Raw genomic sequence first — 144179 nt, 5'->3', positions numbered from 1 at the left:
CAATAATGTGGGCAGACCGGGCGTGGCTTTCCCACCTCTGAGCCTGCTCTTAACCTTGCTGTGTATGTGGTGAGGTTATGTGTAGACATAATTTGCAGTTCCACATTAAAGAATTTTTGGGGTCTGTGCATGCTTTTCCTATAACCCTAGGAAATTACTGGCTAGAAAGCGCCTTAAAATAATGTTATGGTAGCAAAAAGAAAAATACTGAAACCGAGATTTGGTATGCAACCTCAATCTAATTTTCTTCTGTCTCTGTTATTATACAGCATTATATTAATTATTTTTTCCCACAGGAAAATGTGAAGGATGGATAAAGTTCTGAGGAAAACCAAGAATCATATAGTGAAAGAAGCTCTGTCTTGTGATCTGTACTTATGATGGAGGGGTCTATAGAGAAAAGAAAAATGGTCTTTTGTTCCAGGCAGTTGAATACAGAACTGTAAAATGTGGAATTGCAGCAGCTGAATTTTGTGGGACCAGATTCTGTCCTGGCCTCTGGCACAGAAGTCCTGTGTAATGTCTGTCAAGTCAATTACCCACAGACTTTTTACAAATGTGTCTTCACTTTTAAAGAAAGTCTTTTTGAGACACTAAGTTCTGATCTGCAAAGTACTGAGCCATGAACTGCAACTGAAAGTAATGCACCTTGGCTTTTCTGCATGTGAAAATCCAACTGTGAGAGCCAGATTCAACACCTAAATCCAGTGGAGAATGTTTCCTTTAATTTCTGCTTCTTCATCTGGAGATAAATGATTCTTTCATTTTCTGAAGTTTTTGAGAAAAACTGTTGATTGTTTTTGAGGCATATTTTGAGTACTATAATATAACAAAATGCCCATGAGGAAATCAGTGCAGATCTTCAGAGCAGGGTTTGAAACTTTTCCATGAAGCCTAGAGCTGTGCACTGAATGTCAAGTGTCAAAGGACACTGGTGTTTATGGCTGTTGTCTCCCCTGGGTGAGTCTGCAGACCCACAGAAACACATTCTATAACAATATTATTCAGGTTATTTCTTAACACATTGTCACAAAGGCATTTAGAGACATTTTCTAACTGCACAGTCGACCTTAACAATTCTGATGCAGCTTCATCTGTGCAGGATTGTTATATGCTGGCATTGATAGTCACACAGATATAACAAACAGATGATGAAACAGATCCTGAGGCAGCTGGATATTACATTTTCCCATATATGATCTCCTTTCAGAAGTAACCACAGAGGAGTAATTTATTTTGATGAGCAAGCATTTGTTATTCAGAAATAGTCAGAGAACCTGATCTAATTGTCACTGACATCCGAATAAGTATCACATCTGTTCACAAAAGGTGATGGAGCTCACTGCTATGATGTGGTCCCCAGTTCAGAGTTTAATTTGTCTGAGTGAGTATAGTCATTATCTCGAACAAAGAAACATGCTGTCATAAGATGGAAACTTAATTTTGCTGCCAATTTGGGCACAAATTCAAATGAATACTTTGCAATTTCCACATTTTCCCATGAGTCGGTAATTTTGTAGCCACCTGCAGGGTCTGCTTAGATGAGGTTTGAATTGCAAAAGGTAAGTGAATGAAAGTGACTGACAGGAGCAATTGGAGCCAAATGCAAAACTCTGAAGGTAAAAATACTCTGCCCTTGCTCTTTTGATCCAAATTGTGGGTTTGTCAAGCAGAAGATGATTCAAGAAAATCACAACACCTGATTCAACTGAATTATGAGATAAAATGAAACAAGAGGTGAGGAAACCCCCATCATTATGAACACAATGCCATCCCTTGTATGTACACTACAGCTGTCTAAATCTCCAAATGAAGGTATTAACTGAGATCAAAGATATTCATACAAATGGAAAGGGAAGGCCACAGCTCAAAGTAATGAACCAGGTACCGTACACTCTGACAGCACAATGATTTTCATTTAAATCAGCAATAGCACTGATTGGTATCTTATTTCTGATGGCTATAGCACCATTCACTCAAAAGGATTTTCAGAAATATCCAGAAAGGGATTGTTTCAAGTTGTTGAACCACTGGAAGGATGTCAGCAGGTTATAACCCAGCCTGCAGCAAGGTTTCAGGTTGCTCTGGTATAGACTTCTTTGAAACCTATCCTATTCTGTGAGAAACAGAAAGGATGAACTTCAACGAAGGTTTTGGACCAGAACTTAGCAGATGCATGTTCCCAAGCATTACTGCTGTGACCTTTGACAGCTTTCCTAAATATCTCTCAGTGGCTAACATTTAATCGTTTGGTGCCTGTGTTTCCTTTTCATATTTTGGATGTAATAAAAAGCCTGTCCTCTTCACACTGAGGAAAAGATGGGATATGGAATCAACATGAAGCCTCAATTCATTTAGCATTAAGAATCTATAAAATCACCAACTCTCTGGTTTGCATAGGGTGGTCATTTTCTGTGGTGTGTTAGAAGGGATGTGGTTAGTAGGCCAAGAGAAATTCTCCTCCCCCTCGACTCTGCATTGGTGAGGCTGCATCTGGAATATTGTGTCCAAAAGGGACAGGGAACTGCTTGAAAGAGTCCAGTGCACAAAATGATGAAGGGAGTGGAACGTCTTCCTACGAGGAGAGACTGAGGGAGTTGGGGCTCTTTAGCTTGGAGAAGAGGAGGCTGAGGGGTGACCTCATTGATGTTTATCAATATGTAAAGGGTGAGTGCCAAGAGGATGGAGTCAGGCTCTGCTCAGTGATGCCCAACGACAGAACAAAGGGCAATGGATGGAAGCTGAGGCATAGGAAGTTCCATGGAAACACGAGGAAAAATTTTTTCACTGTGAGGGTGATGGAACTTTGGAACATGCTGCCCAGGGGAGTTGTGGATTCTCCTTCTCTGGAGATATTCAACACCTGCCTGAGTGTGGTCCTGTATGATCTGGTATAGGTGATCCTGCTCTGGCAGTGGGGTTAGACTAGATAATCTTTCGAGGTCTTTTCCAGCCCCTAACATTCTGTGATTCTGTGATTTTGCAGAGGAAAGCAAAAATAAAAATAGTGGCTAGTGAAAAGAAAGAAACAGGAATGGAAAGACTGACAAAATACTGATTACCAGCCTGGTAGTCAATGATGGGTTTTGTCAGTTCCTGATTTGTGTGCAGTTACAAGCATGCAACTTGTTGAAGGAGAAGGAGGTGGTGGCCAACTGAGAAATTCCCTGATTCAAAAGTGGTTGTTAGAGTAAGCTAAAGATCTTGACATATATGGCTCAGAATATAAGGTGCAGAATTGACTGGTCTTTGACAAATTAGTCTGTTAATGCAAAGACTTTGTGATGGATTAATTTGAATCAATTTGGTAATAAAATAATACTGTTTTCCATTTTTTAATTTTTAAAAGTGATGCAACAGTGAGCAGTGCTGAACTGCACAACATGACTATTCTATTTGAATGTGTTTCAATAAAAGAAACATCTCTGTGATTAAATTAGAGCAAATGTAAAAAAATTCAGACCTGGCTTCATACCTAACATAGCCAAGGTGATGTTCACATAGGAATATCTAATGCTAAAACATATGGCTCTTAGTGTGGAGCCCATGTGCCTGAAAAAGCCCTTGGAGCACCTTAGGCACTCTCCAAGGAGAACTGAGTGTCAGAAACTGAGTGTCTGAAAAGTAAAAGCTAAGTGTGTTTCAAAGATTCATGTCCTTGGTACTTTGGTACCTGATTTTGGGCTGTAAATTAACATGTAATGGGCTGAAATTTATTGTCTGTGCTCTGTGCAATTTATGCCACCAGGTGAAAACACACCAGCAATTGCAGAAGACAAACAAATTGCCTGGCATATTTGTCCTTCTTGACTCAAGGAGCATTGAATCCCAGATCCATCTGTTAGCTGTCTTGGGGTGGATTTGTCCTGTATATCACATTGTCAAGTAGGGCCACTCTGCTAATAAAGAATTCATGATTCATTGTAGTAATAGATGGCAGCAAGAGTGAGCACAATCCTCTACTCTGATGACAGAATATTACTCTGGAAAAGAGAATACCTGCTGAAATGTTTGCTCGTGGATTTCACCCAGGGATTATTTCGCTACAAAACCTGTGAGAAAATGTGTGGGAAAAAAGCACTGGGATGAGAACTAACAGCATGAGGACAGGTCACTGATTTGCTGACTTGGTTAGCTGCAATGATGGGAACAGACTATTTTATCATCAGAAAGGATTAAAAAGAAACAAAGTAATGCAAAAGAAAACTTAGGAAGTGAATTTAGGAATAAAAAAATAAATCATCATCTGGTCAGAAAGATGTTAGAAGTCAGTTTTCTTTGGCATTTACTTAATGTGAACCCATTATTATTTGGAGGGAGTAGGCGTAGGTTAAAGGCTAGTAAAATCTATTCCCATGCAAATTTAAAACGAGATATTAAGAATGGTGTATTAAGATCTTCTTATTAGCACAAAACCCTCATTTTTTTTAATGACAATGACAAAGTTGCTGCATTATTGGAGGAATTATTATTTTCATGTAAAGCAGTGGGCTTCCAGTATCTGGCGGTCAGGGTACCCTGCCAAAGCATCAGTACACTGAGCCTGGGCTAAGCCCAAATCAAATCCCAAATTAAAGGCAACAGTAGAAGCTCTTTTGACACTGTATTTCTGCTGGAGTTGCAGTAGGTAGCTGATAAAAGGTCTTCCTTTGTAGCTAATGTCAGCCTTTGGCTTTGGTTTCAGCTCACCACATCCATCATCAGGGCAATACATTCACAAAACCACTCCGAAAGGCGATGTTTTCATCGGAGCTTGTGCAATTTGCTGTACCACTGCTCCTGGATAAGATATTGAAACCAGAATTGCAGGGAAACATATTGTAGGAGTACATAGCAGAGGCCTGTTATTCCTGAAACTATGTGAGGAAAGTGACCTGCTTGTGGAGCCATTTCTTGTAACAGTTTTGGATTTAATTATGGATGCAAAAGAACAGCCTTGAAAAAACGATGAAAGATGTGTATGTATGAATCCTGCAGAAACAGAATGTGAAATAGAATAAAAATAGAATTCTTTGAGAGACAGCCATGAAAATCCCAGAAAGATAAGAATTATCAGATGGCAGAGGTGATGAGCAAATATTGCAGGCAGCTGTGAAGAAAAGGGATTTAAAATCAGAAACTAGCACAATGCATTCAAGTTCTATAGAGAGCTGGAGAGAGATTCTGCCAGTTTACATTCATGATGTCAAAGATTAATATATTTTTAGTATCTTTAAGACCTCAAGAAAACTACCCATTTTGGTAGCTCAAATGCTGCACAGACCCTACCATTACAACTCCATCTCCTTGGGTCCTTGTCATTAATTCCCTGTTCGGCATCTTGTGGTACCTTTGCTGTATTCTGCTGCTGGAGCAGAGCAAAGCATTCCTCCCTTTCACTTACTGCATCACATTGGTTTAGATGGAGGGTGACTTGATCTGCAATGAGAGGGTCAGGTGGCATTCTGTTTTTCTAGGCCACTGTATCTTGGTTTGGAGTGATTCACAGACTGATGTCTGCACTGCGGCAGAATATTTTGCTTGCCCTTTCTCTCTGGCTGAGAGAATTGTTCTTATCTTAGGCCTTGATTTTGCTCTCACATCAGTAATTTTGAAGCTGTTGCAGACTTAAACCATTTTTTGCTCACCAGAATCATCCTTTCGAATGCATTTACTTTGTCACAAACTTCAGAAAGTTGATAAAATATAATGATTCTTCTTCTGCATCTGTTTACTTACACTAACCCTGCACTACTTTTCTCCCATTATTATTTCACAGTATCACAGTATATCAGTATATTTCTTTTTTATTGTCCTCAGATCCTTGGTCTGTAAATGTCAATGGATTAAAGAATACTGAAAGAAGACACTTTCATGTCTTCAGAATGTAGCTTTTTATCTACTGTGAAAGCACACAATTGCCATCCTCACCACAAGGTATTAAAGAAGATCATGATTTTTCAGAAAGAAGATCTTGACCTTTCACAATAGTTTTATATTCTCATAGCATTCTTTGGATTTTATATGTAATATCTTTTGAGAGACTACGAGATTGTCCCTAATCAGCCTCTCTGATTTGCAAAATCTTTTTTTGTGTAGCTTAGAGAATAAAAGCAAATTCCCAATCATGATCAGCCTTGGATGTCAAAGTGTGCCCTGAACTCCTCTTGGTATTCTCCTGCATCATATCTATGATTGCTTTTCTCTTCCAGGCCTCCTGCATGAGAATGGGCTCTGTCTTCTTCCAATTTCCAAGATACATCAGGAATGTTTCATGAGAGGTGCTGACACCTAGTTTAGTTGAGAAATACCTAACTGGTAGCAAAAGCATCAGAGACTCAAAACTTGTGACAATTCCTCTTTCAGGGGAAAAAAAAAAAAAAAAAGTTTGTTTTTTTCTTTTCCTCAGGCAGAGTGACTGTGAGTCTCCCAATATTTTTTTCCCTGAATCTTTCTCTAAAACGTCAAGCATTTTGATGCTCTTTAAAACTCTTCCCTGGATGTTTAATTTTAACAAAGCAGTATGGAAAAGAGGTTATATTAGAAGAGAACATTCCAGAAACTGGTCATACACATTTCTTGATAAAAATATGTCATAACTGTATCAGAAGCACTTTGAAAAAAAATCTCAAGTGATCAATATTAATTCATTAATTCTTTAAATGACCAAAACAGTCAAGATGCCAAAATCAGTGGAAGAAGGTTTTCAGTTGTTCTGAGGAAACACAAAACTAGTATGCCAGTGTATTCTCTAGTATGACTGATTGTGTTAGTGCATGAAAGAACAGTTAATATTCATGATTAAATTATATTAAATAGGGAACTACATTTTCAACTGTAATAGAATTCTTGCAGAACCACTTTCTATTATGCTGTGAGTTTGGAATATTAAGCCTTGAGAATCTATTGATTCTATTGAAACAGTTCTTAGAAGGCCTTTGTAGCAGATGATAGCTTTACTTGACTGGAAAGTTCTTTCTAGTTGAGGACTGATGTTATCTAGAAAAGTTGCTTTTATCTTAAACTTTATTTAGCAGGAGACTTGAAAGATCTGACATGAGCAAGATATTTTTAAACATCTGCCTTCTTTTCATTATGTGGAATTAAATTACTAAAGATAGCCACTCATGTATGATTTTTGCTTACTCAAGATTTCAGGGCCATAATTTAGTGTGCGTTTGAGACTAGGAGGAGTGACCAAGGCTCCATAGTTAGCATCTAAGACATTTGTAGGGCAGTAATGGTGACCTGCATTCTGCTCTTACTGCCAAGAACAGTTTACAGCTTTCACCCACAAAAGCACAGGAACCATGACAAGTCAGACCACGGACTCATCTAGCCTAACAACCTACCTCCAGCATTAGCAGATGCCCAAGGACATTGGAAACAATCTAAGGATGCAAGAATAGCTCCCCAGAACATTTTCCTGACCCATAACAATTTGTGGCTTAGGGTCACTTTTTTTCTTAATTCATCTCAATTGAGATATGTTTCATTTGCTCACTTTCCCTGGAACGCTTGGAGACTTTTATCAGCAACAACATCTTGTAACACCAAGTCCTACAGCTTCACACAGCTATAAGTGGTGTGAAGAATGACCTCCTTGTTTGCTGTGAGCCTCCTTCCCTCATTTGAGGCCCCATAATTCTGTATTCAAACAAGCAGCAAACAATAATTCACTATTCACCTTATTCAGGCCACTTAGGGTTCTGTAGTCCACTTCCACATCAGTCCTTGGTCATGTCCAGTCTGAATGTTTTTGTCTGCTTAGTTGTTTCCCATAGGAAAGTTGTTCAACATCTTTGAAGATCCTTGTTATTCTTCTCTGACCCTTTTTCATTTCAGTCTAGTCTGAGCAGAGCTAATTGTCTTTGATTGTTGACTTTCATCAAGAAAATGAAAATTAGCTCTTATTATCTGCTGCACATCTAAATATCTAAGAAGAAAGTAGTTCTGCTCCTTGTTTCTGCCTTTCTACAAAGGCATTCAGGTGCCATTGTTGTTATAAAAAATAATTAGTTGCTCTCTAACCAGTATAAAGAAATTTCCAGTTGGTATTTACAACTTCTCCTCAGTCATCTGTTCCAGAGGAAGTGAGCTGTTGCCAGTGATAAAACATAATTTACTGCATTTTAAGCTACACGTTTTATTTTATTGCAATTAAATATTGTAATCAATGTTAAAATAAGAAAATAACACAGTATACTAACACACAATAAAAAATAGCATTAAATCTCTAATATCTTATTCTGTAGTTCAGCAGAAAAGAAATTAAATTTTCCAATGCTCTTCTTAAAAGACTGTAACTCATAAGTTTAAAGGATTTTGCATCAGGATACCATAAAAAAAAAGGCCATAAACATCTCCCTTATGACTTTTTAAAAAAGGCTAACTTCCCTCTCTTACCTTAGGAACCTAGACAACATCTGCATCAGAAGCACCAGGGTGCTGGCTTTGGAATATCCCTTGTGCAGCCAAGGCTAAGGGCCAGGGACCAGGTAGTGTTGGGGCTGGGGACACAGTGTTGAGCATTTTCCTGTTCCTCTGCGCTGCCTCTGAGAGGGCCACGGGTACAACTCGTCAGCCTGGATTCCACTCTGGGGACCAGATGCTGAAAACTAGTGATAGTGAAGTTAGCAACTTAGAAGTTTTAACATATTTCAGTGCCCAAGTTCCTTTTTGGATCTAGCTCTCTCTTAGCATATACAGCACAGGGTAACAGTTAGAGCATTCATCAATGCAAGCTTTGATGTATCTCATGCAGCCTGCTTAGCAAAGGATGGGGAGGGGGATGTTGGCTGGCCTTGAAGCCTTTTGAACTCTTTCCATGCTTAACTCTCTTTTTTGTAAATGTTCCAGATATGAAGCATCGCAAAAAAAAAAAAAATACAAAGAGCTGCATTATCACAAGAGAAAAAAAAATTAGCAGTTTATTTTTTCATCAAATGATAGATGTTGGAAATCAAAGAACAGGCTTGGTTTTGAACAATGTTAATATTCTCTCTCCCTCTGGTATTGTCTTTAAATGTCGATACATCACATCTCTGAGGATAAGGTGGTATTAAAGCTGCTGGTAGTGATTATTGGATAAGGGTTGCAATTGTGTGCTTACTTCCCTCTCCCTCCCTGAAAAGGGTCTGATTGTTAAAACATTCTCTGAAGGAGCTGTTTCAAGATTTTCTGCTATGCTAGTCTTCATCCTTGGTGATTAGCAGCCTCTTTGCTTTGAAGATTTAGTGCAAGCAAACTATACTTCTGTGACCTTTCATTTGCATTCTGAACTCTCTGAAAATTCTTGCTTGGCACAAAAGAAGCATTGCACACGCCAGCCTGATGAAAGGAATGCAGCTTTCTGAAATGGAAAGATATAAATCAGGAAGCGATTCCCCATTCTTCCCTAAAGAGATACTCACTTTTTCATTCTCTAGCCCAGAGAATATAATATATTTTTATAAACTGTCAGTCATAAGTTGCCCTCACAGTTGGGGCTTTTGGCTTGAAACCTGTTTTTAGTTTGTGACTCTGATTTACACTTACTGTTCAGCCTGTCTAGTGACCAGGGACAAGAGCAATTGGCCCAACAGGCATCAAAAGATATACTTTTAAATCTGAGTGACTCACTGACAGACTGCTAATCTGAGCTGGGCTCTCTTTATAGGTACAGATTCATTTTCTCCTAACATACACATTTAGGATAGGACAGATGAATTGTCTTGTGATGGTCCTTATTTATCTCCATTAGCCATGGAGGGACTCTGAGGTGACATGGTCACAGGTTCAGGAACGACTCTTGTTTCTCAAAAACTGCAAATAGCAAGTCGTGGCCACAGACTTTAATGGAAATAACATTCTGAAATATGATGCATCTCAAAGATAGTTTCAGAATTGTTAAAGAGTCCCAGGAAAGACTGTAGTGCTCCAGAAAAACATCCCTAATGGCTGAGAAGAAAACCATATTCTTAATTTTTGGAAGCCTTAAAAGTTCATTAGTAAAATCTTCATCCCTTTGATTTACTGAGGTCAGAAGCTTGACCTAACACCAGTTTTAGCAGTTATTGAAATTAGATTCTTAATTTCCAGTATGCAGTTTCTGAGTAGCTAGGGATGAATTACCTGACTGGAATGAGCTTACCTCTTGCCACAGATACAGCATGTCTAGCCTTCTGATCGGTAAGAGAAGTTGTTCCATAATTATCTTCCTTTTGGCAAAGCTACGTTCATGGCAAAATATTTACAATTACTTTGCTTTTCTAAGGCTTTGCTCATATGCCTTAAGAGGACATATATATTCAGTTCCTTTCTGGTGGTTTTATACAGTTGTTAGTTAATGATTCTTCCCATTAAACTGCATACATCTTGTTTCCAATCCTCAGTGTCGGGATGAATTTAATTTTTTGCAAGTTGTTTTAAAAATAGTTTTATTTTCTTTCCTCTCTGCTGTTTTTTAAATGGTTCACAGCTGCTGTGTGATCTACTTCTCATAGTCTGTGTTTTCCCTTACAGGGAACCAGCAGAATCCTAGTTACTAAGTTTCTTTGACATTATTCACAAACAGATAAATCAAATCATAGAATCACAGAATGTTAGGGGGTGGAAGGGTTCCCCAGAGATCACTGAGTCCAACCCCCCTGAAAAAGCAGGATCACCTAGGGCAGGCTGCATAGGAATGCATCCAGAGAGGTCTTGAAAGTCTCCAGAGAAGGAGACCACAACGTTTCTGGGCAGCCTGTTCCAGTGATCTGTCACCCTTACAGTAAATAAGTATCTCTTTGTGTTGAGGTGGAACCTCTCATATTCTAGCTTGTGTCTGTTGCCCCTTGTTCTATCACAGGACACCACTGATAAGAGGCTGACACCTTTTTCTTGACACTCACCCTTCAGATATTTATACACAATAAGATCTCCTCTCGGTTTTCTCTTTTCTAGACTAAACAGCTCAGGCTTCTCAACCTTTCTTCATAAGACAGATGTTCCAGTCCCTTAATCATCCTCTTAGCCCTCTGTGGGACACTCTCTAGCATATTCCTGTCCATTTTGAACTGGGGAGCCCAGAACTGGATGCAGTACTCCAGATGTGGTCTTACTAGGGCAGAGTAGAGGGTGAGAAGAACCTCCCTTTACCTGCTGAACACACTCTTTTTAATGCACTTTGGGTACCATTTGACTTCTTGGACTCAAGGGCATTGCTGTCCCATGGATAATTTATTGTTCACCTGGATTCCAAGATCCTTCTCCATGGATCTGCTTTCCAGCAGGTCAACCCCTAATCTATACTGGTGCCTGGTGTTCATCATCCTCAGGTACAAACTCTACTTGTTGAACCTCATTACATTCTCCTTTGCCCAGCTCTGCAGCCTGTCAAAGCCTTACTGAATGGCCACATATTCCAGTGTATCAGCCAATCCTCCTGGTTTGATATCATCAACAAACTTGCTGAGGGTTCACTCTCTGCCCTTATCCAGGTCATTGGTGAAGATGTTGAATAAGACTGAACCCAGTACTGACCCCTGGGGAGCCCCACTAGTTACAGGTCTCCAGCTGTATTCCAGATCATGACACTGGGCTCTGTTCAGCCAGTTCACAATCCATCCCACTGTCCACTCTTCTAACCCACACTTCCTATGAGGCTGTTATGGAGGACAGTGTCAAAAACCTTGGAAAAATCAAGATAGACAACATCCACTGCTCTCCCAGTACAGTTAATGAGTTTCTTTGACATTATTCATAGACAGATAAATGAAATAAATTAATTCCATCTGACTTTCATCTAACTGCAATAAACTAACTCAAAGTATTTCTAAACAATACAGAGAGTGAAATTACTGAAGTTCACATGTCTGCTGTTTACCTCCACTACAGAAATGAGTTTAACTGCTCTGGATGAATCCTGGTACCACTAATGCGTGAGAACATTTTGAGTGGCTGGTTGGTGTGGTTTGATAGATAATAGGCCTTCCTCTCAAGTAGCAGATGTCTCTTCTCTCCTCAAACTTCACTCTCACACAATAAAATAATGTGGCATGAAAATTCAGGTTAGGAGGAAATGCTAGCTCCTGATGTTGCAAGTGATACAGAAACTCATTTCGACAGAAGAAGGGCTCTGAGGAAAAACACTTCAGCTGGGAAGGTGAAAAAAGAATTTTTAAAAACAAACCTAAGAGATTGAACTAGGAGAAAGAGAAGATGGGAGGGAAATTGGCAGGAATGGAGTGACGTAGAAAGAGAATTAAGAGAATGGGCTAAAGAGAAAGAAGGGGGTGAATATTACTCTGAAATAGCTGAAAGATGTCTCAGAGGGAAAACATGGAAAATGAAAATACACATGAATAAAAGAGATTAAGCCACGTGTTCTGAGTTTCATGCAGCATGATGAAAGCTTTTATTTGTGACATACTCTGGCACCACTTAAATAAGTCTGAGCTGATTCCATTGACATCATTAGTTTTGCATGGAACAATTTTCAAATTAAAAAAAGTCAAGAAAGTCAGATGACTTCCCTGGAATTCATAGGATATGCAGCCATGTAAACCGAGAGGAGAATTTAATGAAGTCAGTAGAGTCAGGGCTACTAGTAATAATTTATTTTGGGATTAGTCTTGCAAAGGCATAAGATTTGTTCAGAATAAGTGTAAAAATTCTTTCTTTGTGGTGTTACTTTCATCATCCTAAGATGATGATATTTTCCTGAAAAGAAAAGCATTAAAATATGAATTTTAAAAGCCCAAGTGTGACAAATTTGATGATGCTAGTAAAGCAATATCACATATACTTAGTAAATCTATATTTATAAATCAGTTCTCACTTGGTAGCTATATACACTCATATTTTGAGAATATGCTCATATTTTAAGATATAATCTACTTTCCCCTTCACATTTTAGAAAAAGGATACTACTCATAAAAGTTTTTTCATGTGTGCTTTTCTCATGTTTTTATTTCAGGATCAATAGTGCCCTGAGGGTTACTATGCTCCATTTGTCTTTCTTGCTGAAGGTTATTGCAGGTCCTAGAGACGGTCCCTCTGAAGTGGGAACAAAGGCGATACTTGAGCATATCCTTTCTAATTGAAACAAAACAGTGGGAAAGAAAATTCCAGACTCTGGGACTGGGTGAGAGGTTGGAGAGTAGGAAGAGCATAAACTTTTCTTTATACTACTTGATACAGAGATAAATAAGGCACAGTTATTGCCCAAAAGAGGCATTCTGAGCTAAGCCGTTATCAGTCCAATCATCATTGCATTAATGAAGTGAGACGAAAAGTCTGCCCTGCAAAAAGTGGCATAAGTCCTCCCCTTTCCCCAGCTCAATAACAATTTCCTTTCTTGATTTGCTTTTATTGCCCCGTGCCTATTATTGGATGCCAAAAGTTCAGCGGATTTGGCAGACTGCTGCTGTCACGTGGCAGCCCCCTTTGGTGCGCTGTAGATACGTTGTGGGTTTACATTGTGTATCTCCTTTCCACATGCTTGAATCAGAGCACTCTTTTTATTCCATGCAACGCTGAAACATCGCCACAAACTGCAGCTGGAGCTGTAAAGAACACCGGAGGTTTAAAGGCCAGACCTCGGAACAACTTTAATGGACAACAAGGCAAAGTTTTAAAAAGGAAGAAAATAAAATGACAACAAGAACAGCAGGCTGCTTGCTTCCATTCAGCAGAAGTGGAGGTTCCAAGTGGCACTGCAGATTTCACTTACTAGCTGGTTGTAAAAGTTTGCCAACTGCAAGCTCCTTTAATACCTCCAATGTGACTATGAAAAGTTTTATTCAGAATATGTCAGATTCTATTATCGTAAGAGAAGATTAAATCAGTTGTTCCCCAGACCCTGCATGGAGGGATGATTCAGCTGTTTGCAGTAAAGTAACAAATCACATCCATTAACTCTAAAACCTTCGAGTAAGGAATCATCCATCTTACATTATATCAATTTAAGAAAAAAAAGACAAAAAAAATACAGTAATAAAAGAAAACATCAGGAAAATGCTAAAACCAATCGTATTTTATAATATAAGTACTTAAAAAATTCAGGGCAGGAGGTGTTTAAATCTTTTTCTGAAAGACAAGGAATGTATTTGTACTTTAAATGTGGTTGACAGACAAATCCAGCTGTGGACATGGATAGATTTTTACATATTCTATTTTCATCTGAAGAACAAGATATTTTGTGTCAGAAGTAATATAATATATGACTGGAATCCTCTATTTTCCTTTCAATTGCTTTTAGGAATCTAATTTTTGTGAGGATTAAAAATAAATCTGTTTGCAGCTTTCTTATACCAGAAGAAGATTTTTGGAAAAGTGCTTTTAAGTAAGCAAAAGAGTTGTTAGTCTTTGTCCTATTCACTTGTGTTCTCATTACACCTGAGTAAATTAGCTTGGACTGAAGAGGAGACTGAGGGGTGACCTCATTCATGTTTATCAATATGTGAAGGGTAGTGTGCCAAGAGGATGGAGTCAGGCTCTGCTCGGTGATGCCTAATGACAGGACAAGGGCAATGGGTGGAAGCTGAGGCATAGGAAGTTCCATGGAAAGAGGAGGAAAAATTTTGTCTCTGTGAGGTTGATGGAACACTGGAACTGGCTGCCCAGGGGGGTTGTGGAATCTCCCTCTCTGGAGATATTCAGAACCCACCTGAATGTGCTCCTGTGTAATCTGGTATAGGTCATCCTGCTCTGGCAGGGGGTTGGACTGAATGATCTTTTGAGGTCCCATCAAACTCCCAGCGTTTTGTGATTTTGTGATTCTGTGAAATTCAGCTTTCTGTAGAGGTAATCTATTAATGAGTAGGTTGTAACCCAGTCTGGCCTTTCTCCTCAATTTCACACTTTCTGGAGGAACACAACCACTTAAAGAGAGACTACTGACCTGAATACAGGCTGAAGGTGTAGAAAATTTGAAGGTGTAGAAAATTTGAAGATGTAGAAAATTTGAAGATGAAAAGCCTGAAGTAAAATATAATACTATTGTTAAAATCATAATACAATGTTGAAAATTGCTCTTGAGGTCTCCAAATGATTGAATCAGCTTGACTCAGCAAAATCTTAAGTGTCGTGTGCATTTGAGCTGGGCAAATATTCCTGCAACGGAAATTATTTTGTCAGGTTTATGAGATGTTTATCTTGTATAAGTCAGTTATACCATTACAGATGTTCATAAAGAAAAGATCTGGGTAGGTAAATACCAAAGAGGCATAATTTTTCCTGATTTTTTTTTTTTTCTGAATCCTATTTGTCCTGGACATACACAGAACTTTCTGCAGTACACACTTTTACAAAATAATCACTTTTACCATCTGTCACAGCAGCAAATGCTTCTCTGTTTTTACTTTAGTAGAAAGTTGTTTGAGAGCCCATGCCTGTGATGTGCTGGTAGCCTTCAACACTGAAGTTGAGGGAATTCTCACTTTGGATGGTTGCAATCAGAATACCTGAACATAAGCTCTGGAAGGACATTCTGAGAAGATGATGGAGAAGACTTGAAATGAGTATTGCCCTTTGTAACACCGTGACTGAGATCAGAAGCTGGCCTGCAGACTAAGGCCTCTTTTGTTAGGAGCTGCCAGCCCAGGATGAAGGTAACACGGGCAATAGAAGGGAAGAATTCAAGAGAAAAGGTGGAATAGAGAGATGTCACAGTAAAGTCAAAATGTGTCCCATTGCTCCCTCCTATAATACGGCATGACTGGGCAATGGATTGGAGTCTAGAGCCTGCCTGAAGATGTGCCCAAAGAAGTTGGACCTGAAACATTTATTTTCCCAGCAGAAAAGGATCTCACTCAAGCAGCAAAATGCTAGGGACCTTACTTCATTTTTGTTAGTTGCTAGAAGAGAGATACAAAGGATGATGTGACCCTTCAGTGAGTTCTCTCTCTACCTACAAAGAACTGGAGAGTAGGTTCCAAGGTGATAAAATAAATGCAGATCGCTATTCACAAAAGAGCTGAAGAACATCAGGGTATTGCTGGCAGAACTCTGAACCAGCAAAAAGAATGCCATAAACCTCTAAAGGAGATGTGGAGTCACTTTCCAAAGCGAAGTAACCATCTTTTTTCTCCTGCTTTACGAGGTGAAGGAACTTAAAACTCCAGGTTTCTGCATTCCCTCCCTTCAAGTCACTCAAAGTCTTGTAGTCAATGTAGACATTCTGTAGGCAGGGAGGTCTAGATCAGGAGGATAGCCAAAACTAATATGAAGTATTTAACAATTATGGATCATGCTGGGAAAAAAAACAGTAGAATTTATTAAAATATAATGGAATCCTAAGAAGACCAGAGAGAACAATGAATGCATGACCCAGTGAGCTCCTTATCTTGTTCTGAGGTACCAGCAGAATGGCACAAGTTATATTTTCAGCTGCTGATAGGGGCCAGTTGAGATATTCTGCCCAAATGCTGGGCATCCTAGCACATAAACCTGCTGAAATCGCAGTAGGCAAAGTGAAGTTCACTGTCTTGATTCACCATGCCTGGGTTTAGAGCCTTTCACAGATTCACTGGCTAGTGGGGCTGGTGTAGGCTTTAATTCCCAAGTAGCAGCCAAGACCCAATGTCTAACTCCAGGCTTTAAAGAAGTTTTCTCAGATCCTCTGGGACAGGTGGACTACAAACTTCATGCCCTGGCAGCATGGCTGGAGGGAGGTGTGAGTGTGGCATAGTCCCTCATGCAGTAGGTGTGCAGCTCAGAGAGAGAGGAAAAAGGGAGACAGAGGGCCTGCAGGTCACACCAGGAGTGTGAAATACAAACATCATGGCAGCAAATCTGATCCTGCAGCCCTATCTTAGGTGGAGTGTGAAAAATAAGCATGAAGAATGAATAGACACTATTTCACTTGACATGCTGTATCTGGAGAGGAGGCACACGTCAGGTGTGCAGGGCAGGCTCATGGCAGGTGATTAGCCTTAATGAGGGAATACTGAACACTGCCCAGCTGCAAAGTTCATCCTGGCTTAACAGTCCACTCCCACAAGCACCCCACCTCACACACAGACAGGAGGGAAAGTAACCACAAAAGCCTTCTGGGTTGAGCTAAGGAGTCTGAAGAGATGCTACGCTATACAATTACCTTAGCAAAAGCAGAAGCAGCAGCAGAAGCCAGTAATAAAGTGGTTCCCATCCCACCCAAACACACAGCAGCCAGTCCAGCCACAGCAACACCCCAAACCTGGAAACTGGAAGAAGCAACCAGAACAAGAATCCTCTCCTTACAATCTAAACTTCAAGCCTCATGATACTTTGTTCCAGCCAGCACTTTCATTTTAAAGCTGACGTGATGTCAGCCTGGTGTTAAACACACCTTAGCAGATTGAACTCAACCCATGACAGACCTCAACGGGAAAACACAGTCCTTCCAGGGTAGTTTGATTACAGACCCCAAGGGCAAGATGGGTTACAGTGGACAATGAAGCTGTTCCTCTGGCCTCCTAGGCAGGACATGGCTGCAGGTAGTGGTCTGGTCACTGTCCTGTGGGAAGAATATACAGGCTCCAACAGTTGTGTGTCAGCCATTGCCAGGGGCAGGTTTACTTCTGGAAAGAAAGAGTTACAATAATATTGATGGCCTTCTAAAAAGATGATATTTTTCATTGCTGTAGATTAGCCTTTACTAAAAAAACAAGAGTTCTTAAAAATTTTTTTAAAGTTGACTGTGCAACCAGTTACTGCTCATTGGGTGAAAGGACCAAGCAATAGGAATAGTCCTATTTAGCCTACTGGGATAAATAGGACTATTCTTATAGGACACAGTTTCAGGATCAAGGTTTGCACTGTTGCTGTAAGAAGATACTAAAGAGTGGAATCAGATGTTGTTACACATGCTGAATTTTGGGGTGATCCTTCAGAACAGCTATGGTGCCATGGTGGACATAGGTTAAAGATGTAGATTCATCCCTTGATCCACTAAGTACTACAAAGGCTGTTGGCTTCATGCTAGGTAAATACTAAGTACTAAGGTTTTAGCCTAAAAACAGGAGTTTGCATTCTTTTAAATCACATAGAAGGAGTTAAGAATAGATTCTGGGGCAAGATCAGGTTTCTTTCTAAATCAGCAAACCCCAAATATTGTTACTCAATCGTCTGTCTTCTTTGTCAGAAGTTGCTTCTTGAGCAAGTTTCACACTGCAGTGTGTCTGTATAAACAACTTTGTCCTTAGAAGAGAAGCCCTGAATCTACTAAAGGAATGAATCGTTTTACTGGATTTGTGGCATGGAACACAGCCTCTTAGAGTAAAAAGAGTTAAGCTTTATATTGTGGCTTCATAATAACTGTTAAGAAACGTAAGACAGGTCACTGTAAAAATACTAATGACAAGATTTGAGGTTTCTTTGGTATTTGAATTCACTGTCAGGATGGCACACCAAGAAAAAACATTTAGTTTTCAGAAAAAAAAATATTCTGTCAATGTACAACAGCAAAGACATCCGTGGAGCGAGAATTTCTAGATACCACAGTAAACCCCAACGAGATTTCAATAAATACCTTAAATACTGGAGCTGAAAGACTCATGCAAAGCTTGTGTTGCAAACACCTTCAATAACATTGAAGAATTTATCTTAGAAAAATTGTAGCTCAGCTTGATAAAAGTTAAACACAGAAAACTGCGTTCTGAAAGTCAGGAAAAAAGACAACAAAATCGTAGAATTGGTTGCTCTGTGAAGTGTGCTGTAACAGATAAATAAGCAATGTCAGCACCTATCTGAGTATCTATCAAAGCCCTTCAAAGACCCCAGAATAAAGAGCCAGCCTAAACAATTTCCAGAAATTGAAATTCCCTTGTCTAATGATCTGGCTTGCCATTGGACTCCACAGAAGCCCAGCCAAAACCAAAGTAGAATCTGATGTTTATATTGTGTGGTATCTCTTTGACTTCACTATGAATTAGTTGTCATTTTTTTTAATGTCAGAGCAAGCTCAGCTCTGCTCAGACAGTAATATGAAACATATTGAGGGCCAAACCTGCATGAATGTAACAAGCATAGGAGCTGTCTAGGCAGCTTGGGGCATATTTTGTTGTTACATTATAATCAGCTGTGTATCTTTTTTTTTTTTTTTTTTCCTCCACTTTGCTTTGAAAATTTTGGTACAAATGCAAACAAAGAATATGGAAAAATACTTTCTTGTCTATCTGCCATTAAAATAACAAGCCCTTGGTAAAAAGAAAATAAAACTATTTAAAAGAAACCTGAGAGTGTAAAAAAGTTAAAAGGGAAATTTTGTCAGGGCAGATCCAACATTGTTGCATCTTGCTTCACCAAGAGGTCTGTAGCCTGTTCAGAGAGATCTGCTGTCTTTCAAGTTACCACCTTCTGTTATCTTATCTCTTCTTCCACAAAATTAAATGGTAACACTGACAGCTGAAAATAAGAGACAGAAATTCTAGTGATATCTTCTCAGCTTGCCTATTCCGTGTCTTCTGAAGACAATAAACATGCATGAGAAGCACAAACAGTGTTTATGAACCTTCTCTGAATATGCTGCTAGAGCTCAATAGCAAGAGCGGAAGAGAATTTTAATGTCAGAGCGAAGAAAGATCAACTTGTCCAAACTGAATGACAGAGACTCTGTGAAGTTCAGAAATCCCCATGAAAAAAAAAAAAAAAGCTATCAGTAAGTACTAAATGCTGTTTCCAGAAATCAGTACTGTTAGATCACACCAACATAACAGCAATCTAAGTTTAAGACCAGCTTTAAACAGAGACCAGACACTACAATAAAGTAGACTAATGCTAGCAGAACAGAAACTGATGTCAACAGAAGCAGAGCTGCATGTATTTGTTTGAAACTGCAGAGATCTGTGAGGCCAGGGGTTAAGAAGGAATTTCTTGAAAATGGCAACAATAAAGAGAGCTACAGTCAAGAAGAGGGTAGGTTTTGTAACTTATCAGAAATGGGACTCTCTTCTGTCGACTGATTTTCTTTGCAAACTGCATTACAGTGTAATGGATCAAAGTTTCTGCTGCACTGTAGCTTCACTCACCCAGAAATATCAGGGTCATTTCTATGCCAGCACAAGTCTCAACTACTGCAGAGCCAAGAGCTGCTCTAAAGCATCACAACTTCGAGAAGCTTTTCAGGAGTAAGGCTGACTGCAGCAAAATGTGCCTCCTCTTCTGTAGAACAATGTGGGTCCAGTATTGTGATTGAGATCAGTTTGAATTTCAGGAACACAAATACAATTCAGAAAGGGCATCAGTCTTTCTGAGCATCCAGACTGCTCAAAAAGATGGATCTCTACTACAGTAAATCATTGCACCAGTGAATGAGTGATGCTGGAGGAAAAAGTGAAGGAAACAATGCTGCCTTCTGCACACATATGCCACTTCCATAAAAATCCCTACACTTCTGCAGAGCTGAAGTTTTTGCATCTCTTTTAGTACATTGCCAAGTATTTATTACCTTGTAAGCACTTTTGGCTCAAGAGTTAAAAAAGTGTTTTCACTCTTCTTCTGTAACTTAATTATTATATATAAATGTTGCCTTGACAACCCTGAAGGTCGAAGTCTGCTCATCCCCAGAACAGGTACCACTTAGTAACAAATGCTGCATTTTTTTCCACATTGCCAGACCAATAAATCTGAGCTGTTGCTCAGAGTACTTCTAGGAGTGCAAAGACAGTTTAATCTCCATGTCCATTCAATTTTTGGCTTCTGTAAAGAGACTGCCAAAAAAAAGTTGCCAATTAGTGCTAATGGTAGAGAAGGTTTTTGTGATGTGCACCCTTGCCCACTGAAAATTGGATTGCAACCACCAAACTCATTTCCTATGCTGCTGATATATTTTATTCAGGTCACCATCACTTCTGCAGTTAGCCTTTTTTAAAATAGTATCTGATCACACACAAAGAGAACAGAGGTTGAAGAATTGTTGTGTTTCATTTTCTTTTCTCTCAGTTTGCTTGATATGTTTAGGGGGGTTACGTTAGTTAAGTTTTCTCAACCACAATACACAAAAAACCAAAATAAGACTTCAAGAGTCTTTCGGTTCTCATGTGGTTATGTAATAACACATTAATATAAAGGATCTCCATTTTTAGACATCAAACCCCTGACAGATGTTTTTGGATCTACTTGCATTCAGTTAGTCTCCATTATTATGGCGCACTTTGATCTGGAGAATTCCTTGTCTGTGATCAAATGTAAAATGAATTCAGATTCATTTCCTTTCATCTCATGTGAGCAAGATGTGTGAACCATTTACTTAGCCCTGTGACTCTGTGTGATGAGTATTGTCTTTTCCACTGGTTCCTGGTGGGATTTTTTCTTTCTCTGCTAGATGAACCAAGTCCTTTATATGATCTTACAAAAGACACCGGCAGAATGTCACTTCACATTTGTCAAGAGCAAGCCCCAAAATCTCTTTAACAAGTGATGTTTTACACTGTCTTGCAAGAGATTTTTGCAAACTGATGTTAATTAGCTCAAAAAAAAAAAAAAAGATAGCAATTAAGGCATCAAATCTCTCTTTGGAAAATCTGAAAGGTTTTATTCAACCCTGAAGACTTAGATATTATGAAGGATAACACTACAAAAACCTCCTTAACTCATCTCTTTGTAGCTAAGCATTGTGCTAATCAGTCAAGAAAGATTACCCTTGTTTAGGAGTCTTTTCTGCAACTATTAAGGCTCAACAGAGTGTGATGAAAGAGATTTTCAGTAATATTAGTTTCTTTGTTTTCACAGTTTTATACCATATCATTATTGTACCTATATGTCTTTTCTATACCCATATTTTGTCACTACAAGGAACACAGAAAAGACAAATAGGTGAAACATACATACTCTTCCCTTCACACACACATCAGCAGCCTAAAATACGGTGTCACTGTATGCATCAGTGATATATCATATATATATATCATCATATGTCAACCATTTAGATTTTAAACTCTCAAATTGCACATAATCTTTTCTGTAACCTATGAAACAACTAATGTTCATATCAAGTTTGAAGAACAGGTTTTAAAACACTTATTTTTGTACACATGATTTTTTTTAACCACTTATTCACAAACTATTTTATAACTGACTCTTACACCTTATGCTAACATATTTAAAAGTGGGATACTATCATGGACTGCAATCCCACAAGCATGTAAGTGTGTGTGTAACTTCAGCAATTTAAATAGATACTCGCACAACTAAAAGGATGTTTGCACAGCACTTGTAGGAGAGACATCTTTAGACAGAACAGGATAGTTTTAAATTTGTGGACCTAGGTCCTGAATTCCTAGTTCTGAACTGCTGCTTGCAGTCCAGCTTCAGCCAAGATTCATCTTAATATCCAAAACTGAGCCTGCACTGTACAACACCTCTATCATTGTGGACATCTCCAGGGGTTTCCATTCTGTCCTGCTGCGATTTGTTTTGCTTACAAGGTTTTCAGCCTCCTCTGACTCAAGGTTTGTCAGCCCAGCTCCCAGTTCCTCAGTGTTACCTTGAAACAGGTGTGCTCTGCCAAAGCTGTAGAGAAAACCTGCATGCCTGACTGTCCCCAGGCACTCTCATGCCCCTGGTTAATGCTCAGAGGGTGGATGACTCCCCATTTGAGCTGGAAGTCTTAAACTGAGGTTTAGGTGACTCTTTGCTGTTGGATTTTTATTTTGCACTTCTAGGACTGGAGATATGACAATACCAGTACAAAAATAGAGTCAAATTTCAACTTTAAGATACATTCTTTTTGTCCAAATTATTAACTTAGAAGTGTGAAATAAAAATGTTGACTGTGCTAAAAGCAGAAGTCATTTACTTAAACATCCGTGCAATGTTTAGTTTTAATTTAACTCCCAAACCATGGTTATGATAATGTTGGTTGTTTTTATTGTCAGTTTGGTGCGTTTGAACCACTTCTTCAGAGAAACCTATTTTAATGTCATATTAGACTGTAGGTTAGGAAGAAGAAGCAAAGTTTATTAAATTCAGTCCATTTGGTTGCTTGGAAAGATGTGTGCTTGGAAAGCAGGAACAAACTACACTTCCAGTGTGAGAAGAGACAGCAAGTATGCAGGATTAGGCCAAGTTTTGAAAATCTCCTGGTTTTTGAAACAGATTTTTAAAAATACAATGTGAAAGAGATGGTAAAATCACCTTTTATATCTGCTAAGGCCCTAGAAAGCACTCACAGTGCCTCATTGTTTCTCAGCTGATGTGGAAGTTTACCAAGTCATGGTGTCAAGGTCCCTTGCAAACGTATGGGCTTCTAGCATGCATCCAAGGCAAAACTGTATTTTCACTTTCCTACTACTTTATAAAACTTTCTCCTGTTTTGGCAGGAATTTCACTCAGTAGATTTTCTCCCCAAGCTAAGCTTTTGGAGGGGACACTGAAGAACACACATTATATTGTAGGGTAGCATGAAGACATTATCGATGGCAATATTTAAAGATAAAGGAATAAAATGATCCATGTAGTATGACCTGAAGCTCTTCCTGGCACATGATTTAAATACTTTTCATAATCCATCTTTTTTTCTTCAGTCATGTGAGCTGTATGTGAGCTATATATACCACATGTAAGCATGTGGTATAAATTTCAAAATCATGCTGGTAAAATTTTATTATCACATAAAATTTAATGTTATTTCAAACTTATAATTATCTTTTTAACAGTTTTCTTTTGGAATGTAAATTCTTCATGTGCAACACATTTCATACTTTCTAACTGGCTGAAAGTCCTTGGCAAATTTTATTCTTCAAACTTTTCCTGTCTCTGGGATGGTGTTTCCAAGTTAATTATTATTAATAGTGGTTCTATACTGCCTCTGGATGGCAGTAAAGAGGCTGGTATTAGAGGGATTTTTTTCACAGGGGATATTTGTATGCCACTTGTGTTGTACACTACATCAAGTACTTTGAATTCTGACATGTTACAGTTCTGGGATAACAAGAAGAAAGGGAATCTCTGTCTCAAATTAAAGTGTTTTAGTCCTCAAGAAATATTTGTGACATCGATTTTCTCTCAATAAATCACAACCTGGCACACAATTCTGCAGGTTATGGCCAGATACTTTAATGCCGTTTGAAATAATGTAAATGTCACACATGCTTCCTACAGCAATACACATACAGAATAAATAGAAACAATCTGCAAATTAACCCCTGAAAAGATGCCTACGGCTTCTGCATCTTACTGCTTAGGTAACCAATGAGACATTTCAACACGCAAATCAGCGCTCTGAAAGATACAATAATCTGAATTAAAAATTAATTCTGCATTTTGAATAGCATTACATCTGGAGAAATGAATAGACAAAGGCTGCTTTGCAGCTGTGGAAAAGATTGCAAATAGCTTTGTTCTGCCAACAACTGCCAGCCAGAAAGGGCATGCAACGCTACAGTTTGCCGTTCTGTATGGCCACAGTTATATTTTCTGTACGTAACAGGAAAGCGTTTTGCCCTTGTAGACAAATTTCATTCAAAATAGTAGGGCCCACAGAGGGCTCATAGTTTTGTAGCATAAAGAGTGATATAAAGAACTGTGGGTCAGGCAGACAAGGGGCCTTTTGGTGTTCTAGAGTGTATCAGAATTCGTTTGCTATTTTCTTTCTGTTACAGGATGTTGGGATTTCCCCTTTCCCACATTTAAGGGGACGAAAGAAGTTCAGTAATTGTCAAACGTTACCAGAGCAACCAAGGAAACCCCCCGAGGCTGGCAGGGCTGTTGTGCTGAGCCAATAAACAGGCTTATGTGCAACTTCTTCACAGATGCCCTCAAGTGGCAGGGCCAAAAGGTGTCATCAAGGGGTGTCTTGGGGATCTCCCCAAACCTGTGGTGTGCTTGAAGAGACCACTATAGCAGACAAGCATCTTCTATTGCTATGTTTGAAATGTCTATCAGCAAATCTCTGTAATGCTGTCATCACAGTGTAGTTATCCCAAAGGCATTTTGGGATCTTGCTTAGTGTCAGTGCTGAACTCATCTCTACCTAGGACCATTCCTCACCTTCCTGGAGAGTTTGAACCCATCTAAAGAGAACATCTGAGAGAAATCTTACTTTTGGTACAAACAGTATCCAGAACTAGACTTGTCTTCAACTCAGAATTACTGGTAGGTGACCCTTCATGTCTTCAGTCTCTTGACTTTGTGAGAACTTGCCTTATGGAAGAAAGACAAATCTGCAGTGACTGGAGTAGGGAGCAATACCTATAAACTAAAGAAACATAATTCTTGCAACTCTGCTTACATTACTGTGTAATCCCCAGCAACCACTCCTTGGAATCATGGTAAGGAAGTCTTATGGAAGCAGGATGTTCTCTCCATCTTCTTTAGGTCTGGACTGGTTTCACCTAAAACATTTTACTGTGTGGATGCTGGCACTATTATAACTTATTATTACTGTGCTATGTCCATCAGCAAATTTTGAGCACTTCATTTTCTGTTTCAGTTGAATTAAATATTAATCTTTTGACTCTGGTACTCACACACAAAACTGTCTTTCCAACTGGGGTGTTTTCAGTTTGCTATAGTAAGCAAGTTCTCTACAGTCAGCTGTGAAGATTTGTTCATTAGTTGCCAGTATCTACATGTAGGAAAAATTTAGGAAATAGTTTTGTCTATTCAGTGATGTGCAAATCTATAAATAACAGCCTCCGACGATTTCCAGAATTACTTCTTTTACATAAAAGTTGAGTGAATCAAACACATGCAAATCTTATCAGTTACTCAAGTTTCTAAGTTTATTTGCTCTTACTGGTTCCCCCTGCAAACCTTGCCAGGAGATTTCTTTTAAGTGCCATTGGAGTGGGGTCATTAATTTACACCCAATATAATATACTTCAGCTATTCTATTTTATTTCTCTGCTGCCACAGTATGTGCAGATGTCTTTTATATTGATGCCTTTTATATTGATGCTCCACATTAAGAAGAGGAAAAGAAATAACATATCCTTCTTATTACTCATTTAAAATAATGTCACAGGAAAAGTATGACAAGATATCTTGTGTTTATATGGCAATTATTTTTTTTACCATTACTGTTATAAAAAGGTGAAAGTTCTACCAAATTTCCACTTGTTTGTCTGTTTTCTCAGTGTTTGAAGACTCCTGCATATCAGTCCTCAGCATTTCAGGGTCTCTTAATATTTGTCCTTTCCTTCTGGAAGGAGTTACTGTGACAACAGAATCAAGACAATGAGCTTCCAGGACTGAAAACTCAAATTTGTTTTGAAAGTCAACAACATCTCAGGGTTGGACAACTCAAGAATACTTTTGCATATGTCTATTTCTAGGCAAGCAGAAGTGCACTGTTATTCAGGAAAGGAAAAAAACATCACACTATGATTCCTCTGTGTCTAGCAAGCACGACAATTAGACTAGTCTTGGGTATTTTTCAACAGAAGCACTTTAGGATTAAAGGAACTGGCTTGCTACAGTTTTTATCTTCCACGTTTGGAAGGGAAGTAGAACTAACTTTGTACCCATCATGCTGGAGTACAGAATTGCAAGTATTAAAATCACCGTTTTGGATCTCTCTGAGGCACATTCCTAGCAAGAATAGCACATGCCTTACATAATCCCTGGCGCATGCGAGGAGGGGTGTGAAAATGGTCTTACTCAGGTTGGAAGTATGAACTAATATAGCTCTCCAAGCAATTTAAAGCCACATACTTCACTCTCTCTTCACTTTAACACCATTTTGTGGTAAGTGATATAATAACAATGTGTTGATGATTTAGCTGAAGACATTTGTGGGAAAGGTATGTTCACCCGACATTCAAAGTCTCCAACTATGTTAACAGTCTTTTCTCGTGGCCACATAACATACAAATGGTGAGACTATAAGAATTTAAATTCAGTCTCAAGTTCTGGACAAAGATCAAAAACAAAAGCACATTGCATTTGAAGTGTCAGACTTTAGACTGACAGTTCAGAATGTGAAGCCCTTGTATTGGGACACATTTCTTGTCTCTGCTACCGATGTCTAGAGTGAAGCTAAGCGAGTCGTTTAAATTGTGACATGTTCCAGGGTTTTGATCTCTGAAATGAGGACATTGGCAACTGTTCATCAGGAAGGGTTTGATGATTAATATGTCATTCAAGCATTTGGAAATCTCAGGATGGAACTTGTTACAAAAATATGCAGTATTATTACTGTTGTAACTGGGCAATTTACTTATTTTAAGGGGATGCCATGGTTATAATTTATGAATCTAAATTTTTGTTTGCATTGGCTTTTCTTTATTATCTTGGGCCACAAAATTACATATCTACCTTAACCAGGAAGTTGGAAGGAAAGCCATTCAGCTGTTATCTGAAGATTTAAAAATTTTATTTCTTTCAGCTGTTAGGGAAACTGAGCAGAAGTATTTGGCACTTGGCTTCTCATATGCATGTTTAGTAATCACCACTGTGAACTGCTGCTTTGTTAAAAATAGTTTAAGATCCAAATCACTTTTCTATTTCATAAAGAAGAAATATCTTCTCCCTACCTAGGGGTAAGGAGACAACACACACATATACATACAGTTAGATACCTAAAAGTACATGGGCACCTCCTAAAAGGGTAAGAGTAAAATAAATAAAGTACAAATACATCATGCTAAACCTTTTATACACTGGATTCCAAACCACAGCTGTTGTGAGAGCCAGCAATCCTAAATCTTGATTCTCTGACTGCTTTGCTGCAGCTTATCCATAGGATCTGCTTCTCTTAGGATTTTCCTTGGAACATAACTATCAGTCTATGGCTGTCTTGACGTTATACTAGTTTTGCTCCATCTTTCTAGAAGTGGAGAGTAAGCATGGTTAGAGCAGGGCTGTGGTTTGATCTCCCTAAACGATGCCTTTTCAGGCATCAACAACTTTGCCCAACACACAACAGTTTCAAGTGTCTTCCAGTGTATATTCTGGACCAAGTGTTCTCCCAGTCAGCCTCAGTCTTGGGAAGCTCAAAGAAGAATATCTAATTATTTTTGCTTTCATGGCCTTGCTCCAGAGTAGCCTAGCTGCACCAGAAAGTCTTGTTTCCACAAACTGTTGTATAGAACTGTAGTAAGAATAATATTCTCTGTAGATCCATCTTAAATTATGGAGAACTGTACCAGTATGGCACCAACACAGGTGACTTACAGTTTTCCCCCATGTAAGTCAGTAAGATTATGCTGGTTTATCCAACTGGAATCTGCATCCAGGGCAGCAGACCTTATACAGGCTGAGTGGAAGATAACTGGCAAAGGTGCCTAAGGCCTCAAATTGCCAGAGATGACAGGGGAATAGGTTGTCCAGGGAGGCGGTGGAATCACTGTGCCTGGAGGTGTTCAAGAAACTTGTGGATGTGGCATTTTGGGATGTGGTTTAACAGGCATGGTGATGTTAGGTTGATGGCTGAACTCAACGATCTTAGAGGTATTTTTCCAACCAAAACAATTCTATGACATTATGGTTCTATAAAAAAAAGCAACCATACACACCCTGTCTATGTTAGGAAGCCTGAAATCAGATATCAAAGCAGAGGAGACAGCATCTCTGAAGCAGCAAGGAGAAGTCCCCAGGTGGCAGTGCCATTCTCTGTTTGCCAGCAGCAACTGATGCTAAAATTCTGGTCCTCTGAAGCCCTTCCTCTGGGTCTCCTCTGAAATTCTTCCTCCTTTCCCTTCCCTCCTTTGTCCTTTCCTGAGACACAAGTGAACTTTCTCCTAACTTTTCAGGCAGCAAAATTCAATTTTACTTCACAGTTGTAAGAAGCTTTGAGCTGTCTTTGAATTCATTCCAGGAGAAACAGGACAACAAATAAACATCTAGGATCAGAATGAAGTGAATTCCACTAACTGAGTACATAGTTACACTTAAAAAGGCAGAATATTTGTAATGGATGTCGTTGTGCATTTTTCTTAATATATTTTAACACTACTGTAATAATTTAGTGTATTTATTTGGTGGCCAGAACTGAAAAAAAATGGATTTATAATTTCATGTTACCTAAGGTGCTGCAAATAATTTTGTGTATTACATAAGCTTTTATTGTCAATCAAAATGACAACAAGTAACTCTTTTTAAAATAAAGGATGCACTTTAATAATCAACTTTTAGCAGCTTTGGAAGAACATCTTTAAACAAGTGTAAAGTTACGTTCTGACATTTCTTTAGGATATTTTATTTCCTCTTGACAATGTTCTATTTTACAGAAGTGTAAAAGAAGTGACAGGTTATTGTCTATGTAATCATGGCTAATTTTTACTTCAGAACTCCTCTGTGATCTTAAAAGCTTTTAATTTGTCCAGAGGCACAGGTTTGTACAAGCCCTGGGAAACATCTGTACTCTGTTTTAACAAAGAGTTATAGTAGTGGCTCTCCCTCCCAAAAAAGTTTAATTAGATTTGAAAAGTGGCTTAAGCTCTTCTGTGACTTTGACATGGAACAGGTTGTTCAGGGAGGTGGTAGAAGCCCCATCCCTGGAGGTTTTTAATGCCAGGCTGGATGTGGCTCTGAGCAACCTGATCTAGTGTGAAGTGTCCCTGGCCATGGCAGGGGGGTTGGAACTAGATGATCCTTGAGGTCCCTTCCAACCCTAACAATTCTATGATTCTATGCACAAGTATCACAGTATCACAGTATATCAGAGGTTGAAAGGGACCTCAAGAGATCATCAGGTCCAACCCCCCTGCCAGAGCAGGATCACTTAGGGTAGGAGAAGGATTGCCTAGGGTAGTACCATCTCAGATGTTCACATTTTGAACCTGGCATTGCAAAGTGCTGTGACTTTCATGCAAAACCGCTGCGTCCTGGTGTATTTCAGGGTGGCCAGCATTTCACAAGACAGGGTCAGTGCTTTTTTTGAACCAGGAATATCTGTGAACTCAGAATTCTGTGAAAAATCTCTCATGAAATTTGGTGCACTAGAAATTTTGTGTCACAGTGCTCAAATGCTTAGCTGATAGTTCAATGATATTAGAAATCAAGAAAATAGAAAAATGTCATTCTGTAGGTCCTTGTTCCCAAAATTTATGTTCTCCATTGCCTCAACATGCACCATACCATAGATATTCCTCTTTAGGAGGTATTTTTCATTGAAGAGACCCAAACTCTGTTACTGAGGACATAATAGACATCATCACAGTTGAAATATATTGTAATGTTTATGTCCTGTCATGTGTAATACACAATTTACATGTTATTCGACACAGATAACTGAAAAATACTAAAATCAATCATAGTCCTCAGTAATATTTTTAACTTTGTAGTCAGATTAATGTTGTCAGAGGAAGCTGTATATCTATTTTAAAGTACTTTAAACTTTGTTAAAATAAAATATTTTTAAAGACAATTAAATAGCATTTTTAGAAAAATCTTGACTAAAACTCTGCCTCTGTATTTAATACTTAACCTAGTAGAATGTCTTTAAAGAGTTCTTTATGTATAATGTTAAGAATTGGAGTTCCTAATAACCAATTTGCCATCTTTGTAAGAGCCTGAAACAATTCTATTTTTAAAATTTATAATGGAAGTAAATTTAGGACAGGTAGCAAGAATAGACTTAAGTTTTAAACAGTGGCCAATATTTACTGCTTTAGTGAAACTATACCTACTTATGCTGGCTGGCAAATTTGATTCTATTTGTGCTCAAGCAAAAACACATTATTCTTCTAGAAAACGTATGAGTGCTTTTAGGACTTTTCAATATTTAATTTAGTCCTGTGTTTCTTGACATAGTTGCAGAATTGCTGCAGATGTTGCTGGGAGCAGCACTGAGCCCATAAAATTTCTTCTTGTGTGGCAGGATCTGTCCCACTACCCAAATTCCAGAGCAAGGGGTGAGGCCTGCAGTAACATCTATTTATAGTACCTTGCTCTGAGAAGCATGAGCAGAGAGTGAAATGGGATATAGCTGTCCAGTTAGGTGATCAGGAACCCTTAGAGGAGACAAAAAGCAAGCACCACCTCAGCTGTCAAGAAAGCGATGCAACAAGCAAGCGATCTGGTTCTCTAGCGGGCCACCCAAAAAGAGGTGGTGTCTCCTTGCAGTTCTCCTGCACTGCCCACTCTCATAAGAGTCACTTGCACTTTCACATTTCAACAGCTTTTACTAAAAAGATTAATTCCTGCCATTCATTGTTCATATCCTCTTACTAAAGTGCTTTTTGGCATCCCCTAACAGGAGCAGATTTGACCTGCAGGTCAGATTTTGATACAGCCAAGCCACTACCAAAGCTACAGCAATCAAGATAATCTCTTTCCCTGCACTAAAAGAAAAGGCAAGATAAAAGCAGATAGTAATAAAGCAGATGTTTCATGTCAACATTCAGAAACAATGAACTGTTTCCTTTGCATTTCTTTTTGATAAGATGTGGCTCTCTTTAGGAATTGAAAGTTTACAGTTTAAAAAAAGAAGCAGTGATATATGACAATGTATTTATCCATATTATGTGAAGATTGTGTGGCAAATGTTCCTCCTCTAGGATATTGAGAAGAATCTGCTGCAATTGCTGTATGAGTCCTGCAGAATATCTGAGGGAAATGTAAGGTGTGTTCTTTAATTGTGCTGTGAGTCATGACCTTATGCACCTCCTAAAGCAGACTCAGTTAACATATTCCCTTCTGGCTGGATCTCAAGCTGTTGCTCACTGTCACTGTTTTTAGTTGGACTTATAGCTTCATATACATAGTGCCTTTCCATATGCTGAGAGAAATATGGCATACTGCATTTGTTCTGCGTACTGCTCTCTCTGGTGATGGCACTCTATAGAGGTCCCCTAACATAAGTGTTTGCCTTCTTTTATTTCTGAGCATACAGGACAATATTTGAGGGGAGAACAGAAAGTCCTTGGGTTTGGCATGACTGCTGGAATCAGCTGCTCCCAGTAAAAACAGCTGCATGTTACTCCTTTTTCTTGATATCTAAGGACAGAGAGCTTCGAAAATGCCAGCAAGGATTTTCCAAGGCAAAAATACCTCTGAGTGTTTCCTAAGATGAGTGCTTATAGCTCCTTCACTTTGCACAAAGGATTTCACCATGAGAATCTTACCTTTCTGCATGTTTACCAGCAGCAAATCAAATACATTTCAAATGAGAAGGAAGTGTATGCATCAACTTTAAGTACCTCTGAATCTGGAAATCTGTTTGCTGTGTTTAGGCCACTTTGACCTCTAATAAGGAAATTACCCCATGGTCCTGGCTGGCCTCCTGCCCACCCGCCTCTGACATATATGGCCAGTGACTCTGGTTTTCACTTCCACCCCGATGTTAATCCACCTTACTGGACTTCTGTTAGGTCACCAGGGTAAACACTGCTAGAAGGTAATCTTCCCTCTAATCTCCTGTCAGGCTAATTCCTTGGCAAGAACCCGCATTGGATACATGACATTTGTTCTACTTTTACTTGTAAATCTCTTTTAAGAAGATATAATATTCTCAATCTCTCACTTTAGGACACTTCCATTTCATTTAAATTTGAACATTTCTGCTGCTACTCCCATTTCTATGGCATCTATTTATATGACAAATTTCTAAACTGAAGTCCAGAGTATTTTACACAATACTAGCAGATAGTCTACCAGATACTCTATAGTTTGTTGTTTTTTTTTTTAATCCAGTATAACTAAACTTCTTCATAGAAGTTTTGTGGTGTATTTTATATTATGATGCATTGCATGAATCTAAAACCACTATGACACAGAAATGGATAAACTGCCTGTAGTCAATGTAACAGGGAGGTGTATAGGTGGAAGCATTTTCCAAAACTAGAAGATTTTTTAGCAAAAAATGGAAACCTAGAGGGAATAAGTCGAGCAAAGCTGAAACAAGATGACGCATGACACTACATTGACAGGATCGTCTTTAACACATGTGTTGGATGGTTCTTCTTGTTAATTACTAGACTATAATAGTCTTCCTAATACATTCAGATTTAATACATCAAGGAAAAAACGTGTCTGTTGCCCTGTAGGCTTTCTCCTGTGGTTATAGAGTTCAAGTTCTGTCTATTTTATCGCTTATTCAAAGGAATAACCTGAGTAAGGTAGATTTCTGATTGTCTAACAAGCTGTCAGTCAGTCTTTGTAGCTAATGGTTTTAATCTCTAAGACATTGTAGTAAAGTTACAGATAATTATATTTCAGTGTCCTTCTGCAAGGTATTATGTGTCTGCCTGTAAATGACAATGAAGAGCTATCAGGCAAAACTGGCTAAGTTCACTAGTCGTGGGTGGTGAAATTCATAGAAAAGTTTGGTCCTGGGTGTTCGCTAAATGTGGAAGGAGGTAATTATTTTCCAAAGAGAAATGAGATACAGCAATAATAGTAGTATTATGCAAGCAACACGAGTTAATTTCTACTGCCAGCTAGATAACGTGCTTGCCATATTTCTGAGTGAGTCTTTTACTATGTCTGAAGTATTATATAATGCATTGCTGAATGCAGACAAGAGAATATTGTTAGGGCATTCACTAATGCAAGCTGTGAGCATTGAAGCAGACTGTTAAAATCTGTAGGAAGTTTCCCTGTGTTATCAAAAATTATCTTTTAGCAACCAGAGAACATAATTCTCCCTAGCCTGCTTTTGAGAAAATTGGGCAAAATGTTTCAAAACCAGAAAGACTGTATCTAATGGCACAGTATATGGGTTAATAAAACCCTTTCTGATACTACACAGCCTTGAGTTAACTATGAGAACAATGTGTGTGTGTATTTGTTAAAAAGGAGTTACATTTATCTGCAAAATACGTTAAAAACAGACGTTTAAAAGAGCTTCCCTATTGAAAACAAAGTTGTAATTTTTTGTTTAGAAAAAGCATTATACATAAAAACCAATAAACTGCATGTAAAGATCTCACTTTGTAGGAATATGTACTGCATGGGTGTCTTACCAAAGAACTGCAAGAAAGGAGAAAAAAGTATCATAAACTCTATACATGAAAATATTGTTTAGAAAAGGGCAATAACAGAGCAAGTGACATTACTTCATAAAAACAAAGTTACACATTTTAAAGCAACATTTTCTTACTGCAATGCATGGAGCAGTGCATGTAGGAAAGAGGAGAGGAGCAGCGTGGTTGCTTATGGCAGTCTGTGAGCAGAGAAATTTGCAAGCACAGACAGTGTGTTCACACAGGTCCACTAAGTCTGATGACAGAAGGATCATGGGATGATGAGCATTTGAGAGCATCCCTACACCAATTCTAAAGAACAAATTATAGGCTTCTAAAAATCCCTAAGGAAAGTAAGCAAACAACACTGCTATGTATAGCGACTTAAACTCCAATATTTTTCAGTCACCATAATGGGTTAAATTATTTGTGAAATGACTCACTAAAATGCATGTGAAAGAGGAATGGTGTTTTTCTCTATTTAGCGTTAATTTTTCTGATAAGGTTGATTAGCTGTTTATGAAAAGCCTGACTGATGCCACCACCTGCTAACTTGGGATCAGATTATTTCCTTCTACCACCTGCTGTAGGGAATAGAGCTGGAATTTAGCTGATGTTTTTACATACTGGTGACAAGACTGTATCTGTTTCTGTAAACTGTATTTTAATCTAGGGGTTTCCCTGGGAATATTCTGCTAATTTTATGCTAATTTTAGGTAGTTCAAAATACTGCAGTTATGAATTTGAAAATTCAGAATCTCATGACTCAGGTTTTATGAATCTTTCCTTACTCATAATTTACTTCAGCTCCTTCTCAAATCCAAATACTGAATTTACTTTAGATCTTTTACTTTTTAATTCAGTTTTTACTTGTTTCGTATAGGCTTAACCGGCAGTAAGATGCCCAGCCATGGAAGATGGCATAATATGTATAATAATTAAACTCATGAGGTATAAATTAGCATGAAGATTGTCCATGTCTTCTAGAAAAAGAAACATTCAGACATCACCGCAACTACTTTTTGCTGAACAGTTTCAAACATGATGAATCCACGTTTAATTTCTCCTGGTGAGAACTGATTTGATGGGGCTGGTCTTAATGAATGGGTCATTTCTAGGTAACTCACTGTACAGACTTACCTGTAATTCCATGATTTGTAGCAGCATTTTTCAGGAAGAAGTGTGCAAAGTGAGCAAAGTACATTTCCCTGTAAGAGGACTGCATGCCACTGAAGTCCCTTTCAGGCTTCTAGGTAATTCTGTGAGTAGGGAACAGTCTTGTATTAAATATTGAATAAAAGTGCTCATTATTGTCTCAGAGTGCAATGGGAGAATTTGTCGTTATGCATGTGTGGGAGACTAATGTTAAAATTACAGTGGAACTAAGAGTTTCTCATTCTTTAGTAACAGATGCATAGCTGAGTAGAGAAGATGAATATTTCTCTGCTTCTAGAAATGAAAATGTTTAGAAGACTACTTAGTCTTAGGAAGAAAAAAGAGGGACCAAAGCTGTCTTATTGGCTCAAATTCCAAGTAATTTTATTCAAAGCTTGGAGACCTCAGCAAGAATAATGTGGGATCCTTGTCACTGTCTTGATGAGATACGGAAGCATGCAACAGAAAGCTGATCTAACTGCTATACTGTAACAGATTTTCCACTAGGGAAATGGAAAGTATGCAATATATATAATGGAATATCATCAAGAAAATTAGATACAAGCATGCCCAGACTACTTTACTAAACACTAACAGATACAAAAGAGCAAATCTCTTTTGGAAGAAATAAGATTAAACATGGGTTTTCCCCGGGTGAATTCTGTAACTGCAGGCTGATGTAAAACAATTCTTATCCTTCATTAGTTTTGTAAATCTAAAGCTAAATTCAACCAAAATATCTGACTTAATTTGGATTTGTTTATCAAAATAGAAGATGTAATCGATTCATTCAGTTGAGGCATCACTGCTTTCTGAAAAGTCAACATGTATAATCCCGCTATCAGGAGCTAACCTTTCAAATTCAATAAAGATGGAGAATCAATATTTCCAAGGCTTACAGAATAAAGGATTTCAAAACAGGATGAAAATAATACTGAAATTAATTAAATTTGGTAAATTACTTAGAATTATGTAATCTGGTTTAAAAAATGGTCAAAATTTTATGATATATACCAAAGGGAAAAAACACTAAAAAAAAAAGAAATTCAGAAGCCCTCCACATAAAAATTTTGAATCTTTATTTATACAGGCACAGTACAATAAACATAGTTCTTTACATACACCTATATTTGCATGATATGACTGTCATGTCAGAACAGTGAAATTAGTGCAGAGCAAGCTCATACCTCCTCTGAAATACAGCACTGTGATATGATGCTCATGATGTCTCATGACACTAGCCAGCATTGTGCTCCAAGTAATGCTTTTTTATCACACTATCACCTAGCACAGTGAATAAAGTTTAGCTGTCTCTAGAACCATGTAGTCTTTGTGCAGCTCACTTGTGTGGACATTTATTTTAGCATAAATTTCTTGTTTTGAGGGGTTTAATTCCTGCTAAAGCTAGCATTTCTAAATGCCACAGGATACGACTGGGTAAACATAGATTTGAGTTAGCACAATGAGGAACCATTTCACTTGCTATTAACAATTCGATGCTCACATTTTATGACTCCTGTTTGTGTCCTGGAATGTTAAATTTATATTCTCTTGTGAACTAATTTTAGGGTACTACCCAGAGTGGGACTCAGGAAAAGGCTGGTAGCTAGGAGAGTGCTATGTGAGCCAAATTATCCCTGGCATAAATAACAGGGTTGATACAAGAGATGAATTGAGCCCTATGTCTCTTTACTGTTGAGAATATTTTCTCTCGAGCCAAAGTAACAGCTGCAGTGTGCTTATGACTTAAAATAAAATAAAATAATAAAAAAACCCTTGCTGTTTGGCAGAATAAGTTCACATGCTTTTGTCTTTACAGCACAGTAATCCTTATTTTTCTGAATGATATGTATGGGGTCACTTGTACATCTCAGATTAGAGGGTTGTTTTCCCATGGACTCTTCTCTGAGAGTATGCAGTGACCTACACTTGCCTTCCCTTGAATGCTGAAATTCTCCTGCTAATACAACAGGTGCACTGTGCTGATGGAGCACAAAGACAGGGTGACGTTCAGAACAGGATTCCTGCCCCAGGATTAGCAGAAAGCACAGAGCAGCCTGCCAGTTTCTGTCCTGGGACACTGAGCCCCAGTACATCCACAGAGACTGCACAAAGCTGGGTGTAATACCTTGTAGCTGGTGTATGCCACTTCACCTTCCTTCCCAGGGGATTTGTAACGATATTAAAGTGTCTGTATTCAGTTATAACACAAAGAAATTATTTTAATCAATCATATGCTACTTAAATTAATAGCTATGACTGCCTGGCATACATTTAATTGTTTCCAGATAATAATTTTTGCTAGTAAATTAGTATTTCATAGGCAATACTGTAAATGTATTCATATAAAAAATAATGAGGGACCTCAATAAAAACTAAGGGAAGTAAGCTCCGTTACATTGAATACCTTTTTGTTCTATGTAAGCCTATGTTTCACAGGATAAAACTCATTAAATAACACAAAAGTAATGCACTTTCAGTTACCTTTCAATAAGGGAAGTGCAGATATTAAGTAAGCATTGTTCAAAAACTGTTATAGTGTGAACACAGAGAGTAGCATAAATGTATACATACTATATGGGAAAAAAACTTTTTTTTGTTTTTTGAGAAGAGATTTTGAATCAGCTTAAAATGAAACAGGTTATTATATCAAGCTGGTGAATCCGTTTATTATATGGTTCAAAATGCCCACAGACTTCCATAAAATTTCATTAATTTCACTGTCTTTAAATTCTGTGGGTTTATGGATTCATCCTGAATTGTCACCCTGTGCCCTGGTCTTCTCAGCATCTGTACACGCACACTGATATGCTCCTGGGCTCACTCTGAAGTGACCAGACTGGTTGAAGGGACAGCCCACTTGCATCTCCACCCAGCGAGGATGGACGAGACTATGTCAGGGTTGACATCCTGGCTCACCCCAGCACACTTCCAGCAGCATCCCTGCTATCCTCACACTTTCACCTTTCTTTATACACTACTGCAATGCTTCCAGATCTTCTCATAGAATCATAGAATCAGTCAGCTCTCAAGACCAGAAAAGTCCCTATAACTGTGCTATCCAGTGTAATTCTTCTTGTTGTTTGTTTTTTTTTTTTTTCACTTCATACATGACCAAGGATAATTTTATTTTAAACACCCTTTGTTTGCACCCAGGCTACTTAGCCTTTACTTTACTTGTGTCAATGACAACACATTTATATTTCATTGCAACATATACACTATCCTTGTGTAGTGTGAGGGTTTCATGGCTAGATCTTTCCCTCCTTGACCAGCTCCTGGAGCTGGCAAGTGGACAGGCACTCTGAGGACTGGGCAGGATGGTGTGGGGCAAGGTGAAGGAGGAGAGAGCAGGGTGGAGGATGGGGCAAACAGCATTGGACCTTCATCAGCTTTAATTTGTTTGGATTATGCCCAGAGACCTGACTAAAAGAGTCTCTGATAGCATTTTGATGGATGATGCTGCTGCTGACTGAGTTTCATGAGAAAAACCAAAACTGCCTGAAGTATCAGCAGCAGGGCATGCAGGAACAGCCCACCTGCCACCACACAGAGTACCGTTTCACCTGTATGCAGTGATGCAGCCAGCCATCTCCCTCCAACAGCCCCAGCTTTATCAGCTGACTGCAGATGGAGTTGTGCAAGAGGCATGGTGGGGCAGACAGGAAGGGCCACGACATAGGCGTTGAGCCAGGTTCACTGCAAAGTTCAGCATCTAGGCAAAGCCAGCCTGCTCCAGACTGTAGTCTTGGTCAACAGGAACTCAAGCCTGTCTTGACCTGGTGCCAGGGATAAGGTAATTCCATGGGGGGTGTGTGTGTATATATATATATATATATACATATACAGAGAGAGAGAGAGAGAGAGAAAGAGAGCAAGCTTGAGGGTTTCATTTAAATTAAATTCCACAAGCCAGATAAAAATGCTAAGATATAATAAGGAAGTAAACCACAATTTGTATAGTCTCCCTTTCCAAAGAAAATTTATTCATAGGTCTTACTTTTCTAAAAATCTCACTTACTTAAATGTTGCCTTTGCCTTTTCTGAACAACTGACTTTTATTCTTCTACTGTTTTCCACTTTGCCCTTCTCAGTCAAAACCACTTACAAAAGCCCACTTTAAAGAGATGGAGGCAAAAAAGATTTAATAGCTAATCTGTGGTAGGTTGTACTGGACCTAAGGAAGAAATTCATTAACTACTCAATGTACATTTTTACAGAACCTGCTCTTTTATCTGGTAAGCCTTATCTACTGCAGCATGTTAAGTGTACAACACAAATATTTGAGTAATCATGACATAATTGCAATTCAGTTTGTCCATGCAATTCTAGTGAAACCCTGAGGAAGGCAAGTGGTTTCAGTGAGCACAGAATATCCTTGTGTTTCATTCACTTGCAAAGTAATTGGCACAACTTACTTCATTCCAAACATATCTCCTGAAAGAGATAAAGTGAAAAAGAATAAACAGTGTAAATAGATGGATTTTTTTCACAAATGTAGGAGGCATTTTAAAGTCAACTGTTCAATAGCAAGCTTCAATGTGAATGCAAATTTAATGAAGTCAGAATACATTACATCACTGAGGATAGCATTTGCAGATGTAAACTAGCACAGTTCCACTGGCTTAGATGGATTTTACCAGTCTGTAACTTCTAGCCTTGAAAAATCTCAAATCATCTCAGTTGCTTCTCCTTTCTTCCTCTTCTGTTTCTTTGTAGCCTAAGACTGTTCTATCCTGATTTCCACCACAATAGATACCTGCTTTTTAGCAGATCTAACGATTCTTTTATTCTTCTCCACTTTGGTCTCTTCAGATTTCTCTGGGAACCCTCTTTTCTTTGTTTCATATAATCATAGAACAATCTGGGCTGGAAGAAACCTCTATGGGTCATCTAGACTACCTCCTGCTCAGAGCAGGTCTAATTTCAAAGCGAGCTCAGGTTGCTCAGAGCTTCCTTGTACAGCTGGGTTTTGAGTACGTACAAGGATGGAGACTGCACAATCTCTCTGTGCCCTTGTTCCACTAGTTAACCTCCCATGTGAATTTTTAATGTTTCACTAGGTATTTTTGCAGTTCTGCTCCTTTACACAGCTTCCATATTTCTCCAGTTTCATTTCATCCTTGTGCCTGTCTCCACCTTTTACCTCCTAAAGTTGTAGCAAACATACTATTTCCACGCTTTCTGAATTTTCTGATGTATATTTCTTCATAATAGAAATACACCCCTTCCTTTTATATCCAGGGTTATATTTACTCCTCACAAGACTCAAACTGATGCCATATGGGTGGAGGTCAGGTTGAATGACCGCAGATTATTGCCCAAAGCCATTAAGGTAACATGAATACTACTAGAACTGCCAACCCTCCCCCAAATCCTCTTATTCTTCTGTGCTCCCTCCTGCATATCTAACACATCTTTCATTTGAAAATCAGACTCGTACCTATAGAGCCTCAGTGGTTTCTGAAAGCGCAGTGGCTGCTAAATATAAAAAGGTGCTTGATTTTAATGCCTGACATTGCCTGAATCAGCAGATTCATGTTTGGAAGTTTACTTTTTGTTTAGGATGAAAATTTGAACACAACATTGGAAATAACTGAAATAACTGCCTAACTTGGCAGCAGATTTGAACAGTAGTCCCACGGCACTGCTGAGAAGTACTGGAACAACACTGGCACTATAAATACATTCAAAATTGCTCTAAACAATCTTTAGACAGAGATGGACCTTCAATGATTACTACAGAAGAAATGGTATTCCAATTGTAATGGATAAAACAGGGAAATTTGAGCATATTAAAATGAGATTTAGGAAAAGTAATCTTATTTTGCCTATAACAGTCACATTTTGAAGGAAATGCTGCCTTTTCTAAAATATGGGAAATATATACATAAATTGTCAAAAAAATTAAGTCATCTGCTCATATTTGCTTTGAAGTGGGCTACGATATTTGTGCTTGAAGTATGAACACTGACTTCCCTGAAGCTTAATGCCTCTGCTCATTTTTAGAAAAAATAATTTTGCATATCATAAAGAAATGAAACATCACATCTTGATCAGAGGGTATCGCTTACCCTTAGTGAAATACTGCCCATTTACTTCATCACTGACAACCATTTAAGTTGTCTAAGGAAGAAGGCAACTTGCTGCACTCTGATTACTGTTTCAATGACTGAGATTCTGAAAAGGGAGAAATTCTCACTTGTTAGGAAAGCCTCTGGCATGTGCAACAATTGCTCCTCTCAGTTTAATTTCTTCCCATTGTTCATACATTCTACAAGTCAGTAAAATTGAACCATTCATCCTTAAACTTTGCTATACTACTTGCTAGTTTTCTGCAACAGGACATCAGGGGGTACTGAAATTAACTTTGTATTTTTGTGATTCCCTGACACTGAGGAGGGAGCTCTCTCCATCCACCTCTTATTCTTTCCTACCATCCAGCGCTCATAACAGGAGTTTTGTTTACATGTTACGATCAATCTTCTCCAATCCAAGTTTAAAATAAATGGTTTGGAATTCTTGCTTCTTGGTGGATTATTTTGATATTCATGGTATTTGAAGACACATAGCTTTTTTGTTTGTTATCATTTCAGATTTCAAAAACTTGTTTCTTGTCATATGACTGCTTTTCAGTGACCAACATAAAGAAGACAGTTTAATATACATCTGAGAGACATCATCTTCAGAGTATTCAAGAAGACAACTCAATATTCCCAACAATATTCTCAAGATTATGCTTGATACCAATATACTCTCAACAATCCAGACCTCTCTTCTACAATGCTGGACTGTGACAGGGTATATCTGACTTTAACCTAGTACGCTCTTCCAGTACTACTCACCTCCACTAAAAGTCTGATCAGCTCATTTCCTCATGTCAGGGGAAGAAAACACACCTTCTGTTTCTACCTTACAAGATTCCTAAAATATTTTGATCTGACTTCGCAATAAAACTGTGAGTCAGATCACAAAAACATTCTTTAATACTTCAATCTTGAAGATCATCCTTGAGACCATTTTGCCTTTGGCAAGGAGGTCACTGACTCTTGTACCTCTGCAAAAACAGAGGAAGAGGCTGGAGGGGCTCAGCTCCCTGTGTATTCTGTTCCCTTCAACTATATAGCAAGCAACTTCCGAATGCTTCTGAAGTTGTTCATGCTATCTTGGCCACTAGTGTACCAATGAAGAAATGCACTGACCACAGTACTCGTTGAGATGATTATAAACGTCTCTGTTTAAACTCTTTATCTGACACATCACTGAAACAGACAAGCAAAGATTAAGACAAAGTACTTGCTGAAAAGGAGACAAAAGGAATACCTGAAAAAAGTTTACTGGAGAGCATTGGTGGGTGAACATATTTCACTGCCTGTATTGCCTAGACCCACACCCAGCTCAGAAACCACAGATATTGACGGATGACAGTGAGTATTATTCCCCCACATTTAACAGTGATTAGTCATCAATGAAATAGATTCTCCAACTTGAGGAATTTTTGGTTTGAGGCTAGACTCCCACTCCCCACCTCGAAGATGTAAGTTTAATGACAACTATTAGAACTAGATTTGAGGACTGAAAAACTAAAAACTACATTTCATTAAAACAAATTCTGGAACCACCTACTTTTCCTGAAAAGGAATCACTGTAGTTGTACAGTGATTGCCAGAGTACACCCTCCTAACAACTTCTTTTAGTTAAGGCTGATAATTCACTGACCCCCATGTAAGGAGTGCAGGACTCCCTGAGTGCTGGTGCAAGCCATTTTATGAAGACTTTGCCCAGACAGTGCAATCTAAGTAGGGAACCCAGTGTTAAAACAAGTCCAGTCTGTCCACACCATGGTGTCAGACTCTGCTTGAAAATCTCCTTCCTTCCAAGCTGTGGATGGAAACGTCTTCCCTCTGGGGCTGACTTGCAGGGCAGGGTGATTGGCGAGGTGTATGCAAGTGACATTGAGCCTGAGGCGACATCTCCAAACTTCGCAGCTTTTGCGAGTGACATTGAGCCTGAGGCGACATCTCCAAACTTCGCAGCCTTTGCCCTTGTCAGGGTGCATTCGGTATTGCCAGGCTTTTCAAAAGTCCTTTTTTCTGAAGTGGCATCCTTCTTGGGCTTTAATGCCACCTGCGACGTGGCGAAAGCGTGTGGCAGGCAGTGGGAGGAGGCGCAAGGGTCCCCCGGGCCACCCCAGCCCACGTCTCGGGTGCCGTCGGCCTCCCCTGGGCGGGCGGTGCGGGAGAAGGAGGTGCCGCGCGGCTGCCGCGCGTGGGGGCTACCCTCCGCCATTGGGCAGCGCCTGCCCCGGGGGCGGGCCGGGTCCCGGGGCCCGCTTTGAGGTGCGGGTCCAGGGATGGCTATCGCCTGAAGGCAGACGGGCATCTCGTCGCCTCCCCGCCAGCAGCGGGGGCAGGGACAAGGGAGGCGGAGGAAGGGCCGAGAAGGGCCGCCCTCGCCCACCCCAGCGGCGGAGAGCGAGCTGGGGGAGCGGAGGCGAGGGGCTGGGAGGAGAGCGAGCGCGGGCGCGACGCGGCTTCCCGCGGGAGCGGTCGTGTGAGGGGAGCGCGGAGAAGGCAGCGGGACAGCAAGGAGGGGCTCGGGGAGCATGGTGGAGCCGCGAGGTGCGGGGGTGGCCCAGGCGGCCGGCGGCTGCTGAGGCAGCGGCCCGCGGGTGCTGCGGGCACGTCCGCCGCGGAGCGAGCCATGCGGGTGGCGAGGTGGCTGGCGGGTCTGCTCTACCCACTCTCCCTGCTCGTCACCGAGTCGTGGGGAGTCCGCTTCCACCCCAGACAAGGTAAACAACAGACAACAAAGGCGGCAGCTGCCCGGGGGTGCCAGCCCTGCGGCAGGCGCTGTGCCCTGCGGGGCAGCCGCTGCTCGCCCGACTACAGGCGGGGAGGAGGTACCGTTCCCTCGCGGTGCGGGAGCAGCGGGGTGACAGTGTCGGGGTGCGTTCGTGAGGGGCGGTGGGTGGTGGGTCCTGGGCGGCCGCAGCGGAGTCTGTCCGGGCTTGCTGGTGGCAGGCCCCCATCCCTTGCCCGTCACTGCACCCTAGGCTGGCACAAAGACTGCAACGCCGGGAGCTGTCTGGGTGCTGTGCTGTTGCGTTAGGCTAAGTCTCGTTTTCTGTTGCAGAGACTCTAGTCAAGCAGCTCTCTTCCTACGAAATCGTCACACCTGTCCGAGTGAATGAGTTTGGAGAAGTTTTCCCTCATGCGCATCACTTCAGTAGGAGGAAAAGGAGTTTGGAGGCGCCACTGGAGCCCACTGCTTTCCGAACACATTACCAGCTCAATGCATACGGGCAGGTCTTCCAGCTCAATCTGAGTGCTGATGCAGACTTCATTGCGGCTCAGTACACTGTGGTGCATGTAGGGGCCACGCAGAAGCAGTCCTCCCCTGATTTGCGCCACTGTTTCTACCGTGGGCATGTCAATGCACAGGAGACGCACATGGCTGTCTTCAGCATCTGTGGTGGCTTGGTAAGCATTTTGGTTACTGCCTCCTGCCTCCATTCATATTCTTCTGTAGTGGGATGCCTTTGCTGAGCTGGAAATTCTTGGGCATCAATCCAAGTAGCTGGTCATGAAACGCCTTGGCACTGGCAGTTTGCAGTCATGATGATACTTTTTTAGTGGGACACACAAATGCAGCTTTCAAAGGATCCATTGCTTGCCTGTAATATAATTGGTTGATTTAACTCCTGACACCAAGAGCATTACAATGGAGGAAAACCCCATGCCACAGAAATACAGTAAGCCATTGTTTTGAGAAAATGATGCTATTAGTTGGCATCAGTTACGTGTTCGTAGCTTTGTAGATACTGTGTGTTTGAGGTACTTGAGATGATGAGAGAAGAACCAGTGTTGATATTTTTCTTCCTCTGCTTTTACAATGCAGTAGAGGTGTGTCATGTTACTTGGTGTGCTGCAGTGCTCTCTGATCATGTTTCTGTTAGAAGTGAATGGGTAGCTTCCTACTAACTTCAGTGGGAGTTTCTCCTTGAGAACTCCATTCAGCAAACAAATCAAAACTCCATTGACATATATTTTTTATTTATCCCTTGGTATTATTCCTTATGTCTTCCAAAGTGATAGTGAATAAATAGCATCACACAGATGCTGTCAGAACAATTGTACTGTGTTGCTATATTTTATAGCTTTGTGTCTAGAAGCAAGACTGATACGTAGTACTTAACCACATCACTGTTTTCTGATGCTATGAAAAGTTGAGAACAAGTGTGTGTGATGTGCACACTAAAAATATGAAATAGCAAGTGATTACTGTGACTTGAAGTTGTTCTGTGTTTTTTGCAGTTAGGAAAGTAAAGGTACAAAACCTATTTTAGGGAGCTGATCCAACTTGTATTCTGGTCTCTTTCTAATAGCATTTAGAAAATAGAATGGTGTTGACTGGATGCATGTGCGAGGGTATAATGTATGTTAAAAGAAAGTGATACATAGTGGAAAAGATCAGAAATAATTGATTCTTGGGGGAGACACTTCTGTCTTGTGCTTATTCTTGGATATTTGGATATATGTCACCTTTCTTTGGGTTGAGGTTTGTAGGCTTGGGCTAGTCCTTGGAAATTGCTGAATAAGCAAATATTTGAAAACAGTAATTCTGTGTTTATCTAAATTTTGCCTGTGTATTTTGCTTTACAAACAGCTGTCACTGGTTCTTGTCTACATTATACAAAACCCGATTCTAACCTATACCAAAAGACCCAAAATGCTGCACTGACTTGGAGTAGGAAAGAGGAGAAATCACACGTATATGTATTTTCTTTTCATGTTTTAGTAGATGCTTATATACTATGGCTTTGAGAGTAGTATCACAGAATGGTAGGGGGTGGAAATGACCACTGGAGATCACCTAGTCCACTCTTCTCTGCTAACACAGGTTCACCTAGATCAGGTTGCACATGAACTCATCTAGGTGGGTGTTGAAAATCTCCAGAAGAGACTCCTTAACCCCTCTGGGTAGCCTGTTTCTATCACCCTCGAAGTAAAGAAGTTTTTCCTTAAGGTAGTGCTCTATCACCCTCGAAGTAAAGAAGTTTTTCCTTAAGTTCAAGTGAAACCTGTGTTTTCTAGTTTGTACCTCTTGTCCTTTCACTGGACACCACTGAAAAGAGCCCAGCCCTATCCTCATGACCTCCACCCCTAGGATATTTATATGCATTTATAAGATACCCTTTCAGTCTTTTCCAGTCTAAAGAGTCCCTGGTCTCTCGGCCTGTCCTAGTGAGAGATATAACCATCTTTGTGGCCCTAGTGTTCTACTTTACAGAACCCAATTCTAACTATGAGGCCTTATCTTTTCATAATTTCTTTTACACATTTTAATTCTGTCCCTGCAAACCATCACTTTTCATTACTCAAAGGGACTACATGCACTGAAAATAATTTTTATGAGAAACGTGCACCCACTGCATTTGAAAGTTGTTTCAACTAGCTATTACTTAGCAGCTCTCAAACTTCAGTGCAAGACCCTTTTCTTCATAGTAATTTGAACTTCTTGCTGTCTCTCCTTTACTGGTACATTACAGTCTGCATCAGTTACACTCCTACTCAGAAGTCCTTGAGTGCCTTTAAACTGACTTTTCTGGCTAAACCTTGTTGAACTTTTACTGTAGCTTCCAGCTGGACTTCACGTCCTCAGGTGCTGCTTGGCTACAAGAGTGCCTTGTCTGAGGCCTTGCTGTCCTAGAGGTCTTGGGACCTTCTTTTCACTGCTCATTTCACCTCCTGCTGAGGCAGATACAGCTTGTGGAGGATAGGTAGCCTACTCAGCACTGTGGCTGCTTTCCCCTTTCCAATGAAGCTGGTGAGGTTTTCAGAAAAGGCAGCAGAGCCTTTCATGGGTGCTGGTGCACTTTTTGTGGGACAGGCCTATAGCTCCACAGGGAGTGGTTCTGGGGGATGGAGAAGCAGTCACAGCCAGCTGGTTGCTCTATCTGTGCAAAGTATGCTCAGCCTGACTCAGAGCCTTTAGCCTAATGTTCTTCCTCATCCTTGTGGATTCGAAGTAAAAGTTACACTTTTCATGTGATTGCCCGGGTTGACTTTTTTGGAGTTAAGAATGGATGTGGGAGGAGCGAGAGAGAAGCCAGGTGGGCTTTTCCTGTGAGATTTTGTCCTTACTAAATGCATTCCCCACTCCCAGAAGGGACTACACTCAAAAGGTAGTAAAAAGATATTTTTTTTCTCAAGGTTTTTTAAAACTACATAGCTTTGTGATTTCAACAAACGTACCTGCAAAAATAAGCCACGTGGTTACTGCTCTTTTGTCGAACAGTACTATGCTTCATCAGTACATGCAAAGGTTTAAGTGGGACAACTGCCAAGGTAAGACACTATTTCTTGTGAGTGAGGCAGTAGAAACCAGAATAGTGACTTGATCCCTGTACTATATTTAAGTAAAATCCCCCCCCCTTTTTTTTGGTTAGGATCCATTTTCCTCAATACTGAGCTTGAGCTTGCTATATGGAAATTAAAATAGAGTGATTGTGTTGAACCACCAGGTATAATTTTACCTTCAAGCTTTGCGTTGAAGGCGTTTGCTGTAGACCAATGCTGTAAAAGCTAGGGAGGAGAAAACCACTTTGACATAGGTGAAAAGATATAGGACACTTAAAAACAATTTTAAAAATTTCTCTGAAGATGTGTCTGAGTGGTCTGAAGTTAAACCAGGTACTTGGATCTGTCCCCAAGCTCTGCACTGCCTTCATTCACAGCTTCACTCCTACTTCCCTTTTTCGATTTCTTGCATTCTCTGGTGTTTTCCCCCTCAATCTCTGCTTTCCCCTTTCACTCTCATTTAAGGGTGAAAGTCTGAGTGTGTCAAGAGCATGTACAGCCGAGAGTACCCATGGAGCATTGCTTAATGGCTCCTGACACCCTGTATGCAGTTTTGTTGTGTTACATTTCAGAGCATGCCCTGAGTTCAGGGATGCAAATGGCAAAGTGAGGTTAGAAGGTCAGCAGGGAGTCTGTAGTAATTGCATGGAAGGAGTGTGTAATTAGGGAAGTTTGGGATGCCGTCAAAGGCAGAAGGTCATTTGGAGTGATGGCCTGGATTTCAAGTTGAACATCTGACCACATACAGGCATATTACTTTCATCTTCAGAGTAATTTTTAAAATTTCACACTTTATTTCACTTTATTTTCCTAAGTTCTGTATCCTTTTTACTGTATTAGTCACTTGCATGGGGAACAAGATCTGCTAGGGTGTTCCTGGATGCATGTAGACTAAAGAGACCTCTCAAATGTTATTGAAACTGCAAAATCAAAGGTAATTAAAAAAAACAATTTTCAAGAACATAGGGCTTACAAGTTTGTTTTATTTTTTCTTTTGCTGGCATTTGCTTGTATTTGTCAATAAAGTATTGTAAAATGTGGGAGTTATTACCATTTATAACTAGAGTGGTCTTTAAATTCCTAGCAGGCCCTTGTCTGAAGAAAGGAGCTTTATTTTTATTAATCCTGAATGAATGCTGTAAAAACAGTTTGTTTAGTCCATTGAGAAGCTCAGCAATCTTTCTTGGAGGTCAGGAATGTGTTGACTGATGCTGGGGATAGTTACAATCAGTTTTTGTGAACTGGAAGAATGCCTCAGTGCCAAAGGTGTTTTACATGACTCTTGAGAGAGGAAAAGGTAAGAAAGGAGGAAACATGTTTTTGGATGTACAGAGCAACTTCATGTGCTCACTGACTGGCAAGAGTTAGGAGTAGGAAAGTACATGTGAATTTCTTCTTGCATGGATTTGCTAGCTGTCAGCTTTCTGCAATCAGAAAGGCAGGACTGCTTTGTTCTACTGTAGCTTCTGGAGTGTAACAAGGTCTGCGTGACAAGTCCCTTCCTCAAGAGCTCCAGGAAGCCCCTTGGTAACACTCCTTTACTGCACATCAAGCTTACTTTTGTCTGGAGAATGCAAGGAATACGAACTTAAGTGTGGATCTTCAGAATTTCCTCAATATGAGGGGTTATGGTGTTTGGTTGTTTTTTTGTGGTTTTTTTTGTTTAAAGTTTTAATTAATATGGGTCAGCAGATGACTGTTCCAAGAGATTTTTGAGAACATGTCTGTGCTACTATGGATGAGTACAGTGGCTCCTCTTGAGGAAAAGTAGGAAGTCCTGGAATGTATCTTAATGAAATGTAATTTTTAATTGTTTGGTGTAAAAAAAAAAAAAACAAAACAACCCAACAAACCTGCTAGAAGCTAGTGCTGGCATTGTCAGCATCTAGTTTCTTCTGGAGATCTAGTGCAGGTAACAGACTCTGGATATTTTCTCACCAGTTTTGTGCTGCTTGCTTAATACTAATAACTTCAATGAGTTAAACTACACTGTTTTTCCAGAGAATGCTCTTAACACTTGTAACTGGAAGCTATGCTTACTTTTCCATAATGTAATGCTTTAACGTACGGGCAAACACTTCAACAAAAAGTTAACTTCTAAATCTGAAAGGAAGATTGGTTTTCAGCATTCAGGTCACTGAACTGTGAGTGTATCCATAAACTACATACCATTTTTTATAGATTTTTATTTTAGTGTAGAGATTCCATCATGAGCTAGGAACAAATCATACTGAAATGTCAACTAAAGAGACTATCAATCCTTGGACTTACTAGAGCGTTACTGCTGCTGACTGCCTGATATGGTGACTTTCACGTAATAGTTCTGGTTTCACTTGTCATACAGGTATAGGAAGTGGGACTCCAGTCCTGAATCCCTACAATGCCACAGTAAAAGATGTCAGTGTTTCCATTATCAATCTGTGTACTTGTTCTGTCTAAGTATCAGCACAAAATGCTTTCAAGTACAAGGATTAACTGCAAATAATAGATACAATTTTCTTTCTTTTTGGCTGTTTTTATAGCTAAACAGATTAAACAAGGGTCAGGAAATAGACTGAACTCTACCTTCCCTACACTGAAAAGGTCTAGATAAAGGTTTGTGTACTTGATCGCTGTGTTTGAATTTTTCCTTTGATTTTTCTTATTGCTGTGGTATTCTGATTTTCTTTTTTCCCCCCTTCTTAATTTAATTTACAATTTCTATTGCATTTGCTTTGGTTTGTTTTCCTGTTGGCTTTTCCTTAATATTTGCTCTCACAACTAGGACCAGTTTTTAAATAATCTTGCTTCTGTGGCACTTGATCTAGTATTTTTCAATAAGAGTCTATTTTAATGACTGTTGTTATCTGAAGTCTCTCTGATCTTGCTCTACTGGTCACAGAAGAAAGGCACATGTATTTTGCTATTGCTGTCTTCTCATTTTAGCTTTGTTTTCCCACATACAGAAACTAGATGTCTTTTTCATCCGAGAGTGGACCCTAACACTTGAATTTAATTGAACATGGTCCTGTATTCCAGAGTCAATTTCTGCCTGCCTACCTTGGCAAAATCACTGTTCACCAAACTGTTATACAATGATAAGATAGCTTAAGTCTTGCCTGCATCCTGTCTGGTAGCCTTCTTCCCTGGCAGCTGCTTCAGCACATTCTTCTTGCAGGAGCATTTGTTCTGATAGCTGCAGCATGTTATTAACAGCTGCCTTTTTAGGAGATTCACAATCTTTTTCATCACTTCAGGTTTATGTGACACAGGTGAGTTTGCTGGGAAGCTATGGACAGCCACAGGAGGTTGGATTTATTTTTAGGATACTTTATATATATATAAAAAATATAAAAGTGGAAGGCGATTTATATCTCTAAAAGCATAGTCTGTGTACATCCTGTAAGTTTAATGAAGGTACTGTGTATGAACATGAATACTAAGAGTGGCACTTTGCTGTTGATAGGTGAGCTAAATTACTGAAATGGCATTGGAAGACAGCTTGTATTTTTTGGATAAAATTAATGCCTTCAGCCCCAGGTGGCAGTCAACAGCCATCCTGGATCTCAGGAAATTTAGTAGGGAATGGGTAGGCTTCCCCCATGAGGCAAGGTATCTGCAGTAGTATCAGTTGTCATTCTGTTTCAGGTGCAGAAAATGGCAAGATTATGGTAGCAGTCAGACACTGAGAGTGGTCATACCTCCTGGGTATACACACATTGACAAAGTACTCCGGGTAACTTGCTCTGTGGTTGACTAAAACAGGTGAAAGTGTATCCTTGCGTGTACTTGAGTGATAACTGCCTGACGGTGCATTGGAATTTGAAAGGATTTTATGGAGCTTTTCATCTCCCAGTGTGAGAGAAAGAGAGTTCTGCATGTGCTTGAATACATCAAAGCTAAGAAGTTATCTTTAAATATTAAAGAGATAAGTTGCAAATGTAAATTTGCTTGACATTACTGAGACAGACAATATTGTATGATGGAATTTCCTCCAAGATAAAGCTATGAATCCCCTAAGTTTGTGTTTGTGGGAATATTTAGCTGGAGGATAGTTTATTTATGTGTTAAAACCAACCCACCTAAAAATTAAAATCAAACAACACCTCCTCAACCAAACAAAACCCCCCTTTTGTTTATAAAACACCACTTCCAACAGGTATTGCAGAAGAGCTGCTTTTCTGAAATGAAATTCGCATCTATATATTTACGAAAACAGCTGCTATGTGTAATTTTTTACGTGTCTAGCTTGTTCACTGCAAATCATATATAAAGGTAAAAATAAATAATTCTCCTCTCTCTATTCTGCCCACTCCAATGAATCTTGTTAATTGAATGAACCCTGTTCTTTCCCGTTGTCCTTGAGATTGTTATTGTAGCATTCCCTCAAGTTCTCTGCTGTTTAGCCAGTCCATTGTTACAAATAATGATTCGAAACTTCTGGAATCCATTTCAGCAGACATTCATGGTACCATAGACTTAGAAAGTGATGGTCAGGCTACCTAGTGCCAGGTTTTACACTTCCTTCAGGAATATTTTTCCCTCTATGCATTATGCAGAAGGAAAATAAATATCTGGGGTTGGACTTGATGATCATTGGAGGTCCCTTCCAACCCCTAATATCCTGTGACCTTTTTTTTTCATGTGTTCCTGTGTGAAAGTAACTTGGCAGTAAGGCACTAGATAGTGTCATGGTTGTCAGTATAGTTAGATCAGTTGGTATCTAAACATACAAATAGGTAGGAGATACCTTCAGAAGTTTACATGGAATTTAAATTCCTATCTGGAATTATATACTTTTATCTAAGCAGTGATTAGATGCCTTTTCACACCAGGAAACTTCAGAACATAGGTAGTTGCCTCATCGGTTCAAGGTATTGTGAAGTGTGCTAATGGTGTATTTACTATCTGTTCATGAAATCTTGACATCACAATTTGTAAGGACGTGTAGTTAGATAATAAACTTCTAATGAAAGACTTTTTTCTTATAAGGTTTTAGCATTTTATTCTATTTTTCTCCAAGAACTTCAAGTATAAAGTTGCATAAGCACTCATAAATGATAGACATTTCTTCCCTGCTACTTAGCTGGTGTATTATTTATTATTTTATTACTATTTCATTATTTCTATTAGCTCTAGTTTAAATTAGTACATTAATTTGTGGCAGCTACCTTTTGTTCTTGATGAATTATCTTCTAGTAGAATTTTTTTTCAGATGTTGGCAGTGTACTATGATAACCTTTAATTCTCTTCAGTGAACTAATTAAGCAATGCTTCTGAAGTCTTTCATTAGAGAACACTGAAACAGTGGAGCAGAAAGGGAAAGGTGATTCAGAAAAGCTTTGAATTAACACGAGGGGGTGGAAGGGGAGGAGAATAATATGAAAGGAGAAAATTTTGTAATTTACTTTGACCATGAAAGTGCTCTTTCTCAAAACTACTTGCCAGTTTTTGAGCTTAAGAAGCCATACCATGAAAATTACTTGGGCACAGGAGTGGAGCTTACCTGTGAGGGATTCTGCCAGTTTAGTCATGTTTTCCAGAACTTCAGTTCTTTAGCATTTTTATGAACCCATTCCAATTTTGCTGTTGGAAATATTAACTCCACATTTCTGTAACCTTCTACATATTCCTTATGTTTTCCATGTGTTCCACAAAGTTGCCATTATACACAAGGATGTAGTTTGTATATGGGCATGGTACAGACTTTAACCATAACTTGTGCAATATTTAGTTCTACTGCTTTTGGAATAGAGCAAATATCTTGATTAAGACTATCCAGTTTTAAGTCACTTTAAATGACTAAGACATACCATATATAGTGAGTAGCTATGTTGATCCACTGAACCTCCATTTAATATAAAGTGTTTAACTCATCCAGAGTATTTTAAATCCAAGAAACAAAATTTCTTTCTCATGTGGGTTTTCTCATAAATTTCCTCAAATCTATGCATATGCATAGTCCTGGGTCGCACTCCCTCTTTGGACCACTTATTTACGATGTGCAAGAGACTGTTTTCAATTTTGTACTCCATTTATACTGAAGAGATCTTTTAAAATGTACTTTTACCTCTCTATCTGAGAACAGAAATAGAATGTTTCAGGCAGATCTCTTGTTACGTGATTTGAGAGACATCTGTAGATGATAAATAAATCCAGTTCATTTCTGATTTAATTTCCTGCAAATGCTTGAGCTCCTGTTTCAGCAACCTGCCTCTGTACATCTAAATGACTTTGCTTTATTTGGTTCTACCAAAAGTATTTTTCATTTGGAACTTGCAGCCTTTTTCCTTGTGTGCTTAACTCACATTGTAATAGCTCCATTTGTATCAGCAGGGTCTATCACCAGATTAAGTATCACTTGAATAAATGAAGGACTGTAAATCTGTGTAGCTGCTGACAGAATTTTTGTATGCCTGTATGTTAGGGGAATGAGGAGATAACCATGTGTAGCTAGTCAAAATCCATCTTGTGTTTTCATAGAGAATTTAAAGGATTGGAATTGATGGCTTCAAGCACAATATCTGGATTTTAAATGACAAATACCATATATCTTTCTTAAGATTGAGCACTCTTTGCATCTCTTACATTTTGTTCTTTCTCAGCTTGAATAGGTGATGTGTAAAGAAAATTATCAGACTACTGGTGAGAGCTCTTTCTAACTAGAACGTGTCCAGAGAAGGGCCACCAGGATGATCAGAGGGCTGGAGCACCTCTCCTATGAGGAGAGACTGAAAGAGTTGGGGCTGTTCAGTCTGGAGAAGAGAAGGCTCCAAGGTGACCTTATTGTGGCCTTTCAATATCTGAAGGGGGCCTACAAGAAAGCTGGGGAGGGACTTTTTAGGATATCAGGTAGTGACAGGACTAGAGGGAATGGAATAAAGCTGGAAGTGGGGAGATTCAGGCTGGAAGTGAGGAAGAAGTTCTTCGCCATGAGAGTGGTGAGAGCCTGGAATGGGTTGTCCAGGGAGGTGGTTGAGGCCTCATCCCTGGAGGTGTTTAAGGCCAGGCTGGATGAGGCTCTGGCCAGCCTGATCTAGTGTGAGGTGTCCCTGCCCATGGCAGGGGGGTTGGAACTAGATGATCCTTGTGGTCCCTTCCAACCCTGACTGATTCTATGATTCTATGATTCTATGATTCTATGATTATAGTCAGTGGTAGTAACTACTTGGCTATCTATACATTGATGAAAAGGAGAGACAATTCATTGATTAAAAACTGCAAGTTTGTTGCATTATAGATTTTTTTTTTTTTATCAGCAATTTCTTCCCTACCTAATCGGACATTTGATAGAGAGTATGAATCAATGTGCCAGAGAGTGAGCATGTAAGAGGAAGCTCAGCTCCATTTTTCTAAAATAGTTAGCCCAAGTATGTGGAAAGGTGGAATCCTCAGTCTTAAGGACATTATTGTGCTTTCTTGTATCAATATTTTGATTTTTAAAAGATAGCTAAGAATAATTCTGAGATCAACTGGCTGAATATGAGCCAGCAGTGTGCCCAGACAGCTGAGAGGGCCAACAGCATCCTGGTCAGCAGAAGCAGGGAAGTGATTGTGCTCCTGTGCTCAACACTGCTGGGGCCACGCCTCAAATACTGTGTTCAGTTTTGGGCCTCTCACTACAACAAAGATATTGAGGTGCTGGAATGTGACCTAAGAAGGGCAGTGAAGTTGGTGAAGGGTCTGGAGCACAAGTCTTCTGAGGAGTGGCTGAGGGAATTGGGGTTGTTTAGCCTGGAGAAAAGGAGGCTTGTGAGGGGGATACTTTATTGCTCTCTACAACTACCTGAAAGGAGATGGTAGCGAGGTGGGTGTTGGTCTCTTTTCCCCAGTAACAATTGATGGGACAAGAGGAAATGTCCTTAAGTTGCACCAGGGGAGGTTTGGATTGGGACATTAGGAAAAATTTCTCCAATGAAAGGGTTGTCATGTATTTGAACAGGCTTCCTGGGCAAGTGGTTGAGTCCCCATCCCTGGAGGTATTTAAAAGGTGTGTAAATGTTGTGCTTAGTAATGTGGTTTAATGGCAGACTTAGTAGTGTTAGGTTAATGGTTGGACTTGATGATCTTAAAGCTCTTTTCCAAAATGATTCTATGATTCTATAGTAATACAAGATTCTTCCCTTCCAGCTGTCTGTCCTACATTTTTAGGCTGGAAGTTTATGGTGTTCTGTATTTTCTTGGGTATAATGCAGATTTCATTCTCTCTTTATAGGCAATTTCTTTAATAATTTTCTGTGAAGATGAGCACAGCTACTGCTACTTCTGAGAATATTAAAAGATGAAGAATTGCCTGGTGATTTTTTTCCTTCCTAGATAATGTCAGTGTGTCTTTTTCAGCACAGGATTCTAGATTTTAGTTCTGATAGAGAGCCTATAGGATAATGAAAGTCAAGCCATAGATGCTGCCAGGCATTTTATATTGTGTATTCATTCTTAGGCTTGCTTGATGTTCAAGCTTTAGAGCACCATTCTGAGTTGCTTAATGCAGTGATTTTACAGTAAGCTCTTGTTGTTATGAAGTTGGTTTTTTTGCCAGGACAAGTGGTTTACTATTCCAGGTGACCCTTATTGTTTCAGTTGAAAAAAATATCTTTCATTGCTAGGAGGCTTAGATTTTTAACTACACAGAGGAGTTGGTACACAATGTGCAGGATTTCCAGTGCTAGAGTTTAAATTGTGAGCGTACACTTTTGAGGGAAGGCAGGGCAGGAATACTTCTTTTGGAATATCAGCAATCCCAGAATGTCTTAGATCAGTCATGGTAGTTTATGTTGACTCTTCGCAATCCACTGGGTAAGAGAATGCATGCATAAATAATGGTTTTGAATTCTTAGACAGGATTTTTCCTCTGGTAGCACTTGGTTGTCTGAGTATGGGGTTGAGTCTGAGTAGAATTTTCAGAGTGATCATGCTCGCTCAGAAACATGTTTTAGTGATTTAAAAGCCAACAATCAAACAAAAAACCCCAAACCTAAACAATTATTATAAAATGGTAGAAAAACACATCCTTATTCTTTCAGCACATAATTTCCAGTGGAAGTCTGTTACTCTGGAAGATTAATTTAATTTAAAATATGGAACAAACACTTTCCTTATTACTTGTGTGCTATTATTCTCATAATTGGGATGTTTATTGTAGCTGAAATGATTTCTTTATAAAGTCTGAAAGGCTGCTAGTTGGAAATGCCATTGGAGAAACAAATACAGAATACCTGCTCTAGCTGGAAGGAGTAGGGAGGGAAGTAAAATGTACATGTGAAATAAAGCAGTAACAATAAACTTTTTGCTTAAGTCTAAGATAACTTCTTAAATGTCTCCTCCTTAAACAGTGTTTATAGTATGTCAGGAGAACAGAATTAACTAGCATGTTAGCATTCAGAAATAGCATGGGGCGAAATGTAATTGTGACTTACAACAATTTATATTACAAACATCAGCGTGAATCTTAGGGACAAAGCAGCACAAATTGATGATGAATGACAGGCTCTTGTCTGTCCTTGCCATTTTGCCCAGAAGGTTGTACCTACTTAGGACTGACAAGTTGTGGCCTACTTGTTTTTATGAGGCCCTTTCTAGGGAGGCACATAACTTTCTCAGTCAGATCAATCTGCTCTCCTCCACAGATGAAATGTCCTAAAAATACTGTATGTAGGGATGCTGAACTGAACATACAGGATCCAGCATGAAGACTACTTGGCAAAGAATTTAAATGAAACTAAGGAGGAAAAAGTGTTTCTGTGAGTTAAACAGTTATGAAAGGAAACTACTACTTTATCTGGATGTTTTGTCATCCTGCAACAAAGGCAATGCAGAGGATTCAACCACAGTGGGTTTACAATACATACGCTGTATATCAGGCAAGGTAACAGATGATTGACGTATGCCTGACGCCTTACAGACTTGTAGACATAGAAAACTGGTAACTGTTAGAAGGGTCCCAAATTCAAGATAATATTATAATTCTGGTATAACACCCTGGACACTAAGGTAGTCTGCAGTAGGTTTTAAAACACTGTTTGTAGGTTGCTTGAAAAAAACCTGTTCTTATTTCTCATGTATCTTATCCTGCCACTCTTGTCTAGAACTCTGAATTTCAAGGTTGATGTGAACATTTAATTGTGTAAACCATATTGTGTAGATTATCACTGTTCTCTTATTGGTCATTATACCTCAGTAGTATGGCAAAGCTGCTATCAGGATGCAGTGCACCTGCTCATTCCAAGTGCTTAATTGGCTGAAGTGAGAAAGTTGCCAAAAAATCTGAAAATAATTTGATGAAATGCTGAATTATTTTTTTCCCTCCTTGTAGTCTTCTGAAATAATGTACTTATGCCTTATGAAATGATCGGTTTGGTTAGAAGTGCAGTGAGAGAAGAGATTCTGTTTTAGGATTTAATAATTGAATGAATTACAGGATGGGGTTGGTATGGGAAAGGAGCTTAAATTTTTCCTTTTTCAATGGTATCCTGGGGTGCATTAAGAAGAGCGTGTCCAGCAGATTGAGGGAGGTTCTCCTCCTCCTCTACTCTGCCCTCGTGAGACCTCATCTGGAATATTGTGTCTGGTTCTAGACTCCCCCATTTGAGAGGGACAGGGATCTGCTTGAGAGAGGCCCGTGGAGGGCTACAAGGATGATTAAGGGACAGGAGCACTGCCTTATGAGGAAAGGCTGAGAGACTTGGGGCTTTTTAGTCTGGAGAAGAGAAGACTGAGAGGGGATTTAATAAGTGTTTATAAATATGTGAGGATTGGGTGTCAAGAAAGAAGGGACAGGCTCTTCTCACTTGTGCCCTGTGATAGGACAAGGGGCAATGGATGTAAACTACAGCACAGGAAGTTCCACTTGAACATGAGGAAGAAATTCTTTACTGTAAGGGTCACAGAGAACTGGAACGGATTCCCCAGACAAGTTGTGGAGTCTCCTTTTCTGGAGACTTTCAAAACCTGTCTGGATGTGTTCCTGTGTGACCTGTGCTAGATTATATGGTCACGCTCTGGCAGGGGGATTGGACTCAAAGGTCTCCAGAGGTCCCTTCCAATCTCTAACATCCTGTGATCTTGTATGTGTGCCTGTGTTTCTGTTAGTAATCACATTCCTTTGGTTCCCATTACATAGTTACCCATGGGTGTTTGCTGTAGATGGGGATGGTTGTGGAAGTTGAGGATAAAGTGCATGAATGAAACTGCCAGCTTTGAATTCTTGTAATTTGTGTCAAAGTCTTTAAAAGTATCAGGTTAACACTGTTTGTAATCTATGAGCAAAATGCAATTTTAGAAGAAAAATATTATATAAATTGTATAAAGGACAGAAGGCAACAAATCTGTCTAGAATTTGGACAACACTCAAATCTTTGAATTTCTTGATGGCCTCTGCTCCCCTTTGCACAGTTTTAAAGAGACAGTTTCAAACCATCACAGCTGGTCTTGCTTGGTTATACCTAGATAAGTATATCTAGTCTTTACTTTTGTGGTCTCTTCCATTTCATTAATTCTGTATAGTAATTACCTGTTATATTGTTAAGATGCAAGGTAGTCTGTTATGAGTCATTATGATGGGACAAGATTCTAAAAAGAATTTTTCTTTGCCTTACCTTCAAGCTTCTAGCTCCAGCTTCCACTGAAATTTCCTCTGTCTCACATGCAAATTTTCTTTTGTTGATTTCAAAATATCATTACAAAGTGTTTATTATTTCAATGAAAACTGTGTCAGTATTTTTAGTAGAAAATAAATCAGTTGCTTCTCTTGCTTTCAGATGGGTACCTTTAAGGCACATGATGGTGAATACTTTTTAGAACCTCTGATGAAAGTGGATGGAAGTGAACATGAAGATGAGCATAACAAACCACATCTTATATACAGGCATGAAGAACTTAAAAAGTATCAGAAATCTCATAAACCTTGTGAAGTTTCAGGTATATTCATACTTTAAGCTTCAATGTGCCTTTTTTAACACTTGACATTTGAAAAAGGTAAGATTCGATTGCTGTAAATAATGTAGGTCTGGCAGCCATTTCTTTTTCTGCCAGTGCCTAATTCAAAGTTAGGACACAATGTGGCCAGAAAGCTACCAATGTGATTATCTTGCATTCAAAAAATCCCAGTGAAAGCTTATTTCTTTTCTTTAGCTCTATTTTAGGAAGCTGATGCTATTTATTAATTGTCATTGCAGAGCAAGGACTTAGTACTTTGTTTGAAATTCAAGCAAGTGTTATTATTCTTGATTCTCTTTATAGTGATGAATAATATGTACTGGCCCAAAGTAGAGGTCTTTCAGCTTGTCTGGTTTCTTTTTACACCATGTTGTGTCTGAGAATTCTATTAAAAAAAAAAAAAAAAAAAAAAAGGTAACCTAGTGTGAGAAAAAGGCTCCAGGCATTGAGAATATGGGATTACTGTAATTTTGGGGGGAGTGAAGTTGCAGTAGTGTTAATGGAGAAAAGGCTTGTGTTGTGTTTCTGTCCTTCTAAAGAGATTTGTCTCCTTTAGTGCTGGTCTTGCTTGGTTATTCACATCCTCATAGAAAGGAACAGAGTATATCTAGCAATACTTGTGAGAGTTTCTTTTTTGAGTAAGTGAACCTTGACAGAGAAAATGGAGAGGAATAGCATTCAGTACATCTTTTTATTTTGAAATCAGACCATGATAATGACTTCTAAAATTGTCTAATCTTTTCCTTACTTTGTACTAGTTTCTTCTAAACTAATTGAAAAATTAATTAGAAACCCTGGTCCAAGCTTTACTCAAGTCAGAGCTGGGCATCTGCTGCATTTTCTCTATCCATAAGTGCTGTTTCTTTAATAAGGGAAGTTTATCTGAGTTTATCATAGTATATTTTTCATAAATAAGATAGCTATTACTCACCCACTTGTTGATTTCTGGCATTTCTAAACAAAGTTAATTTGATTTGTTCTGGTATTGAATTTGTCTTGGCTGGATTAATTTGATTTGTTCTGGTATTGAATTTGTCTTGGCTGGTCTATGAATTGAGGCTGTCTGTATGATCCCACTATAAATAGAGATGCTGCTTTCCATTTTGCCAGTACTCTGAAATCTCAGACAGATTCTGTGACCTAGTAAAGGTAATGTGCATATGAGGCTGTCTTGGCCAGTTCTCTTCAGTGTATCAAACTCACGCAGTCAGAAAACATCTAATATCTGTAGGTACAAACAAACAAGTCCCTTTTCAAAGCCAGTCCTCAAATTCTCCCCTTGTTATTGTTAGTGCTAGTTGTTTGTTGCAATTATTATAGCTATATGCTGTGACTGACACAGATTGCATAGATTTACATCCTCTCATGATGAGGGTGGTAGAGTTGAGATCTCTGAATTCTTGAGTTAGTACTAAGTCATTGCAATAAAAAGATTAGGAAGCATATCCGTTGGAAGCAACTTTTTATGAGGAAATGTAGCTTCCAGAGAGACACTGGAGTTTTTTTCTGAGGGAGCTAAAGTGTCTTAATTAGATGCTTAAGTTATGGAGAGTAGAGAGAATTCAAATATGCTTCTCAGTTAAGTATTTCTGTGAGTGGTAGGGTGACTTTCTGCTCAATGGGTGGATTTTTATGTATCAGGTATGAGAAGCCTCTGATAGATGAACTTTACAGCATAATTGAAAGTATTACAGTAGTTAGTTTGGAGGTATCTGAGTAGGTTCTGTGTTTCCTTTAGAACACGATCCTATATAATGAATATTGACGAAGCTGTCAAAGGAGTCACTGAAGGTTTTTGGTGTGTGCTTGCTTATGAGGAAATCTGCTTTATATAAATAGAACATTGTATAAATTAAAAGTCAATAGGGACTTGAATTCAGGACTTGGGCCTAGTCTTTGTTATGGTTTATTTTGATTGGTTCTGTTGGTGACAAAGGTTTGTGTGTAAACATGTATTTTGTTCAATTGACTTGATTCCTTTATTGCACTACTTAGGCTGTAGTGTTTATGTCATTCCAGCCTGCCTGTTTGGATTATACTGCATTCTGGGAACTGTATAATACATGTATAATCTTGTAAATAATTTCAAACAGATAATACATATATGACAGAGGTACATGATAATGTACAAGATACCTAATTTGATCCTTTTAATGCAACCTTCTGTGTTTAATACAGTGTTTTAAAAAATTCTTTCAGTGGGTGTCTTGGAAGTAAGATCATAAACGTAAGGGCAGCCTTTTGCCCCCCCCCTTTTTTAAACTTAATTTTGAAACTACGTTCAACAGTCCTATCTTTTTTACTATACAGAAAAGGAGTTGAAGAAGAGCACCTCACTACATACAACCCTCAGCCATTTAAATCAAGAGACCCATGCTTTACAGAAGTCTCTCAGCTTACAGTATGCTTTAAATAACCTATCCAGAGAGGATGGTGGCAATCCACGTTCCAGGAAAAGACGTTTTCTTTCTTACCCGAGATATGTAGAAGTGATGGTTACAGCTGACACCAAAATGGTTCGGCACCATGGGCAGAATTTACAGCACTACGTACTAACCCTGATGTCAATAGTAAGTAAACTTAAACATTATTAATTTCAGCTCTGTTTTCTTTTATGCAGCTTCGCTCTCTTGTGGTTTAACTGAGTTCTGTATTACAAGACAGATATTACATAAACATAAAACAAAAAGTAAGGCCAAAATTTCAGATTATGAATCTTTTCAGTTAATGCAGTAAGGTACGTAGGTGAAACGCTGTGACCTACTTCCTGATTTGGTGTTGTATTAGAAGAATTCTTAAGCTTCATTGAGTTAAACATATGGATTAATTACAGCAGACAGAGGTTAAAAGGCATGGTAAAAAATGCTTGGTTAAAGTAATCCAAGTTTTTTCAAGTAATTTCAAATAAATATGGGTCAGATTTTGAGTTGGCATCATTTAAAGTCACTTATTGTAACTTTATTCAGGATGTAGTACCTATGCTACATTAAAATCTAAGTGTTTACCATGACATCTGTTGAACCATTTTCTAGGAAAAGCGTGCTGAAATATTCTGTATAGTAATTATAGATGGATTTCTGTTCTTCCATCTATTCAAGAAGCTTAACTTATGTGAAATTGAGTCTAACTTTGGGCTTGCAAATGAGCACACTTACATATAGGTAGGTATCTGTGGACTTACCTGCTATTCACTTGACCACTTATAAACATCTGTGTTTGGAGAAATGGAATACCTCTCTAGTTTTCAGTAGGATTGATTAATTTGCTTCATAGAAGTGTCCAGTACCATTTAGGTTGCCATAGGACATTTGGCTTGACCTCATAGAAGCATAGAATGGTCTGGGTTGGAAGGCATCTCTGGAGGTCATCTAGTCCAACCCCCTCTGCAGTCAGAGCCCTGTCGAGCCTCATTTTTAATATCTTGACGGATGGAGCCCCAGCCACTTCTCTGGGCACCTCCTCTGGCACCTCCTCTGCTGCTTCACAAAGGTATTTTCTGTCAGTAGATCATGTGTCATGTCTGAAGGTGTTTAAAGATCTATAAGTATCGACAAACGCTATGGATAACCTATAGCATCTGAAGTGACACCAGGTAATGTGTAGCTGAACTGAGTTCTGCTCATGCTGGATCTCAAGCTGATAGCACCTCTTTCACAGATGTAAGCACCTAAATTTAATAGATGACATAGAGAAATACTAAATGTAGTAGATGCTGCTAGCTTTGAAGTAATGACATATAAGTCATTACATCTTTAATATGAATTTAATATCTCAGTATACCACAGTGTATAATAAATGCATAGCTGCAGCTCTTATTCCATATGTACATCTACTATTTCTGAAGAAGTCTTCAACTTTTGTTTCAAGATTATTTGTAGAAAGCTTAAGCTTTGATAAATGCAGATTATTATTTTTTTAATGTAAAATCAGATATCAATTCCGAAATATTTTCTACAGTCCAGTTAATCTTCTAACCCCTCCCCCAAGAGTACTTATCCCAGCTCATATCCCTTCTCCTAGAAGCATTTCGGTGATGTCATAGAACTACAGAATATATTAAGTTAGGACCTTTGGAAGTCATCTGGTCCAACCTTCTACTCACATACATATATATGCTTTGTCAAATCAAATAATGCATATGAAGGTACAGGCTTCAATCTCTTCTATCCTCTTCCTTCTCCTTCCTTACAATAGTTATTTTCAGTAAGATAGTCATAAATGTGAAGAATAGGAAAACAAAGTACTATGACTCTTCAATATGTAATCTGTGTTAGAATTCATTAGTGTGCAGGCAGGTCACTTCTTGAGCCACAGCTTGTTAGTGTTTGAAATAGAACCCTTATTAGTCTTATTTCATTACCTATAAAGGGAAGAAATTAAACTACTACATTTTATCCTTTCTGCCATTTTACAGATAGCTTTATGAATTGAATTTAACTGGTACTTGTGTCTAGTCAAGCAACTTCTCCTGTTAGGGGAAATTGTCAAGTTACTGGCATTTTAAATGAATCAAGTATTATACTCTACTCTTATAATCCTTCTGAAACTTTCAAGGGTATTTGGTTTTGGCTTAGATTTTAAAGAATTAAAAAAAAAAAGTTTAATCATATAAATCCCATTAAATTTTAATGAAACATAGACATTTAGCTCCCAAAAGAACCTTTGAAATCCTGGCCTTTTTTTTTTTTTTTTTAAAATCAACAAAGCCACCAAAGCAAACTTGCTACTACAGGGTATTGTTTTTATGAGTGGAAAATAAGAACTGAAATATACTGCAAAATGCTTTTAGGATTTTAAGTGTCTTGTCACTCATCCAATTCAACCTGAAAAGGCTTAACTCCCCGCATGCAAGTAATCCCATTGAACTGGAACTGGAATGCATTTTCTCATTTCTTCAAAACTGCATAAATCTTGGCAAGATGAGTATTCACAGTATTTACGCTTTGTCTTGGAAATACTTACTAGTTCTGATTGAAATATATATTTAAATGTACCAGAAGTATCTTTGCCATAGAACTTTATCAAAACTTTTGTATCGAAATAGAGTAAAAAGTGATGCTATTTAGTGTGAAATGGTAAATAAAATAACGTAGATTGCTTTTTTTTTTTTTTTTATTGTTTCTCCAAGCAGGCAGTAGGTACTGCCTTGATAGGTTTAGTAGCTGGAGGACTCCATCTTAAGCACATTATATTGTGACAAAATCTCTAACACAAAGGCTGGATCTTAGCAACTAGAATAATTCATTAAGACACTGGAGTTTACTGTAAATGCACCAAACCCTCATCAGATCTGGTTCCAGGATACATTTTGAGGTACTCTCCTCATTTTCTGAATCAGATACCTGATTACTGACATCTTTTTAAGAAAGGAGCTACTTAAGTAGTTTGGCAGTAAACTCCTTGGTCTGTTCTTAGTCTGCTTGCAGGAAGAGCTGTACAGTCTGGCCTTTCTGAACATTGGACACGTAACCCACCTGTGATAGGGCTATGCTGGCCAGCTCGGATTGTGAATTTGGCTGACTGCCTTGTGTGAGTGCTAGAGCTGGAGCATGGGAGGAGGGTAGCCGTGCATTCAAGAAGAGGAGTGAGATTGCATCAATGTATATCATTTAACTTGCTATGAGACTGTGGAATCATAAAATTGCAGGGTCTGGAGAACAAGTCCTGTGAGGAGTGGCTAAGGGACCAGGGGTTGTTTAGCGTGGAGAAAAGGAGGCTGAAAGGAAACGTTATTGCTCTATAATCCCTGAAATAAGGTTGTAGTGAGGTGGGTGTTGGTCTTTTCTCCATGTAACAAGTGATAGGATGAGAGGAAGCAGCCTCAGGTTGCACCAGGAGATGTTTAGATTGTCTACTGGGAAAAATTTCTTCACCAAAAGTTGTTGTCAAGTGTTGGAATAGGCTGCCCAGGGAGGAGGCAGAGTCCCCATCCCTGGAGGTATTTAAAAGACGTATACATGTGATGTTGAGTGGCATGGCTTAGTGGACTTGGCAGTGCTAGGTTAATGGTTGGACTCAATGATCTTAAAGGTGTTTTCCAACCTAAATGATTCTATGAAGTTTTGCAGTATGCAGACAGGCACATACTTGCCCATCTTTACACTTCACTACTGTTACTTTTATTTACTACTATTATTATGTAAGTGATGGTGGTTGATAATCAGGTATTTAATGATTAGACGAGTCCTTATCTTTATGACTTTTTCCTCAGTAGTACAGGTTCGAGGTCTGTCCCTACTGTAAAGTCTCTGTACTGTTTAATTATGACAAAGGCCTTTCTCTAAGCTACCTGTGACTCATCTCACGTGTAATAAGTCAGAGATGCTTTGCCAAGCAACACTCATATGTCTTTATCTGAGTAGCTTCTAATGGTTAGAGAAGCCTGGCTATGGTTGTGTGTTGTGAAATGATCTTCTCAAGTAATTCCCTTCAGATACTGCGAAGAGGAGCGCTTTGACATCTGACACATACGTGATGGCATCCGATTATAGACTTGGTGCCTTTGTTCTCAGGAGACTGTAAAGTTGATGACTAACTCGCAATTTACAGAGTTATTGCAATATTAAAGGCATATTTTTACAACCATCTCGAGTTAGAGATAAAGCAGAGCCCAAGCATTCCTGGCAGGCCGACTCAGCCTTTAAAAGGGATGTATTATTTTAGTGGGTTTTTTTCCCCTCACTAGAGGAGTCATCTGGAACTTCTAATTGGTTACCTTAGGGAGTGGTAGATTGAAGCGGATTTGGATGAGGGGACAGGAGATGACTTAAAATTCATAGAGAAAAAAAATGGTTCCTTTCAGGTGTGTAGGTACACTTGTGCAAGTTTGAGAAATCTCTGCTGGCATTAGTTTCCACTGGTGAAGCATGAGTTTGTACAGAAATATGGATGGAAAATAGGAATAGGAGTAACACCTAGAAATAGGAGTAGCACCATTAGAAATCACACAGCTTATTATCTCAGTGAAGCAGTAAAGGCTGTGATGACTTCTTTATCTCATGACTTTGGACAATTCTGGGGCCCTAAAAAGCATATGACAGAATCAGAATGACAGTGCAAGAGGTGAAGGAGAAATCTCCCAGATCCTGGATATCTTACATACTTTCCGCTCTACAGTGATAAATAAGAGATTGTTGGAGCCTGCAAAAGATATGTGAGCTAAGGAGTGATATAATCTCTTTCAAGAGATGTGAATGTTTGTATTTTCCTGGTACCATAGTTACGTGTCACAGACAAGATGAAGGAAAAAGAGGTCTTGTGATACAATATTTAGGAAAAAATACCTGAGAAAGTGCAATTCAATTTGGATATCGTTTGCTTATCTTCCAGCCTCTAGATATACTTGCATGTTTGTTAACCCTTTTCTAAATAGGTCATTTGCCACAATCCGTAGTCCCAATTTAATGGACAGTTACAACAGGGATACGGAGAGAATCTGAGCTGTTTGGTGACCAAGTTGCTCCCCAGTCACCTGACAGCCACAACTTCGGTGATTACAAGATCTGGCTTAATCTTTGAGAATTTCATAAAAATGAAAGTTGTGATTCTTCCACTGAAGGGTAACTGACTTCATTTGTGTGTATAATTACATTTTTCCTTTCTTTGTTGCTGTGCAGCCTGTTCTGTGGTGTGGATGCTGACTTTAAAGAGTCTGAAAAATCTCCTGAAACATATTTTCCTTTGTCTTGGCCGTTAACTCCTACATCTGTGAAGCCTGGATTTTAGATTGCTGTAAATCAACTGGATCTGGAAATTGTAAAGAAATGGTGTATTCTATCAAATTCCTGTGCCATTTCATCATCCTTTTTCATGAGTGCTTTCCGTAAGAGAGCATTGAAAGAGATATGCTTTGAATACTGGAGCAGAGAGTACTTACATCTTTATTTTTTCACTAAAATAAGAATGTCATATTCCAGATCTTTGATAATTCCCTGCACTGATCTATCATTTCAAGTTTCAGTTGATGATTTTAGCCTGGACGATTCCCTAGGAAAGCCGTCAAGTTTGATTTATGGTTTTCAGCTCTCAAGATTTTTCTCTTCATACGTGTTCAGGGAGCATGCAGATTATACCTTACCTTTCAGGTAAGGGTTCTTCTTATCAGCACTGAGTACTGCTCTTTGATCTTTCTAAAGCAGTGGTAATAACTATGTGTTTGAAGGTGATGAAAGTGCCCATGAGACAAAAGATCCATACTTTAACTCAAGTGCAGGATTAATGAGAGCAGTGTTACTTTTCCTTTTAGCAGTATAAGAGAAAGTATGCTTCAGGTTCTGGTGAGAGCTGCTGGCCTATGCACTGAAGTCATGTTATTTCAGGCCTCAGCTCTTCTCCACACATATGTAACTTGGAATCCTTGCTTAGATCAGGGTAATTGCCCTGGATGAGAAATGAGTCTTTCTCTCACCTGCTATGGTACAGAAGGCCTTTAAGAAATTGAGAGGTAATGTTGCCTTGAAGGTTCACAGCAAGTTAGGCGCTTACGGTGATGTTTGGTGTTAGCTGAACCTACTTGAACCTCCTCATGCAGTTTTTAGTCTCTTTAGTTATTCTGGCTGATACACGATTTGTAGAACTAAACAAATTCTATAATGACTTTTTGTCTGCAGTGTCAAGTGTCACTACCTCATATGACCTACAAGCTCTTTACTTGACAGCCAGTGAAGTGCAGCTGTTGTCTGAATTTCAGAGCTTTCTGTTCCAAAGCAAGACATCGACTGGACTGATTTACATGTTATTAGAAAGATGTTTCTGAACTAGTGGCCCTATATAATGGAGTGAGTGCATTAGTGGACAAGGGAAGAACTATGAATGTCATCTACCTGGATTTCTGTAAGGCCTTTTGTATGGTTGCCCATAGCATTCTGGATGCTAAATTGGAGAGATACGGGTACATAGATTTGATGGGTAGACTGTTAAATTGCAGTCTATTCCATGGTTCATCCTATCTGCTTCTCCATTGACTGTTGAAGAAATTTAGATGGCCTGCTTACTGTTAGTTACATGAGCTATGATAGTGTTTAAGAGCAATCCATTCAGGACTGTGCCTTTCATGAGGAGGATAAGTATTCAGAAATACCCTTTCTAGGTTTATCAGAATGGATCTTAAGCTGTAAGAACATATGATCTTTATAGCTTATGTTGCTAGTTTGGATAGTAGCAAAATGGCAGCTTATTCCATTCAAATTCAGATAACCCCTTCTGCCTAAATAGTGCTTGAACCTTTACAGGTACCTTTACTTTGGTAAAGGTATTCGGAATCCATCTATGCCTAGTTAAATTCTTCAGTGGGTCCTCAAGAGATGCTCCTTATTCCCACCTCAGAATGACTGAGACTTGCTGGTTAGTACCCAAGAATGGATTCCATATGGAAGGAAGCAGAAGATAGCTGTGCTGCTCTGAAATGTGTTCTCCACATGGATTCCAAAACTCAGGCTCTTTCCCAGCCTTTATTGAGTCCTGCTTTCCAGCTTGTGTATCAATGAAGGACAATGCTGCACATTGTACTTTCCCACGTGCAGAGAAGGGAGAGTATGAGTCCAGGAGCCAGTGCTCTGTCGGTTCCAATTTTTGGCAGAATTACTTAATCTCAGCAATAGGATTCCTAACACAGCAAATCTGTGGGTTCACATGCAGTTTGAGCCAGTTCAAGTGTAGGCTACTTTTGGAAGAAGTCTGTTATTCTACATCTTTCTCTGTCAGCACCTGTATCAAAGGGGCTGCTCCAGGAATGAGCATTGTCAATCAATATAACATGATGCAAAAAAAACCCTACATTAAAAACAATAAATAGTTTTACAGCTGGGCCAGTTCCTTGATCCTGTCACTTACATAAGTCTTGCGTCTTAGCACAAGCCTGTAGGGAGGAAAGCCAGTATTTCTGTGCTTGGTGGCAGCTCTTGGTTAGATAAGACTGTCACTCAACTGCTTTAAGTGAAATTGTAGAATCCATATGGATGTGATGTCTGAAGCTGTTCTTGAGAATAAATAAACTTTTTAACTGTTTCTATTAAGAATAACTTTCAAAGTGGTTCACTTTATGAAATTGACTCATGGTTTTTATTGTCTGTCTGCAAGATTATATATAAAAATGCCTGCTGAGTGTGTAAATAAGAATTTTATGAATGAGGGAAGAAACATTTGTATGCGTCTTGTATATTTCCACTGCAGGTTTACAACTCATTCCAGCTTCCATTAGAAGCAAGAGCAAAAACTTGCTTTCTAAAACTTTCTAACACTTTAAGTAGTGATTCCATGCATCATCTGCATAACCCAGTTGCAGTAACATTACTTTTGTTCTTGCTTTGATATTTTATCAATAAACTACAGCTTTTACAATGTATAATAAGTATACTTTTCTCTTAATGGCATTTCAACATGGTGTCTAAGCATTTGAAAATTAGTATAAAATCATAGCTATTAGGATACTAAAGGAGAACTCTGGTTTTGTCACCATATGCTTGGGGAGAAAGGTACAGATGGATGTGTGAGATGTCTTTTGCATAGCAACTTGGTTTTCAGTTCTGTTTGCAAGACAAAAAGATACGGCTTATTAGGTGGGTTTGATGTTCTAATATTCTGATTTTTTTTTTCTTTAGGTTGCAGCAATCTATAAAGATTCAAGTATTGGAAATCTTATAAATATAGTTATCGTAAAAATAATTGTAATTCACAATGAACAGGTAGGAAAAAGTATTAAAAAGCTTTCCTTCTAACAGCACAAATGAAATACATGCATTTGCATGGTAATTACAAAGGTTTATTTATTTTTTTTTTAGTTTTAAATACAAAATATTTTAGACTATGAAATTTTTGTATTTTAAATAGCAGACTAAATATCAAGTGGGAGGTTAACTACAGACCCTTGATTTAAGACCTATATTTCCCTGTCTCCCTGCTGTCACCTCTCTTGTCCTAAGTAGGCATAAATCAGATACTATACGAAAGCTTGTGGCATGTGCCGAAAGTAGGGTTATACACATGGAAACACAACAGGGAAATTACAGCTTTTATAGAGGGTTTTGATCCCTAGCAGATCTAATATTTTAAGATTGTTAGGATGTATATGCTTTCCAAAAGCATGGTTTTGTATTTGTTTATTGATATAAATGTCTTGTCACTATTTTATTTTATTTTTTTTTATATTTTGCCTAGGGAGGTGGTGGAAGTCCCATCCCTGGGGTTTTTAAGGCCAGGCTGGATGTGGCTCTGAACAACCTGATCTAGTGTGAGGTGTCCCTGGCCATGGCAGGGGAGTTGGAAGTGGATGATCCTTGAAGTCCCTTCCAACCCTGACAATTCTATGATTCTATGGTACATGCTCACTTACATTGATTAAAATAATGGGTTCTCATGGCTTGTACCTAAATTAAGATCTGGTCCTACAAACAGGTCTGTGTGAGCAAACACCAGTGTGGAGTCCTGCTGACTTCCTTTCCACACGCAGTCATTGTTTTATAGATTAGGGGCACAAATGACAAAATAATAAATGCATATGCAAGAGTACTAAACCCTTTATTTATTCAGTATTTTTGGGTTTGGCCATTTCTTGCTTAGGAAGGACCAACTATCACGTTTAATGCAGCTACCACTCTTCGTAATTTTTGCTTATGGCAGCAAACGCAAAACACTTTGGATGATGCTCACCCTTCTCATCATGATACTGCGGTTCTTATCACTAGGTACAGTATCTGAAATAGTCATAATTACTCAGCTAGGTGAGACAAATGCTTCTGTTTCTTATGCACAGCATCAGTTTTCAGTCATTCCACTGATACTTCATAGAAAATCAAAGTGAATAAAGTCTACCTTGCACTTACCAATCCCATCATGAGGAATGAGCAATTACTCTCACAGTGCTATGTTGGTAGCTAACCATCTGATAAAGCTTTTGTAATAGGTGATAGGAATTACTTAGATCTGAAATTGCTACAAGCACATTGAATCTTTAGTTACTGTACATGTATGTGATAGGGGGTGGAGTGTTGTACATAATGGAATCACCTGAAGGATGCTGCGGTGGTCAGCTCCTGATAGCACAGGCATGATTAGAACTACCAAAACCTTACAAATAGAAAACATTTAAATATTAGTATATATTCTTTCTTTACACTAATAGCCTCAATGAAGGTTCTGATGTTCATTCACTGGAATATTTTCTCTCTTTTGCTATTCTTTTTCATTACTGCTCCCCGGAGTGTTCCAGCACTTCAAACTGTGTTTGATATTTGTCCTGAATTTTACATTGTTATTCTGTTCCACCACCTATAAGGTAGTTTCAAGTCTACTGCAATCTGCACATTTTTCAGCAGGATTTCATGCCTGATATGCCTTCTATATGGTAGAGAAATAACATAGTATTTGATTTCTTATTATTTGCAAGCTAGATTGAAAGCAATAATCTGGTAATTTAAAATACTTCTTTCACTGCAAAGTCTTTGAATGGACCTTAAAATAAAAAAAATGATAGTTAAAATTGCAGTAGTTGTAATTAATTATAGCAACAGTGAAATTCTTGAAAAATATTCTTTTATTTGCTGTAATAATTTAAAATAAATCTTTTCTTTCAAGGGAAGATATCTGCAGAGCTAGAGAGAAGTGTGATACTCTTGGTGAGTTACTCTTTTTTTAGTCAGTATGATTTTATAACTGAAAATCTGTGAGAATTTTGTTACGGGGAGAAAACTCAGTTAGGAATAAATGAGAAAATAGATGCAAAATTTAACTTACAGACAAAAAAAAATCTACTTAATGCTGTGCTGCCCTGGCACATACGTCAGTGCCAGGTAGTTTATTCATTTAGTGTAAATTTGCTTAATTTTCTACTTGAGTGCCATAAAATTTATTCATAGTCATTCGTTGTACATGAAAATGAATTCTGTTAAGCTTTGATGTAAGGATTCGATTTTGCAGGTTTAGCAGAGCTAGGTACAATGTGTGACCCACTACGCAGCTGTTCTATAAGTGAAGAAAATGGACTGAGTGCTGCTTTTACTATAGCACATGAGCTTGGACATGTGTAAGTACCTATTTCCTCACAGGTTTATTTCCTTTTGAATATGACCAGTTTCTAGTGATGGGCTCTACAGTCCTAAAAGGGCACATTCTGCTACATTCATTTAGAATAATAACGATTTCTGCACCTTGCAGTGAGCCAGCTCTGCCCAATTTTGTAACATGGTTGTTACCCTGAATTATGGGAAATACTGTCCATGCTGCTGTATTCCACTCCTTTGTCATATGAACTGGTTGGGACTCTGGGACAGATCGTAGTTCTGCAATATAGTCACAGTAATATTGTTGGTTGGAAGAGACCTTCAAGATCATCTAATCCAACCTTCAACCCAGCACTGTAAGGTCACCACTAAAACCATGTCTCTAAGCACCAGGTCCACACACTGTTTAAATACCTACATGGATGGTGACTACCACTATCCTGGGCAGACTGTTACAGTGCTTGATAACCCTTTCATTGAAGAAGGAGGAGAAGCTGTCCAGCCTCCTTTCAGGTAGTTGTGGAGAGCAATGAGTTCTCCCCTCAGCCTCTTTTTCTCCACACTGAGCAACCCCATTCCTCGTAGGACTTGTAGTCTAGGCCATTCACAAGCTGCATTGCCCATCTCTGAACATGCTTCAGCACTTCTATGTCCTTCCTGTAGTGAGGGGCCAAGAACTGAACACAATACTTGAGGTGTGGCCTCAAGTGCTGAGTACAGAGGGATGATCCCCTCCCTATTCCTGGTGGCCACAGTGTTTCTAATACATGCTAGGATGCCATTGGCCTTCTTGGCCAACTGGGCATACTACTGACTATTATTTAGTTGAGTATCAACCCTCAAGTCCCTTTCCAAATTGTAGCTTTCCAACCACACATCCCCAAGCCTGTAGCATTACATGGGGTTGTTGTGATCCAAGTGCAGGACGTGGCACTTGGTCTTGTTGAACCTCATGCAGTTAACCTTGGCCCGTCGATCAAACCTGTCTAGATCCTGCTGTAAAGCTTCCTCATTCTCTAGCAGATTGACACAGCCACCTACCTTAGTGTCATCTACAAACTTAGTGAGGGTGCACTCAATTCTCTCATCCAGATTGTTAATAAAGTTATTAAAGAGAACAGGCCCCAGTACTGAGTCTCAGGCAACACCACTTGTGACCAGAAGCCAGCCATATTTAGCTCCATTCACCACCACCAGTTTTTTATCCAGTGCAGAGTGCACTTATCTAAGCTTTATGCCTTGAGTTTCTGAAGGAAACAATGTCAAAGGCTTTGCTGAAGTCCAGCTAGACGAGGTCCATGGTCCTTCCTTCATCCACCAGTCCTGTTAACTCTCAACTGTATTTTAGCCCTGATAGAAATTTACATTTAAGGAAAGACAATTGTTACTATAATGCAGAAATATTCTTCCTTGTGTTTGATCCTTTCAGAATACAGTAGAGTAACACAGAGAGAAATACATTACACAGAAAAATAAGAGGAGATGACAGCATTTTATTTTATGAAGCATATCTCATCAGTGATGGCAGAAAGGTGCTTTACTCTAGCTCCATGAGGCATGCCACAGTGTAGGTAACGATGATGTTACAGAGCTCAGTAGCTAGATTGTTGATTTTCATGTGCCTGGGACTTCATTTTGTCATGATATTTAAACTGAGACATGAAATAAGATGATGTGTTAGTTGCATAAGTAGGATGTTGATGTGCTCTGTAGTTCATTTTTGTTGCTGAATAGTGAGAGATATGATGTGAATATTGGGGTGATATGTTACAAACAGTCCAGTGATGGCCTTTATGTTCAGTTGAGGTGTTGGGTTGTTCATTTCAGGTGATGTACTCCCAAAACCATAATTTTTTTCTGATGAGCTAAAGAATTACATAATTGTAAAATTCCTGTGCTCAGCATTATACAATTAGGAGTGTTTTAGATGAGAGAATATTGTGTTTTTAAGATCCCTATTGCCATAATGTCAGACAGCCATACTAAGTGAGCCCCATTAAATTTAAAGACATTTTCAAATTCAAAACTCAAGCATTTGCTGCTACAGCAAAAAGTTTCAACTGATTATTACTGAATTTGTTTTGGAGTTTGTCTGTTTTGCTTTTTAGATTTAATGTGCCTCATGATGACAGCTTTAAATGTAAAGAATCTGGAATTAAGCATCAATACCATGTGATGGCTCCAACTTTAAATTACCATACAAGTCCATGGACCTGGTCAAAATGCAGTCAGAAATATATCACTGAATTTCTTGAGTAAGTATTGATATAATATTATGGTTTTGTACTGTTTTTTCCCCAAATTCATGTCTTTCTGGGAAGTGTTTTAACTATTTTTCTTAAATACCATTTTTGTGTTGTTGTTGGGTTTCACCACGTATTTCTAGGGACTTGTCCTCAAAAACAAAAGTACTGTGTATTTAACTGTTTGGATTATTCATGACTTTTTGAAGTTACACTCAACATGTAAAGCTAAGAAAATCTTTTTTTTTTTTTTTTAATATAGAGTCACAGAATTGTTATGGTTGGAAAAGACCCTTAAGATCATTGAGGTCAGCTGTTAACTCTACCGAGTCTAATGTTAAACCATGTCCCTTAGCACCACATCTCTGCATCTTTTAAACACCTCCAGGGATGGGGATTCAATCACCTACCTGGGCAGCCTATTCCAGTATTTGAGAACCCTTTCATTGAAGAATTTTTTTTTTAATATCCGATTTAAACCTCCCCTGGTGCAACTAGAGGCCGTTTCTTGTCCTGTCACTGGCTACTAGGGAGAAGAGAACAACACCCACCTCACTACAACCTCTTTTTGGGTAGTTGCAGCAAGTGACAAGGTCTCCCCTCAGCCTCCTTTTCCTTTGACTTAAATAACCCCAGTTCCCTCAGACACTCCTTGTTAAGATCTGTTCTCCAGACTCTTCACCAGCTTTGTCCTTCTCTGGACCTACTCCAGCACTTCAGTGTCTTCCTTTGAGTGAGGGGCCAAATAACTGAACACAGGATTTGAGGCATGGCCTCACCTGTGCTGAGTACAGGGGGACAGTCACTTCCTTGCTCTTGCTAGTCACACTATTCCTGATACAGGATGTTTTTGACCTTGACTGCCTTGGCACACTGCTGGCTCATGTTCACCTGGCTGTTGAGCAACACCCCCAGGTCTTTCTGTGCTGGGCAGCTTTCAAGAAACTCTTCCCCAAGCCTGTAGTGTTGCATGGGGTTGTTGTGACTGAAGCTATGATTCTGCCATATGTAATGTCATTGGTTATGACAATATCTTTAGTATGGTTTTAGTAGGTCTAAGTAAGCACACTTTATATTTGTGGAAGTGATTGGTATTATTTAGCAGTACCATCTTTTTTCCTTGTAAGAATTTGAAAGTGAGAAACGACAGCCAGAAAGCAGAAAAACTTAAGCTTTGTTTGGTAGATATAATTGAACATACAATAAAGGCAAACCAAATGACCTGGTTTATTATTTTTTTAGTTGTAATTAAAGTCATTATATAGACAGGTAGGCAAGCAAATCCGCAATTCCACTGAGATATGCATGTGTAAGGGCTGTGTGACTAGGCTTCCAATGACCTAAGAGCAATATATTCACATTTCTCCTGTTTTTACAACAGTACTGGTTATGGTGAATGCCTCCTAGACAAACCTAGTGGAAGAATATATGATCTTTCCTCTCAGCTGCCTGGGTCGATATATGATGTCAACAAGCAGTGTGAACTTATGTTTGGTCTTGGGTCACAAGTATGTCCATATCTGGTGAGTGAACAACACAAAAATCATGCTCAGTTGATACCAAAAAAGTACTACCAGACAAGTTTAGAAATGAAATCTCAAGACCTTTTTTTTTTTGGAAGAATTTTGTCCTGAAATGCATCAAAGTTCAGGTTCTATTATGTTGAAGCGAGACAAGTTGAGTAGAGAGCGCTGCAGTGCTGTATGCTAGAAATACAGAGAATTGAAAAGTAGGATGCATTCAGTTGATTTGCATGTCTGTAAATGTGATCATAATTGCTTTAAAAGGTCTAAAGCTGCATAAATTAAGGCTTCCTGCAGCTACTGAAAGGAAATTGTTTCAACATTTTCTACAAAGGGTTTCATATTACAGCTCCTATCTTATATTGACAGGACTTTCTCATCTGCTGCTTTAAGTGCCTTTTCAAAACTTACAGTTTGATATATTAATTCAAATATCTATTTTAAATGTTTGATCCAAAATGTAGATTCTCTTCATTTGGACAAAGAGTCAAAAAATATTTTCATGCCTGTTGGAGTGCGTATTTTGTATACTTGATGAAAATTGTATGGGATGTGCTAAGAAAACTTTAATTAATATTGAAACTTGAGTTGTATTTTGAAATTTGTGGCCAGTGCACCATAAAATAAATAAAGATACAACATTATGACTTCATTTATTACTATCATAATATGTAAAGTTAGATTTTGGACCAACTTGTCAAATGCCTCTGTTATTTCATGGCTTACTGAAGCTATTTAAAGGAGGGGATTTAAGATCCGATTCAGACTGAAAGTGGAGGGTTTGGTAAGGTAAAATGTGGTTTAGAAGGAGTCAGAGTCTTTTAACAATTTGGAAAGGAGACTTTCCTCTTGATTTTCTAGCCAATGTATTTTTAAGACAAATTCCAGTTACTGTCTTTTTTCCCCACAGACTGTCTGCACAGAGTCAACTGTAATGTCCCAAATTGATTTTAATTATATTTTCTTCTCATTTAGAAAATGAAGTTACCTATTACTTCTAATGGGATTGGTTTCAAATATAGCACATTCCTGCCTGGTCTTAAGCAAAATCCAGTTTGGTTTTGTGGGGTTTTGTCTGCAAGATGGAAGTACTAATAGCAAACACTAAGGCCACACAGTATGAGAAAACAATATAAACATCCCAGCTCTTGTCTAAAATGATTCTACAGCTACAATAAAAGTTGTCTTGTTTCTTTTTAGAAACAATGCAAACGCTTATGGTGCACAAGCACAGAGGGTGTTCACAAAGGTTGCCGTACTCAGCACATGCCTTTGGCTGACGGAACGATTTGTGGTGTGGGAATGGTAAGCCTTCCTTTGTTTCTCAGTACTTGCATAGGGCAGAATTGTTGACGCAGGTAAGATCAGTGCTTACCGTGCACATAGCACACAGATTGTGTGAACGGTATCTACCTTAAGTTACCTGCAGTTTCTTAGTCCTGTAATGTTGTGGCACAAATACAGGTTGTCTGTTCAGAATAATTGTGCAAATGTACATATGCCACATGAGTTAAAAATAGATGGAAGACCTCAGAGGAATGTTGACTACTTTCCTTCTGTTTTACAAGTCTGTATCATTCATAAAAAGTTGGTTAGGTTTTTTTTTCCCCTCATCAATAGTACTCCAAAGTTGAATTTCCTGGAAACAAAACAAGCCAAAGGTGTGTTTCCTCCAGTTTTCATTAAGGCTGTTTCACTGACCCAGAATGGATTAAGTATGAGTGACTTAGATATAAGAGTACACTTTTTTGAAAGAAGGAGTTTTGGATTATGTAATAAAGTATATATTTATATTTTTTAGATTTAATATTTCTGGTGGTGATATCTTCAAACACTGATGTAACTTATTTACAAAGTATATGTACAGGTTCTAAGGGGCCTCTTCTCTTGTGCCCAGTTCACGGTTTGGAGCTTTTCCTTGGCTCGGTGAGGGCTAAGGGGCCTCTCTTGTGTGCTCCGTCTCTGGGCTGTAGCCCTTCTGTGGCTCTTCGGGATTCAGTTGTCTTGGGACTTTTCCCCTTTCTGCCTCCGGCACAGGGCTCTGGGAGTGTTGATTGCCTTGGTCCAGGTGCAAGGCCCAGGAGTGGTTTGCCTTTTAGAACAGACTTTTCAGCTGGACTTCCAGCAGCGTTTGGCTCTTGTTGCTTTCTGGGTGAGAACAAGACAAATTGCCTACCATCTCAGCTGGTTTAAATACTGTCCAAAGACAACTAATGCCCTTTGGTAGCAGAGAAACCTGATAGCTGAACCTATAGAATGGGGCATATCCAAATATGGCCAGGGGCACACACAGTTCACAGGTGTGTTGCAAGGTTAATTACATGTACCACACATTTACCTGGACCATCTGGACCCCAGGAAGTGTCGAGGTTTGCACATCAGTTGGATGTGCAAATGATCTTGGAGGTCTCTTCCAACCTGGTTGGTTCACAGGTGCTTAACCCATTGTCTGGGTTAGGGCATGTTTTGGGGCTCATCCCTTCAGGACAGATTAGAATCCTGGTTTCAGTAGATAATTGTACATTGTTTCAGACAATGAAAGCATTTTATCACTGCCTCTTCACATACTCTATTAAGTGCCTTATCCACAAATACTTTGCATTCATATGCTGATTTGCCTATTGCAACATAATTCAGGATACTTGGATCTGTTCAGTGCTGAAAACTGGGAACTCTCTCCATACTTATACTCTAATGCATAGGATTGCCTGGCTGGATTAGGTATGGATTGAATGTTTTGATGCATAAAAAAAGATGCATATAGGAAGTGGATTTCTTATACCCTGCTCATAGGTTTATTTGCTAAAGAGTATTGAAGTGATGGGAGTGATCTGGCAGGTTGTTACGGAATACAGATCTTGATCTGTATCCTCAAATGATATACAGAATTCCTTGGGCTGTCCATAAGGGTCACGAGTAGTAGATATAGTAGTAGCAGATATAGTCAAGGCACTTGCAGAACCTTGACAGAAACAGGTAGTGGTGAAAGGTAATTGAATCCAGAGTTATCAGTGAAGATTTGAAGGTTTTAGTTTTGGACTTTTATGTAGTTTGGGAAGTGAACAGAATCTAGGTGCTTGAGTTCTTTGCTGATACTAGTCTTACTAGGCTTCTCTGTATCTCATTTCATCAGCAGCAAAGTATTTTCTTACCTGTCAGGAGATTGTGAGAATAAGTATCGCAGAGATTTTTTTTTTTAACATGCTCATACATGGCAATGATAATCTTAAGTCTGGTTGGCTTATTATGTTGATTTGATTTCAATAGTAGTGTGTGTTGGCAGCATCAAGACTGTGGAAGTAATGTTAACATTTAATCTCTTGATAGTTCTGTATATTCAAGGATGTGTAGTAGATCGCTACACTTCACTCAATTATTACTAAATTTCCTCCCAATAACTTCCAGTGTTTACAGTTGTTTTTTTCTTTTATTTCAGAAGACAGTAGTAGTGAGGAATTGGAAAATGCTGTCTTAATGGATAGCAGTTTAGTGGGTAAACTGTGCAAATGGTTTCTTTCTGGTTTACAAGATTAGGAAAAGTGATTTGAAGGTTGTACTGGAGGGTTTGCCTTATGAAATACTATATATGCAATTGATGTGGCAATGTTTAACCCATTTTTGATTCATCAATCAGAGAGGAACTTCATCTTTTACGTGAACTTCAAGTGTAAACTTTAGTGCAGTTGACTTTAATTTGCCAACATTAGAGAACTTCTTTTATATAAGAGTACAAAAATCTGTTTTGTACAATTACTGCAGTGAAGCCAGTTTGCTCTAGGAAGTGAAGAGCTAATTACAGTCATTACCTTTGAAAGATGTAAGAAAGAACAGCAATTAATCTGACAGATTGTCATCTGTTCCTGTTCCTGTCTAAGGGACAGCTCCTTTCAAGTTCAGTTAGCAAGTTTCTAAGGATGTTAATGGAAATAAGACATGGCAACTAGTAACTGCAATTAATATTTGCTGGCAAGCAAATTAAACTTAAATTTGGCATTTGCAGCATAATTGCTGTAATGGATTCACAAAAGAGCCATTTCTGATTTTAGTATCAACTTTTTAAAGCTTAGATTTAACACATTGAACATATATTTTCTCATTAATCTTTAGTTTTTCTTCAGGTTGTGTGCCTAATTAGGGGATCTTGCTCTATGGACTGCTCCAACAGTCTTTGTATGTTTCCTTTGGATGGTTTTAACAGAGTTCGGTGATTGGGGGATATGTTAACCATCTGGGAAGCAGCAGAAGATCTTTGAACAGTAAGAACAGTAAAGTGTATTTAAGGACTCAAGATTTTTTTTCTATATAACTGGATTTTTTGTGAAATATTTTTCTGATTAAATGTGATTTCAGAAAAAGTAAAAGTTCATGTGGGAATATTTCAAGGGAAAAATGAAGTATGCAATGATTTTGTGATGAAAATTGAAAATATTGAAAAAAAAACACTGTAGAAAATGTCACCTGAGTAGTAGATGTAGACTTGTCTGAGAATTCATGCTACAGAGATGGAGACCTGAGATGTCATAGTTCTAAGTTCAGTTAGACATTTCTCTGAACTGCATTTCTTCTTGTGTTGTATCCTCATTTTACTAACAGCTCTATTTGGGCTGTTACATGCTATAGGCTGCACTTGGTTCTTTAAGCAATGTTCGTTCTTCTCTATGTGTATTAAATGAAGAAAATGGAGCACAGGCATAGGTCTAAAGTGCATCCAGATTTTCTCCTTAGACCTACTTTGAGCAGACAAGGCAGAGAGAGAGTTCTGTAGGAGTACATTTATTCAAGGGAGCGAGTGGGAACACTTCATATAGGTATGGTCAGAAACATCAGCTCTGAGATTTGTGGACTTTAGTATTCATCTGAGTGGATGTTCTTCACTCCCTGCCCATGAGGTTAGGTACTGAATCTGTGTAACTTCCAAGATTCATCCTCCTTTCCCAGCTAAGTGTGATTTGAATCTACTTTGGGACAGTTTTTGCTTATACCTCAGCCACAGGCCAGATGCTTTATAGTGAACTGGTCTCACGCTGCAGGGCTGTGTTTAGTGATCTTCTGTTATGTGGTGTCAGCTGTGCCCATTTCCCTTTCCCACATTCAGGCCACTACAGTCTTCTCTTGCTTGTGCTATGCACTGGCTCATAGTCACTCCCAGGGCACTTTCTGGATACTGGGAGTGAAGAAACTATATTTTATGAGGCAAAAAAAAAATTAATAAAATTGGATATTTGGAAGGCCGAATGCAGACCATCATGCCCACTTCTGCAATTGCAGACCATCATGTCCACTTCTGCTTTGTCCTTTTCATTTTTCCTCATACTTGTCTTCTGCCTTCAATCATCTTTCCTTTTAGAAGCACTAGCTGCTACCAGTAGTATCTGTGGAAACATGTTGATGTCTGGAAATAGATGAATAGTTTCTCCTGGTCTGCCTTTTCTGGGAGGCAAAATGAGGCTCCAGTGCATGAAACTATAACCTCATACACTGTGCATCAGTTAAAAAACCATCTGTATCTCTGGGAATAATCTGGAAAATACAGGCAACAAGAATTAATTTGAGTCCTTTTCCTGCTGTGAGTTATACCAGGCTTTTTATCAAGTACTCTGTTTCAGAAGATTTTTAGTCCTGTTCTGTGTACATTAATGACTCTCCTTGATTCAGTTGAAATAGAGCATAGCCTGGTAATTAATGCTTTAATAATTTCTTTCCAAATTGCTTTCCTGGAAATTTAGCAAGTCAATAAGCTATGAGATAAGTTGGAAACATTAGAAATCAGTTTATCAAATCATAGTTTAACCCACAGGCAAAAGTCAAACTACTTACTATGAGCAGGTCATTAATAAATAGAAATCTGGGTACCTGTATGTTCATTGATCCCAAATGTGAAACATTTATCCTCCCTCTTATCTCTGAAGACATAATAATTACATGTGGATTTGGGTCAGAATTTCTGCCTTTTTTGACAGCTGCTGACCTTGGCTAGAGCGGTTGCCACTTGCTGCAATCAGTATGTTTGGAATTACAAGTGATGCCCACTTTACATGATGCATGCATTATATTTGTCATAACAAATGCAGGAAAAAATGTTAGCAATTATATTTAAATTTACGAAAGTTCTGTATGTCATAGTATTCTCAGCGAAACAATTCAAGCAAGCACAGAAGAACATCTGGCATATGTCTAGGGCTGGAGTTTTCTACTATGACTTCATCATGTTGCTTCTGTAGGAATGTAGCAGAGTAATAGCTAAGACAAGCTTTTTTTGAATAAGCTATTAAAATCCCAGATGTGAACATGTGCTTTGCATTTTTATGGATCAAAATAATGCTGTTGTGGGTATAAAATTTCATTCTGCAGCTTTGTCTTCTCCTGAAATCTCCATTCAAGTTACTGTAAATGTTTTTGTGGGCGATAGAACCACCTGAAATCTAGGTCATGGTCTCATTATGAATGTGGTATACATCTTGTGAAGGGGGACTTAGAATGTTCAGCCTATGGTAGTAAAATATTTCCTAAGATGCTGCTGACAGTTACTCTTAATGTTTCCTCTTGCTTACCTTATTGCTGCATTATCTAAAAGTCTCTCTTTCATCACTAGGTATTAGATGCTGGGTACTAGGAGGCTTGTGCACAAAAGTGCTCAAAGGGTGTCTTGGAAAAGATAATAAAAATTAACAGAATCACCACGGTGATAAATCAGATACAGATAGGCAGTGAAATAATGGTGTGTTTTTGGTGTTAAAGTTTGGTCTTAGCATCAAGTGATGATCTGGACAACTTGCTGGATCATTTAAGCGGTCATATGACACAGTAGGCCTAGTTTTTGTCCTCTGCTTGTTTTGGCTTGTAAATTCTTTGGTCATATTCTCAGAGGAATGCATTCAAGGCTAAAAAGAATATGGCATATGTGCAAGAGTTGATGTGACAGAGTTATACAGGCAGTGCTTCTAGGAATTATTTCATGCAGTGTTAAAACCACTGGACAACATTTGAGTTTTGTGCTGTTTAGGAGTACTGAGAAAGAATACATGCATCATATCCATGTGTTCAGCAAAATTTGTTAATTGATGGCTCCCAAAATAAATTTGTAGCATCGTAGTAACTCTTGAGAAATTCTATGTAACATTTAAATTAGTTTTAAGAAGAGAGGAAATCCTTGCATTATTTTATCTTCTGCATTTCAGAGGTTCTTAAATTGTTTCATGTGCCAGAGACTTTAGCTACCAAAACTCTTCTAGACTTCAAGGTAATTTGAAGCTGTTTTGTATTGCAGAGAGCTGAAATAAGAAATAAGCAGTTGAGTTGGTATAATCTATTCTCATGATTCTAGTGGTTCATTTTTGTATGCATGGCAGAAAACGATCCTCTCAATACAGCTAGGAGAATCTCTCCTGACAACAAACCTAATGATCAGTCTAATCCTGAGTCTGCAAACAGTCATCTAAAATGAAGAATTGTCTCTATTGTGTATGATCACTGACCCCATGTAGTCCATCCTGCCCAGTGTCTTGTCTCCAGATGTGGGCAGACTTTGATGCTCTCAGAGGCTGTTTGAAGTCAAGGACAAAGTTGAGGACACGTTATTCACATAGTAATCAGCAGGACACATAGTGCTGACATTGTAGTACCTTGTAAATATTCCATTTTAGTATGCAGGCTGTTCACAGAATCATAGTATTGTGATCAAATACGCTGCTTGGGATTTTCTAAAGCATGGAAGTGAATTAGAATTCCACCTGACATAAGTTATCAATAGGATTAGTTCTGGAAAGTCCTGCATGTTGTTTGGAAAAAGTCACACATGCATCAACCATAAGATTCTCATTTAGGCTTTAGTCATATACTTCTTCAGTAACCACTGAAGTGGATAAATATTTGCAGACTCAGGAACTTAGTAAATATGTAGAAGCAAGAGAGTAACCACTTGATTATTATGGAAAAAAAAGCAGCTAGTAAATAAAACTTTCTATAAATAATAACAGTTTACAGATGCAAGGTGATTGAGCTCTCATAACTGATTTGACTACAAAATAAAATCTTGCAATCATTGTCTTAGTGATCTAAATCTCAGCAGATTTTATGTGAATTTTTACTTGGAAATAGGTAATTCTTCATCAGGGGTAAAATATGAAGTAATACAATGGATATTGCAGTGTAGTACCTTTCTTTACTAATAATTATTTCTTTATTAATTCAGATCTAGTGGTAATAGTAAATTTGTTAAATTAGTAGTAAATATAAAATAATTGTAAATTATAAAGAAATAAAAACATGAAATCTTTTACACATGCTATAGGTGTGAAAGTCTTGAGTTTAAGCAAAAAATCCATGCCGTTATCTTGCTTTATCATAAACAAGGTCTTAAATACTTGTCTGCTTTTCTGAAACAATACCAGTAGCTATTTGGCTTTAAGGATCCTCAAAACATCCTGATATTCTTGGCTGTTTGTTATCATACCTTTTTCATTTTTCCTATTAGCTTGGATTCCCCAATTAAACTGGAAAAGGGATGTCTGTAAATCTAGTTTTGAAGTTTGTGTATAAAAACATACCAGGAAATCAGGATAAGGATTTTCACATTCTTACATAGGCATCTAAATAAAATGACAAGACCTGAAGATACGTTCAGCATCCAGTAGCTTTCATAGAGATCAAAGAACTCCAGACAATATTTTTGAAAATATGACTACTGGGTAAGATATCTTAAAGGAATTTAAACAGTTTAGAAAATGTCCAGACTCACATTAAAAGCAGTGAGCTCTTTTGTTCTTTCTGTGCCTAAAACATGCAGTAACCTTTTACTTGAATTTCACATTTTATTTTGTCTGTCACCTGTGCAGCACTGCCGCCATGGAATTTGTGTGAGCAGAGAAATGGAGATGCGTCCTGTAGATGGAGAATGGGGATCATGGGGACCTTATAGCTCGTGTTCAAGAACTTGTGGAGGTGGAATCAAGAGTACCACCAGGCTGTGCAATAGACCGGAGTATGTTTTCTGTTGAGTTTTAAATTAGTGTGTAATGAAAATACTATGACGTAATGGATTGGTTCAAAGCAAAAATGAAGATCCTGTGGGTTGTGCAAGTTAGTCTGAAGCACCAATTAAAAAAATGATTGTTCAGACACCTTTGAAAAGAGAGATAAGTTTACAGACTCTAATACACAAAGAACTTAGAGATTACTCTCTTCTTGCTCAACTGTGTAGCTCGTATCCATAGGTATTTCTAGAGACTTACTTTGGCAAGGTCTTTTTTTAGCTTTACTGTAATTGCTGATGATTTGTTTATACATTGAAATGCCTTCTTTGGAATGAAAAGTGCAGAAAGAAATAGATATATTGTCTGGTAATCTTTTTAGTGAAACACTTGATTTAAGGCATTTTCATGATAGAACTTTTCATAAGCACTGGGAACGCCCGCAAGGAACACTGTGTTACAGCAGAGTAATTTACAACTTAACCTTTAATTATTGGCTGAATAATTCAATATGGGTCTCTGTAATAAAAGTCAATGAGAACTCTACCTACCTCAGAAGCAGAGCCATAGCTGCAGCCTTGGTAGTTTCAGGGTTTTATAGAAAGTAATTTTATCTTGAGATCAGTGGGATAAATAAACCTCAATCAAACAATCCCATGTTACTTTATTTTCTCTGACAAGAGGCAGTAGACTAGATTTCCATTAGATTTTTCTCTTTCAGTTTGCAGTAACTGATAGTATCAATATGCCACTGATTTATTATCTTTTTTTTTCCTCCCCAAGAACCCAAGAATACTGAATTATTGTGGACCAGGATTTATTAGTTAGGAAATGTATTTTAGACCTTACAGTAAATGGAGTGTTTTCCAAAACTTTTCCTTTTTAGTTTTTTTCATCTCCAAACCAAAACTGATGCTAGGATTGCAGAATAAAGTGCTAGATCCTAAGTCTGTCTTTTGTCTTTGCCACTCTGTAAAATAATAATTTCTGATTGCTGAAGGAGGTGATGCTTCTGAAAAATAGGACAGTAATCTCAGTTGAATTTCTAAAAGTATTACATTTAATACTGCTTTCCTCCCCCCACAAAATAATTATGACTGTAAGAAAAACAAAAATGTAATAGACATTAGTAAAGATGGGTAGCTTAATCACTACCTACCTCAGCAGTAGTATTTTACATGGACTTGTTATTTACTTCACTTGGGTAGAAATACATGCACAATAGCATAGAAGATAAGACTGTGTTTGTGAAAGTAACAGATGGCAGATTTTTCTCCTTTAAATCAGTGGCTCAATCAACCTTTTGTGGAAAATGGTAATTTTAGAAACTGAGAGTATTTTGTGTTTATCTATTTATCAGACCAAGAAATGGAGGAAAGTACTGCGTCGGCCGCAGGATGAAATTTCGATCATGTAACACTGATTCATGTCCAAAAGGCAAAAAAGACTTCAGGGAGCAGCAGTGCTCTGAATTTGATGGCAAGCACTTTAATATTAATGGTCTTACGTCTGGTGTTCGCTGGCTTCCAAAATACAGTGGTAGTAAGTAATTATATTTTTTTTTTCAATTTATGAAATAAAAATGTTACTTTAATTAAAGTTTTAAAACAGACAAGAAACCTGTTGGATTTTCTTTCCAGTTTCTATGAAAGATCGCTGTAAACTTTTTTGCCGAGTTTCTGGAACAACTTCCTACTATCAGCTGAAGGACAGAGTTGCTGATGGTACTCCCTGTGGACCAGAAACCAATGACCTTTGTGTTCAAGGCTTATGCAGGGTATTTAAATCTAAACTTATTAATTATTAAAATCAATTTAAGCAGATGGTAAACATTAAATATTAATCCAAGTAACCATTACTGAAAATACATAAAGCAAGATGTTTTAAATTTACTTACATTAATTTTAATCCCTACTAAATTAAAGATCTGGAAATGGAGGCAATTAATTGAAGAACATACAGTTGAATGAGACCCACAGTCTTTGCTTATTAAGATATGTGAGAGAGTTAATATTGTCCAAATGAGCAGAAGTAAACTGATGCAAAATGGATATAAACAGAGGAAAGAAGCATGCTGTGTGTTTATTGCCATCATATTTCTGCTATAGGTAATGTATGTATTATTTCATTTCAAGACTAGGGGGAATTGATCTTGAAAGGGATCAATTCAGCATTCTGTGCTTAATAACAATTATGGAGGTGCCACAAGATTTTGCTGGGAGAAGCATAGTGCTGTTACTACAACTCAAGACTTTTTTCTGTCAAGCCCAGGTTGCTTTACTAATTGCAGGAAAACTGAGTGAATTCAAGATGAGGAGGAAATGTAGCTTTTTTTATAACGTTGAATCAAGAGAAAGGAGGAAATGCCAGAGAATTGTCCTATTTATCATAAATCTTTTCAAAAAGAGAGTTTAAGTAAAGATATATAAACAAAAATTGTGCTTTTGCTAGTTTCACCAGCATAGTCTGTGTGTATTCTTGTTTCTTTGCAGTAATGAGAGACTTTAAAAGAATTGATGACCATGCATGCATACATACTGCTTTTAGGATTCCAAGATTTTTTTAATGTAAATAACTTAAAATTTATCCACCATGCTGATTTTTTTTAAATACAAAATTTTCACATACTGTCATGTATTCTTAAGCAGTTCTTGATATATGAAGTGTATTTAGATTGTACATTCATAGTACAACAGTGCTGTTATGTTTTGCCCTTACATCACAGCACTCAAACCCATAGAAAGCTTTTCATGAATTGCCAAGGAGTACCAGATAAATACAGTAAATAAGAATATTTTTTGGGAGTGGGAAGATTACATTGTTTGTTCTCATTGTTTTCCATTGAGCTGATTGGCACAGGGCTATTGTTTTGTTTTGTTTTTGTAGCAAGCAGGCTGTGACCATGTTTTGAATTCCAAGGCAAGGAGAGACAAATGTGGAATCTGTGGTGGTGATAACTCTTCATGTAAGACTCTTGCAGGTACTTTCAACAGTGCTCATTATGGTATGTTTGTTTGGGTTTGGTTTTTTTGGTTTTGTTTTTTTTTTTTTAATCTTAATGCACATTTCAGTGTGGCTTAGAAATTGTTTTGCATTTGTGGGAGTGGGATTTCAGTGTATGTTCTTTAGGGCCTTTGTCAAGAAAAAAATATCATTAATTTTCAGTCACGTGCCCTATCAAGGATGCAGAGGCAAACACTTGTGACAGATTAATCCATTCAAGGGGGAAAAAAAATACTAGTCTACTCTAAGGTCAAAACAAAAGACAGAAGTATAAGATACGATGAAGATAAAAGTGACCATTACAGGAAAATGCCATTTACACAAATATGGTTGAGACTGTCACTCTCTGCTTTATATTATCACAGACTTATTTGCTGCTTCTATCTGAAGTTGGAGGGGTGAAACAAACAAAACCCACCATAGTTTGGGAGGAGGAATACCTTTATTATTTTAGTTTTATACTTAATTCAATGCTGGAAATTATGTTTGAATTATGAACATATGAGAGATGACATTTATACTACTGGACATTATGCTAAACATTTGGGATTATGAGCTCCAGTAGGAATGCAGCAATGCAAACAAGAGGTTATAGCTAGCTGATCACTAAAACGTCAGTGTCTGTGGAAGGCCTATGACATCCCTAGGCTAATGACTGGAAACTCCATCTGAGGAAATGTTCTTTTCCAAAAAAAGTTCTGATACAGGATCACAAGATAAGTGTGACAGTGTCTGTACACTTAATCTTTTCCTTTTACCTTCTCCTGGTCACCTTCCATACTGACATGAGTCATTTCGATAAGGCAGAATTTGGAATTAGACAATAGAAGCCTGTGGTACACATTCCTATTCATATGCTTGCAATATTGTCATTTAAGTGAAACAATCATCAGAAATTCATTACGATGAAATACTAATTTGCTTAGCTCTCAGTCTTGGAAATGGTATTCTAATTATGTACACATAATTATTATGCTGGGTACTATGTTTGCATCTGAGGATTACCTGGGAAAAGGCTGTTCGCAATGTTCTAATTCTCCTGTGTATCGTTGACAACATGCTATGCAGTTTTGTATATAGTTTCCTTCCATATTTTCAATTCTGTCGTTTTATTGCCACAAGCTTTTCAGTGTGTGAAAGGAGGGTTGGAGCGTGTTTCAGTTTTCTTCCCGGTATGTTGGAAGATTGACCAAACGCTGTGTATTTATCTGAAGTGTGCAGCATGGCATTTGCAATTGCAGTGCTGCCCCCAGCTGGTAAATGTGCTGGACATGTGATCAGGCTAAATGTTCATTTAAATGCATGGCATAGTTTTTAATAGATTAAAAGCACTGGGAAGTTAATGAATTATGAAATTGAATAGGATATTGCCATTTAAATTTATACCCACAGAGGCAGGTCAACTAACTAAATCATAGCAGTTACAGTTGAAGGAGGAACTTTAGCCTAGTGCCTGACTGCACAGACTGAAAGTAAAATTATTACCATTGGTTACCAAAGAAAAATAATGATAAGGTCTATATAATTCATTGGCTTGCTAATGGGGATATAAAGTAGTGGCATAAACAGTTCTTCTGTCGCTTCTGCTTGCAACTTCTCTCTCTCTTTCTCTCTCTCTTTCTCTCTCTCTCTTCTGTGGCCTTGCTGGGGTATCTTTGTTTTGGCTACTATGTAAGGTAATGGTAAGAAGGGAGGGAGTTGGAGGAGGAGGTAAACAGGTCCCCTGGAGTCATCAGGGGGGGGCTGAGGAGTTTCTGTGTTGTTTATAAATTGTAAATATATATAATACATATATTATATATTTTGTACATATTCATTCCATTTCATATTTGTAGATTTTATTTGGCTTGTAAATATAGCTTCATTTGCTTCTATCCCAAACTGAGCTAGTCTGGCAATTTTTATTTTGGGGATAGTTTTCTCCAAATAAGTTGAGGGGTAATTTCAACCCACCACAACAGCAAAACTCTTAAACCCAGAAAAATAAGTGGAAAATTCAACAAAAATGATATAATGCTTCAGATTGCATGTTTGCATTTATTATTTGTTTCTGATGTTTGTCATATTCAGATTATCTTAGAATTATGTTTTGGATTTGTGATACAGCATCTGTGAGAAACAGGTTGTTGGTTGGGTTTTTTTAACCTATACTTAATGTGCAGAGTGACAGTTCTAAAAAAATAGGCCTTGATGCACCTTATGTTGTTACTTTGTGACAAGGCTACCGTAATAGTAGTTGGAGATACTGAAGCAAACAATGACTTATTTGTGAAGAATTTGTATTTTGAAGGGAGAACACTAGGATAACATTATGAGTAGCACCTTATAATGGATCAAGTGTGCCTAGTTTCTGATGTATGAATGTGTATGGCCTGCAACACTGCAATATTTGAGTATTAAGGACTTGTTCTTTGGAGCGTTGTCATGCAAATCTCTTATGAGTTACTGAAAAGCTAACCCACTTGTATGAACAGAAAGTGAAGAATATTTCATGTCAAGTGACTTCTTCAGACTTGTCTAAGATTTTTGTGGTTAAATTGTGAGGAGCCACAATGTTTTCTGAGTCCCACCTGATACTTTTGACTGTTTTCTGGAGTAGTGCTACTCTCTAGAGATTTTTCTGAGTAGGTTGACCTCATGTTACTGGTAAAGAAATGAATTGACGTTTCTGAACACAAAAATGAACTTAATGAGCTATGAAAATAAAAGTCCAGGTGAACTTATTAAAAAGGAAAAGAACAACACAGAAATTTTATATGAATGAAGGTGCTCACATTTCCTTTCTAAAACATGAGGGTATTTAGCAGTGGTTGTCCCTGGTACACTGTAGGATTTTGTGAATAAAGCTACATTTGTATGCTCGTATTACTAACATCTGACTATTTTTGCATATAGTTAATTTATGAATAATTGCATGCAGGTTACAACGTTGTAGTAAATATTCCCAAAGGAGCAACAAATATTGATATTCGGCAACACAGTTACTCAGGGAAACCAGAAGATGACAACTATCTTGGTAAAAGCCTCCTGCATGTAACATTGATGGATAGTTTTTGTGCTCTGCCAGAGGTCTGCTTTAGATGTATGTTATCAGAAGTCCGATAAAGTCTTCAGAGTAAATATCTAATACATTGTATCATCGTTTGTCTGAGTCTCTCTGTAGATGTAGTAGTGTGCAGAAAAATGTCGGGTGTTGTTAGGTTTCTAATTCTTACACGTGTGTTTATTTGTCAGAAAACAGGAATTATAACAAGTTGCATCATTTTGTCTAGGTTTTATTTTGTTATGGCAATATTAATTAAAACTCCACAAGTGAACTCAAGAATAATGCAGGTATTTGTGATTTTAAATCTTGGAAGCATGCACTTTGTTTAGAAATGAAGCAATCTGACTTTCAGCAAACTTAGCAGTTGTCTCCCATTTCTTTTTCAATTGTAACTGAGTATAAAGATTGCATGTTGCAGGCGTGTGAGAGGAAAGAAGAATTCATAAGTACCAAAAATCTTTGTTGTTCTATTTCACAGTACTTATAGTATATCTGAAGTTCCTGACAGAATACAGGTGCATATTTTCCTTCTGTCCCACTCAACAAACTTCAGAGTTTTCATTTTCCATGCCACCTCAGGCATCTTGCAGGACACAAACAGCCCTGCCCCCAGCTATCACTAGCTACCATTTCAAATGTACTGTCTGAATAGCATGCCCTTACTAAAAACTGTATTTACAATTTAATTTTTATCTTGTTGTCCTTCTTTATTGTTGTAAATTGTTCATTATATTAAATTGTTATTATAAATGCTTCATAATTACCTTTAGTTTTGCTTCAAAATTTACTTTTAAAAGCCACTTCAGTAAAAGTAGTTTTAGAAAGGACAAGGATGTGGGCTGAAAATAGACCAGAAATACCAATAATTGTTACCCAGCCAAATTTAAAAGCCGTGATTGCAGTGGACCTTCAGCAAAACAAATACTACTAAAGTTGTGTTATTAAGGCACTGAAAATCCATGACAACTGCTCAGGTGAAAGTTACTGATGGTTAGGATTACATTCATGCATTAGAAGCTAATACAGCTTTAAAGTATTACACATGGACTGAAATAAAGCTAAGTGTTGATGAACAGATATATTATTATGAGTTTTTATTGGCAGAGTTTTACTGACCTTTTAATCAAATAGATGCTTTATTTCCAATATTTTATTTTACTTATAGCTTTATCTGATATTCATGGAAATTTTATCTTGAACGGAAATTTTGTTGTAAGCATGTCAAAAAGAGAAATCAATATACAAGGAGCCATTTTTGAGTACAGTGGTTCAAACAGTACGATAGAACGAATTAACAGCACTGATAGAATCGAAGAAGAGCTAACCTTACAGGTGCATGTTTACTTTTTTTTCCTAAGTTTGAAAATTTGCTACATGATCATTATGTTAATAATTTCATGTTCAGATTCACTGAAAACCAGCTATCATTTTATTTCAATTAAGGTTTTGTGTGTAGGGAATTTATACAACCCTGATGTGCGTTATTCATTCAGTATCCCAATAGAAGATGGAAGGGATCTGTTTGCGTGGGATTCCTATGGACCATGGCAAGACTGCAGCAGGATGTGCCAAGGTAGTGTGAATTCTTTTGTCACCAGAACCAAAAATCTGATGTTGAGTATTCAAATTTTTCACCCCTGCTTCTAAGGAAGAAATTCGGCACTCTCAGTAAACTTCAGGGCTTTAAGGGTGGAATGACTTCTGATTTTATTTTGCTATTTTTGGTTTTTATGAAATGCAGTTTTATATTAAAAGCTACATTTGTTTTCCTTTTTTTTTTTTTGTAGCCATAGAGTGGTTTATAAAACAAAGATGAATTAAGTGTAATCCATCCTTAAAAAGTAGTGTTGTGTGTTTACTAATATGTATTAGGGTTTCACGAGCCTATTCACAGATGGTCATTTATTTGTCTAATGGCCTTCTTTTTTTTTTCCTTCTTTTTTTCTTTTTTTTTTTTTTGCTTATATACTACATGGAGGGAAGCTCTTTAAAGATATATTTTACAATTTTTAACTGTTATTCTATAGATCATTGCAGTGTAAAAACAAACCCACAGTATGTGTGAAATTACACATAAAGCGTACATACACAGATTTGTGATAGATACTCCTATTTGCAGGTGCTAGAAATGCATTTAGATACATGATGGTGAATTTCTTCTGGTTTTGAATCAGGCTGTAGATGTGCCATGTGCTAGGGAAGAGTTATCTGTTAACTTCTCCCATTGCTCCAGATCTTTTAAATACCCCATGATCAAGTTTTCTGCTTCTTTGAAGAAAAGCTTCTCAACCACTAAGTTAACATGGTAGTTTGAAAATCTGGTAATTAGCAAGGGACAGATGGGACGAATTTGGAATACTTAGTCAAGTAAATGGACGGTTGCACTTCTGCAGTTTTTTGGAAGTTTATATCCTTGTGAGACCACTGTAGCATAGCTGGGAGATAGCATCATCAGGGGGTTGGAGCACCTCTGCTGTGAATACAGCCTGAGGGAGCTGGGGTTGTTCAGCCTAGAGAAGAGGAGGCTCCAGGGAGACATAAGAGGAGCCTTCCAGTATTTGAAGGGGGCCTACAGGAAGGATGGAGAGAGACTGTTTACAAAAGCCTGCAGTGACAGGACAAGGGGCAATGGCTTCAAACTAGAGTAGGGCAGATTTAGATTGGATATCAGGAACAGGTTCTTTAGTATGAGGGTGGTGGAACACTGGAACAGGTTGCACAGGGAAGTGGTTGGGGCCCCATCCCTGTAGATAGTCAAAGTGGAGATTGACAGGGCTCTGGGCAGCCTAGTTGAGGATGTCCCTGTTTACTGCAGAGGGAGTTGGACTAGATGACCTTTGGAGGTCCCTTCCAGCCCAGACCATTCTACGATTCTATGCGTGACTGGTATGAGGTTATTTTTCACCTGTAATGTAGTCAGCTGCACAAAGTGGCACTATTAGACAATAATAACTGTTAAGGGGGAATCTCAGTTAAATTTCTAAATGATGAATGGAATCCATGAGTGTAAAAAGGCACTCTTACTTTAGCCTATTTGCCCTTTTTGGTTTCTTTTCAAGGTATTCGAAGAAGAAGAATGACATGCATACGTAAAAGTGATCGTGCGGTAGTGTCTGATCAAAGGTGTGAGCTTATACCCACTGTACCACATGTCTTTGAGGAGTGTAACACAGAATGTGAATTAAGGTAAAAAATAGGTTCTTAGCTGATGGAGCCATTTGTGGTCTTACATACTTTTGTTGGTAGAGACTGAAACATTGCTTTACCCTCTGTCTCTCTATCCCTCTCTACCTCTCTCATCCCTCCCATCTCTCCTTCCTTTCATCAGATCTATTGGATTAATGAGTTCATATGTTGTTTACACCCATGAACCTAAGTAGAACTGGTGCACTCATCTAACTTCTATTGGTAAAGTAAAAAGTCCTTTGTTAGGGTTCTGAGTCTGTTCGGTATATCCTGATGCAAAAACTTGGATTGCTAAGCAATACATTTTTCATGAGAATTGTGCCCACAACTGGACCTAATTTGAAACAGACTTGTATTTTTTGGACTCCAAGAAAGCTCACACTGAAATGGTCAAGATGATGAACAGTTGGAATTAGAGCTTACATTTTTTTTGAAGTCATTTAGGTGATTAATAAAAAAGAACTTTTAAATTTAAAAATAACTTCTGTGCACCTGTGTGTCAAGTTCTTTCATATTTCTTTGAAAATTCCAGTTGTGAGATAGATTTTGCAGCTTTATCTGTTCCCTAAACTACCTATCTATATGTACATGACAATTCCTGGTGCATTGTGGTAGGTTTAGGCTATGCCTGTAAAAATTTTCCACAGATCTTGAACAGAAAGTGGTAGAATGTAAATAAATCACCATTGGGTGTAAAAAGGAAAATAGTGATAGTTCTAAACAGTCCCATTGGAGAGTTATCTACTGTAAGAATTAGTTCGGTAAATAGTATCTCTCTTCACTTCTTCAGCTCTGGTTGATGCTTCTCGTGGCTTTACTGACCTTGGCTGCACTGATTTGTTGTGACTGGTGTTAACAATAACTTCTCTGCTTTTTCTCTTGTCCCTTTTGTGTACATTCTCTGAGTGCTTTGAGTGCTTTATTCATCATTGTCTTAATTCTTTTTTTTAAACACAATTAGCTTTCTATAACAGTTTATCCTTGTAGGTGGCAGCACGTTGGCAAAAGTGATTGCACATCAAAGTGTGGCCCAGGGTATCGGTCCATAGAGATCCACTGCATGAAGTACTCTGTTTCGGAAGGACTAAGTGCTCCAGTGGATGACAAGTACTGTGCTGATCAGCAGAAACCACCAACCAGAGAGCCCTGCCATGGTGACTGTATGTTAACAAGTTGGCACTACACAGAATGGTCAGAGGTACAAATTCAAAACCTTTTAACTGAACCATTATAGTTCTGGTTAGCGTTCGTATCAATTTTTTTCTATATAATCTTTTTTTGTGTAAGAAACTAGAATAATACCTGACAAATGCAGAGTTTTAAGAGGAGCTAATACCAATCATTATATTTCATCAACTTGGTCATATTTTTGTAAGGAACTCCAGCTAAATTGATTGCAGCTTGAGTTTGAAAGTTGGCAAAGAAGATCTGGTAACCACCAGATATTCTCTGCCAACTTTCAAACCTAAGTTGCAAAAGAAGTCTATATTGTGTTTACAGTCTTGAAAAATCAGATCTAAGAGTATGTTGGAGAAAACTAGTAAGTACAATTCCAGCTTTAGGCTTCATTAAAGAGTTTTTTCTTGGAACTACTAAACAAAGTGCCAAATTTATGTCATGTGAACATTAACAGCCTGTGGATTATACATCTAACAGTCATTGTCTTTCACCTTTAAGACTGATAGTGTATTTCAACTTTATTTTATCATGTTGGTTCCTGTTTTATAGTATTTTTTATACACCTCAGTGTTCCAGGAGCTGTGAAAGAGGCGTCAGAACCAGAGAAGCTTTTTGTATGAACAATTTGGGTCGCCGTCTTCCTGATAGAGAATGCCAGGAGCTTCCAAGACTTGTAACACAGAGTTGTAATGAATTCTTGTGTCCAAGCTGGACTACTAATCAGTGGAGTGAGGTAATGAACCACGTAAAACTTGGGATGCCTTTGGTCCTGGTCACTGATACAAAATAAATGTTTGGGGATTTTTTTGTTCTGGCTATTTGGGGGCACGTAATACAAATTCTAAAGTCCTAGGATTTGCCTGATACACATCTCACATATACAAATGGCATGAGAATGTCAGAAACATACATCTGGAATTTATTTTAATCTGAATTTTTTTACATTAAAGTAAGGTAGTGAAGCTACCCAGAGTAATTGTATTTATAGTTATATGTATACCTTCTTTCTGTTATGAAACAATGAGAAGCATCTAGCTGAAGAACAGACTTATATCCATTTTATTATAAGGATTATATGAGTATGGAAAAAACAGATAATTCAGACTTCTTTTCCTGTGAATTCTGTGATATGTGTGCTCCTATTTTTAACAAATATTCTTTAATGAAAATAAATTATCTGTATACTGTTCTCATATTTTTGTAGCTTTAGAAATAGTTATTCCTTTGTATTGGCATTTGGGTTGATATTTTTGTTACGGTCTTTGAAATCCAACAGGCTGCTAAAAGGAAGTGAAGCCATTAGTGCAGATTCATGTCTTTACAAAATGATGACTCTAATTTTACAGTGTTCTGTGACATGTGGCAGAGGAATGAAGCATCGTCAAGTATGGTGCCAACTAAGTGATGAGCAGCTGAGAGATGATTTCTGTAATCCAAATGATAGACCAGAATCAATAATGCTATGTGAACTTCATGAATGTGCCTCTTGGGAAGTAGGACCCTGGGGACCTGTGAGTACGGAAGGATTCCTGTATTCTAGTTCAGACTATGAGTGATCACAAACCATTGCATTTTAAACACTTTCGTTGTGTCTCAAGCTGTTAGCTTAGTTGAATTGGTCAATGTATTTGTTAGCTACTATTGGGTATCTAACCTGTAATTTAGGAACACCCACACATAGGTTAAATGTCTAAAATGGTCACTGAACCTGAGCCTTAATATCATAGGTGCTTTTACACATGAATGTAATACATCTCCAGAAATGAAGACAGCAGACAATTCAGATGATTGAGACAGATGGAAGACCAAATATTTCTCTGTGTGTTGGCATATTTAAGCAGTAGATTTAAATAAGATCATAGAAGTAATTTCCTGGTGAAGTGGAGAGATCCCAGCTGACTGGAGATCGGCAAATGTGACACATTATGTGAGCCAATATGAGCCAGAAAGAGGATCAAGGGAATAACAAACCTACTGATCTGACCTCACTGCCAGGGAATGTCATGGGGCAGATCATCTTGAGTGCTATTATGCAGCATCTGCAGAGCAATCAGGTGATCAAGCCCAGTCAGCATGGGTTCATGAAGGGCAGGTCCTGCTTGACAAACTTGATCTCCTACAATAAGGTGACCCACTTAATGGACAAGGGAGAGGCTGTTGGTCTCTTCTCCGTACTATCAAATGATAGACAAGAAAAAAAATGGTGTCAAGTTGTGCCAGGGGAGATTTAGAATGGATATTTGGAAAAATGTAATTACTGAAAAGAGTAGTCAGGCATTGGAATAGGTTGCCCAGGGAAGTGGTGGAGTCTCCATCCCTCGAGGTGTTTAAAAAATGTGTAAACACGGCACTTTAGGACATGGTTTAATGGCTGTGGTGTTGTTAGGTTGATGGCTGGCTCTATGATTTTAAGGGTCTTTTACAACTGAAGTGGTTCTGTGATGCTGTGAGCTGTGAATATGTTAATAATAGTAGGAAAAAGACTTAGTATTTTTTTCTTTTGTGATAAAAGATCTGCTGTGAAAGTGCTGTTGAAAAATATGTTACTGTATGCAGTGTTGCTCACATAATGTATACCAGAGTGGCTTCAAAATACCAGAGGAAAGTGAATTAATTTATGAAAGAAACTTTTGTCAGCAAGTAGATGAGAATTAATTAAAAAATAATAAGGTACTAATTTTCATGGAGCTTTCATAAAATGATATTACTCAGGCCAACTGAAGTGTTGGATTGTTTGGTGTTTCTTGGATATTAGTGAGAATTCAGAAGTGAATGGCATCTGTTATTTATTTCTTTATATGTAATCTGCTAGTGAAATACAGACTAAATATGCCTTCGGAAGTTAAGTATATTTTTAACTTCTATGTTGCTTTTGTGTAGAACTTTTCTCATGTAGTATTTTTTCATGCTAGATAACCATATTGTTGTCTAACATAATGCTGAATTTCGAGTCATCTTTTGATTGCAGAGTTCTCCCTTTCCATTCCTAAAAGCTAAATGCAAACCCCAAATAGTTAATTTGGTCCCATGATATAATTCATTTGAACAAAAAATCACTGTGTCTAGCCTTGCTGGACGTAGCTTGTATGTGCAGTTTGCCAGTCCTTGTCACTGGAGCAGATCTTTCCTTTGCAGTTTTTCCACTGCACCATCTGGTAATAGCTATTCATGACCTGGGTTCTTACCAGTGTTTGTGCTTGAATCACAACATTTATAGAGTGAGATTTATGTCATAATATTTTCATCCATCTAACATTTTAGATCCCTTCTTTGAGTGTGCTCCTGTCAAACACTGTTGTGAAGGTGGAGACATTTAACAGCTGGAGCTATTGATTCATTTGGAAGCCATCCCTTACTCCCTCTCACCCCCACTTCCTCTACCCTCGTTTTTATTGCTGAGCATGACATATAGCATGGATTGTCACTTTGGTCAGTTCAGTTCAGCTGTCCTGGCTGTGTTCCCTTCCAATCTCCTGCCCACTTCTGGCCTACTCGTTGCAGGGAGTGGAAGAGAGAAAAAAGAAAACTTCTATCCTGCACAAGCACTGTGCAGCAATAGCCAGAGTATTGGTGTGTTACGAACATTGTTAAGAACCGTGTAATCTGTTGTGAAGAAAGTTAACAGCATCCCAGTAGTCACAGACTCAGAGAACTGATTAGGCTGGAAAAGACCTTTAAGATCATGGAGTGCAACTGCTAAACTAGCACTGCCAAGTCCACCACTAAACCATGTCCCTCATCACTACGTCTACATATCTTTTAAGTGCCTCCAGGGATAGTGACTCAACCACTTCCCTAGGCAGCCTGTTCCAAAGCTTGACTACCCTTGTGGTAAAGAAATTTTTCCTAATAACCGATCTCAACCTCCCCTGGTGCTAGTCATTCCTATTCATTCTAGAAAGAGTTTTAAAATAGAAAATGCAATTAAAAATTAAACTTTAATGTAAACAGTGCTATCTCAAGTGTGTGAAATTACTGTCTTCAACAGTGTTCTGTAACATGTGGACATGGGTACCAGATGCGTGCAGTCAAATGTGTTACTGGGATTTACAGAGTTATTCTGGATGATGACAGAGAATGTAATGCTGCTACTCGCCCTAGAGATAACCAAGTAAGTAAACCAAGTCCTTCAGTTGATTGTACTTTTAAGTGAAAAGTCTCTAAGTAATTGTTGTCTACTGACTCCTTGAGGGAACTTACAAGAAACAGAAAAAAATACTGAAACTTCAGATTAGGCCTAGGGAATTAAGTAAAAGAATACTAACTTGGAGTTTGGAGAGTTGAAAATGATTGAAGGAATCCAAAGGTTTTTGATTATGTCAAGAGGAGGGGGAGGGAGAAAGCTCCAACAAATAGAGTATCAAAAGGAGAGTGCTTGTCATGATGCTTAATTACATGAACCTAACTGGCTTGGTATTTTCTAAAATTCTGCTTGTATGTAGTTCTTAAAAGAACGACTTCAAGAAAACTTTAGTTGTTAGAATTATGCTAATTCAAAACTGTTTAGACATGAATTATGATTTGATACGGTATTGATATGGCACTTTACCTTTGCTGCTTCTCTCAATTTACTTACTTCATCACTTCTCTTAATTTAAACCTATAATTTTTTCAGAAGAAACATTTTTAATACAGTCAGAATTTAAATAAAAGCGTTTGGTGTCTGAGGTGCTGGGAATTAATGTGTTACTCTGACCACCAGATTGATACATCTCATTTATATCCAGCTAAGCTGGTAACCACGTAACTGCTTCAGGACATACTCTGCTTTTTGTTTCAAGAAGAGGTGGGGGGAAAAGGCATTCTATGGTCTGGAGTAAACCCAGTCACAAATTTCCAGCCCTCTGCTGGCTGGTGTTGAATGAGATCTCAAAATATAAAAGCCAAGTAATTTTTACATGTTTATTTCCACTTCCATTGGAAAAACACTGGGTTTGAGTATGCTTTATAGTTTGAATTGTGGTACCTGTTTGGCTCTCAGCTAAAACCAGGCAATTTCATTTTCTCTGTAACTAAAGATATAAAGAACAAGACAGCACAGCTTCTGTCTTCGCTCAGTTCTTCTGTACTGCATGTGGCTATGAAACAGGGCACTGTGATACATATGCCTCTTGTCTCCAGCAAGTTGCCTCTTGATTGAAACAAAACAATTCAATTGAAAGCCTCTGAATAATGTTAGGAAAATGTTAGAAGATGGTATTTACTTGTATTTCTAGCCTATTGTAATGGAAGGGTCTCTCCTTGTGGGAGCCAATTGCATTATGTTTGGCTCTTCCAAAATGTGTATTTCAAAAGCTTTTTTCTTATCCCCACAGGAATGTGAATTGCCCTCTTGCCTGGACATGACAAAATTATGGACTACATCTCTTCCTCTACTTCATGTGGGGAAGGCAACCCAATGGAGATATGGATCATGGACCCCAGTATGTAACGTAATAGTAGTTGCATCTTGCAGACCAGTCCTCCTTCACACATTTTTCCATAAAGCCCTCATTAGTATTTTTTCAGCCTTAAATCTGCATGGAATACATTTTCCAGGAATTCTGAATTTTTTTATGAACCTGTTTTTTAAGGGGGAAATGGACACTTCCAGCAAATTCTATGTGCTTCAAATATAGCTAGGGAAAAAGAAGAAGGGTAAAGCCCAGAATTCTAGGAGCTGGAATTCTGAACAAAATGGCTTTCATATGATTGAAAGTGTGCAAAGAAGTTTTGTTATTTTTTTAAACATTGATTAGTTTCTAGGTATGGAGAACATTTAAAAACAAGCATATACTAAGGTACTACAGTATTTTAGATGCTTGCATGGTCTTAGTCTCCTAAAGTGTGATGAGCTTGGATTGTTCTCTGACAGTGCTCTGCATCCTGTGGGAAGGGTGATCGAGCTCGTTATGTGAGTTGCAGAGATGCTTATGGAGGAATAGCAGATGAATCCTACTGTGCTCATTTACCACGGCCAGCTGAAGTTTCAAGCTGCTTTAGCCCATGTGGAGAGTGGCAAGTTGGAAATTGGTCCCCTGTAAGTATTAATTATAATTTATTGGGGTTTTTTTAAATGTTTCTGTTTAGATCATTGGCCAAAGTCTCTGGTTAGAATTTGGGACGTCAAGCACACCTGCACAGAATATGAAGTTGCAGAGTAGAAATTTTGTATGTCAAAAGAAAATATAAATGTCTTTAGTTATTAATTATCAATGTTCTGTCACAAATGTTGGGTTAATTTTTGGTCAGTGCACGGTTACCTGTGATAGTGGAATAATAACAAGGCAAGTTATCTGTGTCAACTATCATCAACAAATCAATGAGAATTACTGTGATCCTGAAGGCCGACCTTCCAAAGAACAAGAATGTAACATGCCTCCATGTCCAGTAGTTTATCGTCGTGTTCCAAAAATAGATGACCATCCAAGCCATTTTCCAGACATGGATTACCTTCCAAAACACCATCCACAAGACAACGTGGGAGGATATCAGTGGAGAACTGGACCCTGGGGAGCAGTAAGATTTTTTTTTTGTAAACATATGAATTTGCTCTCTCGTGTGTGTGTTAAACAGTTCTAGCAATGTTCATACAGTACAGATTTGGTCAAAAGAGAAGCACATTTATTTAGAAAAAAAAATTACAAAGAATAAATTCAAAGTGGTGTTTTTCTGTGATTTTAGCGTTAAAATGAGTAGTAATTTCTGTTTGCAAATTTCAGGTTTGAAAGTTGATGATAAAATATAATAATTTGAAATTGTTTTAACCAACATATCTTACGTTTTTCTGAGTATGCAATAGTGACAGATGTGCTTACTTGCTTTGGTAGTGCTCTAGTACTTGTGCAGGTGGATTTCACCGTCGTGTTGTGGTATGTCAAGATGAGGAAGGAAGAAGTGCTAGCTATTGTGACGAGGCAACAAAACCTCCAGAGTCAAGACACTGTGATTCTGGACCCTGTCCACGATGGAACTATGGGAACTGGGGAGAAGTAAGATCCTTTCATTTTCAAGGGGAAGCTTAGAAATAGCAGCGTAACTATTTGAATGTGCATGGAACTGAATAACATTTTTTAACTTAATTGAAAAGAATGAGTTTCAACGTGTTTATCTAAACTTTGTTCTTTGATCAAATCCTGAACTGTAGTGTAAATATAGGTAGTATAAATACACATCCAAAAGAAGTAAGCGTTGTGTGAGGATAAGGATGTACAACATACAAGTGTTGCAGTAGCATCTTGACTAGATATATACAAAATTATTTTGTGTAACAGAAAGGTTAATTATAGTCAGTAAAGCCTCAGTGTAATTGTGAGTCTAAGAAAAAAATGAACACAGGAAGCTGTAGGGAAACTTGGGTACTGACTAGAATAACTTCAAGTAGTAGCATCTACTGAGTTGTAGTTCCATATTAAACATACAGAGATAGAATCATGCATCTAAAATGTGTGCCTGAATTAGAATGTTTTGATGAAACTTTATACATTATTGAACATGTAGAAAGAACAGTTTCTCCATCCCATGTAATGTCATATCCTGACCATGCATCCTTGCTCAAACACTACAGAAAGAGTTAATGCTGAATAGTTTGACATTCATTCTAATCTAGCCTCTTGTGATTCCTGCCCTCTTTTTTACTTACTCCTGATACATCCATATCTAGAGTTGGGAAAAGAAGATAAATTGCTCAGATGTCTTTTTTATTTCCCCCCCCTCATTTTGGCCAGATCTAGCCATTTAGTTCTCCAGGCCAGTCTGAGTGTCATGGGTTTTTTTCTGTCTGTAGCTGTTGACTTGGGATCCAGGTAATGCATATGCTGCAGCTTTTGTCTAAGCTAAAATACTCTGAAGATACAATGAAAAGTCATAACCTATTTGAAAATGCTCAATTTTGATCAGATAGCTCATTAGGAATCAGAACTAGGTGGGGGTTTCTTTCAGGTAGTGCAGAATTAAAGGAAAACTGAAACCCAGAAAATGCATTCTCTAAGTATTTTTCACTTCGAATAAATTAGACTGTGAGAAAGTGAGCCCAGTGCTTGAGTTTTTCTCTTTTATGGCAGGGAAAACTAATTTCAGGATGAATTATCATCATTTCCTCCTATCAAAGAGAGAAACACGCATTCTCACAAACGGTTACTTGTTAATAGTATAGTAAGTAATAGCAAGATTCTCTGAGACTTTGTATAAAATCACTTGATAAAAATGTAGTTTGGTAAATGCTTTGGTGAGAGAATTGTTTTTTTCATTATATGAGATTAGACTGAAAGTCTTTAGTCTTGAATTGAGTATCCAGAGAATATGAAAACAGACATGTACTGATCATTGCTGTATCTTTTTGTTTTAATGGCATGTGATGACTTTGAACAAAAATATTGCATATTAAATTCTTTATTTCAGTGTACTCAAACTTGTGGAGATGGAATAAAGACAAGACTTGTGATTTGTCAGCTTCCTACTGGCCAGATGTTGGGTGATCAAAACTGTGAAATTCTAGACAAGCCACCTAATATGGCACAGTGTAATATGCATTCTTGCCCTGGTGATGTTTCATGGCATCGGGGACCATGGAAATCGGTACGATAGCATTCACTAATACTTATCACTGTCTTGTTCTTTCTCACTCTATTTCCCCTTGGCTTTTAAAAATTACATTTTTATTTGAGAACTGTGAAATAATAATGCATGTGTAATATAGTCTGTAGTTTTATTAAGCAGTAGTTCCTGCAGTCACTGAAGTAAATGGGAAACAGCCATGTACTGTGGTGGGAACAGTGTCATGCTCTTTAAGACATCATAGGGAGTATTTTGAAAATCACCAGGAATCATCATAGCCAATAGCAATACCTAATAGGTTGTTCTATTTTGAAAGGTTGTGATTTGATCTCTGTTTAAATTTAAAAATCTATGCTGTAATTTATGCTGTAGTATTATCTAAATATTTATATTTGTAAAGAAAAAGCTCTTCATTGCATAACCTTTTTCTAATAGTATATCTCAGTATAAAATAACTCTCACGTGTATATTACACTCTGTCATAAAACATTTGACTCCATTTGACATGTACATTTGTGTATAGAAGTTTATATTTGTGGTTTTAAAGCAGTGACTAATTAAACCTGTCTATGTATAATTATGTATGTATGTAACTATGTTATTGTCTATATGTCCCTGTCTATTAATCTGTAAAAATGGCTGCAGTAATCACCATTAATCTTTAAAATTGCCACTAGCAGATTATTAACATACTGAAGTAATCATAGCTAATTCAGCAATATAGAGTACATTATACTTCCCAAGCTGTGAATTTCACAACAATATTTATTATTGTGCTCAATTCTAAGGAGAACAATAGCAAAGGAGGTTGGATCCAGTTCTGGTTCCATTGAAAGCAGTTTAAAACCTTCATTAACATTGTTGGGAGATGAGTTAGGACAACAGTTTTATTACTTTTTTTATTTAAAAAAATGTAATTTGTTTCTTTTTTTCAATTAACATGGAAACATTTTTAAAATACTGTCCAATTTAAACTTTAAATAATTTATTAGTATTTCTATAATCAATTCTAATTTATTGCAAAGGGACTTTACATTGAAAGTTTGGATTAGTAAATTACCACAGTTATCTCTTTCTTCCACTCTGCAAAAGGGAGTTTTGGGTTTGTGTTTAACAGACCCCATAGTATCCTATTTAGCCATGAGCCAAATAATTAGTGGTGGCTTGCTAATGCTCAATTAATGTATATAATTCAGGTGCTGAGAAGACAAGCAAGGCATTCAGCATGCAGTTGCATTTGAACTCAAATATTTTCCTTTTACATAGGAAATTATTCACACAGCCTGTTTGTTCCCTGAGTGATGCAATTTGTCATGCATTAGTAAGTTACCTGTAAACTATTGGAATGTGTTGTAAATTTTACATATTTATTTACATAAATTTACATATGGCTTAGTTTTGCAAAGATTTTCATGTTGATTTGTGTCTCAGTTAACATATAAAGCCATTTTAATCCTTCAAAAACTGTTTAGAATGCAACTGTTATCAGACTTTGTAGCCTCTTTTATATATGGTTGAACGCTCTAAGGGTATTCTGTAATAACTTTAATTTCATCACTCTCTTATATAGTGTTGTGCAAGAACAGACATAGGAGATTCAGGAAATAAAAGCAGGCTTACAAATTAAATATGATGTCATTTTCTAGTAATTCAGCTGGTTTGAGTGCTGCCAACACACAAACCTCAGTTAATTTTTGTTCCTGTTTAAACAGAGAAAAACATTCAGTATGAATGACTATTATACAGTAAAAGCTTTAGTCACAGGAATGTTGTAGCCTAGGACAAGTGGCTTTGTGATAGTTTGGCAGTAGCTCTGCCCATCTGATGCCTTTCTGTCATACAATAGACTGTAACATAGAGGACTTGTTAGTGACTGGATGCTCTCTGGAGGCTGGAGTCGTTAAGCATGTCCATATACCTTTATTTCATAGAATCATTTAAATTGGAAAGGACCTAAAAAATCGATGAGTCCAACCATTAACTCTACCAAGTGCACTGCTAAACTATATCCCCAGCATCACAACTACATGACTTTTAAACACATCCAGGGACAGTGACTCCACTGCCTCCCTGGGCAACCTGTTCCAATGCCTGACAACCCTTTTAGGTTGCATTTTTTTTCCTGATGTCCAGCCTAAACCACCTCTGGTGCAGCTTGAAGCCATTCTCTCTTGCTCTGTCACGAGCTACCTGGGAGAAGAGACCAACACCCACTCTTCTCTGGACCTACTCCAGCAGACTGATGTCTTTCTTGTACTGAGGTGTTCAAAACTGAACACAGTACTCTTTTTTTGCACTAGTGGAAGAAATCTATTATTATCTTTAATGGATAAAACCCAATTTTTTAAAGAACTGAGATCCCACTCCCCTTCCAGTATTGTTACTGCCAGGCATCCCATTGACTTCTGCAGGAGTAGAAGCAGCCCAAACTTGCATAGCTGAAATATTTATTTGTGTTCATTTTAACGCAGAAAATTTTGCTGTGTATAAGTGCCTTCGTTCTCTTTTTCTAATATGTAAAAAGTATTTATATCTTTAAATATAATCTTTTATATTAAAAGGGAATTCAGAATCAGTGAATTTGGTTTTCAAAACCTGCTTCAGGTTTTTATCTCTACTTCTGCTGGTGCCTAATGTCTAACTTCAGAATACCTCATTATCAATACAGCATGTGTATTTAATAGCTCACTGGCTGAAATCTTAATGTTAATGTATGCTATTCTTTTTTTTTTTTTTTTAAACTTTGGAAATGAGAGGTGCCTTTTCAGAGATAACTAATAATATAAGTCACTACCCAGATAATGTCATAAAGCAGACTTGGGATAGTGGATTTTATAGAAATGAAAAACAAAACAAAACAAACTTGTTTCCAAAAGTGAAATATTTGTGTACCGTTGTTTAAGTTTAGAGGAAATTTCTGCATTTTGGTGCTATGTTGCCTGTACAGCTTGAATTAATAAATGAGTTATAATGTATGTGTGAAAATTTAATTTAATGACTCATACTTGTGTCTGTGAAATACAGTTGCATTTTAACCCTTCTTTTTTATGCATGTTTTGTGGCTTTGTGCTTACAATTAATGTGTCTGTTATTAAGGAAAGCTAATGTTTAAAGTCCTTAAATTATTTTTTTTTTAAAAGGTAGGAGGAACTATCTACTTTTCAAAAAAAAGGAGGAGTTTTTACATTGATTAATTTTTGTGTTGCAGTGAACTCCATATGACATTTTAGTGACATTGTTTTCATGAGGGGAAGCTCTTGAACAGAAAAAAAAAAAAAAAGAAAAGATCATACTGATAAAAGCAGCACCTAGTGACATTGGATGACTGGAATAGGTAGTTCTCTGTCCAAGTTTTGACCCATGAGCTGCTAAGGGCAAAAGGACAGAAAAGATATTTTACCCCTTCTTAAGGAGTAAATTCGGAAAAAAATGCCCCACACTGCATTGGAAGTTTAAATGGAAGTTCTATTTAAAAATATATACAAAAGGCATTCAGGTAAAAGAAATACACCTGTGCCTACCAGGGCAGAGCCTTCCAGAAACCTCCACCCCACTCAGCCTCAGCAGCCCAAGAGCAGCCAAACTGCCCCCGACCAGACCCAGGCCTACCGCAGGCTTCAACAGGCCCAGCTGCATAGCTGGAAATTTGCTGCCAGCCAAGGCCAGGAGAAAGACTCTCCCCCACAAATCATAAGATGTGTGCATCCTGAGATGGACAGCAGAGAGAGCAAGCTTTGGCTGTACGCTCCCTGAAATAGAGAAACAGGGGAAAACCAAATACAGTAACAGATTACAATATCCTGGGATGAACTGCCTGTCCCCCTGAGACTCTCTAGCTTCTGGAAGGCTTTTCTTTGTGGTTATATCAATTAACTCTTGGTTTCTCTTAACCTACGATATTCTTTGGTGATAAGGCTCAAAGACAACTTTTGAACCTCTGGCTGGAGCTATAATTTTGTGGCTCGGGGCTGTTCCATTTAGTCAGTGACAAAAGACTGAACATTACATTATGATCCTCAGTTGTCTGTGTCTTTTGTCTCTTAATATCAAAGACATATCATAGTTTTTTATATTCCTAGAACACCTCCTGGAATGAAGAGATTTGCAGAATGTTCAGGCCCTCCATTTAGAGAGGACACATAAGATAAAACAAAACCAAAACAAAAAAAAACAAACCCCAAAACCAAGACTAACTTCCCTCTTCCCTATCAATAACACAACCCCTCACCCCCCCAACAGCAACCAAGCAAAAAACACAAACGAAAAAACACACTTCAGAATATCATGGAAGGGGAAAAGGGAAAACATAGCTAGTGATCTTGAATACCATTCCTAAATACATAGAGCCATTTAATGAGAATTAAAGGAATGGCAGAGTTATAACTTTCTGAAAAGCTGAAAGATTCATGGTGGTCAGATCCATATGAAAATCATTCTGAGGTGCTGGTATATATACAGCAGTTTCGAAAACCCCAGTCACAACCCATAAATATTGGTTCAAAGTGGTTTTGAGATCCAAATTTAAGTTACTGAGCATAATGTTGAAATATTAACATTTCCTAACACATAGGAAGATTAGTATACAAATATTTTGGTTAATATGTCCTGAGTTAGGAAGTGAATAAGATGTTCTGTAGTTCTGTATTATGGGAGTTCCTACTCCTTTCTTTGGATGCTGGCAATTGTGGGAGACTGATGGATCCACTACGGTAGACTGCTAGATTGATTGTGTGTTCTAGGATGCATCTGTCTGTGGCCCTTTCACTTCAGTGAGAGCAGGACTGGGCACAGATTTCCTGTCGAATTAGTCTGTTAGAAGCCTGTATGCATGCTCACATTTATGCACTTGATTGTAATGTTTGGAAAACTGATCTGTAAGTAAATTGAAAATACACAGAGGAGTTCTTTAGGTTGAAAACAAACTAGAATTCAACATGTGAAGGTAGGTAAAACGTTGTATTTCTTATTAGCTACAAAATACCCATACATGTTTTCATGCCAATCAATATTTAAAATAATTATATTGTGTTTCTTAATTTATTAGTTGGCAATTAGTTAAGTGCCATAGAAGGAGTTCAATATTTTTGTATGCTTCTAAAAAGTTTGCAGTATTTCTCATAATACCATATTGTTCCGGTATATCTTCAATACAAAGGCTTATTTTTTAAATCAAATGAAAAAGCGAAGCAGTACTGTTTTTAGAGGAGATAGATGCACAGAGCTCCTGTATTTGTTATTACTTTAATTTCCAAGCTATTGTTTTCTTACAGTTGATTAAAAATGATAAATCAGATGGGATCCAGCGTTTCTTCTGCTTGTGTTTGGGTTTTTGCAAACTTGGCTAGAACTAATTGTCTACTGTTGTTAAACTGTATTATCTCTAGTTACTTTTGTAACTAGAAAGACCCTGTCTCTTCAAATAAAAAAAGTAGAATGCATAAAATCAAGAATTAAAATGTGAAAAGAATAGAAACAAAGGCTTTTTTCTGTGCAACTCCTTTGACTGTGCAAATGTAGCTTCCATACAACAGATCCTCCATCATGTTAAAAATATGGTCCAACTTTTACTATGAAGATCTATGAATAAAACACCAATCTCATGGGTGAACTTTACTTTTCAGTGAGAATGTAGATGATGTTATTCTATGCATTTGTTTAGTTTTCTCAGGCTTCACAGGAGACAGGAGGCTGTCTTCCCTGTGATGCAGTCTGTTAAACTGTGGTTGCTGGAAGAAGAAATATATTTGCTTTGGGTTGCTGTTTGGGTTTTGTAGAGGTTTGTAAACAAAGCTGATGAATAGACACAGATACATCTTTTCTGTTTGGAAAACATGTCCACTATTGTATCCATTGACTGGACACACAGAGTAAACCCCTTGCATTTCTCAAGCTCACACTAGATTTCCCTGAGATCTCCTGTCTGTTTCTGCTGCTCTTTTCTTGATGCTTGTGCTTTACTCACTGTCTCCAGTGCTGCTGCACGCTGTAAATGCTTGAAGGTTTTACTGTTGTAATATGACCATGGAATAAAGAAAGATGAGATTTGCTAAATTCTGGCCAAGTCAACAATTTGCCATCCGCCATGGTGTAATGGGTGCCGTGTCACTGTACCAAGTACTTTGTAGGAGGTTGTCAAAGGCAAAGAGCAGGATTGCTGTTCAGTCTTGTAAACACGAATTTATACTTGAAAACTAAGATTTTCAGAAAGACCCAGTGAGGTTCTAGCTGTGTTCTTGTTTGCCACTGATTTCAGAGGGAAAAGGTAAGGCAAAATTCTCGAATTTTGGGGTTTTTGTTTTGGTTGGTTGGTTTTTAGTTTACCACTATTCCTGTATTTTAGTTGTGTTTTGCCTCGGCCAGCTGTCTGTTTTATGTGTCATTGAACTGAAAGATGATAAAAGTTAGGTACACATACAAGATGTGTTGTTGCAGGAATGCTGGCTAAGCCATGTAGTTTCTGTTCATTCTCTCCCAGCTATTAATAAACTGATCACAGAAGCATCATATATTCTGTCATTAATTACAGTGATAATGTTTCTTGAATGAGGGCTGACAGCAAAGTTCTTGACAGAGGGACATGCAGACCCTTCCATGATGCTTAACACCTGCACATGAGATAGTAGAGCCTGTCAAATGCCTGCTGAAAGGAAGCAAACCTATTGTTTCTCTGATTCTCAGGTGGTAACCAGATGCAGTGGATTAAAATCAGGAGCAAATAAGGCAGGAAGAATAACCACACAACTCAATTTTTTACTGTAATCGAGAGATGAAGTGGCACCTATAAAGGAACTATGTGAAATGAGATGCCAATTGTGAAATGTTATTACTGTTCAAGGAGCACTTACTAATCAGCTCATCAAACTGTAATTATTATTTTTAAAAATTTCAAAATCTGGAGAAGAAATTAACAGAAGCATAAAATAATCTTCAATTAGCATAAAGCTCGTTTTTGTATCTCAATAATGCTGCCATGTAGCAGTGTTAGTATGCCTGCCACTGGTAGGGGGTTTTCTGTTAAGGTTACTGTTGTGTCTACTAGTGAGCTCTTCTAGGGAAGCTGAAACCTGAAAGTAATAACTGGGGCACAGGTCATGAGGGCTAAGTCTGATTTTCAGGCTTTAACTTAACTATTCATGTTGAAGTCTAATAAAGTATGATACTACTTTTCCTTGAAGGATTTACCTCTTTTTCTAGCCTTTTTATATTTTTGCCACTATTCTATTCATTGTTTTATTTACGTCCTTTTTCACTGTGCCACACAGCCTTCCATCAACACTCACTGAAATATCTCCCCAATCCATGTGAAATATGACACTAGATAACAATGTAATTGTTCCCTAATGCCTTGTATTATACTTTACAGAAAATGGGAAGTTGGTAGCCCCTCCCTGTAAAGCAGTATTGACTTGCCCAAATTTTGAATCAGATTTAGATCCTTGTTATAAAACTTAGACTTGAATATCACTTGGGCCCAGATTTTCTGAATTATGTGATTAGCATTTTTGTAGACTTTATGTCTTGTGAAATGTTATGAAAGTCCTTTGTTTAATTTTAGCAGTTCTTGGGTGTCTCTAAAGCTTGATAATACTTACCTGGCGTAAGGAGTTTTCACTCTTCATAGCAACACTGTATTGGAGTCGCCTCCAAACAAGTTTGATAACATTTTTCTTTTGAAAGAAAATGGGTAGAACTTTGAACAAAGTCTTATCCCCTGTAAGTTGTAAATAAATGAATTTCTTAAATGAAGAGTAATGAGACTTTGGATGAAAAAAAGAGAAGAAAATGCAGGATAGGTAGTTATTAATGATCGGTCATTTACAGTAAAAGAAAGTTTCCTTAGTGAGGACACCTGAAGTAGCACCTTTGAAATACAGTTCTTTGGACACTGAATTACTATCACAACAAGCCCTTGCAAAGAACTATGATATAAATAAATATGCATCAGAATCTAGAGATACAGACAGTACAAAAGCCGAATACTACAATTACTAAAACAATGTTGCAACTGTTTTGGCAGTTCTGTTGTTCTTGTGTTATTGTAATAGCTGAAAGCTTCTTTGAAGATCTAATTGTGCTACATGTATTATGTAGGTAAAACAAAGAAAGGGTTGCTGACTGGGAAGATTGCGGTTTCGTTATCAGAAATTATATCTGCTTCCTTTAGTTGTTGTAAGGACTGAATTTCAGATATTCCTATCTTGGGTCATGATACAGGCTGCAGATGATAATACTTTGAGCAGGTTGCTCTCTAGTTTCCATTCCAATACCAGCAGTATATAAAGCCAGCTACTTTGTGTGGGGGGCACCCTTTGTGGGCTTCTGTGTTGAGGAGAACAGCTTCCAAAAGGCAAATTTTTACCGTCATGAAAAATAATGAGGGAACTGGCCTTTAACACAAGTTTTCAGTATAGAAATCTATCATACATTGTATTTCAAAATTTTTTTTTTTTTTTTCATTAATTACAAGTAATTGAGATTAAATTGCTGGGGAAGAAAATGATCTTGCAACTGAAGAATTTTGATAACTCAGAACATCACTTTCACTTTAAAATTACCCTAACAGAGAAGAGGTGTTCTTATACGCACAGTAATTTTGATTAAAATTGATAAAAATAGTATCAAATGAAATGTTGTGTGTTAAGTTTATCTCAGTGCTAACTAGAAAAACATGATTGTTCTCTGCAGTATCTAAACTCAGGTGTTAAACTTTGCAATTGAGATGTTAGGATATTTTTGGAAAATCCAGTCACAGAAGAATAAAGAGGATCTGAAACTCTCAAGCCTGCCTACATTTGTACTCAAAAATATCTCTACAAGTCACAGCAGTATTGTGGCATATATTGTATGGAGAAAGGCTTGGAGATGTCAGAGGCTGTAAGAAATTATATCAATAATTCAGGCGAGGAAAGGTTGTTGAGAAATCATGGCCCATCCAGGATTATCAAGGAATCAGAAATCATGGCCCATCAAGGATTAGCAAGGAATCAGAACTCATGGCCCATCCAGGATTAGCCAGGAATCAGAAATGGTGGTCCATCCAGGATTAGCAAGGAATCAGAAATCGTGGTCCATCCAGGATTAGCAAGGAATGAGAAATCATGGCCCATCCAGGATTAGCAAGGAATCAGAAATCGTGGTCCATCCAGGCTTAGCAAGGAATCAGACTTTGGGCAGCTCTGGTAAGTTCATGGAGGATTCAGTCTTGGACAGTTGACACAAATTTGTATTTTTTTAGGTGATAGTAGTTCCAGCAGCTAAAAATTGTGACCTTTTTTGTGGCTAGAACTGGCAGCTTGTGCTGTGAAGTCTTGCTGTAGATTTTGAACAGAAGAATATCCACATTTTTTATCTCTCTCTGTTTAAAGCTTGGAAAAGTACAACAGGCATTGCAATTACCTGTTTGACTTAGAGGTGTGAATGGAACATACATTGCTGGGTTGTCTATACCTGATTTGGTCTGCAGATGTGCTGTGATACCTCATGGCATGCTTTGCAAATGGTTTTGACAAGTCAGATAGTAGGAATCTGGAGATTTACCATGTCACTGACCTTGGGGGGGCCATTTGTCAGTCATGGCAGCCAAAGCTGTGCTGTGGACTGAACTTTGCAAAGCATATTCAGGTTTGTGTTGCACCTCTCTGAAACATGAGGGGTACTAGTTTCTCACTTTTGCAATTTGATACACAAATTGGTCAAACAGATTCAAGGGGTGCTGTATTTCCTTATACAAAGGCAGCAGACAGGGAGGAATTTGCAGTAATAGTGGAGGCTTTTGGAGCTTTCGAAAAGTAGACCTCACTCAGCAGTAATTATCAGCTTCAGAGAAGGGGACCAGATGGAATGCACTGGGCTCAGCTGGCAGCTTACTGTGCATTTGGTTATTGCAGGTACAGTCTTGCTTGATTTAAAAAATGCTACTGAGTTTTGAAATGCAGGTAAATTGTGTTGTAGGGATGTCATCTATGTGGCGTTTGGATCTCAGGTAGTATTGTAACCCTCCTGGATATATGTATTACATTTTGTCATGATTTGACAGGGTGTCTTTCAAAAAAAAAGACAAAACACCGAGTTGAGACCTCCAGGAGGTCCAGAGAATCCAGGCCAGTGGGTGGACACAGGAAGTTATGTTATTTCATTTTCATAATGCCCTGTGTCTCCAGTATAAAACTGGCTGCAGAGTCAGTCTCTACTCCCTTCTCTTCTCCCTTTCCCCTTTCCCCCTCTCTCCCTTATCTCCCTTATCTTTCTGGGGCAGTGAGGCCTCGAGTGGCCTTGGCAGGGACCTGAAGCTGGTGAGCTGAGTTTTAACTGCATCACAGGGGTTCGGTAATGGGGTTGCAGAAAGGCTTAGCATGGAGGATGCATTTGAGGCCTGAGTGTTTTTGCCTGGTTGGTGGATGTTTGAGGAAGGCTTTTGCCTGATGGGGTTAAACCCAGATTGTGGATTTTTGTGTATTTTATGCTTTGCACTGTAGATTGTAGTCATGAATCCCTTAATCTTCCAATTAATCTTCCATTTAATCTTCCAATATATTCTGTATTTCTATCCAATCCTGTGTGGAGTCTTTAACCACTTTGAGAGTAGTTTTAGAGCCTTTTTCCACTGCTTAAACAGAAACACACTTCTAGGAAGGAAAGTGCTTTTGTAATAAATTTACATCAAAGATCCTGTGATGTTTGCAGTATGATTCTAAATATTGCTGCAGAAAGTAGTTTTCACTTTAGATCTTGTCTTTCAAATGTCATCTAGAACACTGTAAAGCGGGAAGGCTGCAAAGAATTTCAACAGAAAGAATAGTATTTGAGTATGTGCTTATTTGGTATATGCTTTTTGTCATGGCATATTTCAACTAATGCTTTCATTGGTGCACAGCATTCAGTCTTGGATACCTCCTTCTAACAAACATGCAGACGGAGTGTTCAGAGGACAGCAACATAAATGGTGAGAGACTTGGATAAAGTGACAAGGAAAGGCTGGGGTAGCTTTGTTTTCCAAGACTAAGTCTATAGAAGAATAGACTGAATGTGATATTATTCCAGCACATAATCAGTGGTTATAAAGAGGTGACTGTTTCCAAGTCTTCTAAGGGTAGAATGAAAAGTAACCACCTTATTTAACAGTAAGAGAGATAGCCATTAAATCCTAAGATACTTTTTATAACTATAAAGATGGTTATATGGTGGAAAAATGCATGCAAAGGAGGCTATGTCATCCCTGTCATTGAAGACAAGACTGACAAGCTGCTGCCAGGAGTGGGAGAGGTATAAATGATCCAAAGTCTAAGCAGCATGATGGACTGGATGAAGTCTTTGAGTCCTCTTAGCCTAGCCTTCTTTCCTTCCTTTGCTGGAGCTGCAGAATCACATTTGGAAAAGTGGCAAAGACGACGTTTTCTGAACACCAGAGGAATGTCATGTAACACTGAACTTTTGAAATGAAGCTATACTCAATGAAGTGACTGAAAAATATCATTAGTGTAACTACATACTTAAAGAAAACCTTTTAAATACTTTCAGCTAAAAAATGCCTATTTCGTGCTCAAGCATTACAAGAACCTCTGAGAAGATGCAGCTAACAGGGAGGAGGTAGGCAAGAGAAGGGCTAGTTCTAATATGGCAAATGAAAAGTTGAAGTAACTTTCAGCTAGGTAACATTTTTTTAGTAGGTTCTCTCTTTTTTTTTTTTTAAACTGATCTTCCTGACCACTCACGAAAATACTTGTTAACATTTGTAATATATTTTATCCTTTTTCAGTGCTACTGTTGTGGCTTATCCCCAGGAGGCCCATTCATTGCCACCTGGTGGGTTGGATGGTGGAGAGAAGTGAAAGGGTAAAAGTGTAGAAAAATCATGGGTTAATATAAAGTAATTTCAATACATAAAGCAAAAGCTCCACCAACAAGGAAAACTAAGGAATTCATTCATTACCTTCCATCGACATCAGATGTTTGTCCATGCCCAGAGCCCTATTATGTGTAATGGTTACTTGGAAAGACAAAATCCCTCACTCTGCCTCCCTTCCCTCCTTCGTCCCCATATCTTTTATTGGTGAGCACAATGTTGTATGGTCTGGGATATCCCTTTGGTTACTGTCAGCTGTCCTAGCTGTCTTCCCTCCAAACCTTTTCTGTACTCCCGGCCCACACACTGGTGGAGTGAGAAATAGAAAGCACTGCTGTGTGTAAGCACTGCTCAGTAACTGCTGTGTTATCAACACTTCTAGTCAGTGTTTCAGTTACAAACCTAAACTTTGCACTCTACTAGCTACTCTGAAGAAAATTACCTCTGTCCCAACCAAAACCAGTACAGTTACAGTAGTGCTTTTAGTCACAGTCATTTGTAGTGTAAGTCCTTTTATATCTAATATGAATACAAGGAGAAAGTGTTACAGCCTTTCCATTTACTGGCCGGGTTTTCGTTATCCAGAAGCCCACTGAGCTACCTGCAAAACTACACAAAATGTTTCCTTGAAATAAAAGGTTGAGAAAATTTAGAACAAAATCTGTCCAAATAATCCAGGGGCTTCAGCTTTTCAATGAATAATAAGAGCAAAAGAATAAAAAGGCTTTTAGAGAATTTGTGCATGACAGCTGCAGAATGAGCCTTAATTTGGTAGGAACTGATGGAATGCCTGTGCCAGGGTCTGCCTGTGCCACAGAAAGCACCAGGAGTTTTGTCAAGCTAATCCTCACAGAACTTTGTTGCTATTAAAAAAAAGGCCAAACAGGTGAATCCTAGTTAACAGTGTTAGGGAATGACTTTGAACAATAGTAATCAATTCAGCTTCTTACTGTAGTTTTATATTTTCAGAAAGACCTGACATATGGGAAATATTACTTAAGCCAATGTTGAGACAAGTGCTAGGATTTCTGTATAAAATGGTTACAAGATGTGGTTTTTTATTCAACTTGCATTTTTTAAGAGAAATGTTCAGATTTCATTGGAGATTGAATTCTTACAGAAATTTTTATTCTGCACATCAATCAGGAGAAAATATGTGGAAAATGTGCTCTCCATAAGCCCCCAATTGCATGGAATGTCATATAAGTAAAGCCACATACATGTATTGAGCCATAAGGACTATGTTGTCCTTGACCATGTTCAATTTTGAATGGAAGGAGGTCAAGCAGCAGAAGAGCTAAGTGCAGTTGTACTTTCCCCAGTCAGGAAGGTTAAGCCTCAGGAAGATCACTACCAGAGCAAAGAGGGGGCACCAAGTATTGAGAGGACCTTATGACTCAGCATGTAGTAATGCATTAGGAAGTCAGGCTTGTGGAGGGCAGAAATGTGCTATAGGCTAGATGCACTGAAAGAGGGATTAAGTTGTTGAAGATAACATTAATTAACGTTGAGTGAAAAAACTCACTGGAAAAAGATACTTAAATGTGGATATTTTCTTGATATGAGTTGGCAACATTCTGTAACTTATTGTCTGTTAAAACAAGAAAAGTATATTTTAAAAAAGGATGACTTATCCAAAGCTGAGTTACTAGAAAGTTACTTATATTCCTTATGGTTAATTTTTTTTTTTAACTACAAAGGTATTTTTAAATAATTGAAAATATTTCTACCTACAGATTTTTAGTATCTTTTATTTGTGTTTCTGCATTTAACTTTAAGATAATAGTTTCAGCTATCTTGAGTCATCCAAGCTAAGTAGTATTTGACTGAAAGAGAGGTTAAGGAGTATTTGAAATAACTACAGCCTCTGTGATACTTAATATCTGAACTAGTAGTTTCCTTTCTGAACTCATTCTTCAGCTTCCTGTTTAATGATTACAACCCAATATGCATACTCTTAATTCCTGTATAATTGTGCTCTAATTACAAAATATCAGTAGAGCATCCTTATGAAAGAGAACTCTTTGAATAGACATTGCTCTGTGACTACTGAAAATATAACAGGCTAACAACCCAAATCCACAATTTCTTTTTTTTAGAAGAAAGAAGACCAAATATTATAAAGATTAAATTAGGTGATTTAAATATAAAAGAAATGCAACTCTGCAACCTAAATTAGGCTTCAGAGAGGAAAAGCTATTGAGGAACAAGGGACATGTGGTGTTTTCGTGATGTGTCATAGCAGGAGGTTAAGTAATTCTGTGCTGTGCTTGAAGTTACTTACTACTGTAGAATAAAAGGGAAGAGTATTCAGGCGTCTTTTAAGTCTACATTTTGTGATTGAAATTCCTGGAAAATCTTTTAGGGACAGTAGAATTAATTATCAAGATAGTATGAATATTCTAATTTTCATGCTTACATGTTCTGTCGCTTGTTGTTTTTATGTCACTCTGAACTCAGAGCTGGATTTTCTGAAAGGCTTTTATAATTAGAAGCTTTGCAGAGTTTTAACATTTCTGGCCTACATTATTCACAGATGACAAAAATTACCTGAAACTTTTTATCTTCCTTATCTTGAAGTGGTTACTAAATTAATGAAACCTAAACTGTTAACTGGCATGTGAAGTATTTAGAGATGATACATTGAAAGATTTTGCAGAGGGCAAAATTACTTAATTTAGAAGGAAACATTCTTATTGACTGGAATTGTGTATCAGACATGTAAGAGGCAAGCTGTGGCCAAATCACTACTTTTACCTTTTTGCAAATATAGTTGTGCAAGACGAACATGCTATGCATTGTATGTGTGATAAATTAAGTGTATTGCTTTATTTTGCAAGCATTTATTTTTAAACACTTTTATGGTTTCGATTAAACCTTTAAGATTATATTTATAACTGTTTAAGGACAGGAATCTCTCTGGTATTGAGGACATGTGAGTCAGCTGAAATTCTGTTTAACAAAGGGTAGTTATTTTGTTTAACAAAGGGTAGTTATTTATTATTGTTATTGTGGGCAATGTTTCTTACCTTGCAGGTTAATTTATTATAGTTGCTTGTTCTATACTTTGAAAACTTTTCTCCTGCTGTTGTTTCTAGGGAATTATTTGCCAGCATTTGTACTGAAATTGTATGATCTGAATTTCATTTCATGCAAACAGAAGATTTAAAAGTGCTTGATTAAGGTAGCATGTAATGCTAGTTACATAGATGACGATGTAACATAAAAGGATGAGAAGGATCTTTGCTTTTGAAGAAAGCCAATATTTAAATCCTTCTTTTTTTTCACATCCATCTAGTCATTAAATTTTTGTTTGAATATTGATTCTCTGCCTAACTGTGTAGGAAATACTTGTCCAAGTCTAAAATAAAATACACAGGAAATCCAACAACAAATTAAGCATGTTATCTTTACAGATAGAAAAGGAATTTTTTCCATTGATCAAAACTTTTTAGTAGGCTGATGTAAAATAGAAGATTTACAAGATTTAAATCAAGCCAAACCAACAACAAGAAACAAACAAAACAAAAAGACAAAGAAAAAAACAATCCCCTTAGTCTTAAGTGCTTACATTCACAATGCTGATGGTCCAAGATGAGTCAGATGAGTAGCCACCTAGTTGTAAGTGCTTCAGGTATTCCTTGTTTGATTGAATCACAGAATTGTCAGCATTGGAAGGGACCTCAAGGATCATCTAGTTCTAACCCCACTGCCATTGGCAGGAACTCTTTCCACTAGATCAGGTTGCCCAGCGCCACATCCAGCCTGGCCTTAAAAACTTCCAGGGCCAGGGCTTCCACCACCTCCCTGGGGAACCTCTTCCAGTGTCTCATCACCCTTGTGGTGAAGAACTACTTCCTAATGTCTAATCTATATCTCCCCACTTCTAGCTTTCATCCATCACTCCCAGTCCTATCACTACCTGACACCCTAAAAAGTCCTCCCCAGCTTTCTTGGAAGGCCCTCTTCAGATACTGGAAGGCCACAATAAGGTCTCCTCGGAGCCTTCTCTTCTCCAAACTGAACAACCCCAACTCTCTCAGCCTGTGCTCATAGGAGAGGTGCTCCAGCCCTCTGATCATCCACATGGCCCTTTTCTGGACATGTTCCCTGGAACCTGCAGCTCTGTTCTTCAGGTGAATTGGACAGTCCTGGTTTGAAAAAATTAAATTGAAACCTCACTGAAGTCTTATGGCAGTCCAGGAATACAGGACAGGAATGGCTATGTATCCAATCTGACAAAAGCGCTCTAATCATGGCTAATGCTTACTGCCAGGGTAGGTTTCCAAAAGTGTCTGTGCAGCTGCATTGGTTTTACATTGGAGGGAGGCTCTAGAGCCAGCAGTGTATGTCGTAGTGACCTTTGCAGAACATGCAATACTGAGGGGGCAGGGCAAGGCCATATCTTCAGGGACTGCACCATAACCAATGGTGTCTCCTTTATAGCTCTTCTCTTGCCTCTGTCACATGAGAAATCCCAGGAGGTCCTGGAGCAAACATGACTTTGTAGCCCAGCAGCTGGAGACATGCATACACGAGTCTGCATTTTTAGTTTCTGTAACGCTTATGATCAGCATAATGCTTACATGAAAACAGCAATATACATACTGGAAATAAGCTGCTAGAGCATGTGTTCCTGTGAGATCCTAACATCAAGCTGTCTCCTCTATGGATACAGATGGTGAGCTCAGATATTTGTCAACGATGAGAGAAATGAATAAGCAAAACACGACATGTTTGATGTGATCAGTAAGGCTCAGTATGAGGGAGGTTACACAGAAATTCCAGATATATGCTGTAGATTCTCTAATACAGAAATGTACACCTATAAACATAGAATCCATTTGGGATGAGGCCACAGCTTCTTTTGGTTTTCTTATTTGGGATTTTTTTTTTTTGTAAAGTAATGAAATGCACTCCTCTTTTTAGTGTTCTGTTTCCTGTGGAAAAGGTTTGAAGTTTCGTGATGTGCATTGCATTAATGGCTTCCAAGCTAAAATAGAGGAAGGAAACTGCAGGCATTTAAAAAAACCACGAACATACAAAATATGTAGAGCTGGAAGATGTCCTGCTTGGAAGACCAGCAGATGGAAAGAGGTATGTAAAATCTGTTCTATCTATGTTCTCTATGAGTACAAGAAAAGATTATATGCAAGACATCCTGCTTCAATGGAATTAATTGTCAGAAAGCTTTTCTTTGTGTACCCATCATGATTAAATTTACAATTTAATAAGTGAATTATATTTTCATTTTCTTCTCTTAAAAGTAATTAGAAGTGAGTATCTGTGAACAATGAAAGTGATAATTGGAATGTTGGACAGATAGGTACTTAGGGCTTTCCTCAACTTACCTTGTAAATTCAAAATAGCAGGAAGTTTTTTAAGTTTACTCCTTGTCTTCAGTGATGAATTCAATACTATCACTGTAGTTGCTGTCATGGTCTGACTATTGAAGTGAAGCCAGGTTTATGGGGTGTCACGGATTGAGTTGAACCTGCTGCTGTTATTCATACAGTGCTGCAGTCAGCAACTGGAGCAAAGTATTATAGGGCTTGCAGTTCAGACTGGAACATGGGAGGCTTCCTGTTCCAGGTGCTGTTTCTGGGTTCTGGGTTCTTGGGGTGTAGTCTCTTTTCTGCAGGCATGGTGGTGGAAAGAGTAGGAGTTAGGTAGCTGCTGGTTTGGGGTTTCTGTTTTATGCTGTTTTTTTCCCCCTGTGTTTTTCATTGCATTTCTTCTGCAAATAGGCTAAGATAAGGTAATCATGCATTATATTATTAGATTAATTAGATTATTAGCTAAGGTAATTACACATTGTGCTTATGACAGCTTATGTTATAATAAACTCTTTATCTCAGCCCTAAGTTTTGTGTGTCACTCTTCCCCTTACTTTTGTATTGGGGGAGCAGGCAGTTTACCCCTTGAACGAGAGTGTTACGTGGGGGAAGGACAAGTAAAAGTGCTTGTGGGCACACATGTTGGTTTGATGCTACAAAACATGCACTGCATTGTTGTGAAATCAAGTGTAACTGAGTGCATGCTGATACTTACATTTCATTCACTCTTTCAAAGTAAAATTCCCCACACTGATAACGACAGTTACCACTCTCCACCATTTGGCTTGTTAGGCTTGAGGGTTTAGGTTTGCTTTGGGACCTAATCGTGTTTCTGAGTGGGTTAAAAGAGTGCTGCCTCTCAAAGCGAGTCTTGGTATTGTAGTGAAATGACTTTGTGGCAGGAAGAATTTGAAAGTTTTTAAGCTCCTCAGGATTCAATATCCCAAATATTACTTTCAAAAGAAAGAGAAGTACTGCACCATTTGCAAGATTTTTCTAACCTGAAATACTAAGACTTTTTAAATTTCATTTTAATATTTGCATTTTAAAGTAACAGACAAGACTGTCAGTCTCTAATAAGGGAATGATGTAAACTCAGAACTTAAACTGTTTGATCTTGAAAAACATTGAGTTTTGCTTTGCATATGCTTATGGTGATTGTTTCTACTGTGAATTAAGGTAAGCAGAAAGATCAGTCTAGGTAACTTAGAGACATTTATTCTCTATATTTCCTACAAATTGATTTTTAATTGTAGTTTTATATTTTCAACTTTTTTTTTTTTCAGGAACAATGGAAACACTAGTAGGGTGGCAGCTGTGAAGAATTATTTAAATATAATCCAAAGAACTTGTAATAATGGCAACTGTACCACCTTCTGGGGACTGTCTGATTTCACACTAACATGATTAATTCTGATCAATTTTAGTGTTCTGTGTCCTGTGGAGTGGGTATTCAGCAAAGGGACATCTCCTGTCAGGTGAAGGGTCTGGGTCAAATGAATGAAGCAATGTGTAATCCTAATACTCGTCCCATTAGCAAGAGGCATTGCTGGCTGCCTGCCTGCATGCAGTACCGGTGGTTGGCAGATGAGTGGGAAGATGTAAGTAAGGCTTTCAACTTGTATGAAGTAAGAGAGTGATGTCATATGTTTTCTTTCTTTTATTTTTTTCTACATGTGAATACATTTCTATGTATGTGTATCCTCCTGCCATGGGAGGAGGTCTGAATACACCGAGGCCAAAGGCACAGGTTCAACAGATACTCCTGCCCAAGGCTGCCACTTCATTAATAGGCGTTTTTGTTTTCTTTTGTTTTATCAGTGTAACATCAGAGACACGTTTCCAGGGATTCTTTTTGGTTTGTTTTTAAGACCAATTTATTTCTTTCATATTTAACTTGAATCCTTTTCTTGGCTCAACCTTTTCATACAGAAGAACTTTATCACTCAACCTATCAGCTTGGGCTGATATTTCAGTTTTCTCCTTAGTCTCACCCAAGAAAGAGTTCATGTGTTGTGTAGTCATACCCTATTGGGTTTTTAGCTGATTGAAAGTACCTGAACTTTTAAAACAGATTTTTATTTTTGATTCAATGAGTAATTTGGCCCAGTACTGATAACAGATGCCATAAAAATTGTTACTCTCTGGGTTTTACTGGTGTATGTCAGCTGGCAAGTAACTTTTCTGTAAATGGCTGTTTTAAATACAAAATCTGTGACTGCTTTTCTCACACTCAGTGCTCAACTTCATATAGAAGAAAGGAAGTGTACCAGAAGGTTAAGTGTGTGGATGAAAACCAGCTTCAAGTGGATGAAAGCTTCTGTGATCCTGCAACAAAACCTCCATCAACCAAAACCTGCCGGGTAGCTCCCTTTAAATATGTTGTGCTTACAGGAGAACTGTCACAGGTAAACTCACTATATTGCTCATACATCTTTCATATAACTTTACATTTAAGAATGTTGTGTTGCTGTGAAACATACACCAAAGATGCAGAGAAGGAGGAAAAAACCAGTGAAGTGTATTTTCATCTAAACATCAATGCCTAAACTTTTTCCACATTGACCTTTTCGATCAGCCATGTCTTCTGGTAGCCCCTTTGGGACCTATGAACACCAGTTAGAGGATACCTCCTTCTACTACAAGATTCCTTTGTTGGTTCCCAGGAAACATAGAAGCTCATCTCACTGAAATAAAATGTTTTGCTTGATTTCAGTGAAATGTAAATCAGTGCCTTGTTTACCGTGCACATCTACACTGCCCGTATGTGCATGTCTCTGTGTGTACTGCAGCTGAGAGGGAACTGCTCTGGAACATCTGTGAGCTCTGAGAAAGGGGCAGCATGGAACTTTCCATCTCCCTGCCTGTATGACTACTGCAGACCTTCCCTTCTGTACATCGATGAGGCAGCCCCAAGGTGGCATGTGTTGAATTACAGGCTTTTGCCAAAGTGAGGGTCAGAACTGACTCACCTGTAATTGCAGTGCTGCAGAAAGGCTGTTTCACAGAAATAATGCTTGTGCATGGGGATTTTATTGTAGTGCTCAGCCAGCTGTGGGTTTGGTTACCACCAGAGGATCACGCAATGTGTTGGAATCCCTTCGGCTCAAAATCTGCATGCCCATGGCCTTCGAACAGTAACATACCGAGAATGCCCAGTAGAGCCACCAGCCTACATCTATGAATGTGATATCAAAGGGTGCTCACAAGCAGCTAGCTGGAGAGTGGGGATGTGGACCAAAGTGAGTACAGATGTGCAAGCACATATTTGATAGCTGCCTCAAACGTAAATTAATGCCGAGACTTATTTGCTGACATAATTATGTTAATTATTTACTACCTTCTAAACTACTTCTTGATGGCTATACACATCTAGTGCTCAGTGTCTTGTGGAGTGGGAGTAAAGGAGAGAACTGTAGAATGTATGACTGAAAATGGCTTATCAAGTGACTTGTGCCTGCCACAATTAAAACCAGATGCCAGAAAGATCTGCCGTGAGGAAGAATGTAAGTGACAGCTGTAATGTTCAGCTGAAGTTAATATTTTTGCAGGGTATTATATAAAAGCTGTAAATACATTTGAGCACTATTATGCAAAATAAGTCCTAAAACTAATCTCTATTCATGAAATATTAATGTGATTTAATAATTCATTTTGAAGGTGAAATTCTTACCACCTGCAAAGATATTCAGATTAAAAAAGGAATTAGAAAGGATGGTGAATACCTACTTAACGTTAAGGGAAGGATGATAAAGGTACTCTTAATATTTATGAGTTTTTCTGAGCATGTATTTTTATAAAATAATACTTTTCTAATAAAGATTTTGCTAAAGGGCTGTATTTTCTGTTCCAGATTTATTGCTCAGGCATGCACTTAGAGAATCCCAAAGAATATTTGACATTGGTAAAAGGTGAAGCAGACAACTTTTCTGAAGTATATGGATTCAGGTACAAAAGTGGTTTTATGAAGTGCATTTTTTGCTTCCAAAAGAAAGGAATAAAAGTAATACTTAGCTTTTCTGAGAACAGATGAGTAGGTATTTTTCCCTGTATTTCTGTTTTGACTGTGAAGGTCTATGAACATGCATGCAGAACTGTGGATACTTCCAAGCTGAACTTCTATTAATTTCATTAAATGCTTATAAAAATTTGCTGTTTTGACTTCAGTAGAAATAGCTTCAATCCACATTAGTGTTTCAGTTGAGCTAAGGTTAGCGCTGAGCTTCTTGTTCTGTTGATGGTGTTCAGTATTTTTTAATGCAGCATAGTGCAATGCAATTATTTTTCACCCCGATGTCAGAAGGAAAATGAAATCTTTGCTGTTCTCTAGGCTGCAGAATCCATATGATTGTCCTTTCAATGGAAGCAGAAGGCAAGACTGTGCCTGTCGAAATGATTACCTTGCAGCTGGCTTCACAGTTTTTAGCAAAATAAGACTTGATGTAGCTTCCATGCAAATTAAAAGTAAGCATTTTGGCAGTTTTAGCCAACGTGAGTGTTTTCCATTTAAACTGAGCATGGTCATGGTTACCAAATTACCATTTCTGACCCACTAATAGATTGAGTTGTGCCATTTTGGGGGTAAAGTCCTTATTTCCTTAGGAATTCAGGGGGGATTTCTAAGGAAAAAAAATAAATATTGCAAAATCTCCACCACTTCCCTTGTTAGCTTGTCCCAAATGATCAAGGGATATGAATCTTGCAGATTCATACTTTTATATGTGTAGACTAACTCATTTTCTAATGTTTTGTTCATTTCATTTGGTTTCCTTTTAGTCTGTTGTGAATTTTTGAAGGAAAATCTTCCTGTGCTGTAGTTAATCCCTTCTCAGACCTTGGCAGACAAACTGAATGCGCAGGGAATCTTCAAGCCCCTGCCTGAAGGTGTCAAGGTGGCCAGTGACCAGCTCACATGGAGCTGTGTCCACATGCACACCCATCCTCCTTCCAGCTCTCTCCTGTCTGAGAATGAAAACGTGGCTTGTAGGTCAGACTGATGTTATATTAACCAAAATGGACTAGTTAAAAATTAGTTTCTAAAAACCAGCCCAAACACACACAAAAAGCCCCATCCAAATCAACCAACCACTCCCCCCTGCCATATTAATGCCTTTTTGCACTGCATTTTGCCTGAACTTCTAATGCAGCAGTTTCAGTGTTGAGTATTTTTCTCTTTTCTAGCCACAGATTTTCTTTTTGCTCAGACTATACTTGGGAGACCTGTTCCATTTGCTACAGCTGGAGATTGCTACAGTGCTGCAAGGTGTCCACAGGTATTTATAATTTCTTATCCTCTTGAAACTGAGAGTGGAAAAATACCTGTGTGACTGGTTTAGAGCTGCAAGGTTCCAAACCAGTTTTGTATTCTGTTTAGTCTGCATACTACATTCATCAAAAAAATTTCTTACTCCCCTCTACCCTTGTTTCTCCCTCAAATTGTTTATGCCACACTTTTCCTCTAGGCTCCATATATGTATTTATGTATTCAATGTGTTGCCCTCCCTCCTTCTGGACATGATTTATCCTTTGTTTCCTCCTAATCCCTTCTCAGTTTTTGTTCTCCTCCAGCGTCTTTTTTTCTATAATCCTGCAGAATTTTTCTTATCTTTTTTTCTGGTTCTCTCCTGATGCTTCATATCTTTGAATACTATCAGAGGAAATCAATTCTATTTAGCAGTATAATTTAAAACTCATACATCCATTAGTGTGTGTACATTAATGGCTTAGTTTGGATTGATTTTTAAGTTAATGCCTGTATTTTCCCAGTTTACTGTTGGTTTGTTCATATCATGGAGCAGTCAGGATACTGTCTAGATGAAACTAAATCAAACAGTAACCTCCTGAAGAAGGATCTTTATGAACTCCAACTACTAATGAGGATTCAGCCTATGGACTCAGTGAAAATTAGTTCAAAGTAAAACCTTGATCTGTGTACTGTATACACACATTGGGCTCTCTGACCCAGTGTTTTTACTCTACAGATGTTCTGTAGCGTCCTTCTTGTTAATGCAGGTATAGGCCCAGTCTGAACTAGTTTGCCTTTGGAATCCATTGGCAGAAATGGAATTCCCCAGGAGACAGTTCAGCTAATCTTACCATATAAGACATTCTAGGATGTGCATACTTATTTTCACTGATTATAAAGGGAATTAAGGTCGCCTAGCTCAGGCTTGCATGGAGTCAAATCCCTTTTGTCCATCTGTCCTAGGTGCTTAACTTAAGATAGGCAATGTAAACGGATGCATTGAAGGACAGCTAAAGATAATTCAGGTACAATCTGGGGAGAAATGAGATGCCTAAATTAGGCAGATTTAGTCCCTGAAAAGAAAGCAGATGGAGTTGGTTGCCATATTACATACCTTCAGCCTCAAAATTCTGGGCTTAATACAACACAAACCTCTCCTCTGTAACTTCTGTTGGGAAGTCAGTTCTGCTGACATGGTATTGTACTGATGCATTTCAGATCTGTCAGATCTGCACTGAAACTAACACTTATGCAGTAAAATTACTTAATGAAATTAAAAAGTCTCCCTTCCTGCATGCTCAGCCCTTGAAATCTCTTTCTGGCCTTAAGTATGCTGCATGACATGTCAGCCAGCTGTTGAGTCGTCATTATAATTGTACATAGCACTTCTCATTTGTTTTTGCAAAATGATACCACTGTGGATAAACATACTTCTTTTGTTGTTGTTTGTATGGAATTCCTCCAGATGCTTTATTCATTAAATGAAATCTTCCACTTTCTTGGACGCTTGAAGAACAACCTGCCCTATCCCTATGAGCTTAATGTTAACTCACAGTCAATATATGAGTGGCATAGATACAGCAGGTTTTCATAGGAGTGCTCTCAAAACACACCTGCCATACTGAGCAATATAAGACTTTTTTTTTTTTTTAAATGAAGGAATTTCAGTGAATCAAAGGAATAAAGTGTGAATGCTGTGTTTTTACACATGCCCACATACATATCACAGAATCACAGAATCAAAAAGTTTGGAAAAGACGTCAAGGATCATCAAGTCCAACCTGTCACCCAAGACCTCATGACAGCTAAACCATGTCACGTCCAATCCCCTCTTGAACACCTCCAGGGATGGTGATTCCACCACCTCCCTGGGCAGCACATTCCAACGTCTAACAACTCTCTCTGTGAAGAACTTTCTCCTCCCCTTGAGCCTAAACTTCCCCTGGCTCAGCTTGAGACTGTGTCCTCTTGTTCTGGTGCTGATTGCCTGGGAGAAGAGACCAACCCCCTCCTGGCTACAACCTCCCTTCAGGTAGTTGTAGACAGCAGTGAGGTCTCCCCTGAGCCTCCTCCTCTCCAGGCTAAACAACCCCAGCTCCTTCAGCCTCTCCTCGTAGGGCTTGTGTTCGAGGCCTCTCACCAGCCTCGTTGCAGATATGCCAATGTAAAGAATGTCAAGTGTTTTAGTGTTTTGAGCTTCATTTACCAGCTCTGTATTTTACCTTTTTCTTTTTTTCTTTTCTTTTTCTCTTTTGTTAGGGACAGTTCAGCATCAACCTGGCCGGTACAGGTCTGAGATTATCCCATACAGTTAGGTGGGTTGCTCAGGGAAACTACGCAACTGCTGATGTGCACAAATCACAAGTAAGTCAATGGTGTTTTCATTTACCTGCTCTTACAGCTTGCAATGTAATTCTTCCAGAGGTGATGGCTCCCTAGTCATAGCTAGTTGTGAATCAAATACAGTACTCAAGGTCTCTGACCCATCTAAGTCTTCTTCCAGATACATTTAATCACACTGCCCAGAATCTAATCCAGATTAACACTGCCTGCCTACCCTTCTCTTACTGCTTTTTAAGAGTCAGTTATATTAGCTAGGTTTATTGAAAGATTTGAAGATGCCTAATAATAGTTCTAAAAACAATAAGCACAATACCCCCCATAAACCCTCCATTTTATTAAAGATACTACCTTACAAATAGTTTACCTCCAACTTGATAGAGCAGTTGGGCAAGAACAGTGAGCGTGCATGGTTTAAGGCAGCATCAGTTGGTAAGCCAGGAAAGGTGGCACAAAGCGAGACTGATAAAGGAGCTCTCTGCTCATTTTGTTCATTTGATGCTGTCTTTTGATTTAGTATTTGTAGTTAAGGTTTGCCAAAAGGTCTATTGTTTGCAAACCTCAAAAAGTTTTTTGTACAACTGTGATTTCAATCTCTCTTCCTGTTTGACTGTTCTCTTTGTCTAATTCTCAGGATGGTACTAAAATATATGGAAGATGTGGAGGATTTTGTGGAAAATGTATTCCTAACACAATTATTGGTCTCCAACTTCAAATACAATGAGCACTCTGATGTGGTAAGAAGATCAAAGCAGGGACATTAATCATTTAGGTGCAAATTGTAGGTACTGTGTATGTATATATTTTAATTCTTTCATCTCTGTAATGTTCCTTGCTCTGATGCTCAGTACCAAGACTTCCTGTTTCCTTCAGTGTTCATTCAGGGATGTATTATGTGTTTGTGGGCTAGCAAGTGCATAAGCCACAATCATAAGCTCTCAGGTTTTAATGGAGAGGCATTCATTCAATATACAGTAGATATTAGCAAGTAAATTGCACTGAGGTCACTACCATTGGTAACACTCTAAATTGTGTCAGAACTGTAGTAATCTACCTGCAACTAATCAGTGAAAGTCTTTATGCAGTATTTAATAAAATTGATACCTTACTGGTTTTCTTGATCAACTCTACTAAAATTAAGAAAGAGTTATTGCTATATGAAGAAGACAGGTAGTAATTTCAAATACTTCTAATTTCATGAAACCTGTTTCGGAATTATCTGTCAACAGATTAAAGCAGAAAAGTGTATAACCAACATACTTGAGATAGATTCTATAGATCTGTGTGTTTCTCAGTCAGTAAAAGCTTTTTTCCCCCTTCCCTTTCGTTATATACTTTGTGGTGCTTAAATACTGGCAGTAATCCTGACAAGTGTGGTTACCCTCTGCACAGGCCATGTTGGTTTTATTATGGTTATAGGAAAAGAAAACAAGAAAGCAAATTGCTTGGAAACCTGATTTTAAGTCCCTGCCTCTTATCCAAGTATTCTGTAAAAAGCGGTGTATGCTGTTTACTGTAGGATCTTGTATGTGATTGTATGAATATGCATTTACTTAAACACTTTCCATATAGACCTTGCTCCTTTAAACTGGCCAAGGATGTATTAGTAAAGACTATAGTGTGTGTCCTCCTTACCTGTAATTCAACATAATTTTCAGTAACTTCAGTCAAAACTCTAGGCAGAGGCAGCATCAAGCCCTGTGGTGGTTTTGGTGTCCATCTTTGACTCAGTTTAATTTTCCAGTGTTTGTAAATGCGGTTCTGACACCTGATGGTTAAGATTCTTTCTTCTAGGAGAAGTAAATGCATGAGTGTTGCAAGGTAAACAAAACAAAACAAACACAAAACACAAAACAATCATCTAGCTCTTTGGTTTGTTGTTTTGTATTACTTTACAGTCCAGAACTGCAGAAATATATGCATATGTGTTTCAGGGCCAGCTCTCAGGTATTCAAAATGAAATTTTCTATGTTCTCAATAACATAGATTATGAACCAGACAACTATATGTGCTTTTTTTCTGGCCACGTGCATCCTGTAAACCAAATATTTATTTTGCATGCCAGTACATTTGGTAGAGCAAATGGCAGCTGTATCATATTTTTACCCACAAAGAGTTAGGCATGAATTAACAATATGTACTAATTAAAACCAATACTGTACCACAGAATTGTAAGCAGCTACTTCTTAGATAACACATTGAGGTAATTATTTTGTGATCTCTGCATCAGAAAAGTATTTTTGCACTATGTGCCTTATGTTAGTTGTAAACATTAATAAGAACATAAAACATTATTTTCCTAGAAATGTTTACATTTATAATTTATAAAATATTTATATAATAAATATGCTTGTGTGAATGGTAACAGATTACTTTTGCTTTTTTTGCTTAGTGGTATCAAACACTCAGTACAAAATGTTGCCAAAGCATTTCAACTCATTTTTGAACAGAATAACTACACTCTCAACACCTCTTCACAGTAATACACATTAACTTATACTAGAATTACTGCCATGCAAGCAGTTTATAGGAGGAATATTTTCCATGGAAGCAAATCCTACTTCAGAGGAACAAACTCCATGTCTTTCTGCTCTTTCCATTCATTTTTCCCTGTTCACCTGTACCTTTCTTGACGGTTTGCCCTGTAAACAGTGAAGTGATGTAAAAATCTGAAATAACCTTCCTCATTCTTGTGCTAAACTCAGATTGATTCCTTTATATGGTCCCTCAAAAACTGCTTTAGCAGAGGGGGAACTGCTATTCACCTCTATCCCCAAGATGACCAATTTTTTTTCAGTCCTGAAACCCCAGTTGAGGGCCAGGAAGTGCTCAACTCTGCTGCCACAGAACAACTCTGACAATCCAGTACTGAACAAAGTGACTTTTTATCAAATATTCAACACAGCATGTTTTTATTGGGCAACAGTCATGATTTTTGAGTTAAAAAATATATTTTCTGTAGCTGGAGCAAACTCTTTGGCACAACACCAACTTCTGCATAAAAGACCACTGCATTGTATGGTATTTTTTGCATCCTTTTTTCTTTCATCCTTTGGAGTTTCAGTCCTACTGTAGGGAGAAAGAACTTGGGTGTTCTGGCTGTTCTGTGAATTCCTTGTGTTAGGTTTTTGATTTTGTTGAGAAAAAGGGCTTAATTTCGACTTCTAACCCTGAGGGCAGTTTAAGGAAAGCATGAGCCTGATGATCAGCTCTGAAGAATTTGAAGACCAGATAATACGGACATGTTACAAGGGCCATGCAATGGAATGAGAACCAGAAGTTGTACTTCCAGTATGATGTTCCCATCTCCTTTAATTGACATTGCTGGAGATTTCCTTTGCTCTGGGCAGTTGAGATTCCAGCCAGAGTATCAGAGTGCTCCCTGGAAGTACTGTGAGCTCCAGCTCATGAGTCTGTATGTGCTGAGCTGCCCATGGCTGGTCACAGTCACACAGCTCTCCAGTTTTGGTTGATGCTTAGGAGATTAGATGCTGAACTCTCTTGTCACTATTCCATACAGAAAAAAAAAAAATCAGAAATGGTAATAATTAAAGATGATTGTATCAATGCTTTTTTAGATGACTTCTAGGACATTTTTAGTCCCATCAGTGACAGCATGACATATTAGGTGACACAACTGCACCTGCTTATGGGTATGCACACACACATTTAGTTTTTATATGAGTATTGAATGCTGGAGATGAACTAAATGTTGCTCACATTTATCTAGTTAAAATGTTACTTGGTGTACTTTGAAATGGTTTATTGGCATGTGGCAATACCTGTGACATCTCTTGATGAAGACATCATCTAGATGTCTTCCACCTGTAGTCCCCAAAGTTTACATCTGGGAGGTAGAAGAGGAGCAGAAAACCCTGGCTCTGGATCCACTAACAGGTCTCCATCCTGGATGAATTCATCCTGGTGTGGTCTGTTGTACTACTCTCTCTGTGGAGAGGAACAGAATACACCCAGGCATTTGATCAGGGACACACAGAAGTGTTGTACAATCAGCCAAGGCCACCTTCATGGAACAAGTGGCAACTGTGTGATTTCAGCCTATGTAGGTGTCTATGCAGGTTGCTGAGGAATGGTTGTGTATCTGTTACCTGACTGAAAGGCTACAATATTCAAGACATACTTGAAAAGATGAAGGAAAGCTTTGAGGTTTGTTTTCCACTGCTGTAATCTGGAATACGTTTATCATATGGGTATTTAACATAACTTCCCTTTTTTCTTGTCTATTTGAAATTCAAATTCCTCCTTGTTAGGTGTGTAACTTTTTAGCTTTGCAGATTGATTGTAATTACACAAGAGCCCTGAAAAATTCAGAATCTGAATAAAATATGACTATCTGGGAAGTGCTTTCTGTATATTGCAGGGCTATAAGTAAGATTAGGGAGGAGCACGAGAGGCTGGTTTTTTATGTTTCATAAGAGATTTCAGAAAAACCTTTTTACTGTGGTTATCAAAACTGAACTTGAATTTGAAATGGAACAGAAATATGCCATAATATTCTAACCTTAACTTTAAAGATAGACAACAGGAAAATGGGTGTAATGTTTCCTTTCTTACAGTTACCAGGACTTCACCTGACTGCTATGACTTTTCAAATATGGGGAGTGGTTTGGCAACTATGTCAGCCAATCCCCTTAGGACTCTGGGATGCATCTCATCAGGTCCCATAGGCTTGTGTATGTTCAAGTTCATTAGGTGGTCATGAATCTTGTCTTCACTTGCAGTTGGAGGGACTTTGTCTCCCTGGTCCCTGTCTTGTGGTCCTTCAACTTGGAAGCTGTGAGGAAAGATCTTGCAAGTGAGGACCGAGGCAAAAACCTCAGTCTTCTCCTCATCTGTTGTTACTAGCTCACCATTTTTTCTCATCATAGGGGCACATTTTCTTTAACTTCCCTTTTCTTGTGTATTTTATATATACATTGCACTTGTGATTTCCTAGTACCCTACGCTGGCTTTATTTATCACAGAATCACAGAATGTTAGGGCCTGGAAGGGACCTCAAAAGATCAACTAGATCCTGCCAGAGCAGGATCACCTGGAGCGGATTGCACAGGAATGGATCCAGGTAGGTTTTGAATATCTCCAGAGAGGGAGACTCCACAACCCCCCAGGGCAGCCTGTTCCTGTGTTCCATAACCCTCACAGTGACAAAATTTTTCCTCATGTCTCCATGGAACTTCCTATGCCTCAACTTCCATCCATTGCCCCTTGTCCTGCCATTGGGCATCACTGTGCAGAGCCTGAGTCCATCCTCTTGGCACTCACCCTTTCCCTATTGATAAACATTAATGAGGTCAGTTCTTAGTCTCTTCTTCTCCAAGCTAGAGACCTAGCTCCCTCTTATTATGCACTTGAAAATTAACTTAATTTATAAGTTAAAATAATTTCCAACTGCAGTCCAAAGAAGCCCCCCAGAACCTTTTCCAAAAACTGAGTTTCATGACAGAACACTTTTCCATATTTCTAGTTTTGTAGCTGTGGTACTTGAGCCATGAAATGCCACAGGCTGTGCATAAATGTCTTTATACTTACTATCTTATTTAACATAGATAAAAGTAGGACTGGAGATCAGTGTGGCAGAACCAGTATGAGATAATGTCCTCCAGGCTAGAATGGCAACCCTGTGAAAGCATTTCTGTCTTCTGGAACAGCTCATAGGCTCTCTGTGAGAACTGCTTTTTCCCATCATAGGATGAGGGGCAATGGCTTCAAACTAGAAACGAAGAGATTTAGACTGGATGTTAGGAACTGGTTCTTTACTATGAGGGTGGTGGAACACTGGAACAGGTTGTCCAGGGAGGTGGTTGGGGCCCCATCCCTGGAGATATTCAAGTGAGGCTCGATAGGGCTCTGGACAGCCTGATCTAGTTGAGGATGTCCCTGCTTACTGCAGAGGGGGTTGGACTAGATGACCTTTGGAGGTCCCTTCCAACCTGGACCATTCTGTGATTCTATGATATGTAGCACTTAGCTATCTTTTCCTGAGCATTTATGATGCCTCATCAGTCTGTCTTGTGCTTTGGAAATAGGCTAAATAGATCATGGAAAAAGTAAGGTATTGGTGAAATGCATTCCTACTTCTCAATACTTGCTTTCCTTCAGACAGAGCAGGAACTCCGATGACAGCAGGAGAAAATTACCTGTGTTTTACTCAACTAGAACAACAAGCTCTCTGGCTTGCACTTGAATCTGACATTTTATCTTCCCATCCACAGAGGGTGGTTTTCCTTTGCACAATTAAGTTTTTAGCTTGAGAGGCTTTTCTGGGCTTTGTTTATCCTGGCTTTTGAGAAGCAATCTGTGCTCTGTTTCTGATATATTTCTCTTTGTGTTCAGTTATTGCAGATATTCCTTTGAATTGACTGTATAAAAATACTGTAGCAGCAGAGCAGAGCAAAGATTTAACCGTATTTATGTCTATATTCTGCCTTTAAGCATGAACAGCTGTGCATACATTCATCTCTCTCATGTCTCACTCTGTGCTGCCATCCAGAACTTTTTCCTTTTTAATAAACAAATGTTTCCCTCTTTAATCTGTGTGTGTGTGTTTTATCTCTGTTCCTGCAACAAAATTTTCTTTTCCACATATGTTTTTCAAATCTAATTTGTATAATTAAACAAAGCATCTAACAGGGAGAACTTGCACTGTAAATGGTAGAGAACTGCTGTCTCTGAGTAGCTGAAATAAAATAAGGTCTTTCTGCCTTGCTCACCATTACTGATTCTTTTTGGAAAGCAAAAACCTGCATTTATGTATACTGAAAAGACTCCTTTTGGAATCACTGTATGAGCTTATTTTACAGTCTGATTTACAGAAGCAAGAAACATTCAAGGAAAGCTCATGAATTTTCTAGATGCAAAAGGCTAGAGTGATTCATAGCAGCATCATACATTTACACCTGGTGGGATGAAATCCTTTTTTGCACTTTAGTTGTCTCTGCCAGACATTCATTGATCGTGGTAATGGTATGCATGGTGAGCTCCTCATTCTCCATGAGGTTTTTTGGTTGTTGTTTGTTTGTTTGTTTGTTTTTGATGTTTCCCTGGAATCTTGGGTTTAATTAAAAATGTAGTTGTACAGACCACAAACTGAAATTTGTTCTTGTAAAATCAGAGGACAGAAAGTTTTTTTAATGTTTTGTTTTTAAAATATCTTGCAGAAAAGGCTCATTGTAAAAACACTTTTTTTAACACCTCAGTAAAGAAAACAGTAGCTCTGCTAAAATTTGTGTTCCTGGAAGCCCTGGGCTTCCAGGGCTAAGAAAACTGCCAGCGATAACCCCTTTTATCAGGGTTTACAAGATATTTAGCTAGGAATTATTTTGCCCTTCAATTATTGTCTCTCTCTTAAGTTTATTACTACTTTTGACAGAAAAAATAACAGTCCTAGTACTTTGACTAAATTCTTGTTTGCAGGTTCTGAAAGAGAAGGGTCTGAGAGAAGTAAATTTGTAGTTGTAACCTCAAAGGGAAAACTCACAACCTGTGTGTTAATGTAAAACCTGCAGTAGAAAGTGCACAGTAAAAAATGAAATTATTTCACTTCCAGCGTCTTCTCTTCCATGCCAGGATTAGAGATTCATTGATGTTCTTTCTTACATGGCCAAGTATAATTTTCATGTTATCCTGCCAAATATTTACTCAGAGGGATTATTTTGAGATGGATCTATGGAAAACGCTGGGAGGCAGTCATAAAAGAGGGAAATTTTCTTCACATTGGAACCCTACCCTCCTGCAATGTGTTTGCTTGGCCAGCTGTCGACAGTGTTGCTTCATATAAAATTCAACATTCAGAATGTTTTCAAAGCAGGGAAGGAAGTGAACTCTGAAGCATTGTTGCCAACAGTAGCTTACACACCCCTCTTTAAGCAGAAGGCCAAGGAAGGCTTTATCTCCAAAATGGAAACAAGCTTCTGAGAAGAGGAGGCTCAGGGGAGACCTTATTGCTCTCTACAGCTATCTGAAGGGAGGTTGTGGCCAGATGGGGGTTGGTCTCTTCTTCCAGGCAACCAGTGACAGAACAAGAGGACACAGTCTCAGGCTGCACCAGGGGAGGTTTAGGCTGGCTGTTAGGAAGAAATTCTTCACAGAAAGAGAGATTGCGCATTGGAATCAGCTGCCCAGGGAGGTGGTGGAGTCACCATCCCTGGAAGTGTTTAAAATAAGACTGGATGAGGCACTTAGTGCCATGGTTTAGTTGATTAGATAGTGTTGGGTGATAGGTTGGACTTGATGATCTTGAAGGTCTTTTCCAACCTGGCTGATTCTGTATGTACCTAAAAAGCTTACCTAGCTCATAATCAAAACAACCCCCCCACCATTGTTACCACATTGTGTTGTTACTGCCATAATAAGTAATATATAAGTGTAGGAATCATGAAATTTGAATTAAAAAAAAAATATATATATATATATATAAAGGCAATTCCATGATGTGCACTGTCTTTTTCTCTCTGTGTGCTTTCTTTCATGCACCAAACACTGTTTCATATCTTTTGGATAAGCCTGACTTTTCTAACAGAAACAACTTTCTTTTCAGAGGACTTAGTGATTCAAAGTCATTTCTTTTTGCTTCACTCACTAAAGAAAGTGAGGCAGCATATTTTACTGTTTTTCACCTGGAAACACTCATGTCATGGGTTGAGTTGAACCTGCTGCTGTTACTCATACCGTGCTGCAGTCATGCCAACTTCAAAATGAAAGTGCTAATTGGAGCAAAGTATTATGAGGCTTGAAGTTCAGATTGCAACATGAGAGGCTTCTTGTTCCAGTTGCTGCTTCTGGGTTCTGGGTTCTTTGGGTGTTGAGGACAAGGAGGGATGGGGGAGTGGTTTTCTGGCTTGGTCTTTTGGCTCACTTGCTTCTGCTTGCTGTTGCCTTGTGCCATGCTTTTTCTGAGGTAATTATGCATTTGGTACTATGTTTTTCTGATTTTGATCAGTAAGCTCTATTCTTATCTAACTTTTTTTTGGTCTCAATTCTGAATTTTTGTGTGTTACTTTCCCCTCACTTCTGTATTAGGAAAATAGCCAGGTTAGCCTGCTGGTTTAGTTTAACCCATTTTGTTCTGATTCAAACCATTGCAACTCATTAAAACAAACTTGTCATTCAATATTTCTACCCATCCCCCACACACAAACTTCTCACAAGGGTAGAGAGGCAGAATCACCTCTCTCCACCTGCTGTCCACGTTTTTTACAACAAAGCCCAGCATACAGTTGGCTTTGTGGGCTACAAGTGCACGTTTCTCTTTCATGTCAAGCTACTCATCACTCAACAGCTCAACATCCTTCTCCACTGGGCTGCTCTCAATCCATTTATCACCTAGCCTGTGTTTGTGCTTAGGATTGGCTGACCCAGGTGCAGGACCTTGCACTTGGCTGTAACAGGTTAAAGTGCAGTGAGCAGCTTAACCTGCCTGTTTGCCCCCAACACAGAAGTGGGGGGAAAGTAACACACAAAACCCCCAGGTTGAGATACGATAAGTGTTTAATATAAATGAGATAACATAATACACAATTGCCTTAGCATATTTGCAGAAAAAGCACAGCAGAAAGCAGCAGCAAACAGAAAACCAGTGAGCTAAACCCCTACCTTGCTCCCTCTCATGCTGCCATCCCAGCAGGAAAAAGAGCCAACACCCCAAACTCCAGAACCCAAAAGCAGCAGCTGGGGCATATCTGCGTTAGAGTCTAAGATACTTCTTAGCAAGAAGATGTGACTATCAATCCAGACAAAGTCTTGCCAATCATCAAATAAAATCTTGCATTCATGGCTACTTCTGCCCTAATAAGTAGTGGCACGACACAGTTCACTTCCATACACTTACAGGTATAAATCATCACTCCAAGGCAGGGGTCACTGCTTGTTGCAAGGAGCCTCTGGCCTGTGCTGCTCTGAAATGTGCTGACACACACTGAACAGTGGTACAGGCCAAAACACAGTGACAATTTAAAGTCCCAGCCATCAAGGCAGAGGCCACCCCATGCCCCAGCCCTCTTTAATTTACTGGCCCTAGAGCAACCCTGAGGCTGAGTGAAGAGACCCTCCTCATCCCTCTTGCATACAGCTTACACTCCTCAACATGTCTGCAGAGCATCATTCCTATCAACATTTGGTGTAAAAAACCTTTACCACCCCCAGGTTGGGGAGATGTAGGGATGAAACACTTGCTAATGTATTCTCATGCATGGGGCCGTTGTGCTGGTTCACTATCATCCTTTCCTCTCCTCATTAACAGCAGTGCTAAATTTGATCACTAATTTTTCCTTGGAAAACGAGGGAGATGCTCACTGGAGGAAAGCATCTTGAATTTTTAATAAGTTGCAAAAGAGTCTGTAATTCCAGCAGATTGTGAGGGAGTGGAAATTTGTGGGTTTGGATAACATAAAGTGGCACCAGCTCCTCTACTTTTATTCCAGGAGAAATTTTATTAAAGGTTGGGAAATACACTTTGACTCCATATTTCTCTATCACAGACCTTGCAAATATGATGTCCTTGGCTAATGCAGCAGCAGCAGGAGGATTGCCTGCCAGGCATCAGTGGGCAGAGCTGGTATAGGGGGATTGCAGGCCCATGCAGTCTTGACACCTCTCTTAGAAACCCATAGTGTGCCATGGTTGTTGGCTACAGATCTGTCTTGCTATGCTGGGTGCTGAGCAACAGCCCTGGAGACAGCATGCTGTGTATCTTAGTGAACATGGGCAGTGAGGGAGCTCTGACAGCTCCGTGAAAGGGAGTCTGGAGCAGTGTGCCTACCCAGACAACCCTGTGCTGCTGTGCAGCAGTCCAACTGACTCACACTGGCTCAGGGTAGAAACCCAGGACAGAAGCTCACAAGTCAAGACTGGGGAACATCTGGTTCACATTTACCCAGAACAGTTTGCATCAGACACCAACTGCTTGGACTGATGGAGAGAAGGAGTATATTTCTCAAGCCTCTTCAGACTAGCCAGTTTCTGAACTTGCAAGTAATGAATTAGGGCTTAAGGGAACCATTTGAAATTAGATGGCTGAAACAAAGACATCTCTGAGAAGACATAACTGTTTATATTAGCAGTCTTATTTCTCTTCCCCACTTTGTTGTGCCAACTTTAATAAGAATCTGCACACAGCCTTTGGGAGAAATATTTGTCCTGCAAGTGCAAAAGTTTGCTCAGCAGCACAGTAAAACTGCAGCTGCTCTAAAATACTCATTTTACAGTATTGTGTGCACTGACACCAGTGTCATATTTAGAGCAATCACTTCCTTACCATTTTCTTCAGCACATATTGGACACACAAGCTGAAATCAGGAGCACCCCAGATGTTGCCCTAATGTCCCACAAGATGGTGACAAAAGAATTCTAATGACACGAGACTTTGATTTGTGACACATACAGACTTCGCGACTCCAAATATTTTCTTAGCATCAGCTGTGTTAAACTTTGCTTATATAACATACTTTGAGCATATTTTAATGGCTTGTTCATTTGGCAGAGGTTCACTCTTTCAAGAGCTTTGTTGATAATATCTTAAATTAACTTCAGGACTACATAGCGAGTTTCAGTCCTCCCACACTAGGAGTCACAAGTTCCCTAGATGATGGAGAAGGAAAAGCACTTTTATTGCTTCTAGTCAATCCCTCTGCCAGACTGTTTCCCCTCCCTCCCTCTGTGGTTTCTTTTCAGTGAGGTCTTATGGTCCATAAATTCTTTCCTTTCTTTATTAAGCATGAAACAAAGCAGCTTGGTAAATTAGGCAGAGGAAAGGTGGCCACTGTAGAGCAGGTACTTGAACTCTAGAGGCAAGGCCAGAAACAAGCATGATAGGGAAGAACGGAGGCTTCAGAATCGTAGGATGGCTGGAAATCGCCTCCCCTACCCTTAGCCCCCAGATAGTTTATTAGACTGTATTTTTTATTTTTTAAAATTTTTTTAACCTGTGAACTGTTTGGGCTATTTGGGGTTTTGGGGCAATCAACCTGAGAAACTTGAAAGAGGTCTGAACTGCAGAACTCACCACTTTAAAAAATCATGCGCTCAAACTGGGCAGTGGAGATGGAGCAGGCATCCCACTTTACAAACTGCTTGTGATTTGGGGGTTTTGTGTTATCCAATATTAGAAACAATTGCTTCCCTGGGTCCTATTGTTTTAGAAACAATAAAGGAAGCAGGAGGGGAATTTTTAGCCTGTCAGGGGACAATAGAACTATTGTGCAAATGCTAGATGTTCACTTCAGTAAAGGCAGGAGCTGATTTCCATAGACTCAATGACTCCAGTCATTTAGTTGCCTGAAAAAGAGGGTAAAGAAAATACCTTCACAGCTGTAGCTGTGGATTTCTATCAATAGATGGCAAGATCAGACTAGTCCTTTAGCTAAGACTTCCTGGTGCATTTCAGTGACTTGAAAACCATAGGACCAGATTTTCAAACGTTTTTAGACATCTAATTCCCAGTCATTTAAATATGAATTTGGTGCCTAATATGTTTCTGGCCAGAAATAACACTTTAAAAAATTATTTATGCATTCAGAAGCCAATGTTAAAATCTCATGTGGTAAAGCAGGGCTGTGCAGAGACACCCAGCTTGTTCTGAACAAGCTTGTTTGGCTATCAGACATGGTGCACCCACACGAGCACAGAAGCCCGCCCAGGAAAATCAGCCCTGCTGAGGGATGTGCTTAGATCATCTTCAAAATCTCACCTCCCGTCCTCAGCACTGCAAAGGCATTTGCTGTGAATTTCTTTCCTGTGGATTTTAGCCAGGACTAACACAGCCTGACTGCAATGCACTTGTATTTTTTTTTAAGTACGTGTTCAAGAAACGTGTGGACATTGCATTTCGAGACATGGTTTAATGGTGGTGGTGGTGTTAGGCCAGTGGTTGGATTCGATGATCTTAGAGGTCTTTTCCAACCAAAACAATCTGTGATTCTATGATTCTATGATACTTAGCACCTAGACTAGGAGACAGGATGTAGCCAGTTGGAAAAGTACACTTTGATGGTAGCCCAAGTGGCAGCAAGTGAGATAGTCTGAACTCAGGGACAGCCCTGTCCTCAGCAGCAGTAACTTAGTAGGGCTTGGCAGGACTTACAATTTTCCCACTTTACTTCTGATTTTAAGGTTTTCTCTCCCTCTCCCTCCTGCCCTCCCTCCAGCCCTCATTCCCTCCCTCTCTTTCTTCAAATGCCACATATAATCTCCATCCCAGACCTGGTTGGTGGTAAATTCCCACACAATTGAATCTTCACAGTGTTGTGCATTGTCCCACACCTCTGCTGGTGTCTGGTGCTGTGTTTGACACCTAGCAGTGGAGCAAGCCCTGCCCTCCCCTGCTGGCACAGCCATGCTGAGCGAGTTCCTGCTGGCTACACCCACTTTTAGCAAGTTTTTACATATAAGCAAAGCAAACGATCACAAGCACAGCCATGCTTGTCTGGAAGTGGGCTGTTCACACTTGCATAATTTTTCAAATAAGAAGCTAGATGCCTAAACTCATGTTCGACATTGAAATAAACATGACCTAATTTTAAGCATCTGCCATTCCCATGGCCTTTGCAGACATGATTTAAATGTGCAATCTTTGGCACCCAACTAGGAAAGTTTTGGCTTATGTTTCCAGAGGCCCGTAAGGAAGCTTATTTGTCTGCCATTATTTTAAAGGCATAAATGCAGTGATCTGAAAGCAGGCTTCTGGGCTTACCATCAATCCTGGGCAAAACATCAGAGTTGCTGATAAAGAGTTCTCTTTGCAGGAGAATGCTATCAGCAATGCCAGTTGACACAGTTTATGGAAAACAGCTCTAGCCACAGTCAGCTGTGGCTAATATTCAAGCTATTTTAACATGGGCATTTTAACAAAACAAGGTTGATTGACAGAGATTTTAAGATTGATAAAATTTGTTTAGGCTTCTGCAGGGTGTTTAACACAATTGTTGTTGGTTTGTTTCTTGTGTTTTGTTTTTTTATTAGAAGCAACAAACATGTAACTCTAGAAGAGAAAACATCCTCACAGGACTCTTTCTAGTCAGGGCCTGCATGGACTGAGTCTTACACAGCAATGATGGGGGGAAATCATTTAACTATGAATAAGAAAATGCAGATCCCCACTCCTCTCCTAGTTTCAACTAGATGAGCTAGGTCAGGTTGCTCAGGATCTCCTCATATTGCTGAGGTTTGAATATGTTCAACACTGGATATTCCACAGTGTCTGGGCACCCTCTTCCAGTGTTTGACTACTTCTTGAGTGAGTAGGGCTGGCCCAGGGTAGACCTCTTTGCAGTATTCCAGTACCTAACAAGGCAGCTACAAGGAGGATTGAGGTGCTCTGTTCACAAGGAGCCACATGAAGACAAGGGATGATAGGTACAAGTTAGACCAGGGGAGGTTTTGTCTTGATATAAGGAAGACTTTTTTACAATGGGAACAATCATTCACTGGAAGAATCTTTCCAGAGACATCCCCAACACTGGAGGTTTTTCAGGATGTGACTGGACAATGCTGGATAATATCTAGGCTCCCTTTCTCAGAAAACATTGGACCAGGCAACCTTTCAAGATCACTTCCAGCCTGGGCTGCCCTGTGATTCTGTGGTTCTCATTTACAGGCACTGTAAGAGTGTGTGATGTGTATTTATTAAATTTCGGAGTCTTTAAAATAACTATAGTAAAAGTTATTAGTATAAACTAAAGTAAAATTGGACCAGAATCAGGACAAGACATGAATGTCTTGAGTCCCATGTCACTTTGCTCATTATTCCTTTCCCCATTGTGGACAGCAAGATACATTGTCTGTTCACTTCCAGCAGGTGTTACTTCTGATACCAGTTTCTATTTGTGCAGGTCTGCCTGAGCTGGAAATTGATAATTAGGGCAGAAGCAGAAGACAAGTTTGGGGCAGCGTATGAGATAATTTTGCAAGCCAGGCCCTGAGAAATGATGATGGCAGGAGCAGGCACAGGTTGAGGAGCGGCACATCTCTCCAGACCCCATGGCCTCTCAGGGAGATTCAGCAGTAAGGGAAATGGTTCACATCCTTCCACTGTGCTTCACAGCCCAGTGAAGAGACAAGGATCCTCCTCACTGGCTGGCAGGCTGAGAGTGAAATGCAGTCCCTTCCTCTCAGTAGCACCCTGTACTGGGGAGGGGACCTCTGACAGAGGAAAGGAAGATCAGGGACAGAATGAGGAGAAACTGTGACCTCTCTAACAGCCTCAGCAGGATCTGGCAGAGCTCTGATGTTGAAGCCATTTGGCACAGCACAGGGCCTGGTGGGGTGGAGCAGTGGCATTCTCTCCATGTCTTCAAAACTGAGTCCTGTCATCACTTCTGCTGCCTTCCTCACCTCTCTTCTAAAGGAAAAATAGACTGCTTTATGAAATTTCTGGAGCAAGATGTTCTCTGAATGCTGCCTCTTGCTGATCCCACCCTGAAGACACAGAATGTTGCAGCATTTGGGAACATGCATGAAGAAGAAAATCTCAGTGCTGGATTAAAGCCACTTTTGGCAAAAGATGAAAGATGATCTCTCTCACAC

At 38.5% G+C, this 144179-nt stretch overlaps 1 protein-coding gene across 1 annotated transcript; it reads left to right on the top strand.

The window, feature by feature from the left end:
• Window positions 1-43628: 43628 nt before the first annotated feature.
• ADAMTS20 (ADAM metallopeptidase with thrombospondin type 1 motif 20) lies at window positions 43629-129366 on the top strand. The gene is made up of 39 exons (XM_054400006.1): window positions 43629-43719; window positions 44061-44407; window positions 59023-59182; window positions 61511-61770; window positions 69799-69882; window positions 70757-70881; window positions 71771-71811; window positions 72113-72218; window positions 74304-74450; window positions 75820-75961; window positions 77162-77266; window positions 84796-84941; window positions 86291-86472; window positions 86571-86707; window positions 87817-87934; window positions 90854-90949; window positions 92145-92311; window positions 92423-92552; window positions 94039-94165; window positions 95153-95363; window positions 95913-96077; window positions 96691-96855; window positions 99333-99455; window positions 100660-100767; window positions 101199-101363; window positions 101576-101842; window positions 102154-102315; window positions 103724-103900; window positions 120651-120818; window positions 122485-122658; window positions 123295-123465; window positions 124099-124299; window positions 124434-124563; window positions 124718-124812; window positions 124911-125005; window positions 125388-125521; window positions 126239-126330; window positions 128562-128666; window positions 129277-129366. The coding sequence occupies exons 1-39, from the start codon at window positions 43629-43631 to the stop codon at window positions 129364-129366; spliced, it is 5709 nt and encodes a 1902-aa protein (XP_054255981.1).
• The last annotated feature ends 14813 nt before the right edge of the window (window positions 129367-144179 follow it).

This window comes from Indicator indicator, chromosome 3, assembly GCF_027791375.1.
Source record: "Indicator indicator isolate 239-I01 chromosome 3, UM_Iind_1.1, whole genome shotgun sequence".
Lineage (NCBI taxonomy): Eukaryota > Metazoa > Chordata > Aves > Piciformes > Indicatoridae > Indicator > Indicator indicator.
The sequence above is the reverse complement of the archived record's forward strand: the minus strand, read 5'-3'. Positions and strand labels throughout refer to the sequence as shown.

Coding starts and splice junctions, on each gene's coding strand:
- ADAMTS20 (XM_054400006.1), top strand. CDS start 43,629: ATGCGGGTGGCGAGGTGGCTGGCGGGTCTGCTCTACCCACTCTCCCTG. Junction 100,768..101,198: donor GATATGGATCATGGACCCCA/GTATGTAACGTA, acceptor GTTCTCTGACAG/TGCTCTGCATCCTGTGGGAA. Junction 126,331..128,561: donor GTGCTGCAAGGTGTCCACAG/GTATTTATAATT, acceptor CTCTTTTGTTAG/GGACAGTTCAGCATCAACCT.